Below are 144,179 nucleotides of genomic sequence, written 5' to 3'. Positions count from 1 at the left end.
AGAACACACCTCATTTGGAAGAATTGTAATTAATTATTTGTTCTGACCTTCTTTGTGGCTCCTTAGAGGCCTGACTGAAAGCTTTGTCTTTATTTATCCTTAACACAGAATTGGCCTAATGCTAAAACTGCTTCCCAAGGGACATTTGTTGAAAACATTTATAGGCTGATGTGTTAGTTGCTTCTGTCAGAGGTGATAGATAAGAGTTGAAACAAATAATAGCCGAATCAAAAAGCTTGGGAGGAAAGGCTGCAGAATGAGAAATCCTTTATGTCTTTGAAAAGTTTCAATGTATTCCTGATGATTTAGAAAGCTGTGCACATGGTAAAGGCTCTACACATGTTAAAGAATACCTGAGGCCCTAAAGTGAACTCTCACCTCCTTCTGATCATGAGGCTTTGTGGAAACAAGAAGTAAAGGCTAAGGCAGAGGTATAAACTGCCTGGCTGAGTGTTGAAGGTGTGGCCAACACACCCAGAGCCCCTTGTCAAAGACTGGAAGATTTTTGGTTACAGATGTTTAAGGAAATCTCTGTCCAGTCATTCAGTGAGCACTAAACTGTCCTAGTTATAACTTCTAGTACAGTGTACAGTGTTGAATAGAAATGGCAAGAGTGGACATCCTGATCTTGTTCAAAATCTTAGAATGAAAACCTTCAGTATTTCAACATTAAGTATGATGTAATATATGGCGTTTACATGGGTGCCCTTTACTGTGTTAAGAAAGTTTTCTTTTGTTCTTAGACTGTTGAATATTTTTTGCCATGAAAGGGTGTTGGATTTTGTTAAATCTTTTGTGTAGAAATCAGAGCCATCATACATTGCTGGTAGGAACACAAAACAGTGCAGCCACTGTGAAATACAACTTGGTGGTCCCTCAAAGAGTTAAAGATAGAATTATTATATGACTATGAAATTCTAATCCTAGATATACATGAGAGAATTGAAAACATATGCTCACACCAAAAACTTATACATAAATATTCATATCAGTATTATACATAATAGCCAAAAAGTGGAAACAACTCAAATGTCTATTAGTTGATGAGCAGACAAAGCAAATGTAGTATATTCATGCAATGGAATTATTTAGTCATAAACGGAATGAATTATGGTTATATGCTACAGTATGAATTAACCTTGAAAATGTGCTAAAAGAAAGAAGCCAGACATAAAAGGCCACATATTGTATCATTCCATTCATATGAAATGTCCATATAAATACATATATATGTGCATATAAATCCAGAGATGGAAAGTTAATTAGTATTAAATAGTTGTCATGGGAATGGGGAAGAGGGGAATTGGGACTAATTGCTAATAGTTATGAGAATTCTTTTAGTGTTGAAGAAAATGTTCTGAATTAGTGTTGATGGTTGCATAGCATAGTGAATATACTAAAAGTCCCTGAAGTGTACAAAATGATGAATTTTATGCTATCTGAATTACATATGAATAAAAGTATAGAAAGGAACAAAAGTATAATAAAATAATAATTTATGACTTTGTAATCTTAATATAAATATTGTTAATGTTTTGGTGTATTAGTATGTGAGATATATATATCTTTTGTCTTTGTGCATAATAGTAGAAAAGGAAACAGAGTTGTAAATATATTGTTTATACAATTTTTTAATCCTGCCGGTTTATTTAACAGTGATACATAGTTTTTGCATTATCAAACACATGCTATAAACATTTTAAATCATCTTATCCAATTTTATCAAGTTAATCAGTCATAATTAAACATTTCTGTATTTTAACACTTTTAGGTTGTATCTGAATTTTCATAATTACATATAACATCATGATGAACCACTTTTATAAGATAGAGTTTCAGAAGTAAATTTACCCATTATAGCTCCTTTAAAGCTTTTATTTCATACTAGTGAATTATTTCCTGAAATGTTTTACAAGTTTACATTACTACCAGAAAGTGCCTGTTTAATACATGTTTACTACCATTTTGTGCTATCGGCATTACAAATAAAAAGCCTTACCAATTTACAAATAAAGCAAGGTAAATTTTATTTCATACAATTCTTTGTTAGACTGAACATTGTTTTACCTAGTTGATTGTTACATTTTCTGCTAGTGAGTCTGTTTGTATGCTTTATAAAATATAATAGCATTTCTTAATTTTGGAAATTTCTGTCATAACTGTATTTCTGATTCTTCTTATAAAATATTGATCCTATTTTCTATTATGCTATTTCCAAAATATAGAAGCATAGTTTAAGGACTTAAAGATTCCTGGAAATATTTTTACTCAGGTTAGAATTTAGAGGGAAACAAAGTGATCTACAGATTCAATGCAATCCCTATTAAAATGCCAACATCATTTTTCACAGATATAGAAAAAAAAATTATACTTCGTATGGAACCAGAGAAGACCCCGTATAGCAAAAGAAATCCTAGGCAAAAAGAATAAAATGGGAGGCATCGATTTAACAGATATCAAACTATACTGTAAGGCTATAGCAATTAAAACAGTATGATACTAGCACAAGAGGAGGGACATTGACCGGTGGAACAGAACTGAGAATCCAGATATAAAACTAGCCTCATCTAGTCATCTAATCTTTGACAAAGCAGACAAAAACATACACTGGGGAAAATAATCCTTATTCAATAAATGGTGCTGAGAAAACTGGATAGCCACATGTAGAAGACTGAAACAGGATCCACACCTTTTACCTCTCACAAAAATCAACTCACAGTGGATAACAGACTTAAACCTAAGGCATGAAACTATAAGAATTCTAGAGGAAAATGTTGGAAATACTCTTCTAGACATTGGCCTAGGCAAAGAATTTATGCAGAAGACCCCAAAGGCAATCACAGTGACAACAAAAATAAATAAATGGGACTTGATCAAATTACAAAGTTTATGCATAGCCACGGAAACTATCATGAGAGCAAGCAGACAACCCACAGAATGGGAGAAAATATTCACATGCTACCCATCTGATGAAGGGCTGATAACTAGAACTTATATAGAACTCAGGAAAATCAGCAAGAAAAAAATCAAACAATCCCATTAAAAAGTGGGCAAAGGACATGAACAGAAGTTTTCAAAAGAAGATAGACTTTTCAAAAGAAGATAGAATGGCCAAGAAACATACAAAAAAATGCTCAGTATCTCTAATCATCAGGAAAATGCAAATCAAACCCACAATGAGATATCACTTATCTCCAGTGAGAATGGCCTTTATCAAAAAGTCCCAAAACAATAAATGTTGGCATGGATGTGGAGAGATAGGAACACTCCTACACTGCTGGTGGGACTGCAAACTAGTACAACCTCTGTGGAAATCAATATGGAGATACCTTAAAGAGGTACAAGTAGATCTACCATTTGATCCAGCAATCCCATTACTGGGCATTCATCCGAAAAAACAAGGGACATTCTATAAAAAGACATCTGCACTAGAACGTGTATAGCAGCAGAATTCACAATTGAAAAGACGTGGAAACAACCCAAGTGCCCATCAATATATGAGTGAATTAATAAAATGTGGTATATGTATACCATGGAGTACTTTTCAGCTATAAGAAACAATGGCGATCTAGCACCTCTTGTATTTTCCTGGATAGAGCTAGAACCCATTCTAATAAGTAAAGTATCCCAAGAATGGAAAAATAAGCACCATATATACTCACCAGCATATTGGTTTCACTGATCAACATCTAAGTGCACATATAGGAATAACATTTATGGGGTGTCGGGCAGATGGGATGAAGGAGGAGGGGATGGGTATATACATACATAATGAGTGTGATGCACACCGTCTGGGGGATGGACACACTGAAGCTCTGACTCAAGGAGGGAGGTGGCAAGGACAATATATGTTACCTAAACATTTGTCCTCCCGTAATATGCTGAAATAAAAAAAAATACGAATTTAGAGGGAAGATGGAAAATGTTATTTCTCAAAGTGTTAAATTCTGTTTTTAAGGTTCACTGATGGCCTTTAATTGCCAATTGAAGAAGGACATTTATAAAGTAGAAAATCAAATACATGGACTTAATAACATGAATTTAAGGGCAAATAATTAGGGTCGGAGGAGGAAACCTCCCTGGAAATTCTAATTAACAAAAATATAAGAGCTAAAAAATGCAAAGAAAGGGAATGAAAATACATAAAATTAACAATACAAAATCATGTAAAAGAAGATACAGTGAGGCTTTTAAAATTAACAGACTCCAATATATACAATTCCCTGCTCATAGATTTCAAAACCTTGAGGTATTGATTTTCTGGGAAAACACCGAATGGCTAAAATTATCTCAGGATGTAGAAAAATGAAGAGATCAGTGAAGAAACCACTGAAGGAAACTTCTTGTGGAAGAAACCACAAGAGCTGTCAAAGAATTAGCTGGAAAAAGTATATCTTTGCTCAGATAGTTTATAGTGGAATTTCTTCAATATTTCAGGTACAAATCATTTATTTTCTATAGAAACTGTTTCAGAACCTAGAATAAAAGGGAAAGACTCCCTATTTCTGTCATTAATATAGTATAATTTTGATACAACATGACAGAATATTAGAAAATAGTAACCAGACTGGTTATACTTTTGGATATTGATGCAAATAATTCTCTATGAAATGCTATTAAAGTTTAGGAATAGACTGATAGAATCATATCAATAAGTACAATTTATCTCAGGAATGCAAGGATGGTTGAGTAGCAAGTAATAAAAATATCAGTTATATTAATAGACCAAGAGACAAAATTTTTAATCATCAAATGATAATTAAGGCTGGGTGCAGTGGCTCACACCTGTAATCTTATCACTTTGGGATGCCAAGGTGAGAGGATTGCTTGAGGTCAGGAGTTTGAGACCAGCCTGAGCAAGAGCAAAAAATAGAAAACTGAGGCAGGCATGGTGGGTGCACATGTAGTCTCAGCTACTTAGTAGGCTGAACCAGGAGGATCGCTTGAGCCCAGGAGTTTGAGTTTGCAGTGAGCTATGACACCACTGCACTGTAGCTGGGACCAGAGAATTAAACCCTGTCTCAAAAAAAAAAAAAAAAAAAAAAAAAGAAAGAAAGAAAGAAAGAAAGAAAGAAAAAGAAAGATAATGCAGTTCAATACTGATTCATGATTAAAAAGGTTGAGAGGAAAAGGGATGTAAAGATCTTTTCTTAATATGATAAACAACTATTTTAAATCCAAAGTCAGCATTATACTCAATAATCAAATCTTAAAGGAATTTTCATTAATATCAGAAAAAGTTTTAGGTATTCTTTAATAACAGCAAACAAATGCTGGCTTAGTCTATTCAAGCTGCTATAACAAAATGCCATAGACTAGGTGGTTTATAAACAATAGAAATTTATTTTCACAGTTCCTGGGGCTGGGAAGTACAAGATCAAGGTATCAATAGATTCAGTGTCTGGTGAGGACCCTTTTCCTTGTTCATGGATGGTACCTTCTTGTGTCCTCACATGGTAGAAGGGGCAGATGAAATCCTTTGGGCCTATTTTCTAAGGGCAATAATCCGATTCATGAGGACTCTTCCCCAATGATTTAATCACCTCCCAAAGGCCCCACTTTCTAATGCCATCACATTGGTGATTATATTTTAACATATGAATTTTGGGAGTATATAAACTTTTAGACCATAGCACCAACCAACTAATAAAACAAGAAAACCCCAAAATAAGAGGAATGAAGTTTGGAAAAGAGGAAATAGTTAAAAGTACACTTATCTGAAGATTGTTAACCTGGATAATGTCAGAGACTAAACTGATATGGGATTCACTGAAGTAGACCAGAGGCCATTTCTGTAAAGAACCAGACAGCAAATATAAGCTTTCGGGGATGTAGGATGTCTGTTGCAACTACTTAACTCTGCTGTTGTAGGGCAAAAGCAGCCATAGGCAATAAGTAAATGAATGAGCCTGGATGTATGCCAATAAAGCTCATAGAACAGGCTATAGGTCAGATGTAGCTCAAGGTAGATAATTTGCTGACTTCTAAAATAGACAATTAAATTCTCCTAATTTTAGTCATCATCAATCAGAAATGACATTAGGAAAATAATGCCATTAATCAGTAGTAACAAAACAAAAATGCCCAAGAATACTCTTAATAGGAAATGTCCAAGACCAAAATGGCAAAAATTACAAAATTATATTCAGGAGCAGAAAGGGCTCCATGAAAATTGAATGAAAAATCATGGTCTTTGATGGAAAACCTACATGTTGTAATGTTGCCGATTCTTTCCAAATACTTCATAGGGTTAAATAAATTCTAATTGGATTATTTTTGTTGACATGACAGATAATCTAAAATTCAATGGGAAACATTAACTATACAGGATAGCAAATACTTTCTGACAAAAAGGAGAGAACTTGGCATAGGGGCAGAGTATAACTTTTTTGATGCTTTTGGCTGAAAGTGACTGAAAATTAGTCTGAAAATGGTTTGAACAGTAAGGAAATTTATTGGCTCATATAACTAGAAATTTAGAGGAAAGTGGGGTTCAACTTTGACTTAATCTGGTCTTTCCAGTTCCATTTCTCTGAGATTCTTTAAATGCAGTGTTTTTCAAGTGGGGATGATTTCACCACCCAGAGAACACTTCACAATATCTGGAGTTATTTTTGATTGTCACTACTGGGTATGGGGGGGGGGGGAGTTGGGAGGAGAATGCTACTGCCATCTAGTTGGTAGAGGCCAGGGATGCTGTTAAGCATCCTACAATGCACAAGCCAGCCTCCCACAACAAAGAATTATCCAGCCAAGAATGTCACTATTGCTGAAGCTGAGAAACCCTGTCCTAAGATATGTCATCCTCTGTGAATTGTATTTATTGAGGCATAATAACATACAGAGGAAAAAAGGCACTGTGTTTTTCTGGGGTACTTGCCTAGTAGAAGGAAATTTGCTAGTCTCATAAAATGAGTTTGGAAGCTTTCTAACTTTTTTGTAAAATTGTAAAATTTTATATGAAAAAGCTCTGTTTCTTGAAGGAACCATGCTTTATGACTGTTATATCTTCTTAGTGAATTGGTCCTTTAACCAATATACTTTTTAATGTGCTTTGCTGTGGGGCGCGGTGTTAACGCCATTGCAAGATGGCGCCGACTTCCTGGTCACACCCATACCACAAGACTGATAAACAGGGTGAACCGCGCATGTGTAGGGGCTTTTTCCTGTCTCTCAGCAAGTATGCTAATGAGGGCTCTTGCGTGAGCCAATCAGATTCTGCCTAATGTACTTAGTGCCTATATAAGCCCGCTCCGAGAGCTCCTCGGGGTCTTCCGCTTTAGTCATCTTCAGATTCCCCAATAAAGCGCTGTCAGAAGAACTCCGGTTGCCGCGTCTTCCTTGCTGGCGAGGCGGGCGCGACACTTTGCTTTGAATTCTATTTTATTTGATATTATTATTACCCCACCCGCTTTATTTTCATTAGTATTTACCTGTAATACCCTTTGTCATTCTTTTATTTTCAGCATTCCTCTATCACTTTGTTTTAGATGTGGGCCTTATGTATAACATATTGTTTTATATTTAAAAATCCAAACTCAGAGTGTCTGTCTTCTAATGGGTAACTTTGGTCATTTAACATTTATTATGATTAATGAAAAATTAGGATGTATTTTAGCCATCATCTTTTTTTGGTGTGTGTTCTCCATTTGCCATGATTTTCTTTGTGTATTTTATTTCTCTCTCTCTTTTATGTTTTTTACAATCTTCTTTGGATAAATCAGCTTTTCTTTGCTGATTTTTTTCCTACTATCTTAAAGGGTACATATTCTGTTTCTATTCTTTTTGGTAAACATATATTTTAAAATTTGAAATACTCAAATCTATATTTTTTTGGTGAACTATAAAGGAAATAAACATTTTCAAACATCTCAAAAATATTTTATGAACCTCAGCATTTTCATTTCTGGTCTTCAGAGAGTTCTCTCATTTGTCAGAACAGTTATGTTCTTGTGAATACTAGTTCTGATTATCTTCCTGTGTTTGGGAGAGGGAGGTTTAAGCATTTATTTAGCCTGCCATCATGACCAGATGTACCTTTTGACATTTTACTTCTAAAAATCTATCCAAAATTGTTGATCACAATGACTACAAAGATTTATGTTTAAGGATATTGACTGCAAAATTATTTATATTTACAAAAATGAAAGAGTCAATCTAAATGTTCACCAGTAAGGAAATAATTAAATAAATTAATCTATATTCATATTGTGAGATATTGGTCATTCAAAGGGCATTTTATGGAATATTTAATATTATAGGTAGATACTGACAATATAATGTTAAATGCAAAGTATTTTGTATAGTACCTGTTTTATGGAAAAAATGGACTGGAATAAAATATGCCAAAACATTGATAATGGTTACATCTGAACAAGAGAATTATGGCTCATTTTTATTTTTTTCCCTATATTTCTGTATTTTAAAAGTACAGATCTTGTATAAATTGCAAAAAAATATGTTGTATCCAAAAATGAATGTATTTAGTATCCCTGACTCTGGTTTGGATACTAGAGACAAAGGTACAGTGGGTGTAAGTTCTCAGTTTATAAAATTTGGTGAGCAGCTAGCATCATTTTTTTCCCTGAATCTGAAGTTAAATTCTGATCTTTTGTCTCAGTAAACTGAGTTGTAGAAACAATCTCAGTAGTTCAAGTTTTGCTCAGTCATCTCAGAGTCCTTATTTCTCTCTTTATTGATTGATTGATTGATTGATTGATCGTTGTGGGTGATCTGTTTCTCTGTCTTCATCATCTATCCATGTTGATATATCTCTATGCCTTGTACACCTTGGCCTTTGCCTATGAAGATCACTGTTATATCCTACTCATCCCTATCACAAAGACTCATTCGTCTAGTTACTTTCCTGTTCTTGAGAATATGGATAGCATGTGCCCTTTCCATATGTCATAGAACATTGGGGAGCTCTGAACTTGTTGGAAGCCTATTTTTTCTAGACTCTAAATGCTTCCATATGAATTTTCTGCTCTTATTTCCTGCTAGGTTTATAGAATATGGAAAAACATCCCAGAAGGGGAGACACAGAATGTTTTTGTTCTGTTATTCTCTATACCCTTATAGGATTTAATTACTCCTATACCATCAAATCTCCTCTAGGGGAAAGTATTGCTCAGGGCCATTTTTCAGGGACCCATTAGCATCTCACTCTTGCTTCACTTGTGACTTTATTCCCCAGCCTGTGGATTCTTTAGTTTGGGGTGGGAAAACTGGCTTTGACTCCAGATCTATTGTTTATGACATAAACTCGAAGTTCCAAGATTTCCAAGGTTGAGGCTTTGGAAACTCAACATCCCAGATTTCTGCAACTCAAATAAATTTTTAAGTCAAAATCTATCATTTGAATCTTTCCCCTTTTCCCAAGGTAATGAAAGGCACTGCATTAATTGGGGAGAAGGGAAAATCAAAAGAAACAAGAAAATACAGGAAAATTAGTATCTTGAGATTTATCTCAGCGCACAGAGAAAAAAAGCACAATTTTATTATTTTCTATCAATCCCTCTCAATGATATGATAATTATTTTTCTAAAATATAAATATGGCTATTACTTTTCTTAAGAACTTCAACAAATTCTCATTGTGTCTAGATTAAATTTTCCCATAATTGATGTGTAGTTATCTTTGTGACGTTTTCTCCCACTAGTCCTTACATGGATGCAAGAAAAGGTTTACTTGTTATTCTCCAAATGTACCATCACATTTTATGTGTCTGTGCTATTGCTTATGCTCTTTCCTCAAGAGTGAATTGCCCATGCTACCTACACAAGTCAGGGAAATAATACTCATACTTCAAAGCTCAGCAACAATGTCTGCTAAAAGTCTGCATAAAGCTCTCTGATCCCATTTCTACATCATTGCTGTTTATAAAAAGCAGATAGTTTTGTTGTATTGCACAAAATAATGAAGAGTGTGGCATTCCTTAAACATCAATTCCAGGCCCTCTTCTTTTTATTCTGTATTCTCTCTGGAGGCAACCTTATTCACACCTTTGGTGCTGATTATGCCAAAGACTTCCAGAATAATATTAAATATTTCCAGCTAGACATTCCAGATGACCTGCAGTGCCACATATCCAGCTGGCTTCTCTTCAAGTTCATTTGAATGTCTCCGAAGTGCCTCAGTCTCAACTGTTCAAACTGCACTTATTCAAACTCAAATCTTTCTTGAGTATAAGGTGAAATAAGTATCCAAATTACCCCTTTTGTGTTTTCTTGCTGCGTTCCTACTGCAACTTGGGTTGCCATCACCATCTGACTCTATGTAAGTAGGGGTTGCTTTTCTTACTTTGTCATCCTGCAAAATGCAGATATGGTTATACTGTTTCAGATGAGATACCTAGCCATGCTTCCTTCAGGGCACACTTCACCAGCCATTGAGAGTTCTTCCGCACCTGATATGGTATACTGCAAGAAGTGCAAGCTTGGAAAGAAAGCATTGGTGTGTTTACATTGAAGCTCTGCCACTTCTTAGCTGCATGAAGTTGAGGAAGTTACCTATCCTTTATGAGCCACAGATTTCTCATCTGTAAAATATAGGAAGTAAAACTGCATCACCAGATTGTTGTGTGGGACAAGTAAAGTAGTATGTGTAATAGTACTTAGCACAGGATCTAGTCCGGAGTAACTACTCATATCAGATTTTATTTTATTTTTTGTTTTCCCTTTGTATTTAGAAAATGTTTTACCTACACTTCTATTTTAGTACTTATTTCTTGTTTTTTTAAAATCACAGTTGTTTATGTCTCTTTGACTAGATTGTTTTTTTGAAGGGATGAAACATATCTTTTTTATTTCAGAAAACCCACATAATGGTTCAATAAGTGCTTTTGAATGAATGAATGAACAAATGAATGAATAAAACAGTAGGGACAGCAGATTCTATTTTATCTTTTGATGTAGTTGAGCTTTTTTTCAAGCTTCTGTTCAACCAGATAAATTATTTAACACAAAAGCATTTATTTACTTGGTGGTGTTTTAAAAAATTATAATGATAATATTTTATGTGCAAAAGCTGGGAATCGCACATTTTTAATCTTGTCACTGGAACTCAAAGAAATCCTGGGTGTTTTAGAAGAAATCTGAATGGTTAACATTAATCTCTAGAGGATTTTTATAGATTCTCAAATTTTATGACCTGTTCTAACTTGCCCTTGGTTAAAAAATGTGTCCTACTGTTCTCTTTGGGAAGATATCCCCCTGCATTATTGATTTAAAAGTCAAGAAACAATTGTTGTAAATCATAATATGACATTTCTTGTGCCTAATCTATTGCATATTTCTTCTTAAATATTATAGTAACTAGACTTGGAAATTGTCTCAACCTTTCCTAAGGTAAAATTCCACTTATATTCCATTCATGGAACCTCAGAAATGAGGTAAACTAATTGTGTGGCTCCTTTTTTTGGCATCTGTTGTCCCCATTAACTGTAATGTAGGAAATGAATGTCAAAGTATACATAACTTCAGGCTCTTGACTACATGATTTACTCCAATGTTTTCCCAGAAATGCTGATGGACTGTAAAAGACAGAGGACACCCACTGAAATTTATTAACAAGCCAGAAAGCAGCTGTTCAGTAAGTTGCAAACAAAAGCAAAATGTTAAGCTGTTGAATAGCCCTTTTGTTTTTTGTGGCCCACTACAAAAGGGCTTTATTATAACCTTAGCTTTGGAAGTTTGCCTTCTTGTAGGTCAAAAGAGATACCCAAAGGACAGATGGAAAATTTGTATTTAGTAGTGATTACCATTGTGAAGCTTCAGGGTAACCATGTTTTTTCCTTCATTTACAAAATGTTCCCAAAGGCTTTCTGTATCTGTGAAGTTGCTTAGTCCCCATCTCGCAATATTGGCTGTGGGGTATAAAGGAAGCAGCAATTTTTGGAGTACAAAATGAAGGAGGGATTGTGTAGAATTCAATCTGGTCAGTCAAGCACGTTTTAGAAGGAGACATTTGTGTTCACACTGCCTGTAAGGAGTTTAGAGAAATGATCTTTTTAATCTTTTTCTTTCTATCAGAATCTTCAAGACCTGCATTTGTGAACTTCAGCTAATTATTCCAATTTAGAATTGTCTCCCTTCTCTGAACACTTGTATTAATAATATATTATTCATATCATTCAATTTATCTTTATATACAGACTTGTATCATTATTCAAATATTTCAGTATTCATATCTCATCTCTCTGATGTGATTATAAAGTCCCTGCTTCTCAGGACTGTATCTTAAACACCCTTATCATAGCTATCATATTGTTTTTTATCAAAGATGCATCGCTATTTATGGAACATTGTAGGTTATAGGAAATTTATGCTGATTGACTGAGCCACAGGTGCAATTTTACTATTTTAAGCAACAGAGTACATTATTCAGGCAAATCCATAAGATTTGGTTTTGATAGTATATTTTCTAATTGGCCATTCCCTCTTGTTAAAAGTAAATACTTTAAGACGCTAATTTTTAGAAGCATCATTTATACCCCAAAGAATAGTGTCAGGACTGTTCAAATCAATTAAAATATTAGATTCCTCTCCTACTTATATAACAGGCTTTCTTACCTTTATATTTACTGTTGTCTTAAGAACTCGCCCTTGGTTTTGCCACTCAAACCTACTTACTAGATTATGCCTGCCACTTGTTGCAGCCCCCCCATTTGGGATCCTTTCTTGTTTTTGTCCTGCTCTTTTGCATTTTCCACTTTGGCCTGGCCCTCCCTTCATGAGCTGGTTTTATCCCAGGAGATATGCTCCATAGCTATATGCTGACCCGGTCAACCCTTCCACCTCCAACTGACTTCCAAAACTATTTGTAGAAGAGGGCTTAGGCATTGTTTACTCAGGAGTAAATGTAGACTAATGAAGGATGAAACCAAAATTAATATATGGAAAATACCAAGAAGCTAAGGACAATAAAATACTTAAAAATCAATATTTGAAGTGAGAATTAAAAGGATTGAGACAGATGGCAAGACACAGAAGGAAACTAATCCTCATTTTACATTGTCAGGGCAAAGGGAAAATTTCCTCTGAAGGTTCCCTGAAAAATCAACTCACAAAAGGCAGTTTAATTGGAGAAAAGACATAAAAATTTATTTAATGTGTACATGGCTAACTCTAGTTTTACATGACATGGGAGCCTTCAGAATGAAGACCCATAGACACAGGAGAAATTGTCCATTTTTATGCTTAGATTTAACAAAGTGTAGACAGCCATGTAAAATATGATTGTATAAAAAGAATATGATCTAAAGCTGATAGACTGAGTGGGAAAATTCAGCAAGGCCTATCTGTCTAGATCACGGGTCCTCAAACTTTTTAAACAAGGGGCCAGTTCACTGTCCCTCAGACCGTCGGAGGGCCGGACTATAGTTAAAAAGAACTATGAAAAAATTCCTGTGCACACTGCACATATCTTATTTTGAAGTAAAAAAGCAAACGGGCAAAAACACCTGCATGTGGCCCGTGGGCCATAGTTTGAGGATACCTGGTCTAGATTCTTCTTGGCCTATCTGAGCATGCATTTCTTTCTTCTGGGTGTGGGGCAGGACCCTCTCTGTAGTGGGGGGTCTTATGACCTACAGTAAAACAAGGTAAGTCAAAGAGTTTCTTTATGGCTAGTGTTTACACAGAATAATTTTAGGTTTTATGGTTGGCTTTTAGGAAAAGTGGTTCTGATTTCTATGATCTGCCTTAGGGAAGAGGAATTCTAGTTTTCATGGTTAGCTTTTGGGGAGAATGGGACTGAGAGACAGGAAGCAGGTCAGAGAAAAAATTTGGCTTCTGAGGTTGTTTATGAAACCTTCATTTTGGAGTATTATTTTCTGAGTCTCAACAGCATCTTCTGTACATTTTTCAACACTTTTCTCAATCTCAGCCCCTACGAAGTCCTTCCTCTGCACTCTAGTTCATATTGACTCCCTTCTGCTATTTCTAAAGCCCCATAGAACTCTTGCACCTTTATCATAAACTGCATTTACAATAATTAAGACTTGTGAATAAATATAGTTTTAAATGAACCAGGCTACAAACTCTCAATGGGGGTAAGTTTCCAGGCCCAACAAATTACATATTAAGGTATTGAAATAATCTGAAAATGTGATTTTAGAACTATTTCAGTAACCTTTGAGACTTTATGGACCAGGAGATAGGCATATGTGGTAATTAAAAATGGAGAAAAGATGGATTCCACACTATACAGATCTATATCTAGACATGTTTTCCTCACGAGATTCTAGACCATATTATTAAGTAAATGTCTTATGCATATTAAGAAAAGAAAATGATAATCACCAGGAATTAGATAGTTTCTTCTAAGTAGTAAGTCATGCTAAAATAACCTCATTTAATTTTTTTTTTTTTTGTCACATTACTTACTAGTTTGGTAGGTAGGAAGCTGTCTTTTGTTTTTAGCAAACATTTGACAATCTTCCACATGTTATTTGTTTAGAACATATAGGGATATGTGTGCTGACTGAAAGTGAAGCTAAATAAATTTTATAATTGGTTGACTAATCCTAAACAAAGTACATTGATTACTAAATCAGTACCAGGTGACATCATCTATCGATATTCCCATACTCTGTCCTTGGTAGTGTTCAGAGAAACAATTTTTATCAAAGATGGGGAAGAAGGCATCCTCATAAAGTGTGCAGATGGCACTAAGGAGAATAGCTAATATTGTAGAAGGCACCTCAGGACAGAGACGATAAAAGGGTGGGTTTGGGAGTTGGAAAGATTGAAGGCTTGAATCAACTCTGCCACTTGCTAGCTTGTGTGACCTGGGGAAAATTACTTTTCTCTGACTCATGAAGACCAAATGATCACCCAGAAGACAATAAAAAGCCTCTATTCTTTATTGGTACTCATACAACCGTTATTATTTCCACAGGCCAGAAAGATGGGCTGAAACTAAAGATGGAATTTAATAGTTAAGATTAAAATCAGTTGTGCAAATGGAGGACCTGGGTATACTATGTTTAATGTGAATATAACTTGATGATTTTAGTTGACTATAAGCTCAGTGACATGAATGACACGCCATATAATGCAATCTAGGTTTTTGATAGAATTATAGTATTTTGATTAAGGTAGATAATCATCCTCTGCAGAGTTCAGACCACATTTGGGAGATTACATTGAAGGGGAACTTTGGTTTTCCCAGAGGAGAATAATGAGGATGATGAAGAGTCTGAAATCTATGTCACAGGATCAATAGTTTAAGCAATTGAAAATCATTCCACTGGAGGAAAAAAAGACTTACGGGATGGTGACTAGGTAGTAGAAAATGGAGGGAAGTGGGTTTTTTTTTTTTTTTTTTCATTTTCTAAGTTGCTTATTATGGGGAATTTGAAATGGATATAAAAAACAGTGAGATTATTATAATGATCTCTCATATACCCCAAACCTAGCTGCAATAATGATCGATTGTTTCATCTATTATCTATGGGCAGCCTTGTTTTATCTATTATCCTCCTGACTAGATTGTTATGAAGGAAATCCCAGAATTTCAGATATCGATCACGTCATTGCATCTATAAATATTTTCCTATGTATCTTTAAAAGATAAGAACTTAAAAAGATAACTACAAAACCATTATTACATCTAAAAAATTAACAATAGTTTTTTAATATTATTAAATATCCAGTTAGTGTTCACATTTCACCAGTTGTCTCACAAGTGTTCTTTTATAGTTTATTTAGAGCAGAATCTAAATAAATCTATATATTAAAATTGGTTAATATGCCTTTTAATTCCATTTAAATCTATTAGTTTGTCTTTTCTCTCTTTTTTGATCCATGTTGGTGGTTGATGATTGATCATTTGTCCTGTAGATTATTCCAGAGCCTGAATTTTATGGATTGAATTCTTGTGGTGTAATCTTTTTGTTTCTCTGTCCTCTGTATTTCCTATAAATCAATAGTTGGATTTTGAGGGTTGGTCAGATTTAGGTTTATTTTTTTTTGAAAGAATATTTTATAGGCAGTGTTGATTTCTTCTACCCAAAGAAACTTAATTTCTGGTTATCTCTTTTTTTGTTTTAATATTAACTGCCATTGATAAATAGCACCTAGATTTTTTAAAATGATAGTTGCAAAAATGGCTATATTCAAATTCTGTCACTCCTTCATTTATTAGCTGGAGTATTTTTAAAAGAGAAAGTTCCCCTTGTTAACTTTCTTGTATTAGGATTTATTTTTTTAAGCACATATGCTTGCTGTCCCCCAAAAGTTTTGATGTATCCTGGAATCTGGGTCATATCAGGGGAGATAAGAGAGAGTTTGAATTAACTCTTCAAGTGAGACTTTCTTCACTTTAAGAACCAATGGGAGATGAAAGCTGTTTTCAAGTAAAGTGCTTTTCCAAAAACTTTGGCACATAAAAATTGTATATATTTACTGATATGTATATGTTGTGAAATGGCTCAGTTGAGCCTATTGACATATACATTAGCCTCAGTTTTTATGATGAGAACACTTAAAGTCTCTCAGAAATTTTTAAAATATGATACATTGTGATTAACTATAGTCACTGTGTTGTACAATCAATCTCTTGAACTTATTCCTCCTGTCTACTTGAAATTTTGGTTAAAATGCTTTAAGATGGAAAGTCATTCTGTTTAGCTTGAAAGTACAGTGCAAAGCCTGATTGTGAGAGTTAAGGGAGGGTGTCAATCTACATTTAATATGAAGAAAATCCTTCTAATAACTAGAATGGTCCCAAAATTGAATTGCTTCACAGAGCAGATTACTGCCTATTACTAGGATGTTCAAAAAAGGGTTAGATAACAGTCTTTCAGGGACATGGTAGGAGAATCTTATGGATAGAAATTTTAAAGTCCTTTTCATCTCTGAATTTCCATGATATTAAAATGCTCCTGAGGAACCAGAAAGAAGAAAGACATACAGGAACTCCTCCTGGGTGACAGCTGTGTAAGGCATCCATTTTAATATTTGTGGTGGAAATTTCCGATCCAAAAAGTATATGCTTTAAGTAGTTAAAAAGGGGTATTCTTGGTATGCTGCTCATATTCTGTTTGCTTGTTAACACCTTGCAACTCCTGACCTTTGTCTATAGAGAAGGTATAATAATTCTTTTGTTAACAACTCATAGTTTGGTCCCAATTGAGGGCTTTTTCCCAGAAATCACAACTACAGTAGAGTATTAACAGATGCCACTGTTACTGTCGAAACCTTAGACTGTGTATTTTATGACTGGAAAATGATTCATGCATGCAGAGTGTTATCTTGAAAATTTTCAGCTAAAGATCATTAATAATTTTTTATATTGCTATATTTTCCTATGTGCTTTTTTTCTTGCCAATAGTTACAAAAGATGTTAGTAAGTACATCCCCAACTCCATTATGCCAGAAAAAATGGATTGTGTGGTCAAAATAATTGAGAAAATGATTTATTTATTAATTATGGTTCTCCAAAGAAAAAGAACCAATAGGATTTAACCATATATAGATGGTGAGTTCATATGTGAACTTGACTATGTTAAGGGATGCCCAGATAGCTGGTCAAACATTATTTCTGGGTATGTCTCCAAGGGTATCTCTGGAAGTGATCAGCATTTGAGTCAGTAGACTCAGTAAAGATTTGCCCTCACCAATGTGAGCTGGTATCATTCAATCTGTTCAGGATAGAACAAAAAGGGAGAGGAAGGGTAAATTCTTAATTTTTCTCCTTGAGCTGGGGCAAGTATCTTCCCCTGCCCTCAGATATCAGAACTTTCTGAGTTCTTAAGGCTTTGGACTATGAGACTTATACCAGCAGCCCCTTGGACTCTCAGGCCTTCAACTTCAGACTGAGACTTACACCGTCATATCCCATATTTCTCAGGCCTTCAGACTTGGACTGAATTACATCACTGGGCTTCATGGTTCTCTAGCTTGCAGATGGCATATCATGAGACTCCTTGGTTTTTATAATCATGTGAGCCAACTCCCATAATAAATCTCCTTTTGTATATGCGTGTGTGTCAAATTGACAAATAAAGTAACCATCACAAGTCTACCTGCTGTTAACTTGGCACCCATCCACATCTTGTTAAACCATAATTAATCTCCAAATAAAGACAATAACAAGGTCATAGTTCTGCATAACATGATACAAGTATCCTGCATGCAACTGAAAATGCACTGATTCCTTCCACAGAAGAGGAGATAAAGTCCTTGAATGATGTTTACTCTTCTCCTGATAACCTATAACTTACATACTATGATGTAAAATTAAAAATACTTAAATACTAATGTAAAGTCAGTGCATCTTATGTTACATAATAAGGGAATACATGAGGAAATAAAACAAAGATTTTTCTTAATACATGCATATATACACACAAAGATATTAATAATAAAATAATGAGGAAATACTCATGACAATTATAGTTCTCATTTCTGTAACTAGTCAAGTGATTGTAGCTGGTATTTATAGCTTCCTTCTTTAATTACTCATTCTGTATTGCCTTTGCCTTTAGTAAGAATCTAAGCTGGTCCTAGTTCTTTACTGGTGATAAAGACCCTTCATTCCTGAAGGGTATGGGCTATTCATTGCCTTGCCTGGATTGGGTTGTTGTTGTTTCGAGTTAACCTTAATCATACGGCATGATAATTCTAAGAGACACCTTCAGGGATCTCCTGTATTCCAGACATATTCTTTCTTACCTCCATTGTGAAGTAGTAGTCCATTTCTCATCAGTAGTCTAGATCAATCACTCTAGCCAACACTATAACTGCCTTCTTGGCCTGTTGATTCAGGCATGAGGAGCTCAAAGTAAAGTGGCCTGGTGGTAGCCTTAACTTCCAGTTCAATGAAATCATTGTTGTGTCTCCTGATAGAAATATTCTGCCCTGTGGAACTAAGACCTCTAGGTCAGCAGAGCATAAGTCATGGAAATAAGAAGCAGAAATTTTGCTAGCGGGTCACTAGGGGTAATGGTGAATGGTGCTACTCCTATTTCTACCTCTTGATTATTGGACCTGTGAATCTTGGCTATGGGAGAAATAGTAACATATATTGGACACTGATTCAGAGCATGTACAGCCTTCTGAAGAACCTTACCCAGCCCTGCAAGGTATTACCACCAAACTGGCACTATAACTGAGTCTTCCAAAGGCCATTCTAGCATCTATCAAGCCAGCTGCTTCAGGATGGCGAATAACATGGTAAAACAAGTAAATTTGAGAAGCATGGGCCCATTGCTGCACTTCTTTGGCTATGTTGTGAGTTCCTAGATCAGAAGCAATGCTGTGTGGAATACCATGATTGTGGATGAGGCATTCAATAAGTCCATGGATGATAATTTTGGCAGAAGCATTGTATATAGAAAAGACTAAGTTATCTGATATGAGAACTGCTACTCCAGCTTTCTTTTGGTTTCCATTATCATGGAATATTGTTTTCCATCCTTTCACCTTCAGTCTGAATGAGTCTTTGTGGGTTAGATGTGTTTCCTGAAGACACAAGATACTTGGCTTATATATATTTATCCATTCAGCCAGCCTATGTCTCTTCAGTGGACAGTTGAAGCCGTTCACATTTATTGAAAGAATTGATAAGTGTGGTGGATTTCTGTTCATCCTGTTGAGTAGAACTTTGTTGCTTTGTTTTTTCTTGAGCCATTGTGGTATCTGGCTTTTGATCCTTGGCTTTTGGGTGATTTTACACTGGTTAATGTTTATTGTGTTGGTCTATGAATAATGCATCTCTGAGTACTTCCTGCAGGGCAGGTCTTGTCTTGACAAATTCCCTCATTGTTTGCTTGTCTGAGAAAGGCTTTATTTTCCTCTCATATATAAAACTTAGTTTTGCAGGATACAGAATCCTAGGCTGGCCATTATTTTGTTTGAGAAGACTGAGAATGGGCCCCAATCCCTTCTGGCTTGTACGGTCTCAGTTGAGAAGTTTGCGTTTAGTCTAGGGGATTTTCCTTTGTAAGTTACCTGCTGCTTTTGCTTCATGGTTCATAGGAGTGCCTCTTTCATGTTTATTTTGGCCAGTCTGATGACTGTGTCTCATGGTGATGAATTTTGCCTCTTTGTGATGAATTTCCGAGGAGTCCTTTCACCTTCTTGTACCTGTATATCGAGATTTCTAGCAAGGGCAGGGAAATTTTCCTCAATTATTCCCTCAAAAAAATTATTCAACCTTTGTGTATTTTCTTCTTTACCCTCTGGGATGTCTATGATTTTTATGTTAGGTCTCTTTATATAATCTGGTATATCTTGTAGGCTTTGCTTATTCCTTTTATTTCTCTGCACTATCTCTTTCACTGATTTTTTATTGAAAGTCGTTGCCTTCGAGCTCTAAGTTTCTTTCTTCTGCCTGATCTAACCTCTTCTTAAGGCTTTCCCTGTGTTTTGTAGATCCTTGAATGAATTTTTCATTTCCAGAAGTTCTGTTTGATTTTTCTTTAAAGTTCAATTTCTTTAACAAAATTTTCATTCATTTCCTACATTCAGTTTGTAAACTAAATTTTTAAGCTCCAGAATTTCAGCTTGATTTTTAAAACTTATTTCAATATCTTTGTTAAATGTCTCTATTAGGCTACTGAATTTATTCTCTGTGTTTGTTGTCTTAAAGTTCTTTGAGCTTCTTCAGGATAGCTATTTTGAATTCTTTATCTGAAAGGTCACATATCTCCATCACTCCAGAGTTGGTCACTGGCACCTTATTTAGTTTCATGAGGTCATGTTTTCCTGGATGTTCTTGATACTTATGGATGTTCATCAATGTGTGGGTATTAAAAAGTTAGGTATTTATTTTATTTTATTTGTTAATTTTTTAGACAGGGCCTCACTCTCTCACCCTGGCTGGAGTGCAGTGGTATGATTATAGTTTACTGCACCCTTGAACTCCTGGGCTCAAGTAATCCTCTTGCCTCAGCCTTCCAAGTAGCTGGGAATATAGGCACATGCTACTATGTTCAGCTAATTTATTTTTATTAAAATCTTTTTGTTAGAGATGTATCTCACTATGTTGCCCAGGCTGGATGTATTTATTTCAATCTTCCCAGTCTGGGATTATTTGAACACATCCTTCATGAGAAGGTTTTCCAGATATTCAAAGGGATTTGAGTGTTGAGATCTAGGTCTTTGGTCACTAGAGCCATATTAGCACTAGAGGTGCCACAAGCCCAGTAATACTGTGACTGTTGCAGAATCGTGGTATCACCACCTTGGTGGACTTTGGTAAGACATGGGAGAATTTCCTGGATTACCAGACAAAGTCTCTCACTTTTCCCTTATTCTCTGTGCTGGGCTGCTGGAGTTGGGTAAGAAATAGTGTGGTCACTCCCTCATGGCCACCACAGTTAGGACTACACTGTGTCACACCTGAATCCTTCCCACTGTCACTTAAAGCCTGTGGTGACTATTGTCTGGCTACTTCCAATGTTTATTCATAGCCCAAGCACAGCACAGGGCAGAATTCCGATGGCACCCATGGAGGGAGCATTTAGACCAGCTGAACCAGTGGGAAATCCTCTGTTCTGAAACCCAAGTACTGGCTAGGCCCATCACTGGCTGACGAAAAGCGACCTGGGGCCTGGAATAAATTCATAAGACATTCAGATCACAAAGGCTGCAGTCCTTGGACAATTCCTGTCTTTTATGCTCTCTTCAGTGTCTATTACCTTGATATAATGTTAAAACCAGATACTGTGATCATTCATCTGATTTTTAGTTCTTCTGAAGGTGCTTTTTCGCATGGATAGTTGTTGAATTTGGTGTTTGTGCAGAGGGACGATCATTAGAGTTTTCTATCTGGCCATCTTGCTCTGCTTCCTATTGGCCTCATCTAACTTTATGTTCCTTCCACCATTATCCCATACCCTTAATATCTACTCCCACACATGTTCCCCAGATTTCTGCTTGTGTAAATTGGAAAACTCAAACAGTTCTTTTGGAATATTGCATATTTCCTCATGGGTCACACTATTAGGGGCCTGCTAGGACTTGAGTCTAGTTATAAGTCTAGAAACAAAGAGTGGTGGTGGCATGGGTCTTGAGGAGACTTGGCATTGTTTTGCATAGCAACCTCATCAGGGGATGTAAAGGGCATTGCTATTTCCTCAGGTAATGTATGGTCGATCCCCTCAGAAGGAGGTTGAAAGGCTGATACCACTGTGGGTGGGGAGGACACTATCGCTGGGAGTGGGAATGCCCCTGCCACTCAGTGGATTGGATGATGCCTGTCCACATTTGTGAGGGTGGATCTTCTTTGTTTAGTATATTGATTAAAATGCTGATGTCTTCCAGAAATATTCTTACAAAGACATCCAGAAATAATATTTTGCCAGCTACTGGGGCATCCCTTAACCCAATCAAGTTGACATATAAAATTAATCATCACAGTTTATATATTCATTATTCATTCATTTTTATATCAAGACTTCCAGGAACTTATATTATGCTAATATGTATAGTTAATGTCTAAGAGGATGATATCCTATAGTATGTGGAATTTCCCAAATTTTTCTGACCCCAAAATTTTTGTCATAGAATATGTTATAGCACTATTATTTTGTGATACATATACCATTTTAAAAACAAATAAACAAATCTTAGAATCATCTGATTTATCTCTCTCTCATCTCAAATCCAATGCACTGGCAAATCCTGTGGTATCTACTGTCGAAATATATCCTGAATATGATCCTTTATCATCACTTCTCAATACTCTAAACCTAGCCACTCCCATAGGCTGTTTTCTTTTCCTAAATTTCTCTTCCCTCATATCTTCATGGCTATGTTCCTTTCCTTCTCAATGTGACAAAGAGCTTTTTCTCATTGAGTAAGAGCTTCTTTACACAATGTCCCCTTCTCAATCAATATAATATTGAAACATTCCCTAGCATACATCTTCCCTTCTCCCATTCCCCCTCCCTCCTTCTTTCCTCCTTCCTTTTACTTTTCAACATACTACTCACCTCTATCTAACATACTATTTGATTTGTCTATTTATCTTATTATTTCCTCCATCCTCCCACTACAATGTAACTTTCATGCAAGGTAGGGCTTTGTCCTCTTTCTTGCATATTTTTAGCATCTAGAAGGGTGCCAGAACATAATAGGTGCTAAATAAATATTTGTTCAATAAGTGAATGAAGTAGCTAACTCTATAAATGCTAATAGCAAGAGGACATGTGTCCCATAGTATCCTGCAACGAGTATTGGCTTTGTAGTTAGTCAGACATGGATTTCTTTACTGGTTCTGCCATTTACTTACTGTGAGACCTTGAACAAGTTACTTAATAGTTCTGTGCCTATTAAAAATGGAAATAATGATACCTATCCCTTATGTTTATTTTAATTCTTCAGCAGTATATTAAATTACGTATGGTATATAATGAGGATGGTATTAAATGATAAAAAGGTATTTAAAGTCCCAAGTACATATTTTGCACAGTTCCTAGCATAATGCTCAGTATAATTCCCAGAAAATTAGTATTCTGAATAACTTTAATCACCTTTCCTTCTCTTTTTCCTCTCAATCCTCCCTTTAGTCTTGGAGGATGAGTTTCCACTGAGTTATACTTATTCTATCTTGTGATCTGTGGCACATATTTATTAAGTTGTATTAGGGTGAAATCTGTGAATGTGGAAGAGATTTTTTTTCCTTGTGTGTGAATCAACCAGGCCTTAAGAAGATAGGTGATACCAAGCATTGTCCATTAGTTTACACAACTATCAGTCTCTGATGCATAGTTGCTACTGGGGAAAATTGGAAACAATAGTTTCTGAGAGAATGGGAACCTGATAGGTAAGATTATATCTATAAACTCTTCCTTTGGAATTGCATTCAAAACCACATTCTGACCTACATCAGATGATCAGTTTCATTACTCTATAGGCACACTTCATTTTTGAGTCAGATGTGTTAGCAGTTTGGTCACTCGCCCTGTTCATAAGATCTGACTCTGAATGACTTTTGGCTGTTTTAAAAAATCAAATCTTCTCTCAGAGGACCAAGATTTGCCATCAGTGAGGATACTCACAACAGTGTATATCAGGCTATGCAGCTAATCTCACTGAGTAATTTCAGAAATGTTTGTGCAGTAGCATTATTGTTAAAATAAGTGAGTGACCACTTTGAAGAACAGTGCTCATTTGGCTGTTTCAATTCTCTGATGTTTGTGGAAAAATTGGTCTCGATAGGCCATAGTCACACCTCAGACACACTGTTATATCATAATACTCTCAAGTCTGTCTTTTTTCCTGAGGCCATTTTGACCTTCATCCACATACTAGCTACATCTATATGACCAAAGCACTAAAATAAAATCCAATACATTTGGTATTTGCAGCCATTCTGTTGGACTTGGATCAACTGCCCGATTACTGTGACAGTAAGCCTTCAATCTAGAGATAATTTTAAATTGATTGGTCTGTAGAATGTAAAATGGTTGATACAGCTACATATAAACATAACAATGCCATCTTCATGTAAATACTACTTTTCCCCTAACTGTACCAGTAGTTGCTCTAATCCTTTCTATTTATCCCACCCTATTTTTATTGTTATGTACATTCTATTTCTTCTCTTGCCATCTTGTATTAAGTTCTAAGTACATAATTTTCAGAGTCCTTTTTTAAATTGGGTGGTGATCAGGGTTGGGGCTCAAATGAACATATCTCTATTTCTAAGGAATAGTAACTGGAACCAGAAAGAAAAGAGATATTTTGACCATTCGTACCCATCCTGTTCACTTGGCAGGGCTTAATTTCTTGCTAATAAATCTTTAGTCTTTTTTAGTGCTGAAGTAAAAAGTTAGAAGCAGAGCTATTTTTTTTTTCACCCCAGACACATATAACTACATATCTCTTTACCTCATCGACATTTTCCTAACTCCCTTTGGTCCAAAGTTTATTTTTGTTGACACTGTAAGCAGAGACAAGTTTACTCTGAAGCTAGAGGAACTTAATTTATAGAGTTCCTTACTTGGATTGCCTCTTTCAAGAAACTGTATATAGTTTTTTATTTGTAATTTTGTATTATTTTTCTTAAAGTGCTCCTCCCTTCGTCTGTATAACTTTTAGGCCCTAAAAAAACCCAAATCCATCCTCACATGTAATCATCTCATCTATCTCTTCTATTCACTCTCTCTTGAAGATTTGCTCTAACCGTTGCAATGCTTCTGTTGCCATTTCTTCTGTCCTTGACTCTGCTCAAGGTTAAGTTAGAGGCCAAACCTTATGTGACATGTGGCTTCTCTAAATGGCTTTACTCTGTTCAACGTGAATTAGTCCTACAGAATTGAGAAGTCTCTTAAGACACAGTGATGGCTGTGTTCCTGAGTAAACACAGGAGGAGTCAGATGGATTTGAGTTTTACCAAGGCATTTACCAGTTTGATATTAGTTAACATTTCTGAGCCTTAATTTTTCATATGCAAAATGGAAACAATAATATTTACTTTCTAGATTTGCTCTGACAATTAAACCAGAAAATCTAGGTGAAATCACCTTATTTAAGTGCCTGATACTTACCCTGGATCAACAGTTTTAAATTCTACTTCATTTTTCTTCAACTGCCATAGCAGCACACAGCAGAGAAAGCTTGTTCCAGCAGAGAGAATATTTCCCATCTGCATTTTTTTGGAGTCTTCTCTGACCTAAGCTACAAAGATGCATGCCATCAGCTGGAAAGGGCAAGTGATTCCCCAGGCAGGCACAGAGGGATGGAACTGAAGGTTTGTTTGAGAAAGTAGCAGCAGACAGAAAGGGCAGCAGCCCTGTAAGCCACCCATCTTTGAGCTCTAGTGTCTATTTGGCTCTGATAAAACAGTGTGCATCCTCCCCCATACCCAATGTATGAAAAGTTTGTTTCCTCTTTTTCTCTATTCCCTGTTATGTTTGGAGAATGAACATTTGGTTTTAAAATCGTAGAATGAATCTTTGATGGGGGTGGACGTGTAGCACAGACTTTCACTTAGTAAATGGACACTTTGCACATGTGTCCCTTTTGTTAAGTGTTAAATAACACTTAACAAAAAGCTGAAGAGACCCAAGGATGATACAGTAAGCTATTGAGTCAGGATGCCTGTGTTCTTTCTGTCTTTTCTGAGCTCTTTTCTTTCAGTGTATTTGTTCATTAAAAAAAAAAAAAATCTTAGCAGCATTATTTATATGCATATTTTGAACATTAGCATCTTGAAAGATGATATCATTTTTTGACTTGAAAAATAAGGAAGTTAAACATCTCATTTTGCGTAGTACCCATTTAATCCTAGGCAATAGAGGGAATTTATTGTTCATAATACCTGGTAGATATATTATGCCTGTGATCTTGTTGAGAGAGTTTTATTCCCAAGTTATGGGGACATTTGTCTATTTTACATTGTACCTATGCAGAAATATTATATAATGAGATGACCATCAGGCTGAAAGTTGGGAGACCCTGTATTCTAATCTTAGCTCTGTAGCAGTCAACTATGTAGTTTCTAGGTAAGTTTGAGAACAGACACATAACAGATAACTGTTTTGGAAGCTGAGCTGGGAAATAGTAGTAGAAAGGATAGACTGGAAGAGCAAAATATTGGATGCAGGGAGGAAAATTAGAAAGCAATGATTCTTAACATGGTACCCTCCACACACAAACAATTTGCAAATACACTTTGACTTATAATTTGTCCTGAAAAATACTGCAGATCATAACTTAACAATTTGATGACAAATTTAGAATATTAATGAATCTACAAATATAGGTATAATTTGTTAAACTTCATTTTTTTCTGAGGACCACCAACTTATCTTTGATTATTTTTTTGTGAAATAAAATGTGTATCTTCAGTTGAAAAGAATATTAAAACAATTACCCACATAGCCATCATTCAGTTTAAGACCTAGATTGTTACTAGAATCTTAGAAGGCCCCGTGTTCTCCCATGCCAATTGTAACCCTCTCCTGGAGGTAACCAATACCCTGAGTAATAACAATTTTCTTGATTATAATTGTTTATTACTGATGTATCTGCAAAAACAATATGTTATTTTTCTTATTTCAGTACTTTATAGAAATGGAATCATACTCTTCTATTATTTGCTTCATTTGCTCAACATTATAATTTGTAGATTCATTAATGTTAATGTGTATAGCTATAGTTCATCTTTTTTACAGCTGTATACTATTCCACTATATGACTATACCATAATTTTGTTACCCAGTTGAATATAATTAGACATTTGGTCATTTGAAGTATTTTTTACTATGATGATGGTAATTCTGTACCAGCCTCTCCTACCCAACCCTTCCTCACTTCCATGTTTCCCTGGGAAATGCTCACACTGTTTCTGTGGTCATAGAGCCTAGGATCCGTTTTTACTAAAGACTAAGGAGCACATATGCATGCCACTAAGTGTCAAGAAAAGACTATTGAGCTATGAGGGCTCTGGCTTCTACAGTGATTACTTGGAAGGACCAGCTGACACAACATGGAGATGGGGGAGCCAGTTCCTTATAGATCTGTCTTTGGCCAGGATGAGATGGGAGAAAGGAAGGAGGTAAGCAGATACATTGATCTCTCTTTGTCCCTTTCTCCTCCAACAGATTGTTTTTAGATGAGGTAGTTTCTTATGGATTCCTTAAAGACATTATATGTGATTGAGCAATCTGTTATGCTTGTTGAGAAGTTGTGGCCAGCTCATGAATCTATTTGCGCTCCCATTTTTCCTATCTCACTTCATTTTTAAAAAGAACTTTTTATGGCATATTCTAGATATTTCACTTCACTTTTTTTTCCCTCACTCCTGCTTTCTTGTGATTGCATCCTCAGTAAAGCCTGAGCACATAAACTTTTGCCTCAGTCTCTATTTTCCAAGGAACCTGGCCTAAGACAGCTGCAATGGGGATTCTTAAACTTTCATGTGTGTGTGTGCACATGTGCAAAGAGTGTCCTTAGAATATGTACCTAGGAGTAGAATTGCTGAGTTGTAGTTGTGTATGCTCAGATTTACTAAGCAATGCCAAATTGTTTCCCAAACTGGTTTTTACCCGTCTATACTTTGATTAGCAGTATATGAGAGTTCCTGTGCTTTACATCCTCTCCCACACTTGGTGTTGTATATGTTTGTAGTATTTCTAATCTGCTTGGGCTGCAATGGTATTTCATTTGGCTTCACTGAGCTTTTCCTTGAATACAAATGAGGTTGAGCATTATTTCATATGTTCAAAGGACATTGGTATTTCATCTGTAAAATACCTATCTAAGGCTTTTGCATATTTTCAATTGGTATGGCTGTCTTTTTGTTCTGATTGGTTGGAGTTCTTTGTATATTTGGATAGTAATCCTTTCTTAATTATATGTCTTTCAGATATCTTCTCCCCTTTTTTTCCCCACCATTTCTTCCACACTCATCTGTGATGTTTGCTCTATCATAAATCAAGTTTCCACATATGCATGGATCTGTTGGGGATTATCTATTTTGTGGATCTATATGTCCATTTCTACTTCAATATCATTTTGTCTTCATTACTATAACTTTATAATTAAAGTCTTAAAAATTGGCAGGGCAAGTCCCATAGCCTTGTTCTTCTGGTCTATTTTGTCTATTCTCTGATCTTTTGTTCTATCAAGTTTCTCTCTACCCCCTCCACACAACCTGTTAAGATTTTATCTGTAATTACATTGGATCTTTAAATCAATTTGTACTTATGCTCATGGAGTTTATTGGTTTATGATTTGTTTCCTGTACTATCTTTTTATTTTTTTAAATATCATCTCATAAAATGCCTAAGAGAGTTTTCCCTATTTTTTTATTATTTAGAATAGTTTATATAAGATTATCTGTAAGGTAGAACTCACATGTAAAGTCACTTGGGCCTGGATTATTTTGATCACATGTTTTTAAATTACCGATTCATTTTCTTTAATCATTAGAAGATCATTCAGGTTTTCTGTTTCTCTTTGGAACATTTTTTGGTGCTTATATATTTCCAAGAATTTATTTGTTTTATCTGTGTTTTAAAATTTATTGACATAATATTGTTTGTATTGCCCTTTTATCTATTTCATCCCTGTTATAGCTGATTCATACCAACTTTTACTTTCCTACTATAGTGCTTTGGTTCTTTTCCTTCTTTATTAATTTTACAAACAGTTCATCTTCTTCCCCCCCCCCCCAGCTATATTGAGATATAATTAACAAGCAAAATAGCCCTCTTTGGTCTTGGGCTCTACCAGAATTTCACAATCTCCTACCTGGATCTCAAAACTCCCACAAAGCTAATTCTTTCTATGGATAGCTGCCAATTGATTGTTGCTGTGGGGGTAGATACAGGTGAAGGATCTCATATATTGCTATCTTGCTGATGTCATCCTGTCTTTTAGTCTTTTCTAAGAACTACATTTTGGCATTATTTATCACCTCTATTTTATGTCTTCTGTGTCATTAATTCCTGATCTTGGGTTTATTATTTCTTTCCTTCTATTTTCTTTAGATTTATTCTAATATTCTTCTCCTAACATATTCAGGTACATGCTTATCTCATTAATTTTGAGGCTTTTTTCTTTTTAAACTATTTTTGGATTAAGATATATACACAGAAGACTAAGTATATATATATATATATATCCAGTTTAATTAATAATTAATAAATAACCACCATTCAGATCACAAAATAGACAATTACCAATTTCAATATCCCTTTGTATGGTCATCCTTAATTATAGTCCACTCTTGGTCTTCATGATGTACCATTCATGATTACTACCATTATGGTGTGTGTGTGTCTGTGTGTGTGTGTGTGTGTGTGTGTGTATGCATACATATATAAAATTTGTGTAGGGTAACCTTTAATAAAATATGGTATATTGTTTATCTAACAGTTTGTACCAATCTACTCTCACTGGGTACCAATTTATACTCCATCCAGCTGTGTATGAGAGTTCCCACAGCTTCATACTTGGTATTCTCTAACTTTTAAATTTACCCTATCTGGTAAGTGTATAATATATGTAATTTACTTTTATAATGAGTACTCCCTGACTGTTACTAAGATTGGGCTACTTTTTATATTTTTTCTTTTTTAATGTGATCATTTAAAGCTATCAATTTATGTTTAAGTACTGCTTTCTTAGCATTCTACATATTTTAATACAGTGCAGTTTCTTTATTATTTAGTTCTAAATATATTGTAATCATTATGATTTCTTCTTTCACCTAGTAATTACATTGAAATTATAGTTAAATTTCTATATACAGGACATTAATCAATTTCTGGGCTCAACTAATTTTGTCTCCAATAACTCCAATAATTGACTCTCTTTTCAAGAAATTTTTCTCCAGAAAGTAATGAAATGTATAATCATTCAATAAAAGTTAGTGTAGAGGGGGGAAAAATCTACCTTGAAACAGATGATAGACCACTGGGTTCATTCTCAAGTATACTTGTTTTAAATTCATGCCTCAACAAAATTCCAAATTAAAATGTCTTTTTGGTTTTCTTCTTAGATACCAGGTCTCACTCTGTTCCCCAGGCTGGAGTGCAGTGGTGCTATCATAGCTCACTGCATCCTCGAACTCCTGGGCTCAAGTGATCTTTCTGCCTTAGTTTCCTGAGTAGTTGGGAAAGTAGTAGTCATGTGCCCCCACATCAGGCTAATTTTTTAATTTTTTTGTAGATACAGGGTCCTGCTATGTTGCCCAGGCTAGTCTTGAACTACTGGCCTCCAGCCAATGTTTTTTATTAAGTGATTTCTTATTAAAAATAGAAAAAATATCAAAGTGAATATTAAAATCTATACATTTTATTGGCATTTGATTTATAAGTTTTAATGATGTTTTACATATGTCACTTAGTTTGACTCAACAGTAGCCCTGGGTGATGGTTGACATTATGATTTTCTTATAGGTGGCACAGTGCAGAGTTGTTAGGGGCCTAGACTAAGGCTATGAGAGTGTAGATTTCTGTATAAATATGAGAAAATTGCAGGAGTAATATAGATAGGACTTCAAAACTCATCTGAAATAAGATTAGTATTAATTTAGATAGGCATCACAGGAAAAGGAACAGATTTTAGATGGGAAAAAGGAAAATTTGAGGAGCTTCAAAATCATTTATTTTTAACTATTCATGGAGTGGTATGAAACATATATTTAGAGGTAAAAAGCAAATAAATGGTCTATATTCACGTGTGGGGAGGCGATGATAGGAGCCATGGAAGAGGATGAGAGTATCTAAGGGAAGGATTGTGGACCGTAAAGAAAAGCAGAGCCTTGGGCTTTGTCTACATTTAAACAGTAGGTAGAGGAAGAAGATAGAGCTAATGAGACTAAACTAAACTAAATGCCAAAATATGTATGAGGTAAACTAGAAAAGTATAACTTCATGATAGGCATGGAAGAATATTTCAGTAAGGGAAAGGTTATAGTTACCTATCTCAATTGCAATAGAGAGGCTGAGTATTAAGAGAACTATGGAGAGTCCATAGAATTTGATGATGGAAGAAATCATTCGTAGCCTTATTGAAAGCAACTTCCATGGAGTTGTGATGGCAGAAGCCAGATTGTAGTAGATTTAGGAAGGACTCAGTAGTGAAAAATAATAGATTATTCTTTCATTCAGTTTGATAATAAAGAGAAGAGAAAGAAAGGGAGAGTTTAAGAGAAAGGCATGCAGATTATAGATTTGTTTATTTATTTATGTTTTAGTAGTGACATTTGAACATATTTTTGGGTGTGAGAGGAAGTTACTAAAGCTGTAGAAAAGATTGGAAATTCAGGAAAAGGAAGATACAATAGGAAGTGTGTTGGAAATATTGTTGAATTTGTGGACAAAGGACTAATGTTTATATGCTGGCTCTGCCATTTTCCACATATATGTTTATAGGCAAATCATTTACAATTTTGTGGCCCCAATTTTACTCATTAGTAAAGTTAGAATAATTACATTTACCATATCCATCCTATAGCATTGGTATTAAAATAAAATGAAATAATATTTACAGAAGTACAGTTAGAAGTGAATCTACATCCTACATAAGAGTGCATGACTGTGATAAGTGAAAATTAATGTTGATTCTTTTTTTATTTGGTATAGACAATATTAATAAAAGCAATAGTGATTCTTTTGAGAAAGTTCTAGAAGATAGGGTTATGGGTTCAGATATAGTTTCTCCTTGAAAATGGGTTTAGACATGACTTCTTCCAAAACAGAAGGGAGTAAGATGATCAACTTTAATGGAGGAGCTTAGAGGGTGTAATTATAGAATATTTAGGGATATTTTAATTCTAAGTGGCTCAAGTTCAAATTAGAAATTAATTATTTGGGAAGAGCTTGGAAAAATGTGAGGATACTACTATTCTTATATCTTGTATTGCTAGCAATAGCCTATAGCAAATTATTTTATCTTCAGTTATTTCTCACGAAGTTCAATATTTGGTCTACTCTTCATTCTGTGAGTGCTTATATTATCTATGAAATTTTGTCTGGAGTTTCTTTAACAATATGATACAAGAAAATATTTTAAGAATAGTATGTCCAGAACATCGTAGTATTTCTCAACTTAGTATTACTACTGTAGTAAAGTAGTATTTCTCAACTTAGGATAGTTCTAATTGAGATGATTCTGCCCATCTGGGGGTGTTTAAAAATGTGGGGGGGGCACTTTCAATGGTGACAATGACTAGGATGCTGTTGGAATTCTGTGGATGGAGACCAGAGCTACTGAATATCCTTTCTGTTCATAGGACAGCCTCATATAATGAATGATTGGTAATAGCGTTCTCTGCAGGGGGAGGGGGACCATAAAACCAATAATTTTTTTGTCTTAAAGTAGTACAAAGTTTCATTGTGTATATAAGGCATAAGTACTAAAGGTTCTATAGCAGTACAGAACACTAAGAAGTATTTAAAATAAATAGGAAAGATAATGGCACTAATTAGAATAAGCTACATGATAGCAGGGACCATACCCATTCCATTTTTTCCCTGGAAAAGAGTATGTCCCTAAGAAATATTTATTGAATGACTAAGTGAATGCATGGATGAGTATATGATATAGGATTTGAGAAGAAAGATATCAAGAGGAATAATGTGGTACAATGGCAAGAGCATGGAATTATGAATCAAGGGTGAGGCTAGGAATTCTGATCTTTGCTGACCCACTGACTCTGTAATTTTAAACAAATCATTAAGTTTCTGGGTCTTGATTTCATCATTTATAGACAAAAGCATCGTACTAGATGATTTCTAAGCATCCTTCTAACTCTAAAATTCTATGTTCTATAAACTGGGGAAAGTTAAGTAGAGGAGATGAAGTTTGAATTGGGTCTTAAAGGGTAGAGCAAAGGGAGAGAGTACTTGCAAGGAAGGCAGTATAAGCACTGCTGTTATAGAGCAAGCCTGAATATTCAGCTCCTTCTGGAGGGAAGAGATCTTGTTGGAAAGTAATGGTTTATAAGTTATTAAAATCAGGATGAAACACTGTTAGCAGCAGCCTTTGAAATTTAGGATAATGAGGTGAATTTAATACTGTAGATGATAGACTTTGCTTCTCCTTGACTTGGTCCTGTTTTGGAGTAGCATCATAATCTCAGATCTTTCTTACAATGCTCCCTCCACCAGATTAACCAAAATCTGTCATATAGACTTTAACACTATAATTTGAACTGTTGACCTTTCTCTGCAGAGCAACTTTAGCCCTATGTGATATTTCCGTATATCAGCGTTTCTCAAAGCATAGTCTGCTGATGATAACTTCCAAATCTCCTAGGGGACATGTTAAAAATGCAGATTTTTTTTTCAGACAGAGTCTCACTGTGTTGCCTGGGCTAGAGTGCCATGGCATTCAGCCTAGCTCACAGCAACCTCAAACTTCTGGGCTCAAGCAATCCTTGAGCCTCCATCAGCCTCCCAAGTAGCTGGGACTACAGGCATGCACCACCATGCCTGGCTAATTTTTTCTATATATTTTTAGTTGGCCAATTAATTTGTTTCCATTTTTAGTAGAGATGGGGTCTCGCTCTTGCTCAGGCTGGTTTCGAACTCCTGAGCTCAAATGATTCACTAGCCTCGGCCTCCCAGACTGCTAGATTTATAGGTGTGAGCCACAGTGCCTGGCCAAAAATGCAGATTCTTGAGTCCCAACTGGACCTGCTGAATCTGAATCTCTAAGGGGTGCTATCTAAGAATTCACATTTCAAACAAGATAACCAGGTGAGTCTTACATACAGAGCCAATTTCATGGGTGTGTAACCTACACAATCACATAGGGCCCTACACTGAAGGACCCTGAGCTTGGTTTAATGTTCTGCTTCTGCTCTCTTGAAATTCATAGTAATTTTTAAGAATAATTTTTGTCATAATATTTTTAACAAAGGGCCCTACATTTTCACTTTACCCTGGACCCCACAAAATATATAGTCAGTTCCATTTATGAGAAGTGCTAAAGTTGGAGAACCAGTTTCCTAGCTCATCCCTACCTCTACAAGCTTTAATGTTTAAATGACAAAAAATTTGTATATTTTTTAAAAGTTTAATATAGTACAGTGTGGTTTGTTGAGAATACAGAACAGAGGTTGGGAGACTAGTTGGGAGGCTATTGTAATAGATCATGCCTGAATTGATAAGAGTTTGAAAAAGGATGGTAGTAGTAGGAATGGGAAAGAAGTAATGAGTGTCAAAACTGAAACAAAAGAATTGATGAAACTTGGTAATTGATTAGTTATAAACCAAAGGAATTTCCAAGCCTTGGGGCTTGGATGAATGAAATGAGCTTTCTAGGACAGGTATTTGGGTTTGGGAAGAGAAAGACATGCCATTTTTGATATATAGCACTTTTGAAATGGTGGTGGATAACCTGGGCAGAAATGGCCAGTTGGAAATTACAAACTGGAGTTGACTGATGTAGAGATTAAAGCTTTGAGAGCCTTCAAAAAAGTGGTAACACTTCAAGCCATGACATTAGGTGACTTGGACAGAAAAGATGTAGAAGTGTAAAGAAAGTGGGAGACTAAAAAGATATCTCTTGCTGTCTAGCTAAGAGGAAGGTAGAGGAGTACCAACAAAGTGGAAAGGAGGAGTCGACATAGATACATTAGGAATCTTAAATTTGTTTCAGGTTGGAGTTCATGGAAAAGACTAGATAACCATTAATTCTTTTCAGTATAATGACTCTGTGAGTCAATCACACTCCCCAAATATAATTATTATTATATGGCTGAGTAAACTTAATATCATCAAGATGTTAAAATGTCTTGGTTGGGCGTGATGGCTCACACCTGTAATCCTAGCACTCTGCAAGGCCAAGGCAGGAGGATGGTTTGAGCTCAGGAATTCCAGACCAGCCTGAGCAAGAGTGAGATCCTGTCTCTACTAAAAAAAAAAAATAGAAATTAGCTGGACAACTAATATATATATATATATATATATATATATATATATATATGAATTAGCCAGGCATGGTGGTGCATGCCTGTAGTCCCAGCTACTCAGGAGGCTGAGACAGAAGGATTGCTTGAGCCCAGGAGTTTGAGGTTGCTCTGAGCTAGGCTGATGCCACAGCACTCTATCTAGCCCCAGCAGCAGAGTGAGACTCTGTCTCAAAAAAAAAAAAAAAATTCTTTAGTCATCTTCAGTGATATCTTACATAGCTACATCATTTGTTAATATCTGTTATACTGCAGCTTGCCTTAAGAGTGTATTCAAAGAAGTAAGAAGAAAGTCCTGTCTAGACGAGGTGATTTGTTACCAAAAAGTCAAAAGAAAACACATTGGGGATGTGGGGGATACTTACAAATAAGGTATAATAGCGACTGGGTGTTTTAGTCCTTTTTGTGTTGCTATAAAGGAAATACCGGATGCTGGGTAATTTATAAGGAAAAGAGGTTATTTGGCTCACAGTTCTATAGGCTGTACAAGAAGCATATCACCAGCATCTGCTTCTTGTGAGGGCTTCAAAGGGCTTCCAATCAAGGTGAAAGGCAAAGGGGGAGCAGGCATGTCACATGGGGAGAGAGGCAGCAAGAGAGAGAAGAGAAAGTGCCCAAGCTCTTTTAAACAACCTGATCTCACATGAACTAATAGAGAGAGAACAAACTCATTACCCTTGGAGGGAACTAAGCCATTCATGAGGGATCTGCCCCCATAACTCAACCACCTCCCACTTAGCCCCACCTCCATTACTGGAAATCAAATTTCAACATGAGTTGGAGGAGACAAACATCCAAACTATATCACTGGGTAATGCACATGCTTTAGCTATATCGTGATATAGTTCAGAATTAAAAGAATGAATATACTTTCTTGTTAGAAGACACGGGCTGCATGTTTTCTAATCCATTATGATGGAGCTTTGCATAGGAAGTTTGTTTTGAAATTTCTGTCACACATTTAGTGGCTGGAAAACACAGACTCTCATGCTGTCACCACCCACCACATCTGATGAGGTAAGTTTTGTTTTTCTAAGGGGATCATTGATCCTGTAGACATTTTGCATGTTAGCTGGAAAATGCTGGTCATGACAGAAAGTAAGTCAAGACTCAAAAGTATAATAATACGTTTTCATTTATAATTTGAGCTATGTCTCTTGAACAGAGAAACAAGTAAATTATATGAACCCTTTTCTGTGATGAGAACAGATCAAGTGCTTTAATAATACTTTGCAAATCTTAGAAAGAGCTCCTGACATCAACACATCAGCTTGGAAGCTGTATGAAGCAAAAAATTAATGCCTGCCAAATCAATGTCAGTCTTTTATCCCAAAGTTAAAATTAACAAAGACCAACCAACCTTCTAGCATGTCCAAAAAAAAAAAAAGTCTCAATGCCCAATGTGTTCTTTAATTAATGCTCAGTGTATGTTATTAGCAAAATAGTTGATGGTCTACCAATTACCTTTGGAAATAAAGAAAACTCCTCTCTTAATTAGCCTCTTTATAAAATGTCCTTAAAATTTTTTTTCTTTGTGAAGACTGACTTTCAGTATAAGAAAATCTAGTGTGCTGAAATTTGAGAAATATATTCTGTAAGGAACAAAAAGCCTTTGAGAACTCATGCAACTTTGAAAGCTACTGGGCAGTGCCCAAGGAAAGGTCTCAATTATTTTTAAGTCACGTGAAGAAATGTATTGTTAAGTTGTAAGCAAAACTGTCAGCAGTCTCATGATGCCTCAACACAATGGGCATCCACTTGAATTAATATTTTAATTTGCCTTGTGTTTATTAGAGGACATATGGCAGGTTTCCGTCTTGGCTGTGAAATGCTCTGATTTTAATTTTGGTAAAATCCTTAGCAGTCATCTCATGCTGTATTTGATGAGAGGCTAATTTCCAACATTCCGTTAACAAGGTCTCTTCAATGAGTATGAGGCTTTAAAAGGAAATTTGCATATCTCCCATGCAGTGATTCAACATCCAGTCTCATTGCTTCTTTGTTACTGTGAAACATGATGCAGATTAGTAAAGGCATTTGGTTCTACACCTTTCCCATTTCTCCACTGATAGATATGTTTGGATAGATCTCTTATTATGCTAATTTCCTTGTGTTATCTTTGCTTGCCTGGGACCATGGAACAAGAGAATTCACAAATTTTGGAAAATAATAAAATGTTTCTCAGCAAGGCAATCACAGGAACACATTCAGCTGTGAAATTCATCATGAATTATACAAATACTTCCGTGTTTGTCCAGCATCAGGATCACTGAAAGGAGGGAGAATGGAAGATGTCTATTTAATGATAATATATACTTTTTTGCTATTTGGATAATACTACCTTATCCTTATATTTGAAGAGTATAAGAGAAAATTCAAGATATTAACAAAAGGAAGGACTAGAGAAACATTATACAGATAGAGCAGACTGATAGGGAGAAACTAGAAGAAAGGAGGATGTTACACTTGCCTTGGGGTGGATGAATTAGATTGCCTTGTCTATGAAAATGTAAAACCAGTTGTAGATCCAGGAAATTCATAGAGGTAACATAGGGGTTTCAAAAATGATTCAAAGGCAGCTAGTCAGTATCAGTAGTAATGCTGACAGTAATGAGGAATTTGGGGGTGTTCTGGAAACATTCTTGGGAGAGTCAAATTTTAGATCATAGAAAATGATTCAATTGAAAAGATCTTATAGACAATCAGAACAAGGGAGTAAAAATGAATGGGGAAGGTGGATGAAGATTTCCTATGTCCAGGTGAAACTGAAGCTATAAAAAATGAATTTCAGTCTGTTGGAGTGAATGTGAAGAGACTAAGTCAACCTCATCTCTTAAACATTTTGAGGAGCTTGAGGGAGGAATTGTCTGTTTGGCAAGGAGCATTCCTTAAAAGACTTTGGGCAGGCCACTTTTGGGTTACTTATAGTGCCATCTGCTGTCCACAAAGAACTCCGTGCTGTGGTAACTTGTTTTGATTACTGTACTTTATTGATATGTAGTGAGTGAAATAAAATAACAGAGTGCATTCATTCACCAGCAACTGGGATGAAAGTGTATTGTTATTATAAAAGGCTTGAAGGTACTCAGAAGTCCCTGGCTACTTACATAGTTAATTCAAGCAACATGACTCTCATTTTGCTAACCCATCACTCTCTCTGACAAAAAATCATTGGAATAAAAGTCTATCTTTCCAGGCAATGAAAATGAACAGGGCAGTTTTTGTAATAGCTCCAGTAATAGCAGTGGACTACAGGATTTAAGCAGTCCTTCTACAGTGAACAACAAGGAACTAAATTAGTGAAACTGATGTGGCTTATATATTTATATGTTTGTATGTATATCAACTCCATTTCCATCTGTAGAAAGAGGAACACTCTTTACAAATTATTCCTTGAATTATTGATGCAAATTTCCTAAATTATGACCTTTTGCTATTAACATAAATATAACCATTGTACAAGAATGCATTCCAGAAAGTCATGCCCTTTTGAACAGAATGTGTAGGTGGGCTGATTTGTATTTTAAATAAATAACTTGTGGGGAAATAAAATTTCCTTGGATTTCTCTGTTGCTCCTGTAAAAATCTCCAGCCTCCTGTGACAAGGACATGTATACAATATAATGATAAGGGATGTTTGCTTTTATTTCCCCTAGGTACATTTTACTATTTACATACAATGAAAATTAGATCTGTCATCACTTGTCTAGTTAATTGCTCTGACCCAAGAGGGATAAATGGTTGCAACTCAAACTAAGTCCATAGGTTAAGACCCAAGGTGTCACAAAGCCTGGAGGCATTTTCCAGACCTTGGAGACATCTTCAGAGTTTAGCAGCTGGAGACACCTGGGGTTTATCTAACTCTTAGAAAGACATATTTACATTCTGAAAAGTTAGGTTGAGAATCTAGGATTATTTCCATTCCATTGCAAAGAAGGAAGTACCCCCTCACACACACTTTCCACTGGAAAGGAAAATGGCATCTTTCTTTTGTATATAAAGGGAGAAAATCCATTGTTCTCTATCATTCATTCATGAAATGCCCATTACTTGAGTAGGAAATTTGGCACTGCTCTCATCCTGTTACCTCAGGGGTAAGGTTAGGGGTAATGTTAAGGTGAAATGTACTTACTGTTTACTGTAAGGTAATTAATAAGAAATCTATCTTTGATCCAGAATACCTCATGTGAACACTAAAAAAGGTGAATATTAAAGCCAAACAGATTGTATGGCCAAATTGACTTTAGTGAAAGGAAAACTACTACAGTGACAGTCTTTTGAAACTTTTCAGATTTAATATGAGGCACTGTCTTAGGTATTATAGCATCCTATATAATTGTAGCAGTTTGTGCATAGCTGGTATCATGGCAGAAGTTGGTGGAGCTTAATATGTATCACAGAAAGACGGGCTTCATAGGGGCTATGAGGAAACTTTTATCTTTTTATCCACAAACCTTCTGTTAAAGTGAGAAATTTAAAAATGTTTAAAAAAACCTGCTCAATGTTTCCATAGCATTATAGCAGCATTCATAGAAAATGTAAAAATCCCTGCTCCAAAAATATTCATTTTTCATAATAAAATACAATAATATTAATTTTTATTATATGTTATTGAATACATTTAAATGGAATTAAGTGGCAGAGTATGGTGGCTCATGCCTATAATCTTAGCACTTTGGGAGGCCAAGGTGGGAGCATTGTTTGAGGCCAGGAATTTGAGACCAGCCTGGACAATAGCGAGACCCGGTCCCTACAAAAAATATATATATATATATTAAAAAAATCAACTGTTGTTCAGACTGGACAACTAATACATAAATTCCAGAGCCAATTCCCCCCATACACAGAAAGAGTATTGTGGCTTGTTATTTACCTTAAGTCTTTTAGTTTACTTCATATGCACACACTCAAGCTCAGTGCCTCACAGCTTTGTAATGTACTTTGGTTTGTATAATACAGTATATCACTTAACTAGTTTATAGTTGTTTAGAATTTATAGATTGTAAACACTTTATAGTTTATAAATTGTTTTGTAATTGACTAGCACATTCAATCCTTGCAACACATAAGTGAGGTAAGCATTTATTCCCATTTCCAAGATGAAGAAACTGAGGATAAAAGAGGTGATAAGGCTTACCAAACTCACCAAGTTTGAGAGCTTGGCTTGAATCCAAGGTTTCAGACTCCAAATCTGTATTTGTTTCAATCACCAGATATCTTATAACTTTCTCAGAAAATTCAATAAAAATTTCTAAATTATTGTGGTAGCTTATGGAAATATTTTCTGAAATATTTAATATATGTAGTATACGGGTAAGGGGAAACTTGTCCTTTTCCCCCAAGATCAACTCACAATTAAGGCATATTAATAAGAAAAATAAAAGAAATGTTTATTTACTAATACCATATGCATGGGGAGAATCACATAGTAATTACCCAATATCACAATGAAGTTCAGATATTTCTATACATGCCTTTTAGAGGGGAGGGGGAAAATGAAGCGTATAGGTAATTCTGTTTAGGAGCCATAAACAGTTGCTAGGGAGGATGAATGGATGGGGAAAACTGATTGACTTGTAAATTAACCTGAGAGACAGGTGTTACGTTTTAAATGACTTGGGCCAGATCTGGTTGCACTCTTGATCTTGTTTCCTGCAATGTATTGAGATAACTGGGAGAGGAAGGGAAGTCCATTCTCCTCTCTGATCTTGTGATGCGGTCAGTCCAGTTTATGTGGCCAGAGAGAAAGCCCCTTCCAAGAGTCTGTTAATCTCTACGAGCCTTTAATTCAAAATATTCTTCATACTAAGGAGTCATACTTTGGGGTGAAATTTCCAGAGGTCTTTCAGTAGGCCAAAAATGGTTACAGGATTTAAGATTGTGATGAAGATGGATGGTTTAAAAATGTTAAATAACTCTTTTGATATCCTGAGAAAGAGTACCCATGGAATTGGGGCATTCTATTGAACTCCATACTAAACCCTAATTTGTGTCTTCTATTGATAAAAACCAGAAAAGTTGACTTTAGATTTTGAGATATTCCATTTTGATTGTTTGGTCACTTCAAGATGAAAAATTTGGCTCCTTGTGAAAGGGGAAGTTGCAAGTTTATGACTTCAATGAAAGATTATACATTTTACTTTGTTTGTAAGTCCTATTCAATAGTTTCCATAGCACCAAATTACATAGGAATGTTAAGATATGTAGTGAGTATTAGTTGTTGCCTGTCTATCATCTATTCCCCATTCCCTGTTCCTGTCAGAACTATGTTTTGTTTAAGTGTCCACCTGAGACACATGTAGATCTTAGTGGTTTAAGAATAATCCCATCCTATTATCAAGTAATTAGTTCAGGGTCTAATCATAACCAATGAGATGCAAGAAGAGATTAGTTAGAGGGTTTTGGTTAAGTTCTTCCTCACTTTTAAGAGCGAGCCATGGAAAGTCACTCTCTCTCTTACTAGACGATGTGGTGACCATGTAAACAGGCTGCTCAGATCTCTTGCTGAGGTGAGCATAGTTGACTGAGAACCTCAGCTGCCACCTCTCTGGGCGAATCACTGCATTTGCAGTAAGGTTGATGACTGAGCACAGTGGAAGGATTGTCATAGATCCATTCCTGTGGGACATGAGTTTTCTCTAATAGGCAACACTGGCTTGAGGACTGTCCATCAACCTGACCAAAACTTGTATAGATCTGCACTGTAGGCTGAGATTCTTTCTACCTAGTCTCTTTCCTTATACTTTCCCCTTCATATATGCTATGATTTGAATGTGTCCTCTCCAAAATTCAGATGTTGAAACTCAATGGCCAATGTAATAGTATTAAGAGGTACTTAGGGGAGGTGATTAGGTCATAAAGGCAGAGCCCTCATGAATGGGATGCCATGTGAGGTCACAGCATTCCTTTCCTCTGGAGGTTGCAGCCCTGACAAGACAACCAAATATGGACAACCAAATACTACCCTGATCTTGGACTTCTTAGCCTCCAAAAATGTGAGGAGAAAGCATTGGGTTTTACAGAGGGTTTTTTAGGGGGAAGTGAGCAACACCTGCAGAGATAGGGGAGGGGCGTAGTAGCTTGGTTCTTATCAGGGGGATAGGAATGCGGGCACAGCTGTCTGTTAGATTTATAATCCTAGACTCTCCAGACTCCTGCGGCTATTATTTCATAAGCCTAAAGCCTAAATTTTCCATTAACTGCATTCCATCCCATGCATACTTTCGGGTTTCCACCCAGAACAAACCTAACAGTATTTAGCCAAAAAGGTATCTGAGAAGCCAAAATATATATCAGTAAAGCCCATCTACTGTACTTAGAGGAAAACTAAAGTAGGCATTCTAACATCACTTATTTTTTTTTTACTTTAGTTTCATGATTATATTCAGGTCATGTCTTTTTGGCAGGAATGTTATAAACAAGATGTGTCCTTTAATGTGCTCTATCTCCAGTGATATTAACTTTACTCTCTTGGTTGAGATGGTGTCTGCCAGTTTTCTCCACATAAAGTTATTATTTTTCCCTTTGTAATTAATGCATAATTTGTGAAGAAATGTTTTGAAGCTATGTAAATAGAGAATATTGTTCCTCATATATCACCCAATAATTTTAGTGCCTCTTAATTGATTCTTAGAATAAATTATTACTATGGTGGTAGCAAAGTGGTGATTTTCTAACTTTATTTTTTTTTATCATCACTTTGTTTTTATACAAAAGGCATTCAAATATACTTGGCCGTATGATATTCCAGTTCATAGTAGATGATGAACAACAAATTAGAAAGAGGGGTGTTCAAAAAAGGAAGACACACTGAAGGCAGAAGTGACAGGCGATATTGGAAAAGAAGAGAGAACATTAGTGACAAAATCTAACAACTTACAAAGCAGAGCGATATATGTGTGCCTCGGAGATGAACACTTTAGGTCATAATTTGTTTCCCATCCTTAGCCACAGAAACCATAAAAAGTCCCCACTGCAGCTGCAAATGATTGCCATAGGAAATCACTCTTAAATGTTTACTTTAAATGTTTACCCTGCAGTTTCTATCGTTTTGATTTTATGCCCAGAATTTTTCTCTCTGTTTGGATTTGAAGGATTTACATGACATATCAATTTAACTTTTTTCCAATATTATATTTTTAAAATTTTTCCATGGGCTTCAGGCACTATATCCCTTGGGTAAGTAATGGCCACCTCTAAGCTTGGGATACTAGCCTCCAGTCTAAGCCTCTGTTCCTGCTTCTCTAGAAGTTAGGAGGGAACACTCTGGTCGTACTTGGTGAGAGATCATATAAATTTATACAGTTTAGTAACCTTTAAGATAACCTAGATGTCATTTATTACAGACCAGTATGGTAAGTAACAATTAATAATTAGTTATTAACAATCAATACATTAATTAATGTGATCACTAATGATAATGATTAGAGAATTGGTTAATATAAAAAGACTCTGAAGCATTGAGAAAATGTAAACTCATGGGCAACATCATTATTTAATAGGTAAGGAAAAGAGCAATGTGTACATATATTGACAAAAATAATTTTTTTTTCCTTTTTTTTGTGTGGGGGGAGGGAGATCCAAAAATAATTTTTTATATGCTTATACATTTAAAATATACTTTTTATCATTTTTAATGTCTGCATAGTATTATCAAGTAAATCAATAATTTAGCCAAGCATACATGATGTCTAATTTTTCATAATTGCAAGTAATGTTGGGAAGAACTACTTGCAAATAAGTATACTTGAAAATAAGATTATTTTCTTGAAACTCATAAAAGAGGACTGTTTGAATAAAAGGGAATGGAGAATTTTAAGAATTTTGTTTTGCATTGCCAAAGTATCCTCCAGAAAGATGCAATCATTTATAGTACCACCAGCTGTGTACCCTCAGCAAACTGAGTGTTAACATGACTTCGTATTTGGAATTTCATAATCAAGACATATTTTATTTCAATCACCAGGACATTGTTTTCAAATGTTTATTGGTATTTGAATATCTCCTTTTTTATCTTCTCATTTAAGTCTTTTCTCCAATTTTAATTCTTGTGTTCCTTTTTACTTACTGAATTCTAATGGGTACAATGAACACTATCTGGGTGATGGGCACACTTATAACCTTGACTCAAGCATAACAAAATCGATGTATGTAACCAAAACCATTTGTATCCCCATAATACTTTGAAATAAAAAAATAAAATAAAAAAGAGAGTCTCATATATTAAGGAGATTAATACATCTTTGGATTTGTGTCCATATTCTTTTATATAGATTAGTAGAATATTAAATGTTTCTTCCTGAACATTTCAACATTAAATTGTTCAATAGTAAGGATTTCACGTTTTATTGTTCCTGTTTAGGATATTTCCTTATATTCAGTGTGTGTGTGTGTGTGTGTGTGTGTGTGTAATTACTCTCACCAGTCACTTCCTAAGCTCCCATATTCATTTTAATAGTCTCATCCAATTGATTCTCTGAATTTTCCAGGTAGAAAATTGTATTATCTATGAGTAATAATAAACTTGCATCTTTCTTTAAAATATATTTTCCCTTTTCTCCTTATTTAATTGACTAACACTCTTAGAACAATATTAATTCTTAGTAGTAATAGTGACCATCCTCTTCTTATTTTAAATAGATTGAAATTTAACATTAAGTTTTAATATTTGACCTTTTAGTTTAAATTTTAAGTTTTTTCATCAACTGTTTTATTTTATTTATTTCAAAAATTTATGGGGTACAAGGGTTTTTGTTACATGGATGAATTGTATCATGCTTAGATCAGGGCTTTCAGTATACTCATCACCAGAATAGTGTACATTGTACCTGAAAGATTTTTATCCCTTGCCTCTATCTCTCCTGCCCCCTTTTTAATTTTCAATGTCCATTATACCACTTTATGATGATATATATCTCTCTTTGAACTGCAACTTGTAAGCGAGAACCTGTGGCTTTTGTTTTTGCATTCCTGAGATACTTCACTTAGGATAATGGTCTCTAGTTCTTCCAAAAGACATTGTTATTCCTTTTTATTGCTGAGTAGTGTTCCATGGTGTATATATACCACATTTTCTTTGTCAACTCATCAGTTGATGGGCACTTAGGTTGGTTCCATATCTTTGTAATTGTGAATTGTGCTGTGATGAACATTTGGGTGCAGGTATCTTTCTTATAAGACTTGTTTTTCTGTGGGTAGATACCCAGTAGTGGAATTGCTGGATTGAATGGATTGAATTGTTCCTTGAACAATCTCCATGCTATTTTCCATAGCCATTGTACTAGTTTACACTTCCATCAACAGTGTATAAGCATTCCCTTTTCACTGCATCCATGCTCACATTTATCATTTTTTGACTTTTTAGTAATGGCCATTCTGACAGGGGTAAGGTCGTATCTCATTGTGGCTTTAATTTGCATTTTCCTGATAGCTAGTGAGGTTGGGCATTTTTTCCTGTGTTTATTGGCCATTTGTCTATCTTCTTTTGGGAAAAATCTGTTCATGTCTATTGCCCACTTTTTGATGGGGTTATTTTGTTTCTCACTGATTTGTTTGAGTTCTTTATAGATTGTGGATATTAGCCCTTTCTTGGTTATATAGTTTGTGAATCTTTTCTCCTGTTCTGTAGGTTGTCTATTTACTCTGTTGGTTATTTCTTTTGCTATACAGTAACTTCTTAGCTTAATTAAGTCCCATTTATTTATTTTTGTTGTGGCTATATTTGCTTTTGGCATCTTAGTCATAAATTCTTGGCCTAGGCCAATGTGTAGAAGAGTTTTTCCTATATTTTCTGCTATAATTGTTATGGTTTCAGCTCTTACATTTAAGTCTTTAATTCATCTTGAGTTAATTTTTGTATATGGTGAGTGATAAGGATCCAGTTCCATTCTTTTGCGTGTGATTATCCAGTTCTCCCAGCACTGCTTATTGAATAAGGCATCATTTCCCCAGTATATGTTTTTATCTGCTTTATAAAAAATCAGTTGGTATTAACTATATGGTTTTATCTGGGCCCTCTATTCTGTTCCGTTGATCTATGTGTTTAACTTTATACCAATATCATGCTGTTTTGTCACTAGAGCCTTGTAGTATAATTTGAAAACAGGTAATGAGTTGCTTCTAGATTTGTTTTGTTTGTTTGATTTTGCTTTGGTTAGTATTGCTTTGGTTATTCGTGTTCTTTTATGGTTCCACATGAAGTTTAGAATCATATTTCTAGATCTGTGAAAAATGACCTTGGTATTTTGATGGGAATTACATTGAATATGTAAATCACCTTGGTCAGTATGGATATTTTAACAATGTTGCTTCTTCCAATCCATAAGCATGGTATGTTTTTTCATTTGTTTGTGTCATATATGATTTCTTTCATTAGTGTTTTGTAGTTATCCTTGTAGAGATCTTTCACCTCCTTGGTTAAGTATATCCCTAGGTATTTTATTTTCTTTGAAGCTAATATAAATGATATTGGGTTTTTAATTTGATTCTCAGGTTGGCCGTTAGTGTATAGAAGTGTTTCTCATTTGTGTACATTAATTTTGTAACTTGAAATCCCCGGCGATTATGGAGTTGCTATTAATCCATTTGCTTAGCTCCAGTAAGGTTTGCTTTATGAATCTGGGTGCACCTAAGTTGGGTGCATATATATTTAAAATTGTTATCTCTTCTTGTTGGACTGTGCCCTTCACCATTATATAATGACCCTCTTTGTCTTTTACTACTTTTGTTGGTTTAAAAACTAAATCGTCTGAAATTAGAACTGCCACACCAGCCTTCTTTTGGCTTCTGTTTGCTTGGAATATTGATCTCCACCCTTTTATTTTTAGTCTATGTGCATCCTTGCAGGTTAAATGTGTTTCCTGAAGACAGCATATACTTGGCCTGTATTTTCTTATCCATTCAGCCAGCCTATGTCTCTTGAGTGGAGAGTTTAAGCCATTCACATTTATTGAGAGAACTGATAGGTAAGGTAGATTACTGATCATTCTGTTGGGTTGGATGTTGTTGCTATGATTTGTGTCTTGAGCCATTGTAATATCTGGCCTTTAATATCTTTGGGTTTTGGTTGTTTTTATATCCGTGGATTATTATTATGATGTTCCGTGCATAACGCTGTTTTAAGTACTTCTTGTAGGGCTGGTCTTGTCTTGGTGAATTCTCTGAGCCTTTGCTTGTCTGCGAATGTTTTTATTTCTCCTTCATATATGAAGCTTAGTTTTGCAGGGAATAATATTCTAGGCTGGGCATTGTTTTGTTTCAAAAGAGTGAGAATGGGGCCCCAGTCTCTCCTTGCTTGTAAAGTCTCATTAGAGAAGTCTGATGTTATTCGAATTGGCTTTCCCTTGTATGTCACTTGCTTCTTTTGTCTTACAGCTCTTAGAAGGGCCTCTTTAGTTGATACTTTGGTCAGTCTGATGACTGCATGACGTGACGTCTTCCTGTTTGCATTGAATCTCCCAGGGGTCCTCTGGGCTTCTTGAACTTGTATATCGAGATTTTGAGCAAGACCTGGGAAATTTTCCTCTATTATATCTTCAAAAAGCTTGTCCAGCCCTTGAGTGCTGTCTTCCTCCCCTTCGGCTAAACCTATGACCCTCACGTTAGGTTTTTTCACATAATCCCACAGCTCTTGTAGACTTTGATCTTTTCTCTTGTTTCTCTGCTGTATTTCTGTGACTGATTTATTTAATTGGAAGGTGTTATCTTCAAGCTCTGAGATTCTTTCTTCTGCTTGATCCACCCTGTTCTTGAGACTTTCCACAGTATTTTGTAGTTCTCTGAGTTGATTCTTCATCTCCAGGACTTCGGTTAAAGTTTTCTTCACTGTGTCAATCTCTTTGTTGAACCTTTGTTCCATTTCTTGGAGGTTTTTTGTGTTTTCTTGGTGTTGGTTATTGAGTTGTTGTTGCAGCTGGGTGAGTGTTCTTATGATCCACATACGAAATTCCTTTTCTGTCATATTGGTTGCCTGATTTTGGTCGGTGTCCGTTTGTAGGGGGCTGGTGCTCCTCCTTGGGGGTGTGTTTTCCGTTTGGTTCTTCATATTTCCTGAGTTCTTTCGCTGATTTCTTCCCATGTCGATCAGTTGTTGTTTCTTTCCTTAGGTTATTGTTTGGGTATTCACACACCTTGTTTAGTTTCTGAGGCGTTAGGTGGTGCCTGTGGGTGAAATTGGACCACTCCCTGTATATTGAGTCAGTGGGTGCCGTGGAAAGGCTGTGCAAGATGCTGTCCCTGTCAGTAGGTGGCGTTTGCTTGGAGGAACAGGCTATGGTGTTGATTTTGAGTCCTGTTATCAGCTCTCGTTCTGGGCGGAGCTGGGTTGGGTAAGCCTACCCTCAGGCCGTTAGCAGGGGTCAAAGTTCTGTTCTCTGCTGTCAGGGCGGGGCTGGGATGGTCCCGCTCAGCCAGAAAGTCTGGGTGTGGGGGTGGGGCTGTCTGAGACCCACAGTCTGCAGCAGGCCTCGCTTCTTTCCACCCTCCCCAACTCCGCAGCTACTCCTGAGCCTCTGCCAGCAGGCCAGACCACAAGCCACCAGGCCTCCCCGGACTGTGATGCCGGCGGGGAGGTTCCCTGCACAGGAACGCCACCTGGGTTGGGCGCACGGCCCCCTCCTGGGACGTTCCGCCCGATCCGCCCCTGGAGGCACACAGACCTCAGTAGGCTGTTCACGTATAATCCTTCTGTGCCCCGGGCAATGCTAGCCCTCGGTGCAGGGGATCTGGTCTGCAGGTCCGACCTCTGGGTCCCAGAGTTCAAACTGTATTCCCACCAGGGAGAGGGTTTCCGGTCCTAATTCACCCACAGGGAGCCCAAGCTGGGTCTATGTCTCTCAGCCTCTGAGTCGGCACCGTTTTCCTGGGAACAAGGTGCCAGCAGCACCTGGGAGGGCGGGCGGGGTCCCAAACGGGAAGGTCCCGTTCCCTGGAGGTGCCTCCGGCTGGTGGCTATATTGTCTCTCTGGGCAGCCGCGGGTAGGGTCGGCGGAGAGGAGGAGGAGGCAATATGGCGCCTGCCGCGCGGCTCTCCGTGCACACGGAGGTGCCCGGAGGAAGTTGGGAACCTGGTGCCACGTCTGTTACAGGCTCACCGTTGGCAGGCGGCGGCAGTCTCTGGGCTGATGTCCGCAGGTCTCTCCACCCGCTGGGGAGCCCACCAGCAGTCCCGAATGCAGGGGAGGGGAAATAGCAAATCCACCTACCCTTGCCGCTGGTCTCCGGGCTGCTCCGGTGGTCTCAGCCTCCAGTTCTCCTCCGCAGCCTCCTCCCGTGGAGTCTCCCGGGGTCTCAGGTACCCCTCCTTCCGGCCCTTGTCCGCTGTATGCTCGTCTTCTTGCTTCTTTTCTCTAGTTTCTGCTAGAATCGGTCTTTTCTGCAGAGACCCTCTGTCTGGCGGTGTTATTCGTCCGCCATCTTGCTCCGCCCCCTAATTTTGTAACTTGAGACTTTACTGAATTCATTTATGAATTCTAGGAGTCTTTTGGAGGAGTCTTTAGTGTTTTCTAGTTACAAGATCATATTTTCAGCAAAAAGAGATAGTTTGACCTCCTTTTTTCCAACTTGGATGCACTTTATATTTTTCTCTTTCCTGATTGCTCTGGCTAGGATTTCCAGTACTATGTTGAATAGAAGTGGTCACAGTTGGCACCCTTGTCTTTTTCTGGTTCTTAGGGGGAATGCTTTCAACTTTTCCCCATCATTATGTTGTTGGCTGTGGGTTTTTCATGAATGGGTTTTATTATTTTGAGGTAATTCCTTCTATGCCTCATTTGTTGAGAGTTTTTATCATGAAAGGGTGCCAGATTTTATCAAATGTTTTTTCTCACCTATTGAGATGTTCATGTGGTTTTATGTGTTTGCAAAATCACATAAATCACATTTATTGACTTGCATATATTGAATCTTTCTTGCATCCCTGGAATAAAACTCACTTGATCATGGTGAATGATCTTTTTGATATCCTGTTAAATTCAGTTTGCTAGTATTAATATTTTGTTGAGGATTTTTGCATATGTGTTCATGAAGGATACTGGTCCATAGTTTTCTTTTATCATTGTATCCTTTCCTGGCTTTGGAGTCAGGGTGATACTAGCTTTGTAAAATGAATTAGGAAGGATTATCTCCTTCTCGATGTTATGGAATGGTTTCAGTAGTATAGGTGCCATTTCTTTTTGTAAGTCTGGTAGAATTTGGCTATGAATCTTTCTGATCTGGGGCTGTTTTTTGTTGGGAGATTTTTTATTATTATTTCAACCTCACTGCTTATTTTTGTTATTGGTTTGTTCGGGATTTCTGTTTCTTCCTGATTTAAGCTTGGAAGGTTGCATGTTTCCAAAAGTTTATCCATTTCCTCTAGATTTTCTAGTTTATGTATGTAGAGGTTTTAATAGTGGTCATGAATGATATTTTGTATTTCTGTGGTATCAGTTGTAATGTCTCTTTTTCACTTCTGATTGAGCTTATTTGAGTCATTTCTCTTGTATTTCCGGTTAATCTAAATAATAATCTATTCTATTTCATTTAGTTCTATTCTGAGCTTTGTCATTTCTTTTCTGTTGGTGGCTTGGGGCTTGGTTTGTTCTTCTTTGTTCTCTAGTCCCTTGAGGTGTGACATGAGGTTGTAAATTTGTATACTTTCTGTCTTTTTGATGTAAGCATTTAAGGTGATAAAATTCTACCATAGCTCTGCTTTTTTGGTTTCCCATACATTTTGGAGGCTTGTGTCATCTTTGTTGTTCAATTTGAAAAATATTTTGATTTTTGCCTTAATTTTGACATCAACCCCAAGATTGTTTACCAGCAGGTTGTTTAATTTTCATGACCTGTGTAAATTTGAGAGTTCCTCTTGAAATTCATTTCTAGTTTTGTTACACTGTGGTATCATAAGATACATGGTATGATTTCTATTTTTCTGAATTTGCTGAGAATTGTTTTGTGGCCTAACATATGGTCTATCTTGGAAAATGACCAATGCGGTGATGAGAAGAATGAGTATTCTGAAGTTTTTCAGTAGAACATTCTGTAAATGTCTGTTAGGCCCACTTTTTCTAGAGTCCCATTTAAATACAGTGTTTTTTGTTGATTTCCTACCTTGATGATATGTTCAGTTCTGTCAGTGGAGTGTTGAAGTTTCCAGCTGTTATTATGCTGCTGTTTATTTCTTTGCTTAGAGATAGTAGAATTTGTTTTATGAATCTGGGAGTTCTTGTGTTAGGTGCATATATATTTAGGATTGTTGTATATTCTTGCTAAATTGATCCCTTTATCATTATATAATGATCATCGTTGTCTTTTTTTTTTTTACCTTTGTTGATTTAAAGTCTGTTTTATCTGATATGAGAATAGGCTACTCCTACTCAGTTTGGTTTCCATTTGTGTGGATTATTTGTTTTTCATCCCTTTACCTTTAGTCTATGAATGTCCTTGTGAGTTAGAGTTTCTTAGAGATAGCATATATTTGGGTTATGTTTTTTCATGTATTCAGCTAATGTATATCTTTTATGTGGAGTATTAAGACTATTTACATTTGATGTTAGTATTGATATATGAGATACTGTTCTGTTCATTGTGTTGAAAGATACCTAGTTGCTTTGTTTTCTCCCTTGTGTTATTGTTTTATAAGAGCTGTGAGCTTTAACTTTCAGGTGTTTATACAGTGGTGTATTTTGTTGATTGCTCTGTTCTATGTATATAGCACTTTTAAGCATTTCTTGTAGGGCAAGTCTATTGGTAACCAATTCCTTCAGTGTTCACTTGTCTGGGAAATTCTTTATTTCTCCCTCATTTAAGAAACTTAGTTTTACAGGATAGAAAAGTCTTGGCTGGCAGTTATTCTGTTTAGAAAGACTAAAATTTGGATCTCCCCATTCCCTTCTGGCTTCCAAGGTCTTTGCTAAGAATTCGGCTGTTAGTCTGATGGGTTTTCCTTTATAAGTAACTTGTTGCTTTCATCTCTCAGCTCATATGATTTTTTCCTTCTCTTTGACTTTGGCCAGACTGATAATTACATGTTTTGTTGATATCCTATTTGCTATAAATTTTCCAGGTATAAAATGACCACCTCCTATCTGGATATCTATATCTGTGGCAATACCAGATAAGTTTTCCTTCATTATTCCCTCAAATATGTTTTCCATGCTTTTGCTTTTTTTTCTTCTCCTTCAGGGATACCTGTGATTTGTATATTAACTCTCTTTTCATAGTCCCATATTTTTCATAAGTCATTGTTCATTTTTTTCTACATTTTTGACTGACTGGGTTAAGTAGAAATCCTTGTCTTCAAGCTTTGAAATTTTTTCTTCTGCTTGGTCTAGTCTCTTGTTAAAGCTTTCTGTTGTACTTTGAAATTCCTTGAATGACTCTTTCCTTTCTTAAGTTCTGTTATATCTTCTCATATTATCTATCTCTTTAGTGAATTTTTCATTCATGTACTGAATTACATTTTTGGTTTATTTGTGTTGGTTTTCAACTTTCTCATCAATCCTATAGATCTTACTTGCCATCCATATTCTTTCTTTCTTTTCTTTTTTTTTTTTTTTTTTGAGACAAAGTCTCACTCTTTCACTCTGGCTAGAGTGCAGTAGTGTCATAATAGCTCAGTCCCACCTCAAACTTCTGGGCTCAAGCGATTCTCCTGCCTCAGCCTCCCAAGTAGCTGGGACTACAAGCACCCGCCACCATGCCCAGGCTAATTTTTTCTACTTTTAGTAGAGATAGGATCTTGCTCTTGTTCAGGCTGGTCTCAAGCTCCTCAGCTCAAGAGATCCTCCTGCTTTAGCCTACCAGAGTGATAGGATTATAGGCCTAAGCCACTGCTTCTGGCCACATTGCCATCCATATTCTGAATTCCAAATCTGACAATTAAACAATTTTGTTTTTGTTGGAATCCATTTCTGGTGAACTATTTTGATACTTTGTGGGTGTCAAAGTGGCTTGCTTTTTATGTTGCCAGAGTTTTCATGTTGGTACCTTCTCCTTTGATATCTCTTCTCCTAGCTTGAGGCAGATAGGTTTGCAGTGTAGCTTTTCTTCTCTACAGGGAACTATCTTGCTCAGTGAAGAGAGGGAGGAGGTCCTTGGAGGGTGTACTTGAGTCCTACTCCAGAAAATTGACCTGACAGGAGAGGGTAGATTGCACTGTGAGCATTTAACACTGCTGCTCTCCTGTGTCTCACATGTCACTGTTCCCCTGTGGTTGTCACAGGCTGTCCACAAGTTGCAGAGTGAGTGATCACCATGTCTAGTTCTGTCACCAATGGCAATTATCCCTCATGGTGGCTTGAGCACTGCTGTGCCCACGTCTGTGGGCAGTGGCTATTGTCAACACATGGAGGCTTGAGTGTTTCCCCTCTCAGATCCATGGGCAATGGAATTTGTAAGCCCATGATGGTTTGAGCTCAGCACTGCCCAAGTCCATGGGTGGCAGTGTTTGTTGGCCCATGGCAGCCTGAGAATTCACCCTCTCAGATCCCCTGGGTGCATGCAACTTCTGTCTGTGGGACACATGAGAGCACCCGGTCTCTCTGCTTCCTACCTGGCCCAGAAGGGGTGATGGGGAGGCAATAGGAGTGGATCTGACCCCTCGCTGAACACAGCACTCTGGATCTGGGATCTGAAAATGGTGCCAGCCATAGTGCCCAGGGTCCAGGGTCCACAGCTAGTGGGTCCACACTGTGTCCTCTCTGGATAAATGCTGTACAGTCTCCAGTCAGTTCCCTATGTCAATTTGGTGGCCTGCTGTGGCAGAGTGACCCTCCTGCATTTCAGATAGCAATGACCATGGGGGAAGTGTGGAGTCCTGGGATTCTCTCCTCTGTCTCTTCCCCACATGTGGCTATCTTCCTTGTGTACTTCCAATCCTGCAGAGTGGGTCACCTCTCTTCCCTCCCTTTCACTTTGGGTGCCTCCCATAGCCTCTCTGTTGATTTTCAATGTTCTCTCTTAGCCAGTCAACCAGAGGTGAATATCTACTTATCTCTTTTAATCCTGTCTATGACACTGGTGTGTGCAGGCTGCTTCTAGTCTGCCATCTTGCTCCTCTACATTTTAATTATATGGGAAATTTCATTTATAAGCCTAGAACATACCTCATCAATACCAACCCCCCCAAAAACAAACAAACAAAAACCCTGAAATAAATAAAAAAGAATGGCCTCACTCTATTAGAAGAAATTATTTATTTATTTAGATAAATAATCTACATGAGCTATCCTCACATTTGGAATGCTGGGTAAATGTGAAAAATTGTTTTATTAAAAAGAGTCTCAAACTTTTTCTTGAAAAAACTGCATCTATTTATGATCTATTTTTTTAATTAGGAAATTTGAGTTAAGTTTAATAACATATTTTCTTTTCTTTTTAGAAAATTAAAACATTAGGCTTTTTGGCCACTATTTTAAAGAATCTTATGCACTGTTATGATTTGCTGATTGCTTACACTTATAAAAGAAAGATAGGTAAAAACTTTCAGTAAACATTTTTAAATAGTAACCAGTCACACTTGTTAAACACAAAATGATTTGAGTAAAGTACAAAGGGCAAAGCAAAACCAAAAAAGAAACAAATTTGTTGAATTCAGTCAACTAACTTTTTCTTTGTAGTATATAGACATTATTCTAAATGCCTGTTTGGTTTAACTTAATTATATCAGTACGGTTTCTTTTTCCCCAATGCTATGATCTCAGATGAAATTGAAGAGCTCTTTGCACATTTCAAAAGGTGTTTCAAATTAGATACACATTTTCCTTTCTCTTAATATAATCCATTTTATCCTCCAAGGTAGGAACATCACTATTTTCAAACATAAGAAATGCATCCAAATGAAAGCAATGATCAACAGATTTGGGTTCAAAGAGCCAGTTTCTAGTTCTGCTATTTAGAATATATATTTATGTATAATATGACTACATCTACAAAATAGAGGTTTTAAGAAAATCTCTATTTGTATCATTCATGTTCTGTTTTTTGAAATATTTTAGCTGAGAAGCACAAGAAAAATATTGAAATAATGTTTCTAGGATTATAAGCATCCAAATCGTAAAGGATGTTTTATTTTTCAAAGTGTCTCTACAATTTTAACTGCTTCTGGTTCTTAAATTAGATCTAGAAAATTTGTATATGACTATAGTTTTTATCTTTATAGCAATCAACATTTTGGCAAAGTTTGAACTTGATTTGCAGTTCATGTACATTCTTAAGGCATTGCTTTTCCTCCTTCCCTCCCTCCCTGCCAACACTCCCCTTTTATTCCTTCCTTTCTTCCTTTCTTTTTTTCTTTCTTATGATTCTCTTACTCCAGATTTGAGGAAATGCAATGACATGGTCTTAAAAGTAGGTAGGTGCTGGCCGGGTGCGGTGGCTCACGCCTGTAATCCTAACACTCTGGGAGGCTGAGGCAGGTGGATCATTTGAGCTCAGGAGTTCGAGACCAGCCTGAGCAAGAGTGAGACCCCGTCTCTACTAAAAATAGAGAGAAATTAATTGGCCGACAATATATATATATATATATATATATATATATATATATATACACACATATATATATATATATATACACACACACAATTAGCAGGGCATGGTAGCACATGCCTGTAGTCTCAGCTACTCGGGAGGCTGAGGCAGGAGGATCACTTGAGCCCAGGAGTTTGAGGTTGCTGTGAGCTAGGCTGACACCATGGCACTCTAGCTGGGGCAACGAGAGTAAGACTCTGTGTCCAAAAAAGAAAAGTAGGTAGGTGCTATAATTATATATATTTTTGAATTACTGCCATATAGGATTCAAAATCTTGGCAACTGATTGCTAGTGTGATGCTGATGCATAGTGGCCTGTAATGATGAGAGAGAAGAAGAGACAGAGAGACGGAGAAAGAGAAGTGTTAGGGTGGGGAATGAATGAGAGAATGAGAGAGAAGAAAATGATGAGTCTGATTTTCCATCTAATTTTCGTGAAACTTGTAAGTTGTCACATTATAGTGGAAAGTGAAGTACTTTGGGAGCCCTGAGTTCTAAATTCAGCTCTCTTGAAAGCTCACTATATAAAGTAGGTAAGTATGAAGTAGGTAAGTCATGTCACCTGTCTGGGATTTAGTTTCCTCATCTGTAAAAAAAAAACAAACTTAGGAATTTTTCATCTCTAAGGTCAGTGGAATGTAAATTTCATAAAGGTAAATTGTTTTTCTCTTTTTCCTCTGATGTATCTCTAGCACCTAGAACAGTGTCTGGCACAGTGTGGAAACTCAATAAATATTTGTTGAGTGAATAAGCTCATTTCCAACACTATTATTCTGTAATTTTGCTCTAAAGGACAGATAAAAGCAGTAGCATGGCAAAAGTAAATATAAACTGGGGATTATGTAGTGTCTTTTCTTATTTTCTCCCTACATAAGAGCCTCTTGCATCTCAAAAGACAATAGTGTGCTGCTCTGATAGATAGGTGCTTAAGGATTTATATCTCCTCCCCTATGCTCCTACAAAATATATGCTTTAAAAGAGCCACTTTGCCAGAAAACCTAGTTTCTGGTCCTATATTTTCCACTAACCAGCTGTATGATTTTGGCCAAATTGTTTAACCCTTTCAGAACCTGATTTTTTCTCCTCATGTGTAAAATGTCAGTATTGATTAGTGTCCTTTGATCATATATTTATTCATCCATTCATTCTATCAACAAATTTTTATGGAATGCCAATGTATGTAAGGGATTAAGATGAATACAATGACTGATTCATCAAATCATTAAATCTCTAAAATTCTGTGACTGTACAAGTATTTATAGGAATAAATATTAAAAATGATTTGCTAAATTATTTCCTGAGTTTAACTTTATAATTTTCATTTACATTTAATTTCAGATAAAAATTAGTTATTTTATTTATATTAGTTGCTTAGATCCTTACCTTTATTTATTTATTTTTAAATCAGGAGAACAGAAATTAATTAAGCTATTTCAGCTTTCTCTTCAACAAGAACTAAGTCTTGATTCTGGTGCACATTAGCTTTTTCTGTTGGATTTATTAGATGTGTGATTTTCAAATATCTAATTATAATAAACCCTGATATTATGTATAAGCATGCTGTTATAAGCAGAGCTTTAAATACCACAGTGTATTTTTTTGTAGGTTTTTTTTTCACCTCAGAGTAGAAAAGAAATATTGGCATTTTCTAAAATTTTCTTCTCCTGATTTTCTGTGAATACAAAATGGTTATAATTTCCCATATTTTGTAGTGTATAAAGTGGTAAAATATCACCTGATTTCTTTTGTTTAATTTTTCATAATAAATGTTCTTTATTTATATATTTTAATGGATCACCATATAAATTATATTTAATGCTTCCATTAAATGTATATACTGTATGTTTTTGTCATTATGAATAATGCTATAATTAACATGATTATACATAAATTGTGGGCATCCTTTCTTTTAAATTTTTTTAATTTTTTTACATTTTTACTTTATTTCAAGATAATATGAAAGTATGAACATTTTGATTGCATTGTATATCTTTGCCTCTCCCTAGCAAGAGTTAGAGGTTTGCCCTTCCCCTCCACAATGCTCACCACATCCCTCAGATGTGGGTCTATCCCCTCAACCCCCAAATCCCTGGTGAACACCACCACCATTTGAGCACCATAGTGTTAGTCAGTCAGTACCAATTTGATGGGGAGTACATGTGGAGCCCATTTCTCTGATCTTGTGTCACCTCACTTTGGATAATGGGCTTAAGCTTAATCCAAGATACTATAAGCAGTGCTAGCTCACTGTCATTTCTTAGAATTGAGTGATATTCCATTGTAAAAATATACCAAATTTTAATAATCCACTCATGAATTGATGGGCACTTGGGTTGTTTCCACGTCAATGCAATAGTGAATTGTGCTGCCATAAACATTTGGGTGCAGATGTCTTTACAATAGAATGTCTTATGCTCTTTGGGGTAGATGCCTAATAATGCGATTGCTGGATCGAAAGGTATTTCTATTTTTAGCTCTTTGAAGTATCTCCAAATTCTTTTCCACAAAGGTTGCACTAATTTGCAGTTCCACCAGCAGTGTAAGAATGTCACCTGATTTCTGGTATGTACATTTGACTTTAATGAAGACAGCAGTGATTGGCATCATCCATTTATCACTTACAGACTGTATCTTTATATTTGAGAGACTTTACCTCAATGTGACTCTAAGTCAGAATCCAACACTTATTTTAGTCCACATGTGACCCACTCATTATTTTATTTACAACTTCTATCTGTGCCTCTTTCCCACACTGCGCACTTGCCTCAGTCACAGTTTTTGTAAGCCCACAAGGTAACTCAAGCAAAAATGAGTAAAAAACAACTGTTGCTGGAGAGCTTCTTTGAAAAGGGGGAGAGACCCAATGATGAGAGAGCAGAAGACTCTAACTAAAACTGCCAGCAAAATGAAAGCCGCATTTAAAAGAAAATACCAAGAGTTGTGCTTAAATTATGGGTTCATTGCAACAGGTAGTTCACATTCTCCAAGCCTGCCTTGTGTAATATGTGGTGACCAGCTATCCAACAAAGCCACAAAACCTTTAAAACTGCTTCGCCACATGGAGACCAAGCACCCTGCATTAAAAGACAAGCCTTTGGAGGTTTTCAAAAGAAAAAATAACGTGAACACAAAGAACAGAAGCAATTATTGAAGGCCACCACTTTGTCAAATGTGTCTGCACTGAGATCTTTATTCTTAGTGGCTAACTACATTGCTAAAGCTAAAGAAGCCCTTTACTATTGGTGAAGAGTTGATCCTGCCTGCTTCTCATTTGCTCTGAACTTCTAGCAGAGGCCGTAGCTCAAAAGGTGGTGCATGTTCCTCTTTTGACTAGCACCATAAGTAGACAAATTGATGAAATAGCAAAAGATATTGAGGCACAATTGTTAGAGAGGATTAATGAGTCACCATGGTACATAATCCAGGTTGACAAGTCTACCAATGTTGACAACAAGGCAATAATGCTTGTTTCCGTGCCATATATTTTTCAGGAGGATGTGTTATATGCACTTTTGTTGCCAGTCTACACCACAACTGCAGAACTACTCAAGTCTTTGAATGGTTACATATCAGTAAAACTGAATTGGTCATTTTGTGTTGGTATATGCATGGACAGAGTGGCTGCCATGACTGTATAGCTTTCTGGTTTCACTACTCAAGTCAAGGAGGTTGTTTCTGAATGTGAGTATATGCACTGTGTAATCCATAGAGAAATGCTGGCTATCTGAAAAATGTCACCTGAACTAAACAATGTTTTAGAGGATGTGAGTAAAATTATCAACCACATTAAAGTACATGCCCTTAACTCATATCTGTTCACACGGCTCTGTGAGGAGATGGACACAGAGCACCACATGTCTTCTCTTATACACAGAAGTGAGATGGTTTTCTAAAGGTAGATTACTGGCCACAGTTTTTGAGTTATGAGAGCTACTGCAGAGATTTCTTTTAGAAAAATAGTCACCACTGGCAGCACATTTCAGAGACACAGAATGGGTCACAAAAGTTGCTTACTTGTGTGATATATTCAACCTGCTCGACAAACTCAATCTGTCACTTCAAGGGAGAATGACAACTGTGTTCAAGTAGGCAGATAAATCAGCTGCATTCAAAGCCAAACTGGAATTATGGGGGTGACGATTGAACATTGAGATTTCTGACATGTTTCAAACATTAGCAGATATGTTGAAAGAGACATAGCTGGGGTCTTCCTTCTCCCAGCTAGTGCGTGATCACGTATCTCAGCTTTCAAAAGTGTTTGAGCATTACTTCCCAACCACAAAAGACCCCTGAACTGGGAAGGAATGGATCTGTGATCCATTTGTGAATAAGCCAGGAGAATCCACTTTGTCTGTGCTAGAAGAGGATCAACTGTTTGAGATCGCAAATGATGGTGGCCTTAAAAGTATGTTTGAGACAACTTCAAATCTCCATATGTTCTGGATGATAGTCAAGGCAGAATATTCTGAGATTGCCACAAAAGCACTGAAAACCTTCTTCCATTTCCAACATCTTATCTTTGTGAAGCAGTGGAGATTTTGGAGTAGAGTGGACACAAGCAATATGCTTCGGGACCATCTAGTTGCAGGAAAACAAACTCAGGGCTCCCACTGATTCTGCATTATGGTGAGTTGTATAATTATTTCATTATATATTATAATGTGATGATAATAGAAAGTGCACAATTAACATAATGAACTTGAATCATCTTGAAACCATCCTCCCTTGCCCCCCAGACCATGGAAAATTTGTGTGCCATGAAACCAGTCTCTGGTGCCAAAAATGTTGGGGACCACTGCTATAAGTAATTAACTATATATCAAAACTGAGAAAAAAAGAGAGGTACATGTAAGTTGTGGGGGTGATAATAAACTTCCCCTTCACCCCAGTAGTTTCACTGAAAGATCAACTCATAATAAGACAGCTTAATAAGAGAAAGAAATTTTACTGTGAGTACAGAGAGAGTGATAGAGTGATTACCCATTATCTCAGTGGGGTCCAGAGGTTTATATACCCTCATTTTAGAGAGGAGGAGGAGGAGGAGAAGAGGAATGTAGGTAATTCTGTTTAGGGGCAATAAATGGTTACTAGGGAGGATGAATAGATACTTGGGAGAATGAATGCATGGTAGGGGAAGAGATTAACTTGTAAATGATTCTTCTCTTTGGAAATTAAATTAACATGAGAGACAGGTATTATCTTTAAAATGGATTGGACCTGATCTGGTTGCATTCTTGATCTTCTTTCCTCAAAATATATTGAGAGAACAGGGAGGGAAAGGAAAGATAACTGTTCTTTTTGATGGGTCCATTTGGTTTTATGCAGAAAGAGGAAAAACCCCTTCCAAGGCATATTGATTTCTAAGGGCCTTTAACTCAAAATACTCTTTATACTAAGGAGTCATATTTTGGGATGAAATTTCGTAAACTCTTTCAAAGTGCTTAAAAAGTTCAGATGATGAAGAGAGAATCTCTAGTTCAGGGGTCAGAATGGGCATGGAGGAAGTGGCACTTGAGTTTGATTTTGGAATTTGAGTGGGTTTTCAGATACAATCCAGATGAGGAGTAATGTGAACAAAGGTACAGAGATGAGGAAATACAGGGTATATATGATAATGATAACAATGACTAGAAGTAAGGTAATCTTAGCACTAAATTATTGTGTATTTATAAATAATCCTTATCATTTCATAACCATGTTTTGGCATTTCTTCATTTTTAAAATATGCCAGGACTCTAACATTGGAAATGGCCTGGTTTTCGTTCAACCTATGAGGTGTCAAATCTGAACCCAAATTTCCTTCCAGTCTTAGAAAGAGCAGTTTCTTCTGTTCAGATTTTGGATTTATTTATTTATTTTCAGAATATTATGGGGGTACAAACATTTTGGTTACATGTAATGCCTTTTGACTCACCCAAGCCAGGGCTAGAGGCTTGCCTTTCCCCCAGAGTGTGCTCAATCTACATTAGTTATGTGTTTACTCCCCACTACCTCACCGGCACCCAATGAATATTACTAACATGTGAACACCTTAGCATTGATCAGTTTGTACCAATTTGATGGTGAGTACATGTGGTGCTTGTTTTTCCATTCTTATACCTCACTTTGAAGGATGGGCTAAAGCTCTATCCAGGACAATATAAGAGGTCCTAGATCACCATTATTTTTTGTAGTTGAGTAGTATACCATAATATATATATACCACATTTTATTAATCCACTCATGTATTGATGGACACTTGGGTTGTTTCCACATTTTTGCAATTGTGAATTCTGCCATAAACATTCAAGTGCAGGTATCTTTATTATAGAATGTTTTTTTTTCCCCCTCCGGGTAGATGCCTAGTAATGGGATTGCTAGATCAAATGGTATTTCTATTTTTAGCTCTTTGTGATATCTCCAAATTATTTTCCACAGAGGTTGTACTAGTTTGCAGTCCCACCAGCAGTGTAAGAGTGTTCCTATGACTACACATCCACACTGCCATTTGTTGTTTGGGGCCTTTTTGATAAAGGCCATTCTCACGGGAGTTAAGTGATATCTCATCGTGATTTTGATTTGCATTTCCCTAATGGTTAGAGATGTTGAGTACTTTTTTATATGTTTGCTGGCCATTAGTCTGTCTTCTTTTGAAAAGCTTCTGTTCATGCCCTTTGCCCATTTATGGATGGGGTTGTTTGATTTTTTATTGTTGATTTTCTTAAGTTCTATATAGAATCTTGTCATCAGCCCTTTATCAGATGTATAGAAAGCAAATATTTTCTCCCATTCTATAAATTGTCTATTCGCTCTAATGATCGTTTCCTTGGCTGTGCAGAAGCTTTTTCATTTGTTCAGGTTCCATTCATCTATTTTTGTTGCTGCTATGATTGCTTTGGGGGTCTTGTTCATAAATTCTTTGCCTATCTCTCACCTCTCATAAAAATAATCTCAAAATGGATAACAGACTTAAACCTAAGGCATGAAACCTTAAGAATTCTAGAAGAAAATGTCAGATTTGGATTTTTCTACCTCTCATCTCCCTGCCCCCCATTTCTTTCTGCTTTCTCTGAAATGATGGTTTTGTTCTAGTAGTTAGACTAACACTTCTGTTTCTTTGTTCTAATAGTTAATTTTCAGCACTTTATGCATATAGATCTTTCCCAACTTAAAATAACATTCTATATCTATGGCTTTCAATTTCTCTTCTTTCTTTAAATGTTAATTTTTTTTGAGACAGAGTGTCACTCTGTTGCCCAGGCTAGAGTGCCATGGTGTCAGCCTAGCTCATAGCAACCTCAAACTCCTGGGCTTAAGCAATCCTCCTGCCTCAGCCTCCTGGGTAGCTGGAACTACAGGCATACAGCACCATGCCCAACTATATTTAGTTGTCCAGCTAATTTCCTTCTATTTTTTTAGTAAAGACAGGGTCTCACTCTTGCTCAGGCTGGTCTCGAACTCCTGAGCTCAAACGATTGGCCTGCCTCAGCCTCCCAGAGTGTTAGGATTTCAGGTGTGAGCCACCATGCCCAGCCTAAATTTTAATTTTATCAAGAGTATTCTTCACTTGCAGTCTCCATTTTATTCTCCTATATTTACTCCTTAACTCACTGCAACCTTACTCATAACTCCATTGCAACTGCTTAGCCAATGGAAATAGGTAGAAATAGTAGATACGATATTCAGAAAACACTCTTATAGGAAAGGGGTATTCTGTTGTCTCTCCGTCCTTCTTTCATGCTTATTGGAATGCAGGTGATGGCCAGAGTTCAAGCAGTTATCTTAGATGATGTATAAAGGCCATGGTTTGAAAATGATGTAGCAGCATGTAGAAGAAGCCTATATTGCTGGTCGCTTTGAGAAGCCACCCTAGCTTCCTTGAACTGTCTGCCTTTGGAAAGGGAAGTAAAATTCTTTTTGTTTAAACTTCTCTTACTTTGGATTTTCTGCCACTTTTAGCCAAACCGACTCCTAACTTATTAAATAATGTTAACCACTCTTATGGCTTATAATATTACTTATATAACAGTGACTCCCAAATCCAGATATCTGTCTTTCTTCTGTACATCAGGAGAGTCAGGATTTTCTGCTGTATGTATCCATATCTCAAATTCAACATGTTTAAAGATGTTTAAAGATAAAATGATTTTCTCTGACTCCTTCCCTTTTTTTTCTATGTTTCCAACCTCAGTGAATGTAACCCAGAGCAGAGTCAGACAGGAATTATGGGGTCACCCCTTGAATTTTGTCTGTCCCTTTTTCTTAATTTTCATTATTAAATCGCTGGTTTAGGCCCTAGAACATCATTTTTTGCACTACTTCAATAATTCAAACTTAATCTATCTGCTTCAGATCTTGCCACATCTCTAATCCATTTACCAATCTGTCACCATGGTTATGTTTATGACAACATGAATCTGTTTATGTCTGGAAAAATGCTATCTTGCTTAAAATTCTTCAATGGCTCTACATTATCAAATGTATGAAATAGAATATTTTTGGCATGATATGTAAATCCTTCCATGTTCTGTATGCTGCTTACATCTCCAGCTTTATCTCTACTGAGTAGCCAACTGAATGTACCATTTCCTTTCCATTGTGCATTATTCTTCCTACATTTTTTCTGCCTTGACTATCCTTTACCACTGTTAGTTCTATATTTGAACTTTTAGTTGAAGAATAATATACACACTCAATTCTATTTCATGTCCTTTTTGAAGACTTTTTTCACCAACCCCAGGGGAAATTGACCATTCCCTGAGGTATGTATTGCTTCACTGTTAGATTTCTATACTAGTATCCACACATTTGAAGATAATTGAGGGTAGAGAGTAGGCTATATTCAGCTTTTTATCCTCAGCCCATACTAAGGCACCTGCCATAAGTGGGGACCTAATAAGTATTCATTATATTAATTAATTGAATTAATTGAGTGGATTATAGTAGCATTAGAAATGGAAAGTAAATTTCAATTAGAGAAATATGGAACAGGTAAAATCAGCAGGGCTTAGTAACTGATTGAAGGAGGGAGGTAAGGTAAGGGAAAGAGAGAGGTCAAAGGTGACCCTGATATTTTAAGCCTGAATGATGAGAGGATATAGACATCTAAAAGGAAAATGTGGAATGCAGGGAGGAGAAAATTTGGAATGGAAGATAAGGTCTGCTCTAGGCATCTTGACTGTAATAGGCTGGTGGTATAGACAGATGATAATTGGATAAAAATGTCCTGGAATGCCATTAGACTCCCTGAACAACTAAAAGATCCTTTTAGTGTATTATTAGTGGACATCACAGGATGTAATTGATCAGTTTAGGCTGAGAGAAAAAACTAGAAATCACAAGATTCACAGAAGCAAAAATGAGGCAAGATTCAGGTATGGAGCAGGAAATGAGGCATCATTGGGATTAACCAGTCTGGTTTAATTCAACATGTAGGGACCTCTACTACCATATCAGGTTCACATGGATAGCCACTATGTTTGACTCATAGTTTGGAACAATGCCCACACCTGATCCCAAGACACTTGATAACTAACCGCTGACCATTTCTGTCAATAGTGAGAATATAAAAGATTTGTTAAAAGCCCCCTCCCATATGAATAAATTCACTTATCAAAAAATTATTGAAAAAGCATGACAATGCAATCATAAGATGGGGACCAGAAACATCAAAGAAATCACATACTGCTGGTTTGGGCTTCTTCATCTGTATCTCTTTCTGGCAAAACTACCAAAGTAAATTTAAAAATTGAAAAGCCTTCATTGTTGTATTATTCTCCACCTTATTTTATGAAAGAAAGCAGAAAAACAAAGAAGCAAACAAGCTCAGTGTAGCTCCTAGGAATTGTTCACAAGAGACCTTTGCAGCAGCCTGCCGGAAGATATCTTCTCAGAATTATTGTTACTTTTTGATGAGAATATCTAACCATTCAATCTCCAAGTTAAGCCAAAATCTAATAAATAAATTCAATAAATTAAATATTTATGGAGAATGCTAAATCCTGAGGATAAAAATAAAAGGAGACACACTTCCTGTCCTCAGGGAACTCACAGTTTACTGGAGGAACTCTCTGTCTCAGTTGAGAAATTCTTTCAAAGCCAATCTTATCTCAAGAAGTCACTTGCAGAAGGGAATTATGAAAACATATAACAGAATTATGTACTTTTGTGTTCAGAGCCCTACAGTTTCTGAGCACTTACTATACCAAATGACATGAAAACTCCTCTGATTCTTGAATTTTGCTATCTTTTGGGAAGGTCATTGGTTTATGAAGCTATAAAAGCATCACTGAGTTTAGGATGCATCATTGCTAGAGGGTTAGCAAAAACAGCAGTTCCAAATAACTAGGGAAAATCTAGACTCATGTTACCAAATAAATTATGTGCTATTGGTAGAGAAGAGTTCTGGATAAATTTTTAAGTAAAGCAAAACATACCAGGAAGCAGTAGTTCTGAAATTTTCAGTCTGGTGATTTGTTAGATATTTTGGATTAGCTGGATAAATTAGCTACATATCTTGGATTAACTGGGTAACTCCATCATGAATTAGATATGTGTTTTGAGATAATAATACTTTATTACTATCAATGTGCTTAAAGGATTATTTCTTACTTATGTCACTGTCAGAGGAAGAGGCCAGAATCAAGGAGGAGTTCAGGATCAGGATGATCAAAGGAAATCATCAAGTACAGGGAGTTGTTAGGTGTCAGGAAATAAGCTCTGGATAAAACATGAATGAGCATTGAAGAAATAATATCTATCATTTGCTGAGGCATTTTCCTAAGTCATGAACATGTCATCTCATTTATTTTTACTGTCTTCTTTTTTTTTTTTTACAGCTGACAGAATTGGATTAGAGAGGTTAAATAATTTGCCCAAATCTCATCACTAATAATTGGCGTCAGTGAGATGCAAATCTAAATCTGCCCAACACTAAAGCCATTGCTCTTAACCAAGTATTTTGAACTGTCATAAAGTTGAAAGCATGATCTGGAACACAGTAGATCAGAGTCATGCTGATGAGCCTTACAGGGGTGTAAGAGAATAAAGTCAGGTGTGGAAAGAGAAACACCATACATACTTAAAGCTTAGAGGCTGGGAGGCTAGAGGAGAGGCAAATCAATTATGGAGAGTTTCTGGGATATTAAATACCTCCTCATCCTGACTTGATGGTTTGTATCTGCTAAGATTTTCTCTTTTTAGAGCTGTGGTTTGAATGATTACTGTGCTTCTGATACTATGATTGGTAGTTATTGAAAATGGAATTCTGGAGCACAGGGACAAAAACAATCTTAGCTTGACTGGGAAATGTCAAGGTAGCTCTATGGTAGTTACAGGTTTTTTTTAGTGGGTTGAGTAGGGGGAGAGAGTGAAGGGGGAACCATATCAAGTAATAATATTATAAGTTCTGTATTTTCAAAAATAATTTCTATGGTCATTAGTCACTTGAATAGCATTTCACTTTCAGAAATAAATCTCTGTATGGATGACATTGCATTTCTGCACTCTTCTGTTTTCATCAGGCTCTGATTTTGTTACTCATTTCCTTTGAAAAAGATGATGGTATAGTATCCATATTATCCTATGGATCTGTACCTGGCCCATTAGATATATTGTACTGATGAAAATCTCAAAATATTATTTTATTGAGTTCAGAATTGTTTCTATGTTTCAACATGTGTATGTCAATGTAGGTATGGGATACTTAGACATATTTCATTATGAGATTATCATTTCATAGTGTTCACCATTGCTCTCTAATTGCATCCATCCCTAGAAACTACCATGTACTGTTTATATGTAACTACTTGTTTAAATTTCACAGCAATGAGGCCAGGTATAATGGCTCAAGCCTTGCAATCTTAGTACTTTGGGAAGCTGAGGTAGGAGAATTGCTTGAGGCCAGAAGTAAGAGACCAGCCTGGGCTATAGGGAGATCATGTCTCTACAAAAAATTAAAAAGAAAAATAGCTGGGCATGGTAGCACATACCTGTTGTCCCAGCTACTTGGGAAGCTGAGATAAGACAATGAATGGATTGAGTCCAAGAGTTTGAGGTTGCAGTGAGCTATGATGACAGCACTGTAGGCTGGCCCCAGAATCAGAGTAAAGCCTTGTCTCAAAGAAAAATAGATAAATACATTCCACAAAAATGATTTTTGTTGTTATTTTTTTATTTCAGCAAATTATGGAGGTACACATGTTTAGGTTACGTATATTGCCCTTGCTCTCCCTACCCCCCCCCAGTCAGAGCTACAAGCATGTCCATCCCCCAGATGGTGTTCATAGCACTCATTATGTACATATATACCCATCCCCTTTTCCCCCCTCCCATCTGCCCAATGTCCGATGAATGCTATTCCTATATGTGCACTTAGGTGTTGATCAGTTAAAACCAATTTGATGGTGAGTACACGTGGTGCTTATTTTTCCATTCTTGGAATACTTCACTTAGTAGAATGGGTTCCAGCTCTATCCAGATACTACAAGAGGTGCCAGATTACCATTGTTTCTTATAGCTGAATAGTACTCCATGGTATACATATACCACATTTTATTAATCCACTCATGTATTGATAGACACTTGGATTGTTTCTACATCTTTGCAATTGTGAATTGTGCTGCTATAAACATTTGAGTGCAGATGTCTTTTTATAGAATGTCTTTTGTTTTTCTCGGTAGATACTCAGTAGTCGTATTGCTGGATCAAATAGTAAATCTACTGGTATCTCTTTAAAGTACCTCCATATTGCTTTCCAAAGAGGTTGTACTAGTTTGCAGTCCCACCAAAAATTTATGAGTGTTCCTATCTCTCTGCATCCATGCCAACATTTGTTGTTTTGGGACTTTTTGATAAAGGCCATTCTCACTAGAGATAAATGATATCTCATTATGGTTTTGATTTGCATTTCCCTGATGATTAGAGATGTTGAGCATTTTTTCATATGTTGCCCATTATTCTGTCTTCTTTTGAAAAGTTTCTGTTCTTGTCCTTTGCCCACTTTTTGATATGGTTGTTCTGAAAGTCCTTGCTAGAACAATTAGACAAGAGAATTAAGGGCATCCAAATGGGGGCAAAAGAGATCAAACTCTCACTCTTTGCTTATGATATGATATTATATCTAGAAAACCCCAAGGAATCAGCCAAGAGACTCCTGGAATTCATAAATGAATTCAGTAAAACCTCATGATACAAAATCATTACACACAAATCAGAGGTATTCATATACGCCAATAACAGTCAAACTGAGAACCAAATCAAAGTCTCAATACCCTTTATAATACCAACAAAGAAATTAAAGTACCTAGGAACATATTTAACTAAGGAAGTAAAAGACCTGTATAGGGAGAACTATGAAATACTCAGAAAAGAAATAGTAGAGGATGTAAACAGGTGGAAAACAATACCATGCTCATAGGTCGGCAGAATCAACATTGTTAAAATGTCTACACTACCCAAAATGATCTACAGTTTCAATGTAATCCCTATTAAAATACCAACATCATTTTTCACAGATATAGGAAAAATAATTTTATGCTTTGTATGGAACCAGAGAATACCCCGTATAGCAAAAGAAATCCTAGGCAATAAAAACAAAATGGGACACATCAATTTATCAGATTTCAAACTATACTACAAGGCTATAGTAATTAAAACAGTTTGGGACTGACACAAGATCAGGGACATTGACCAGTGAAACAGAACTGAGAACCCAGAAATAAAACCATCCTCATATAGCCATCTAATCTTTGACAAAGCAGACAAAAACATACACTGGGGAAAAGAATTCTTATTAAATAAATGATACTGGGAAGACTGGGTAGCCACATGTAGAAGACTGAAACAAAGTCCATACCTTTCACCTCTCACAAAAATCAACTCATGCTGGGTAACAGACTTAAACCTAAGGTGTGAAACTATTAGAATTCTAGTGGAAAATGTCGGAAAAACTCTTCTAGACATTGGCCTAGGCAAAGAATTCATGAAGAAGGCCCCAAAGGCAATAATAGCAACAACAAAAATAAATAAATGGGACCTGATCAAATTAAGAAGCTTCTGCACAGCCAAAGAAACTGTCATGAGAGCAAACAGACAACCCACAAAATGGGAGAAAATTTTCACATGCTACACATCCAATGAAGGGCTGTTGTTAACTTGTTTTTCTTTCCCTAAGGAATTTGGGGTTTTAGTGTATTTCTTAACTTCCTGGGAGTACTATCTGGATTACACATCTCTAGATTTCTGAGAGAAAGGTAATTCTGCTAGTGGTGACCACTATCAGTATGTCCTTGCAACTAGTATATAAACTTCCCAATCCATTGTCAAATCCTGTGATCCAGGCACCGTATTAGGAATACAATGGTGAGCAAGACACAGTGGCTCTATCATAATTCTCTTTATACTTGTTTGACTCAAAGTCAATGCTCAACGAACCCTGGCTAAAAAATTGGTTGTGTTGAACTCAAGTTCTACATGATCTGCTATATAAACATAAAGGTATAGTTTGTGGCTGAAAGTATTCTTTGCAGTGACTAGTCCAGTGTTTTTCAAAGGGCAAGTTTCCTGGGCTATCTGCATTATAATCCCCTGGGATAGTTAATAAAGCTACAGATTTCCTGCTTTTACCCCAAAGATTCTTATCCAGTAGGTCCAGGGCAATGATTGGAATTCTGCATATTTTTAACAGAGGTAAAGTCCTGAAAAAGAGCAAAATGTTTTATGAGTGTCTTTAACTCCCCCACTCCCTCTTTTTGGGAATAAAATATGCATCCCTTCCTGAGGCCAGTAATCAGAAGAGCAGAGGAATGCTCTTTGTTGTTTCGTGTCTCTTAAACCACAGGAAATGGTTCAACAGAACAGATGTCACAAAATCATCTTCACTGGAGATGGTATAGTTGAACAGCAATAGCCTGAAGCTGAAATCCCCCCCCCCTTTTTTTTATTTCGGCATATTATGGGGGTACAGATTTTAAGGTTTCAATAAATGCCCATTTCCCCCCTCCCCAAAAAGTCTGAGTCTCCATCATGACCATCCCCCAGATGGTGCACATCTCACTCATTATGTATGTATATACCCGCCCCGCTCCCCCCTCCCACCTGCCCAATACCCTATTACTATAGTACCTATGTGTCCACTTAGGTGCTACCCAGTTAATACCAGTTTGCTGGAGAATATATCTGGTGCTTGTTTTTCCATTCTTGGGATACTTCACTTAGTAGTATGGGTTCAGCTCTAACCAGGAAAATATAAGATGTGCTATATCACCATTGTTTCTTAGAGCTGAATAGTACTCCATGGTATACATATACCACATTTTATTAATCCATTCTTGGATGGATGGGCACTTGGGCTGTTTCCACAGCCTTGCAATTATGAATTGTGCTGCTATAAACATTCAAGTGCAGGTGTCTTTTTTGTAGAGTGTCATTGGATCATTTGGGTAGATGCCCAGCAATGGGATTGCTGGATCAAATGGTAGATTCAGTTGTATCGCTTTAAGGTATCTCCATATTGCTTTCCACAGAGGTTGAACTAGTTTGCAGTCCCACCAGCAGCGTAGGAGTGTTCCTCTCTCTCCGCAACCACGCCAGCATTTGTTGTTTGGAGATTTTTTGATAAAGGCCATTCTCACTGGGGTTAAGTGATATCTCATTGTGGTTTTTTTTTTTTTTTTTTTTTTTTTTTTTTTTGAGACAGAGTCTCGCTTTGTTGCCCAGGCTAGAATGAGTGCCATGGCATAAGCCTAGCTCACAGCAACCTCAAACTCCTGGGCTCAAGCGATCCTTCTGCCTCAGCCTCCCAAGTGGCTGGGACTACAGGCATGCGCCACCATGCCCAGCTAATTTTTTCTATATATATTATTTGGCCAATTAATTTCTTTCTATTTATAGTAGAGACGGGGTCTCACTCTTGCTCAGGCTGGTTTCGAACTCCTGACCTCGAGCAATCCGCCCGCCTCGGCCTCCCAAGAGCTAGGATTACAGGCGTGAGCCACCGTGCCCGGCCTCTCATTGTGGTTTTGATTTGCATTTCCCTGATGATTAGAGATGTTGAGCATTTTTTCATATGTTTGTTGGCCATTCTTCTGTCTTCTTTAGAAAAGTTTCTGTTCAAGTCCTTTGCCCACTTTTTAATGGGGTTATTTGATTTTTTCTTCCTGATTTTCGTGAGTTCTAAGTATATTCTAGTTATCAGTCCCTTATCGGATGCATAGGATGCAAAAATTTTCTCCTATTCTGTAGGTTGTCTGTTTACTTTCATGACTATTTCTTTGTCTGTGCAGACGCTTTGTAGTTTGATCATGTCCCATTTATTTATTTTTGTTGCTGCTGTGATTGCCTTTGGGGACTTCTTCATAAACTCTTTGCCCAGGCCGATGTCTAGGAGAGTGTTTCCAACTTTTTCCTCTAGAGTTCTAATAGATTCATACCTTAGGTTTAAGTCTGTTATCCAGCGTGAGTTGGTTTTTGTGAGAGGTGAAAGGTGTGGGTCCTGTTTTAGCCTTCTACAAGTGGCTATCCAGTTTTCCCAGCACCATTTATTGAAAAGGGATTCTTTTCCCCAGTGTATATTTTTGTCTGCTTTGTCAAAGATGAGATGGCTATATAAGGATGGTTTTATATCAGGATTCTCACATCTGTTCCACTGGTCAATATTCCTGTTTTTGTGCAAATACCATATTGTTTTAATTACTACAGCTTTGTAGTATAGTTTGATATCTGGCATATTAATGCCTCCCATTTTGTTTTTGTTGCCTAGAATTGCTCTTGATATTCGGGGTCTTCTTTTGTTCCATACGAAGCGTAAAATTATTTTTTCTATATCTGTGAAGAATGCTGATGGGATTTTAATAGGTATTGCATTGAATCTGTAGATCAGTTTGGGTAGTATAGACATTTTGATGATATTGAGTCTGCCGATCCACGAGCATGGTATGGATTTCCATCTGTTTACATCCTCTGCTATTTCCTTCCTCAGTGTTTCATAGTTCTCCCTGTAGAGGTCTTTTACCTCTTTGGTTAAATATATTCCTAGGTACTTTAATTTCATTGTTGCTATTGTGAAGGGAATTGAGTCTTTGATTTGGTTCTCAATTAGATTGTTGTTGGCGTATATGAATGCCTCTGATTTCTGTGTATTGATTTTGTATCCTGAGACTTTACTAAATTCATTGATCAGTTCCAGGAGTTTCTTGGTTGAATCCTTGGGGTTTTCTAGATACAATATCATATCATCAGCAAACAGTGAGAGTTTGATCTCTTCTGCCCCTATTTGGATACCTTTGATTCCATTTTCCTGTCTGATTGCTGTAGCCAAGACTTCCAGCACTATGTTGAACAGAAGTGGAGATAGTGGGCAGCCTTGTCTGGTTCCAGTTCTAAGTGGGAATGATTTCAATCTTTCCCCATTCAGTATGATGTTGGCTATGGGTCTGTCATATATGGCTTGTATCATTTTTAGGTATGTCCCTTCTATGCCTATTTTCTTAAGTGTTCGTATCATGAAAGGGTGTTGAATTTTGTCAAAAGCTTTTTCTGCATCTATTGAAAGAATCATGTGGTCTTTGTTTTTGCTTCTGTTGATGTGGTGAATTGCATTGATAGATTTACGTATGTTGAACCATCCCTGCATCCCTGGGATGAAGCTCACTTGGTCGTGGTGGATTATTTTTTTGATAAGTGTCTGGATTCGGTTAGCTAAGATTTTGTTGAAAATTTTTGCATCTATATTCATTAGGGATATTGGTCTGTAGTTTTCTTTTTTTGTTGCATCCTTTCCTGGTTTTGGTATCAGAGTAATATTCGCTTCATAAAAGGTGTCGGGGAGGTTTCCGTTCTTCTCGATGTTGTGGAATAGTTTCTGCAAGATAGGTACTAGTTCTTCTTTGTAAGTATGGTAAAATTCAGGTGTGAAGCCATCTGGACCGGGACTTTTCTTTTTAGGGAGATTTTTAATTGCTGTTTCTATTTCAGCTGTTGAGATTGGTCTGTTCAGGGAATCTATTTCTTCCTGGTTGAGCCTATGGAGGCTGTGTGTTTCTAGAAATTTGTCCATTTCCTCCACATTTTCCAGTTTGTGTGCATAAAGATTTTTGTAGTATTCATACATTGTATCTTGTATCTCTTTGGGATCAGTTGTGATATCTCCTTTTTTGTTCTTGATGGAGCTTATTAAAGATTTCTCTTTTCTGCTTTTCGTTAGCTTAGCCAATGGTTTGTCAATTTTGTTTATTTTTTCAAAGAACCAACTTTTTGTTTTATTAATCTCCTGAATAGCTTTCCTGTTTTCAATTTCGTTTAGTTCTGATTTGATCTTGTTGATTTCACTTCTTCTGCTGGGTTTGGGGTTGGTCTGTTCTTCTTTTTCCAGCTCTTTGAGTCGTTTCATTAGATTGTCTATTTGTGATCTTCTTGTCTTTTGGTTATAGGCATTTATGGAGATAAACTTTCCTCTCAGAACTGCTTTAGCTGTGTCCCAGAGGAGTTGATAACTTATCTCTCCATTGTCGTTTTCTTCATAGAACTTTTTTATTTCCGTCTTGATTTCTTCATTTATGAAGTAATCCTTTAGTAGGAGGTTGTTTAATTTCCATGTTTTTGTGTAGAAATGTGAGTTTCTGTTAGGGTTGATTTCTAGTTTTATTCCACTGTGATCTGAGAAGGTACATGGTATGATTTCTATTTTTTTAAATTTCTTGAGATTTTCTTTGTGTCCTAGGATATGGTCAATCTTAGAGAATGTCCCGTGAGCTGATGAGAAGAACGTATATTCAGTGGATTTTGGGTAGAATGTTCTGTAGATGTCTGTCAGACCCAATTGTTCTAGAGTTTTGTTTAAGTCCATTATTTCTTTATTAATTTTCTGTTTGGAGGATCTGTCTCGTGCCGTCAGTGTGGTGTTGAAATCTCCGGTGATTATGGAGTTGCTATTAATCTATTTGCTTAGCTCCAGTAAGGTTTGCTTTATGAATCTGGGTGCACCTAAGTTGGGTGCATATATATTTAAAATTGTTATCTCTTCTTGTTGGACTGTGCCCTTCACCATTATATAATGACCCTCTTTGTCTTTTACTACTTTTGTTGGTTTAAAAACTAAATCGTCTGAAATTAGAACTGCCACACCAGCCTTCTTTTGGCTTCTATTTGCTTGGAATATTGATCTCCACCCTTTTATTTTTAGTCTATATGCATCCTTGCAGGTTAGATGTGTTTCCTGAAGACAGCATATACTTGGCCTGTATTTTCTTATCCATTCAGCCAGCCTATGTCTCTTGAGTGGAGAGTTTAAGCCATTCACATTTATTGAGAGAACTGATAGGTAAGGTATATTTCTGATCATTCTGTTGGGTTGGATGTTGTTGCTTTGATTTCTCTCTTGAGCCATTGTAATATCTGGCCTTTAATATCTTTGGGTTTTGGTTGTTTGTATATTCGTGGGTTATTATTATGATATTCCGTGTGTAATGCTGTTTTAAGTACTTCTTGTAGGGCTGGTCTTGTCTTGGTGAATTCTCTGAGCCTTTGCTTGTCTGAGAATGTTTTTATTTCTCCTTGATATACGAAGCTTAGTTTTGCAGGGAATGATATTCTAGGCTGGGCATTGTTTTGTTTCAAAAGAGTGAGAATGGGGCCCCAGTCTCTCCTTGCTTGTAAAGTCTCATTAGAGAAGTCTGATGTTATTCGAATTGGCTTTCCCTTGTATGTTACTTGCTTCTTTTGTCTTACAGCTCTTAGAAGGGCCTCTTTAGTTGATACTTTGGTCAGTCTGATGACTGCATGTCGTGACATCTTCCTGTTTGCATTGAATCTCCAGGGGTCCTCTGAGCTTCTTGAACTTGTATATCAAGATTTTGAGCAAGGCCTGGGAAATTTTCCTCTATTATATCTTCAAACAGCTTGTCCAAACCTTGAGTGTTGTCTTCTTCCCCTTCTGGTAAGCCTATGACCCTCACATTAGGTTTCTTCACATAATCCCACAGCTCTTGTAGGCTTTGGTCTTTTCTCTTGTTTCTCTGCTCTATTTCTGTGACTGATTTATTTAATTGGAGGGTGTTATCTTCAAGCTCTGAGATTCTTTCTTCTGTTTGATCTACCCTATTCTTGAGACTTTCCACTGTATTTTGTAGTTCTTTGAATTGATTCTTCATTTCCAGGAGTTCGGTTACACTCTTCTTCATTGTGTCTATTTCTTTTCCCATATCCTGGAGGATTTTTGTGGTTTCTTTGTGTTGGTTATTGAGTTGCTGTTTCAGCTGGGTGAGTGTTCTTATGATCCACATACGAAATTCCTCTTCTGTCATATTGGTTGCCGTATTTTGGTTGGTGTCCATTTCTAGGGGGCTGGTGCTCCTCTTTGGGGGTGTGTTTTCCATTTGGTTCTTCATATTTCCTGAGTTCTTTCTCTGATTTCTTCCCATGTCGATCAGTTGTTGTTTCTTTCCTTAAGTTATTGTTTGGGTATTCACACACCTTGTTTAGTTTCTGAGGTTGTAGGTGGAGTTTGTGAGTGAAATTGGACCACTCCTTGTATATTGAGTCAGTCAGTGGCTGCCGTGGAAAGGCTGTACAAGATGCTGTCCCTGTCAGTAGGTGATGTTTGCTTGGAGGAATAGGCTATGCTGTTTATTTTGTGTCCTGTTATCAGCTCTTGTTCTGCGTGAAGCTGGGTTGGGTAAGCCTGCCCTCAGGCCGTTAGCAGGGGTCAAAGTTCTGTACTCTGCTTCCAGGGAAAGCTGTCAGGGTGGGGCTGGAATGGTCCCGCTCAGCCAGAAAGTCTGTGTGGGGGGGTGGGGCTGTCTGAGACCGGCAGTCTGCAGCAGGCCTCGCTTCTTTCCACCGTCCCCAACTCCACAGGTACTCCTGGGCCTCTGCCAGCAGGCCAGACCACAAGCCACCAGGCCTCCCTGGACTGTGATTCCAGCGGGGAGGTTCCCTGCACAGGAACGCCACCTGGGTTGGGCGCACGGCCTCCTCCTGGGAGGAGGGTTGCCCTCTAGGACGCCGATCCGCCCCTGGAGGCACACACACCTCAGTAGGCTGTTCACGTATAACCCTTCTGTGCCCCGGGCAGTGCTAGCCCTCCGTGCAGGTGATCTGGTCTGCAGGTCCGACCTCTGGGTCCCAGAGTTCAAACTGTATCCCCACTGGGTGAGGATTTCCGGTCCCAATTCACCCACAGGGAGCCCAAGCTGGGTCTATGTCTCCCAGCCTCTGAGTTGGCACCGTTCTCCTGGGAACACGGTGCCAGCAGCACCTGGGAGGGCGGGTGGGTAGGGAGCTCACAGTCTGAGTTCTCCTGAGTCAGGTGTAGGGTCCCAAAAGGCAAGGTCCTGTTCCCTGGAGGTGCCTCTGGCTCGTGGCTGTATTGTCTCTCTGGGCAGCCTCGGGTAGGGTCGGCGGAGGGGAGGAGGAGGCAATATGGTGCCTGCCACGCGGCTCGGGTCTGTGCACACGGAGGTGCCCGGAGGAAGTTGGGAACCTGGTGCCACGTCTGCTACAGGCTCACCGCTGGCTGGCGGCGGCGGTCTCTTGGCTGGTGTCCGCAGGTCTCTCGGCCTGCTGGGGAGCCCACCAGCAGTCCCAAATGCAGGGGAGGGGAAACAGAAGATCCACCTAACCTTGCCGCTGGTCTCCGGGCTGCTCCGGTGGTCTCAGCCTCCAGTTCTCCTCCGTAGCCTCCTCCTGTGGAGTCTCCCAGGGTCTCAGGTACCCCTCCTTCAGGCCCTCGTCCACTGTATGCTCGTCTTCTTGCTTCTTTCCTCTAATTTCTGCTAGAACCTGTCTTTTCTGCAGAGACCCTCTGTCTGACGGTGTTATTCGTCCGCCATCTTGCCTGCAGTAGCTGAAATCCCCTTTTAAAAGCTCTGTGTTTCTGGTAAAAGGGAGGATGATGGTACTTTAAGATGAGAATCTGTTATCCTTCTCATTTGCTGGCAAATTAATCAAATTCTCTTTCTTTTCATAAAATCACTTGTCCTCATTCTTCTTTTGTCCACCAGGACAAGTACCAAATTTTCAGTAACATTTTAACAGGGTTTCCAGAGGATTCCAATGCAACTCAATAACCGTGATGCTCAGTAACATTTATTGCATATTTACTATGCCAGGCATTATGCTAAGCACTTTATATTGCTTGTTTAATTCTCATAGCAACCTTATGATATAAGGTCTTTTTTTTGCTATTAGAAGAGAAAACTAAAGTACAGAGAGGTAATGAAAATTTTAGAACCACTAGTAGTCCTATGTGATTCTATCCCTCTGATTTAATTTGCTTGGTACCAAATTATTCAGATTATTCACTGAAAAATTCAGTAAATTTTTGAATAATCTGACAAATAGATACATTTCTTTACTCAAAGATCAGAGCCCTATTCACTTGTGCCTTCATTATAAGAAGCTGGATATGACAACAGTCTTGTCAGTGGGAAGTCTATGGCAGGGTTTGAAGACTTGCATATTTACTGATCTTTTCTACCTTTTTTAAAGCCCTAAAAAGAGAGTGATGCAAAATTGCCATGATAATTGCTACAGGTAGGGTTTGGGTTTCTTCTGTCTATAAGTACTATCTTTTCGGGGTGTGTGCTCTTAAGAAGTTTAAACTATTAGTGTTCAAATGGAGTAACATAGAGTATTTGCTAAACAACTTAACATATACATTGCTAAGTAATCAAACCAAAAGGTAATTGAAGAAATTGGTTGCCATCCCTAATTATTGTTATTCTAAGGCAATAGAATATAATGGAAATGGCACTCGACTCTGTGGCTTTATAACCTTGGGAGGACAGTTGACTTGAAGACTAGAGAAGAGATCATAAATGATAGATATGAGATAGACCCCTATAGCTTAGGCCAGTTTTCCATTTTATCTGGATACAGCACCCAAATCAAGAGGAATTATTCAGAGTCCTCTGCATAAACAGAAGAACAGTATAATATTTTAACATGTCTTATTAACAAAGAACACCTATGAATTGGAAGCAGATTCTATGAAAGGACAGAAAGAATGGAGAAAGAAACACCATGCCTGAGAATATCCCTCATTATGTACAGAATTCATTAGAAGGAAATTCATGGAATAATAATTTTAAGGGTATATAAAGTAATTTGATGATGTGTTCTTTATTTTGACTAAGAAGTACCCTAATTGCCTAATTTGATTAAGAATAGCGATAATCTAGGTTACTTGCACAATAAAGTGTGAATTGCTAAGCTATTGCTTATTTATTTTTGCTTGTAGTGTCTTCATAAAATAATCCCTTATATATGCTGATTAGAACCTGGATTGTCTTGGAAATGTTTTTGGTTTTGTTATATGGATAATTATTTAATTTAAAAAGATTAAATCAAGATTATACTTTACTCTGATGTTAATGGCTAGGAAATTAAATGCACTAAGAAGTGAAAGCCATTTTATCTAAGCATAACAGGTAGGAGTCAATGACATAATTAAAAAAAATAAAGTGAAATATGCTATGTTAAAATAAAATCTATTTGTAATATATGAAAATTAAAATAATATAGGTATTTTTGATAAATGATTCAACTTGATCTATTCTTGAGTAAATGAAACATATTTAAAGGAATAACATCCTTGTATTTAACTAGATTATTATATAAACTTAATAAAATAAATATGTAAACATACACATTGTAACTAGAGATGAATTTTCCTTCTAGAACACCTAACAAGTGGAATTCAGAATAGCTTTATAGTGAATGATATAAAGGAAATTTTAGGTCTTTAGATTTTGGCTCTACAAATAAATATGAATACAACAATAACTCATTCAAAGGGGTTTCCACAAGTAAAACAGAATAATATGAAATTATAGTTGATCTTGGAAGGGGCTAACTAGATGAAGTAAAAAAGATTAAACAAATTATTTGGCATAATATAAACCAAAGAAATAATAGAATTTGTTGCACTGCATTAAATCTTTTAGGAAATTGAATTCTCATAGTAGGTATGTTTACACATGATACAAAGTACATAAGAATTCCCACTACGTACTATTAATAACATGTGTTTTGAAGCTGTCATAAGTAACACAGCTGCACACTGGAGAAGAACTAAGCCAGAGGTAAATGGATTATGTCAAGAATCCACAAATAGACCAAAATAATATATGGAAATTTGGATATATTAAAGCTGTTATTTCTCAACAATAGAAAAATAACAAATGGTTTTGAGACAACAGGAAAAAAAAATAAACACAGATTTCTACCTCTCCATATGAAAACACATTCCAGATGAATCAAATACTTAAACATAAGATAATGAAAGTATTAAAGTAAATAAATAAATGAATGAAATAATTTATTTATAAACTTGAAGTTTGGTAGACCTTTATAACTAGGACATAAAACCTAAAACACATGCATTTGACTACATGAAAATTAAAATAAAAAAATAAAAATATGCTATGGTGGAAAGATGAACACAGTCTGAAGGGAAACTGGGAAAAAATTGCAACATATGATAGAGGGCTATTTTGTTTAATTTACAAAATACTCCTATATACCAATAAGCAAAGACATGGACAACATAATACCAAATTTGCAAAGGATATAATATAAATAGGTTGCTCACAGAAACGGACATAAATTTAGAAGAGACTTATGGAATCTCAGGGCCGTAAAGGTGTGATACGTTTCCTCACCCATCATGAGGGTCATGGTTGACACTTCCATAACAAAAGACAGGTTAACAAGAGAAAAGCAGAACAAATTTATTTAATCAAAGTTTTACATGACACAGGATCCTTCAGAAATGAAGTTCCAAAGACCCAGGGAAAACCGTTTTCATGCTTAGGTTTGATAAAGAATATATAGCCATGTAGAAATGTGATTGGACATAAGAGTGTGATCCAATGGTTATAGACTGAGTGGGGAAAACCCAGCAAAGCCTGCCTGTTCAGATTCTTCTTTGACTCTGTGTGTTGCTTTCCTTCCCCTGGGTATGGGTGAGAACCCCTCTGGAATGAGGGTCTTCAGTGGAGAAGGGAAAAGTGAGAGAGTGACTTTTCTAGGTTTTATGGCTTGCTTTGGAGGACAGGGGTTCTAGTTTCTATGACTTGCCTTGGGGAAGAGGAATTCTGGTTTCTGTGATTTGCTCTGGGTGAGAAAGAAGGGGTGGAGATAGAAAGACAGAAGGTCAGAAAGACCTTGCTCCCAAAGTCCTTATAATCTTCAGTTCAAAATAGTCAGCATACCAAGGTGCCATATTTTGGGGTATCATGTTCTGAGTCCTGACAGAATGATGCCCGACTCTGTTCATAAATTAAAACAACAATGGAATTTCATGTCTCATGTATCAGATCAAAAACATTAATAAAAATAATAATTAAAAAATGACAATACCTATTGGAGAGATGCAGGAAACAGGCACTCTACATACTATCAATCATAGTAAAAATTGGGGCAGCATTTTTAGAAGGCAATTTTGTAATATTGATCAAAATTCAAAATTACTTTAATGCCTCAATTCCACCATTAAGAATTTAACTAAATGATACACTTGCAAGAGTGGGCCAAAATATACCCACAGAGATATTCATTACAACGTTGTCTGTAGTAATAGTAAATTGAATAACTTACATGTGCATCAGTAGAGAATTAGTTAAATACATTATAATCTGTTTACATTATTGAACTAAAGGAAGAAACTGAAGCAGAATGAATAGAAGTAGAGAGTTTATTTGGGCTCTAATGTTGAGGACTGCAGCCCAAGGGTCAAGTTGCCCTGAATATATGCTTTGATTAGCAACAGTTACAAGTAGGTTTTTAAAGGGAAATAAAGAAGTTAGGGGGCAGTTCTTGAGTTGTTTACCAAGAATTTACATTGGTTCATGAAAATAACATAAGCTATCAAATGACTATACATTGTTCTTTATATTACTAGGAATATGAAAATAATGAGTGAGAGTCAATTGTGCAACTTGTTGGTAACATTTTAGGTAATTTGTCAGCTAGTCAGGATACTACAGGGAAGTAAGGAAAAACAAAATGCCTTTAAACAATTACCCCTGGGTATAGGTGTGGGGGACTTGACTGATGTCTCTCTGAGCCTGATGAATTATGCATACCTCACATTCCTCAGACTGCTCTGAGCTACTTTTCTTTCTCAATATAATTAAATAATAAAATCAATTAGATCTCCTCATGCAGATATGGGATAATATCTAAGATACATTATCAATTGAAAACAGTAAGCCACAGAACAATATGATTCCATTTGGGTAGTGGGTTGTCCAACAATGCCCTAGGGTGCTCTTTTTGGCTTCCTGGATATCTGGAACCACCCAACTGCAAGAGCAGCTTCACAATTCAAAATCCTACTTCTTACCAGTAGACAGGTCTATAACTTCCCATGGGCTTCCAAGCTCTCTAGACGCTGGGCAACAGATGTTTCCCAGCATTTATCTAAACAGCTGGCATTCGTATGGTTGTGGCTCAGAAAATGATACCCCCAAATAAGGCACTTTGACATGCTGAGCTAAAGAAGCAGCCTCAAGGTCTCTGTCTGACCTTCCCCAGCTTACCTCCCTATCTCTCTGATCCTCTTTTTTCCCAAAGAACTAGGAGGCATTCTCTCTGGAAGTTCCCTTATCTGACTGAGAAAACTTTTTCTAAAAGGAGTGCATTTGTCTTAAAATCCCCTCCCTAGTAATCTCATTAAATGAAGGAAAGATTAACTACTGAAGAAGAGAAGAGACTGGGAGTTGTTGCCACAGCCCACACAGACTACTTTTTTATGTCCCTTGCCACTAGCCACTCCATAAAAAAAAAATTGATTTCATGTAAGAATGTCCTTGATGAACCTGTAAAAGTTAATAATTTTATTAACTCTTGACCCTTGGGTTCTTTTGACATTCTGTGTGATGAAATGGTAGTAAGTTCAAATAAAGTACTTCTGCTGCATGTGGCAGTATCGTGCTTGTTGCAAGGAAAAGTGCTCATGTGATTGAGTTGCAAGTGGAACTAGCCACTTCTCTTCATGGAACATAAAGAGAAACAATGAACAATGAACACATACAAATATTATTTATTTGGACTTGGATATTTTCTTGAAAATAAAAAGAGTGAGCCTATCATTCGAAGGAAGACAACTGAAAGTATTTGTTGAGAATGGTTGAATTTAAGCTTTCAAGTGAAAATTAGAGTTTTGGGAAAGTTGACAGCTTGCCATTATTTATGAAGTGATATTAATGAATATGGTTTTTTGATCTAATATGATGTAATATGTCAACATTCAGTAGATATGTATAATATAGTGCATAGATATTTGCCAAATGACCTATACATGATCAAGCATAGGAAAAAGTTTCATTGAAAGTTCAAAATAGACAAATATATTTTAATGCAAGATGAATGCAAAATTTTTATTGATTAGGTTTAAGATTCTACATTGCAACTTATCACGTTTTGGTGTGGTATCAAAGAAGAATATCCCAAATGATTTGCAAAAGCCATTATAGTGCCTTTCCCTTTTTCCAACTACATTATCTGTGTGAGATGGATTTTCTTCACATAATTCAACCAAAATAACATTGCATCAGTTTGAATGCAGAAACAGAAGCGAGGATCCAGCTGTCTTCTATTGAGCCAGACACAAAGAGATTTGTAAGACTGTAAAACGGTGTCAGTCTTCTATTTTTTGAAAATATAGTTATTTTTCATAAAAAATAATGTTCTTTGTGTTAACATGTAATTAGTCTATTGTTTGGATCCTTGATAATTTTCAAGAGTGAAAGGGGCCGTTAAGCCAAAAAAGTTTGAAAACTACTGCAAATGTTTTTTTTCTTTCTAAACTATTGCTCTTCCTACATTTTATTGTAATTATTGGTGTGTGAGCCTCTCTTCCTAGCTGGATATGCAAGCGCCTTGAGGATGGCTTCTTGTTTTTGTTTGTATCCCCATCAACTTATATGTGGCAGGAAAGGCAGTAAATGTTTGGTAAATATTTAATGAACGGGCTAATGCATGTCAACTCTATATGATGGGGAGGAAAGGGTTCACCCCCTTTCTGCCCCTACAAAGCCCTTCAACGTTGGAGCTCACAATATTTGTCCACTTTTGGTAAGATCATTTTGAGGCTCCTCCTCTCAAAAAGCAGGGGCAGCAATAGGCATGATCTGTTTTCTGGAGCACAGTTATGGTGTCTCCAACAGATTCTGGGTTTCTCTATTATATGTGAGTAGAAGAGGACTCCTCTTGCTGACACTTAGCTTCCTCAATAAGATCTTAATTTGTGCTACACCACCTTGCTGAAATAGTCATCACCATGCCACAGTATATATTTTTGATTATCTGCAAAAATGTTTTTTGAAGACTATCCAAGAAACTTACCAGGGGTTAGGGAGAGAGAAGAGTGATTTGTGTGGTCAAGAGGATTTTTACTTTTAATTTTCTACTCTTCATCACAGAGATTTTTAAATTGTTTCACTTTATCCTTAACTTCTGTATTATATGTACAAAAATAATACATGTTTATACAGAAGTATATAAAGAAAAAAATATATCTTCCCCCTCCAATTCATTCCCTGTTCCCATTCTGGGTAACTAGTATCAAGGTGGCGAGTATTTTGGAGGGGGAGGGCATAACTTTAACCCTTCTTATGGAGAGGCAAAGATATACAATGTAACCAAAATGTCAAAAAAAAAATCAAAACAAAACTTTTTATTGAGTGGTGGGCAGGTGGTAGGGGGAAGGAGGAAAGGGGTGTATGCTTCCGTAACGTGTGTGATGCACAACACCGGGGGATTGGACACTTGGGGGGGAGGGAGGGCAGGGGCAATATTTGTAACCCTAACAATATTTGTATCTCCATCATATGATGAAATAAATAATAATAAAAAAGAATTTGGTGTGTATAATTCCACATAGTTCTCTATGTTCATGAAAACAGACACAAACATATATGAAAATTTCCTTTAACTTTTTAAATTGTAAAGTGAGTTTTACTGTTCAGTTTACTTTACAAATTATTATTTTTATACCTTATTGGCCTTTACATATAATTTTAACTATTCATAGCTGCCTAATATTCCATAGTATGGATAATTTATTTTACATTCCCCTAATGATGTATATCCTATGCAATAAACATACAATAGCCCACAGTGGGATTTCTGGGTCAAAGGTTATGCATATAACCTTTTAAAATAGATTTGGCCAGAATATTTTCTACAGTGTTTCATAATTCTTTCTTCTACCAGCAATGCATGAGTGCCTGTTTCTCTACACTTTGGCTGCACTGAAAGTTATTAATGTTTAAAATGTTTCTTAATAAGGTGCAAGGTGAGAATGTTTTGATTGCATTTTTTGAGTAATGTTGAGCTTTTTATATATTAATTTTCAGATTTGAATTTCTGTGCAAAAGGCAATAGGTCCAGATGGTTTTTCAAATAATTCTCTTGTTATTGCAGAAAGGTAGACATTTCCCTATTTTACAAATAATATGTAAATTTTGAAATATGTTATTTCAAAAAGGTAAAATTTCCCCAATTCATTTTATACCAATAACATAATCATATTATCAAAATCTGATAAACACACAAAAAGAAAACTAGACTAATGGTTCTTAGTCCTGGTTACACAATATAATCATTTGGAGAGTTTTTGTAAAATGCTCATGCCTAAACCCCACTTGAGAGTTTCTGATTTATTTGATTTGGAATATGGCCTGGGACTTATTGTATCTAATGTACTATAGACCAATGTTACTTATTCATATAATACCAGATTCTAAATGAAATACTACCAAATTCAATCAAGTAGTTCATTAAAGTAATAATACTCCAGAATTGAGTAGAGTTTATTCTAAGAATATAAAGATAGTTCACCATTACAAAATTTATCAACATAATTCATTATCACCAAAAATTGAAGGAGAAAGACCATCTAGTTTTATCAGTAGATGTGTAAATGTTATTAGCCAGCATTTCCAGGAAAATCTCTGAGTAAGTTCGTATTAGACGCCCATTACCATGATGAAATTACTTATTAAAAACCATAAAAACATTATTGTAAAGAGAGACATACTAAAGTTATCAAATTTCCATTAAAGTTAGGATCAAGTCAGGATGCTCATTTTAATCAATATTAAATATTTTGGAGATCTAGCTAATATATTGAGACTATTGACAAGTGGTATAAATTTTGGAAATAAAGATACATATACAATCAAACCATGCAATTATATATGTAGAAAAGCCCAAAGACTATAAAAATATTAGTGCTTACAAGATAATTTCATAAAGTAAATGGATAAATTGTAACTATAGAAAATAAATAGCTTTTCTTTATACTAGCAGTAAACAATTAGAAAAGCAAATAGAAAATATATCATATCCAAAATACATATAAAAATATGAAATACCTAAAATTAAATTTAATAAAGAAAGTATAAGACCTATGGGAAGGTAGCTATAACATTTTCTTGAAAGATTTAAAATAAGTCTCCCCAAATAGACAGTCATCCCATGTTTCTGTATAAAGAGTATTCTAAAAATGTCATATCATCCCAATTTCCTATACGAATGTAATGCAACTAAAAAATCCCACAAAATCAAAAAATACACAACATCCTCAATATTGTCTTTTATTGAAACCAGATGAAATTGTTTAAGTTCAAATGGAAGAATTAACATCTGAGAATATTTAAGAAATCTTTGAAAATAAGAATGCCTTATGGAGATTAGTTTTGTCAGATATTAAAACTTAACTTGTAAAACCATCAGAATAGATATAGATGGATAGTTGGTAGATAGATATATAAACAGATATAAATTCAAGGGCATAATTAAGTCTAGAAACAGATCTGAGTTTGTATATATCTTGGAACCTGATTCTTAACAAATATTGTCTTTTAATTCTGTGTGGAAATGATATTTTTTAAATATGTTCCTGGCATAATTTGCAATCCATATGGAGGAAAATAAATATATATCCCTATCTCACAACATATTTTTATACATAAAATAAATTCAAATTGGAATGATGATAGAAATGTCAAAAAATAAAATACATTATTATTAGAAAAAAGTTTAGTGTTTTTTCTTTAATCTTAAGCAAGAGGAGATATATAGATATCATAAGTGAAATTATCACAAATTTTGCTAGGTAAAGATTTAAAACTCAAGTCCTGCAAAAATAAATAAAAATCATAAATATGGTTGAAAGGCAACAAACTGAGAAAATATTTGCAATACTTTTAGAAGATTGCTATCCCTCATGAGCAAAGACTTCAATAAAGAATGAAAGGTAAAAGGCAAGCAATCCAAAAGAAAAATGGGCAAATTACACTTGACCCTTAAGCAATGCAAGGGTTAGGGGCTCCAATCTCCTACACATTAGAAAATCCATGTATAACTTTTAACTCCCTCAAAATTTAGCTACTAGTAGCCTACTGTTAACCAGAAGCCTTACCAATGACAAACAGTTGATTAACACATATTTTGTGTTTTATGTGTTATACGTGTTATATATTGTTATCTTGCAATAAAGTAAGCAGCTTATCTGTAAGGGCAGTCCTGGTCATAATCTGACTGCATTTGCACAAAACAGGTGAATTAACCTATCATTTCCTGCCTTAAATCATGGTGGCTGTTTGTCTTCTTTACTAATAAATGTTCTTTCTGGTATTTTTTTTATCCCCATGGCACTTTTGTCTATATTAAAAATCTGTTCAGGCAGATATCCTTTCTCCTCAATGATTTTATATATATATTTATTTATTTCAGCATATTATGGGGGTACAAATGTGTAGGTTATATATATTGCCTTTGTGCCACCGGAGTCAGAGCTTTAAGCATATCCATCCCCCAGATAGTGCTCACCGCACCCATTGTGTGTGTATATACCCATCCCTTCCTCCCCCTTCCCATCTGCCCAATACCCAATGAATATTATTACTATATGTGCACTTACGTGTTGGTCAGTTAATACCAATTTGATGGTGAATACATGTGCTGCTTGTTTTTCCATTTTTGTGATACTTTACTTAGTAGAATGGGCTCTGGCTCTATCTAGCATATTACAAGAGGTGCTAGATCACCATTGTTTCTTATAGCTGAATAGTACTCCATGGTATACATATACCACATATTATTAATCCACTCATGTATTGATGGGCACTTGGGTTGTTGCCACATCTTTGCAAGTGTGAATTGTGCTGCTATAAACATTCGAGTGCAGATGTCTTTTTAATAGAATGTCTTTTTTTTCTTTGGGTAGCTGTCCACTAATGAGATTGCTGGATCAAATGGTAGTTCTACTTGTAGCTCTTTGAGGTATCTCCATATTACTTTCCACAGAGGTTGCAGACTAGTACAACCTCAATGATTTTCTTAGTGGCATCTGGGAGCTCATCTGCTGTATTTTGGTTGGCAGAAGGTGCTTCTCTTGTTATCTTGACATTTTTTAAGCCAAGTCTCCTTCTAAAACCATCAAACCATCCTTTGCTGGTTTGAATTTGCATTAAATTCTCCAGCTTTAGATCTTTCACCTTCCTTTTGCTTTACATTGTCATATAATCTTGCTTTTTCTCAAATCATATCAGTCTATAGGTATGCTTTCTTACAGCAATCCTGCACCCATAGAAAACCTATATTTTCAATATGAGATAAAAAGGAATTTTGCAAAAAGTGGAAAGTTTTCATGCTTGCTGGAGTAGCTGTAGTGACAGCTTTACTACTTTCCTTTTTTTTTTTTTTTCTTTTTTTTTACAATGTTCTTTAAACTGGATTCATCTTTCTTGAAATGGCAGGCACCTGCAGCTGCAGATCTCAAACTATCGTACATTTCAAGCAATTCCATGTTTAATTGTAATGTCATGGACTTTCTCTGCTTCTTGGGAGCACTTCCAGCATCACTGGTGGCACTTTGTATGGGTCCCATGGTGTTATTCAAGACTTATGGTATTGCATTAAACACGATGAAAAATACACAAGAATTGTGAGAGATCACTTTTTACTCTGATACTCAATTTACTGGAGAGACTAACTGCTCACACAGAGATGATTGGTGTCACAGGGCATTTTAAGTGGATACTCACAACACTTGAGCTCACTGTAGTAGTAACAGGAGGTGGCTATGAAATTGTTACAGAAGTATGTAGTATGTAATGTTATGCAGTTATGATTTAATACTGCATCTTTATACATGTTTACATTTCTCTCAACTGTGGATGGTGCCATGTACATTCTATGTGTACAAGTTTTGATCAATTTTAATTATTCATATTAGGTTTGTATATATTTTATAATAGTAAATGATAATATAGAGTAGTATCTACATATATTTTATGTATCCATGACATACCTAACCTTTTCTTAATTTTTTCAATATTTCTAGGCTATATGGTTCATCTGTGAAGTTTTACAAAGTTTTGCAAATCTCTGACACATTTTTGGATATAATTATTGAAAACAATCCACATATAAGTGGACCCACACAGCTCAAACCTATGTTGCTCAAGGATCAACTGTATATGAAGAAACAATTCATAGAACAGTAAATGATATAATTTTTTGAATTTTTGAAGCCATATATGTGCATTACTTATATTTAAAACTCACAATATAAAGTTGACTTTTTAAGTCATTTATGATAGAAATGTTGAGAGAATATGGCTTATATTAGATCTGATTCTTTATTTAAGTCTGATTTTCTGGAAGGTGTAAGAGAGACCTGGGAACAAGATACCAATGAACTATGGAGCTAAGTTTGGCAGTTTTAATATTGGTCTTTGAACTAATGATAATATTTCCACTTTGAAATGTTTAGACATATGAAAATTTCACAATTATAATGTTTTAAAGCCTCCCTAATCATAACAACTGTTTATAGGACTACACATATATTATCTCATCTAACTCTCAAAACAATTTACAACATAGGTACAATTAGTGTCTGCATATTAAATATAAGAAATTTAGACTCAGAGAGATTACATAACTTTCCCAATATTGCTTCGTGGTGAAGTGGGGCCTTGGCCTAGGTCTTTCTGACTCTATAGCTCATGTTCCTAATGCTTGAACTGCATATGTTGTAAATAACCAAATGGAAATGAAAGCATATTTTAAGCCTGCGTCTCTGAACTGTTTATACATCAATACTTCTTTACCTTTTGTTCCCATCATGTATCTCCTTGGACATTTGATGAAATGTGTAGACTTACTGTTGAGAAAACTGCAAACACACACATATACACACATACACAACTTTGTGTATACTTTCCAGGAAATCATGGACCCTCTGAAGTGCACCCTGGATCCCCATGTTATGAACCTCTGTTCTATCCAATGGAGACCAGAACATCTGGAAACATTGGTTTCACTGTTAATGCAAAAATATAACAATGTTCGGGAAACTGTATTTACCTATTTTTTAAACCTCCAGTCTATTTTTATATGAATGTGTATTAAAGAGAAGTTTTAGGTTAATTATTAAAATAAATTAGGAGAGGAATGAGCTGCTAGAGAAGAAATAAAAAGAATTCCTGTGTGCTAGATCTCCATCTATCTAATAACTATAATAATAATTAATAATAATGTAAAACAATCCATAAAAATTTGAAGGAATCAGTTATTATTAATAACAGTAATGTCAGAAACACAAAATATTTTTGTTGTAATTATATCACTACACACTCAATTCTACTCCAAAGGGTCCTCTTAAAGAGAATGACTTTACCTACCTTTATGTCCAGTTTACCAAGGGTTTACTTCTCAGCCTTTAATCCAGGTCTTAAAATCTCTAAGGGGTTCTTACACATGCCCAATGCTGAAATAACGTATTTCCTGTGTACACCATATTCTTGTTAAATCTACTGGGTAGCTACTTTGAAGACTGCAATTTAGTGAAAAATAACACCTCATAACTTCATCAGTTATGATGGTTCCATTACTAACAGAAGGGGCACACAGGCAGTAAATGCATAACATATGTGAGAAAGTTTGATTAGCCAAAATGGCTTCTACACTGAACTCTAATACCTTGTTTGTGGCTAGTCATATAATAGATAAGAAAATATTGAGGAGTATGATACTCTTGTTGAGAGTGAATAATGGTAAAAGCTCCTCAAAGCAGTGACAAAAATGTGAGTTGTTGAAAAAGATGGGATTTTAAGAGGTATGTAGCTAGTAATGGATCCATTTGGGTTAATTGAGAACTGATGAAAATACAGACTTGATGAATAGGCATCAATTACATAATCCTTTAGTTTTTGTTTTTGCTTTTTTTTCTTTACACCAGTGTATCTTGCCAACAAACTCAGCCAAAGCTTTTCTTCAGCAATCCTCTTATACAGCAATGAATATCCTTTGGCCTTGTGATTGTACAATGATTTTTTCTTTTTTGAGACAGAGTCTCACTCTGTTGCCTGGGCTAGAGTGCTGTGGCGTCCGCCTAACTCACAGCAACCTCAAACTTCTGGGCTCAATTGATCCTTCCACTCAGCCTCCTGAGTAGCTAGGACTACAGGCATGCACCACCATGCCCGGCTAATTTTTTCTATTTATTTTTAGTTGTCCAGCTAATTTCTTTCTATTTTTAGTAGAGACAGGGTCTTGCTCTTGCTCAGACTGGTCTCGAACTCCTGAGCTCAAACGATCCTCCTGCCTTGGCCTCCTAGAGTGCTAGTATTACAGGCATGACCAGCCCAACTAGTCATTATTTAAAGTCATTAAAGCACCTCTTGGCTTCCTAGATTGATGTCACTCTGAGGGTACACCAGGCAGTGCATTCTTTTGGTCAAAGATCTGTGCATGGTAAATGAGCATGTTACATGAAGAATTTGCCAAAAATAGTCTTAAATACTCACATTTATATTCTGTTTAAAAATCTGTAGAACTTTCTCATTTTCTAGAGAATCTTTTTTGAGGGGGGGGGACTCTTGGATCTCTACAGATGTGTGGAACTGGATGGACCCCATAGGCTGCAGGTAGCTATTGTTTTGATCACTGAGCCTTACTTCCTGTTTCCTAATGGGAATTTCCTGTATAATATACCTGCATGAATGGGTGGCTAATTTCATCTCAGCATCAGACAAAGCAACCCAGGCTCTGATGCACTGATGTGAAGGGGTGACCATTACTTTTCCTCTCTCAATTTTATCATAGGTAAATACTGTTGCTGTGAAGATTCACATTCATTTCTCTCACCTATTTTGGGTATAATAATTATTCCCTTGCATGATAATATACTTACTCCATTAAACAAAAGCTGGTAAAGCACAGCTTTCTAGTAGTATGATAATTTAGATATATCTTCTTCATCATGACCAGCATAAGGTCATACAACTGATATGAAAATTCCCTGTGTGTGTGCATGCATGTGTATGTGTTTCAGGCTTGAGAAGAGTAAAAGGTTCTTTACATTCTTAAAATAGATTTGCTACAATAAGAAAATTATAAGCAAATAACAAAATGAACCATGGACTATATTTCTAAAGGTATGAAATGAGCCAAAATTGCTACTCTGCCTTGTAGTCTCAATGAACTTTTTCTCTAATGAAATGCCTGTAAAACTGCCCAGGTTTGTTTCTCCTATTCTGTCAGCTAACTGGTTATGTTATTTTAAACTGATGCTCAAACTCTATTCTGTGAGCTGCGTGAACTGAATTGAATCCTAGATCATGTTGAAGCTAAACATGAAATACAGTGCTCTACTTTCTACTTGCTGGCTTCCCTCTTCATTCATTGAATTTTCTTCTTTTGTTTTTCTGCTTTCATCTTTTTTTTCTTTTATTTTTAGTTGATGCAAAAAATTTGCATATATTCATGGGGTACAGCGTGCTATATGTATACAATGTGCAATGATCAAATTAAGGTAATTAGGATATCCATCACCTCAAACATTTGTCCTTTCTTTGTGTTGGGAATATTCAAAATCCTCTCTTCTAGTGTTTTGAACATATAGGATAAATTATTTTTACTATATCCACCTTAAAGTGCTATAGAACAGTTGTCCACAACCTTTGTGGCACCAGGGACAGGTTTCATGGAAGAAATTTTTCCACTGGAGTGGGGGAGGAGAGACAAGGGTAGGGGGGTAGGGAAAGTTAGGGGAGGGGGGAGGTGGAGCTCAGGCTGTGATGCATGGCCCTGTTTTCCTAACAGGCCACAGACCAGGACTGACCAGCTGTGGTCTGGAGGTTGGGGACCACAGCAATAGAACACTAGAACTTATTCCTCCTATGTAGCTATAATTTTGTATCCATTAACCAACCTCTCTCTGTCCTCCCCTCCAATTGAATTTTCATAATATTAATACTAATAAATGGTCATATGAATAAGATGTTTTTGAAAAGTACACTAAACCAATGATCAAGAGGCTAACTCTATTACTAATTAGTGGAAATTAGCTTTTCCACTAATTAGTAATAGATGGATGATCTTAGGCAAGTCACTTTCCCTCACTAGGCCCCATATTATCTTCAGAAAATAAGAGATTTGGACTCCTTAAATTCCTCTTTCTTTCTTTCTTCTTTTCTTTTCTTTTCTTTTCTTTTCTTTTCTTTTCTTTTCTTTTCTTTTCTTTTCTTTTCTTTTCTTTTCTTTTCTTTTTTCCTTTTCTTTCTTTTTTTTTTGAGACAGAGTCTTACTCTGTTGCTCTGGCTGGAATGCCGTGGCTTCAGCCTAGCTCACAGCAACCTCAAACTCCTGGCCTCAAGCGATCCTTCTGCCTCAGCCTCCTGAGTAGCTGGGACTACAGGCATGTGCCACCATGCCGGCTAATTTTTTCTCTCTATATATGTTAGTTGGCCAATTAATTTCTTTCTATTTATAGTAGAGACGGGGGTCTCACTCTTGCTCAGGCTGGTTTCAAACTCCTGACCTTGAGCAATCCACCCGCCTCGGCCTCCCAGAGTGCTAGGATTACAGGCTTGCGCCACCGCGTGCCCAGCCTAAATTCCCCTTTCTTTCTGAATATCTTTAATCTATTTTTAAGGATACCTTTGCCAGCAATAACATCTATTATAAGGTATTGTTTTTCAACCTCTTTAGAAAAAATATTTTCAATTAATTTACAGAAGTATAGCAGCCATTTTGAAGTCTTCTGCTCTTTTTTATCACCTTCAGAAATAAATCAGCATTGAAATATGATAATACCTATATCTTCCTCTAACTTGCAACTCTTTAGCAGTGCAGTAAAAAATAAGTTGACAAAATATATTGACAAGAGAGAAGTTCATTGTACGAGTTCATCTTATTTCGTAGGATACATTAATGTCCTTCAATAAAGACCATCCCATTTTGTTCCCACACTTGTGGAGAAAAGTTTAGAATATGTTCCAGACATTAATACTTGTGTTTAATGAGTCAGAATCAGAAGAACCACAGAAAAACACAGAACGAAATTTGTAAGAAAAGAAAATCCCTAATGTAAAGGAAGGGAAATATGGTAGAGATAACTTGTTACTCAACATAGAAAGCAAAGGATTTATTTTTCTTTCTCACTTTTGTTCCCAGATTTCTTGCATTAAAATTTCTCCTAATGATATTGTTTATTCAAGCTGGCATTGAGAAGACATAAAGTTTAGGCCCTTGGATGCTAAAGGTAAGACAAGAGGAAGAAGTTCAATTTATATGGCTGTGTTTTACAGATTAGTTAGTTCGTTTCTTTATGTATTCAATCATCAAATATATCAAGTACACCAATGTGCCAGGTACTGTGCTTTGATCCATGTAAAGTTCATATCAATCAGTGTGTTTACTTTTTTAAAAAAACATTCTGAGATGTGTCAAGTTGCTAGAGAGGAATATATAACTAAACAGATGTCTTTTTGCTTACTACTAATCTTTGTCATTTTTCAATATTAGATTCAGTTATTTTTTAATATAAATGAAATATTAGAGATACTATTCCTGTTCCTATTACCTTCACTTATTCCCATGAGGCAATCAACATCTTTCATTTGATAGATTTTCATACATTTTCTACATATGCATGTATCTATACCAATTTATAAGATTGATTTGCATGTTTTGAAATTCTATATAAATTGCATATAAATAGTATTAGTCCAATTGTACCATTCCACAATCAGATTTTTTTCTCAAACTTACGTTTTTGAGCTTAAATTCATATTGACACAAGTAGCTCTACTTTTTGTATTTTAATTGCTATAAACTATTCCATTGTTTAAATATTACACAGTTTGCCTGTCCTCTTTTTGATACACTTTTAGAGTCTTTCTGGTTTTTAGGTACTACTAACAGCTTTATAAGAAAAGGAAAAAAAATACTGTAGAAATATTCTTATACAAATATGTGAGAATTTCTCTAGTTCTGTACCTAGGACTGGTATTATTGGATCAAAGGGTATGTCCATCTTCAAATTTACTAGAGATTGCCAATTTGCTGTCCAAATAAGGTACATACAATTATTGGCATTCCTGTAAGTAGAGTGTGAGTGTTACCACTGATTCATAACATTATCAACAAGTGTAGCTTAGAGTTATTTGTCTTCTCTGTTTTCTGAACATTTCACATAAAATAGCAATTCTTGTTTCCTTGAATTTTTGATAAAAGACACCAGTTAAAATCACCAGGGACTAGTATCATTTTTTTTGAGTAGAAAATTTTTTTATTACTAATTTAATTTATTTAAAGGTTATTGATTTCTTCATGGTTTCTAATGTTTATCAGTCAATTTTGGCAATTTATATTTTCTAGACAATTATTCATTTCATTGAAGGTTTCAAATTTATTGGTATGGTATTGTTCATAATATTTTATTATTGTTTAAGTCTCTATTTTTATCTATAGCTATATTCCCTCTTAGGTTTCTAATATTGTTTATGTATTACTTGTGTCCTTCTTGATTAGCCTTGTTAAATACTCTTATCAGAATCTTTTTTTAAAAGAGCCAGACTATGGTTTTGTAAATTCTCTATATTATTTGTATTCTATTGTATTACATTATTCTGTTACCTTTTACCTTTCTTCAATTTTCTATACATTTATTGTCTTACTTTTACAGCTTCTTTTGTTTTGACACCTTTCTTGATTTTAATACATGCATTTACTGCTGTGAATATGCCCCAAATAACATTTTAGCTGCATCCCTCAGTTTTGAAAAATAGTAGTACTTCCACTGGTAAGTTCTAAATATTTTATATTTCTCATTTTTTTGTCCTTTATAATGAGTGGAGCAATTTTAGTTTCTTAATCCTCCGTGGCCTGACTCCTGGAAACCAATGCTTGCTTTCAGGCTTGGAGCTTTGAAGTCCTTTGCCTTCAGCTTTGCTCACCTCATTGCATTTCAGTTCTGTTTCTGGTGCGTGAATATATTTTATCTTCTATTTGATGTTATATCTTTTTTGATCTTCATCTATTTTTCTATCAACACTATATTTTCATGACTCTACTGCACCATCATCACTGGAGGACACTTATTTTCACTTTAGCTTTATAGATTACTTGAATGTCTCAGACTTTATTAGGCTGAGTAATTATAAAACAGGAAGTAAGTATCTATACTTAAGACTGTACAGCATGTTGAATAAAAGGGAGAAGAGTACTGAGTCAATTATATAGATAATTGGTGAGAGCATTGATAAATATGAGAATGGATGCGGAGAATGAAAGAGAAACAATCATTTACTTTGCCAGTATGGTTGGGAGTTCCATGTCCCCAATTTCCAACATAAGTTAATTTAAGTCAATTCAGACTGAGGTAAAACTTCAGTTTCTACACAGGAGGTTATTCTGCATAGTCCCGTAGCCAGACATCACAGCAGTTGCCTGTGGAAGGATTGTTCTAATCCACAGATAAGGACACAGCTCCACGACTGCAATTCAAAAGAAGATGTAACTGAAGTGTGATTGAAACATAGGCTTCCATTTTTCCCTTGTGTTTTGCTTTTTTCCCTTTGAAAAAGTAGGGGATTTGTTTATTTTAACGTGCTCTTCCCTTTAGAATGACCTGCTGGGTATTTGTAAGACAAACTTGGCAAAACATTTTGGAAATACACAGAGTAAATTTTCTGGCAACAAATGGAATCACTAGTAGAAAAGATGAATTCTGTGCTCCCAAATTTGTCCTCTTTATGTTTATGGCCTAATTCCTGTATCTTTCTCCTCCCCAGTTTCTCCTTTTCTTCCCCTTTTAATTTGTTGTCCCTGTTGCTTAGTGACTGTGATTGAGTTAGAGGGGATGGAAACAAACAGAAAATTGTTGGCAAGAGCTTCCCATTTTAAAAAAGCACAATCCTAAGTGGAAGAAGATTCAGACTTTTGGCCTTGATGAGAAATTAAATTTCATGCTTCCAAAAACAATAAAAAGACAAAATTTAGAATACTTATCATCATAGAGAAAAAAACCCATATTTAACTAGTTTTAAAACAAATTGTTTCATAAAGATTAAACCTTTTAATTTATTCTATATTTCTTTTTCCTTTCTGAAATGATGATCTGTGATTGGGATGATTAATTTTATGTCTCAATTGGACTGGGCCACGGAGTGCCTACATATATGGTCAGACATTATTTTGGGTATCTGTAAAGGTGTTTTGGGATCAGATTAACATTTGGATTGATAGACTGAATAAAACAGACTGCCTTTCATAGTTTGAGTGGGCTTCATCCAATCAGTTGAAGGCCTGGGTAGAAAATAAAAGGCTGACCCTTCTTGAGAGTGTGTGTGGGTATGTGGATGTGTGGGTGTGTGGGTGTGTGTGTACTCCTGTTGGTTCTGTTTTTCTGGAGAACCCTAATAGAGCTGCTTATTGAAAGTATAATTTAACAGTAAAAACCTTGAAATAAAGCCTTTAAAGTCTGTTGTAAAATAAATGAAAAATCCAGGAACAAAAGTACTCAAAAACTTTTATTGTAGGACATAGCCAAGAAAAAATCCTCAAGGATCAAAATAGAGTACATATTCTAGGAAGGAACAATTCCTCTGCCTAATTTTTGAGAATTGTCTTTCTGTCATTATTCCAAGCAATTTAGGGAATCAGCTATCTCTAAGTCATATAAATATCAATAATTCTTATTCTTGTTTCCTCCAAAATGCGAAGTCATTATATGAACAACACCTGTAACTTGGATACTTAATCAAATATCTTCATTTCCCCTCAGGACAATACTTTCATAATTGTAAAAGTAGTAGAAGATTATGAGAGAAAATACAGAGTACATTCAAAAGAATAGGGAATACGACTAATGATAATTATTAATCACACTATCCAGAGGTTATGATTCTTGATAGTTTAGAGTATTAGAGTATTTGCCTTTCTCATGCATTTATCTCACAAAGTTGGGATCATACTCTACACAAAGTTTCACATCTGACGTGTTTACTTAATATTCTACTTTAAGCATTTCCTTATGTCATTAAGTATTATTTTACAAAATTTAAAATGATAATAATATTTTTCAAATGGTTGTGTGTTAGGCTTTTTAATGGAGGGAGCATGATTTATTTAATGATTCCCTTGTAGGGCATATTAAGTTGCTTCCAGTGATTTTGCTACTATAAATAATATTGTGATGTGATTTGTACATAAACTTTTTGTATGTTTTTGCATATTGAGATAATATGCTAAAGTAGATATTATCAGATTAAATGGTACAAACATTTTGAGGTCCTTCATACCTTTGTACTTACTTTACAGACCATTGCACTAAATTATATGCCTTGTAGCAATTCCTGAAATCACTCATTTTATGCAATCCTTATCAATATTGAGTGCTATAAATTTTAAAATTCTTGACCAGTTTGTTTAAAATAAAATGACTTCTTGTTTTAATTTGCCTGTCATTGGTTTCTAGAAAGTATCTTATTCTATGTTTATTTGTCTTTACATATCTCATGTGAATTGTTATTATTTTCTAAATAGCTTTATTATATATAATTCACATACCATACAATTTCCATATTTAAAGAGTATAATTCAGTAGCTTGTTGATATATCTATCACATTATTATTTTTTAATTGAGCTAAAGTACATATAACATTTGACATTTTAACATTTTAAAGTGCCTAATTCAATGACATTAATTATGTGTTGTGCCACCATCACCACTGTAACATCAACCATCCATTCACAAATTTTTTTCATCACCCAAATGGAAACTCTATAAACATGAAATAATAATTTCCCATTGCCCCTCCTGCTACCTACTGGTAACCTCTAATTTATATTCTGTCTCTGTGAATTTTCTCACTTAGGTACCTCATGTAATTGGAATCATATAATATTTATCCCTTTTTTATATAGCTTATTTCACTTAGCATAATGTTTTCAAGGTTCATTCCTACTGTAGCATGTCTCAGAATTTTATTCCTTTTTAAGATTGTATAATATTCCATTGTATGTATATACCACATTTTGCTTATCCATTCAACTATTGATACATCCTTTGGTTGTTACCACCTTTTGGGTATCGTGAGTGATCCTGCAATGAACATTGGCATACAAATATCTCTTTGAGTTCCTGCTTTCAGATCCTTTGGGTATATACCTAGAAGGAGAATTGCTGGATTACATGGTAATTCTATGCTTAGCTTTTTGAGGAGCCAAAAATCTTTTCTACAGTGGCTGTATCATTTTACATTCCCATCAGCAATATACAACTATTCAAATTTCTCCACATCCTCACCAACACTTGTTTTCTGTTTTTTGATGATACCCATCCTAATGGGTATGAAGCAGTATCTCACTGTGTTTTTGATTTTTATTTCCCTAATAACTAATGATGTTGAGTATATTTTTTTATATGCTTGCTGGCCATTTCTATATCTTCTTTGGAGAAATATCTATTCAAATGCTCTGCCCATGTTTGAATTGGGTTGTTTAATTTTTTGTTCTTGAGCTGTAGGAGTTTTTTTTTTAAAAAAAATACATTCTGGATATTAATGTTTTTTAGGATGTATGAGTTTTGAATGTTTTCTCCCATTCTGTCAGTTTCCTTTTCACTTTCTTGGTAGTGTCCTTTGATGCATAAAAGGTTTTAATTTTGATGAAGTCCAATTTATCTAGTTTTTTCTTTCTCTGACTATGTTTTTGATGTCATGTCTAAGAAATCATTTCCAGATCTAATTTCATGAAAATATTCCCTAGGTTTTCTCCTAAGGGCTTTATACTTATAGCTCTTAAAATTGGGTCTTTGGTTCACTTTTAGTTAATATTTGTATATGGTATAAGATTTAGCTTCATTCTTTTGCATGTGAACATCTAATTTTCTCAGTGCTATTTTTTGAGACGACTGTCTTTTCTCTGTTGGATGATCGTGGGACCTTTGTTGAAAATCAATTGACCATATATTTGATGGTTTATTTCTACATTCTCTATTCTATTCCTCTATTGGTCTATTGGTCTATATGTTTGTCCTATAAAAGTACAACACTGTTTTGATTACCATAGCTTTGTAGTAAGTTTTGAAATCTAGAAATGTGAGTCTTTTAACTTTGTTCTTCTTTTTCAAGATAGTTTTGTCTATTTGGAGTCCCTTGGGATTCTACATGAATTTTAGGATAGGTTTTCTATTTCTGTGGAAAAAAATGGTATTGAGATTTTAATAAGAATTGCATTGACTCTGTAGATCATTTTGGGTAGTATTGTCATCTTAATATTAAGTCTTCTTATACATGAACTTCAGTTGTCTTTCCATTTATTTAGATCTTTTTAAATTACTTTCAGCAATGTTTTATAGTTTTCAGTGTAGAACACTTTTGGCTCCTTGGTTCAATTTATATCTGAATAGTTTATTCCATTATATTGTAATTTACAATTGATTCTATTGTAAATTATTTTTTAAAATTTTCTTCTCAGATTATTCATTGTAGTGTAAGAAATGCAACTGATATTTGCATTTTGATTTTGTATCTTATAATTTTGCTCAATGTTTTTATTAGTTCTAACAGATTTTTTTGTGTGGAATCTTTAGAGTTTTCTACTTATATAAGATCATGTCATCTGCAAACACACATAATTTTACTTTCTTGTTTTCAATTTGGATGTCTTTTTAATTCCTTTATTTATTTCTTTCTGTTTGTTGTTTGTTTGTTGCCTAAATTCTAGCTAGAACTTCTAGTACTGTGTTGGATAGAAGTGGCAAGTTGGGCACCTTTTTCTTATTTCTGACCTGAGAGGAAAAGTTTTCAGTCTTTCCCCACTGAGCATGATGGTAACTATGGGTTTTTTATATATGGCTGTTATCATATTGAGGAAGTTTCCTTTTATTTCTAGTTTATTGATTATTTTTATCATGAATAGGTGTTGGATTTTGTCAAATGGTTTTTCTGCATCAATTGAAATAATCATGTAGTTCTTTTCCTTTATTCTCTTAATGTGGCATTAGAAAATATTTTCCTACTTTCTATTTGCCCATTAATTTTGCTATTAATGTGTATTTTATTTATGTTATGAAATCTGCTGCTTTTTCCCTTTGAGAATTAGAAATTCCTTCTCCTTTTCAAGATTAATTATATGTATTTACCTACATTTTCTTCTAGATATTATGGTTTCACTTTTTGTATTTCATTTTTTAAAACTATGTGGAATTTATTCTGATGTATGGTAGGTATGTGGTAAGGATCCAACTTGTTACCTTTATAAATTGTGAGTAAAAGTTCCCAGTACCCTTTGTTTAGTAACTCTCACTTACCCATTGATTTTGAATAATGCCCTTTATCATAAATTTATTATTCCAGTGTCTTATTCTGGCCTATCAATTCTGTTGCAGTGATATGCCTGTCAATTTATTTACCTATCCAACTAGGTTTTAAAACTATACATGTGGTAAACTAGATTATTCCAAATATTTATTCTCTCCCCAGTAGTAAGGTTGTTTATTCACATCTTTTGCCATGAACTTTGCAGTGGGCTTGGCCGTGTAACCTGTTTTGACCAATGCCATTTTAGGAAATTTGATGCAAACAGAGACTTCAAAAGTACTTCCTGAGTTGGGCCTACCCTCTTGAACTTCTTTAATTACCATGAGAAAAGCATGCCTGGGCTACCTTGCTAGACTCAGGAAGAGTATGAAAGATATACAAAAGAAAGTTATTTCAGCCCAGAAAGTTATTTCACCCTAGCTGACCCTTAGTCAACCTAAAGTTGTTTAAGAACTCCCAGTCAATATCCATAAGGTGGAATAACCTGGACTATCCTAGGTTAGCTGAGTCCTAATTGACTCACAGACCTGTGAGCTAAGTAAATGCCACAAAGATTTTTATGGTTGCTTATTATGCAGCAATAACTAACCAATACAATAATATGTTTTAATATATGGTAGGATGTCAACCCATTTTGTATACTTACAAAATATACAAAAGTATTTTGAAAAAATATTTTGTAGCTATTTTCGGCTATTTATCCTGGTTTGCTAAATAATGTAATTATTTTTGCATGTGTCTTATCTTTCACCTTGACCCACTCTAACTATAAGAGATTTTTGAAAGCAGATACTAAGTTTTTCATCTTTAGTGGTATCCATCACAATATGTAGCTCAGAGCTTTTTTGCTTATAGTGATATTCAATAGCTAGTCACTATTGAATTAAATTGAGTAACTTCAAAACAAGTTCTGGTAGCATATATGAATCCCTACATTCCCATTTATTTCATTACCTATAATGAAATTTAGAATGTTTGGTGTCATATAGATGCAGTCTTTTTTTAGATGGATTTTATTTTATTCTGTAGCAATGGTTATTACAATTTTTATCAAATGGCATATGCTACCTTGGATTGTGATAGTATTCATAATATAGGAGCCACATAGACAATTTTCATATGTCTTTGTTTTTCAATATTGCTTTAGTTCACTCTCCTTCCGGCTTACTCTGGAATCTCCATTACTTTCCTTATTCTTATGACATGAAACGAAGTAATATTTAAATATATATGAAAGTGTTTGAAGCAGGCAGACAACACTGATTCACCCAAGAAAGTAACATTTGCAGATTTTTCACGAGGTTTTTGTTACCTTATAGGTAATGCTTTTGAATACATAACTTGTGAATTGGAAGTCCAAATTGCCTGGCTTTTGATTTTGCTTGAGACAAAAAGGTGGGGGGGAGGTGGGAAGAATATCAGGGCCTAGTGAATATATCACCAATGTAATACTGATTAATTTCCTTGAGTGGGAAAGTATTTTTTATTTTACTATCAGGATTTGCTGGAACCATCTTCCCTTCAATATTTATCCCACTAGAGATCTTATTAATGGTACTTTATCTTTTGGCTGCACCTTTTCCACTTTCCATCTGTTTGTGGGGCATTTTAATAGCCTCTACAGATCTCTACTACAACTAAATGCTTTCTGAGGCAGCCTATGATAGATGATTCTGCTATTGTGTTTAATCATTTCCATTAAATATTATACTAAAACTGAATTATGATGAACTTAAATAAAAGAATAATATATTATGTTGGTTTTCATTTAGAAAACCTCATTAATTTATGTTTGCATTTAATAAAACTAACCTCTTAAATCATTTGTCCAAAGTTTAAAGAACATATGTTTCCCAGAAGGAAAAGGAGTTAGAAAAGGGTAACTAAATTGCTAGTGTGATGACAGCGCTTTTGAGACATTCTAGTCTTATGTCTTAGGATGTATGAAAAGCATGTAACTTGACTAATTTTCATTCAATCAAGTTGTTCTCAGGACCTTGTGCAGGTCATATGACCTTGTCCAAGTCACATAATATCTATGAGCATCTGCTTTGGAAAGTTTTTATTTTCTCAGCTAATTATCTTACTCTGTACATGGTAAAAGGAGTTAGCTATACTAATTTAATAATTATTCTTCAGATATTTACAGTACAATTATTAAAATAGAGTTAATATGCCACTCTTCTCCTATCTCCTGAGCCTTACAAATATATCTGCCTTTGTGTAATGAATATAAATAGCCTGTTCTTGTTACCTACATCTGACTAGTGGGTGTGGTGAAGTAATGGTGCCTGTAGTGCAGTGTCTATCATATAAATAAACAATAAATATTTATTATATTGAATTCTTACCTCCAGAAAAATAATTATCTGACCAGATGATTAGGTCCCTGGTTACATACAGGAGTACTAGTAATAATATTTGCACAAATTGATACTAAAATTATCACAAATAAAAGAATATATATTTATTACTTGTTATTCATATAAAGTGGTCTACTGAGGAACAGACATCTTTACATAGAAAAGATCTTATCATGTTACCACTGTGAGCTGAAAAGCTAGTTTCTGAAGATAGTTGTGAACAGGCCAATCCAGTGATGAAGCAATTATTGGAATATTTGAAGGAAAATCTTGTTGAGGCACTTAGAAATTTTGACCATGGCATTGATTCATAAAACATACAACATGGCTCTCATTTGTCTTTCTACAAAATGGTTGCCATGTTGAGGGCACAAGCAATTGCAATTTTCCTTGCTTCTTCTAATCTGCCCATACACCTACCCCCATACACCCTATCTATTAACATTTTTTCTTCTCATTCCTTTTTTTTTTTTTTTTTTTTTTTGGAGACAAGGTCTTGCTCTGTCTTCCTCCCTCACTAGAGTGTAGTGATATCATCATAGTTTATGCAACCTCAAACTCCTGGGCCCAAGTGATCCTCCTCAGCCTCCTGAGTAGCTGTGACTATAGGCGTGCACCACCACATCTGGCTATGTTTTCTATTTTTTGTAGAGATGAGGTTTCGCTCTTGCTCAGTTTGGTCTCAAACTCCTGATCTTAAGCGATCCTCCTGCCTTGGCCTCCCAAAGTAGTAGGATTACAGGCATTAGCCACCATGCCTGGCCTCTTTCTGTTCTTAATGCAAATAATATACTCTATCTCCTTTTAAAATTTACCATGAAAGGAGAAAGATTCCCACATGCAAGCCAGGTCCTGATATTCTGATGGAAAAGACTGGGTCAGGGTCAAGAACATGCCTATGAGAGACTCTATCCAAAACCCCGGAACCAGGGAATGAGTAAGTAGAATTCTGCACCTCTCACCTCTCACAAAAATCAACTCACAATGGATAACAGATTTAAAACTAAGGCCTTAAACTATAAGAATTCTATAAGAAAATGTTGGAAAAACCATTGTAGACATCAGCCTAGGGAAATAATTTATGAAGAAGACCCTAGAGGCAATCACAGCAAAAACAAAAATAAAGAAATGGGACCTGATCAAATTAAAAAGTTTCTGCACAGCCAAGGAAACTATCATGAGAGCAAACAGACAACCTACAGAATGGAAGAAAATATTCACACGCTAGCCATCTGATAAAGGGCCGATAACTAGAATTTATATAGAACTCAGGAAAATCAGCAAGAAAAAAATCAAACAATCCGATTAAAAATTGGGCAAAGGACACGAACAGAAACTTTTCAAAAGAAGATAGACTAATGGCCAAGAAACAAATGAAAAAATGCTCAATATCACTAATCATCAGGGAAGTGCAAATCAAAACCACAATGAGATATCACTTAACTCCAGTGAGAATGGCTTTCATCAAAAAGTCCCAAAACAATAAATGTTGGTATGGATGCAGAGAGATGGGAACACTCATACACTGCTGGTGGGACTACAAAGTAGTACAACCTCTGTGGAAAGCAATGTGGAGATACCTCAAAGAGATACAAGTAGATCTACCATTTGATCCAGCAACCCCATTGCTGGGTATCTAATCAAAGGAAAAAAAAAAAAAGACATTCTATAAAAAAGACATCTGCATTAGAATGTTTATAGCAGCACAATTCACAATTGCAAAGATGTGGCAACAACCCAAGTGACCATCAATTCATGAGTGGATTAATAAAATGTAGTGTATGTATAGCATCAAGTACTATTCAGGTAAAAGAAACAATGGTGATCTAGCACCTCTTATAGTATCCTGGATAGAGCCAGAGCCCATTCTACTAAGTGACGTATTACAATAATGGAAAAACAAGCACCACATCAGTTAATACCACTATCAAGTTAGTATTAACTGATCAACACTTATGTGTACATATAGTAGTAACATTCATTGAGTATTGGGCAGGTGGAGAGGGAAGGAGGGAGAAGGGGATGGGTATATTCACACCTAATGGGTGTGGTGCACACCATCTGGGGGATGGACACGCTTGAAGCTCTGACTTGGGAGAGCCAAAGGCAATGTAACCTAAACATTTGTACCCCCGTATATGCTGGAATAAAAAAAGAAGGAAAAGTAACAAGTTAAATTGAGGGCCAAAATGAGCAATGTTCACAAGTACATCAGAATGGAGAGAAACTTTATTGAATGTGCAATTTCCCCATATTCCCATACCACTTAGGTTTTTGCCTCCTTGTATGAGTGTCAAGGACCAGTGACCCCACTTCTGAGTTGATGGTTCAATAAAAAGCAGAAGTGGTGCTCTATATGAGTCCACAATGTGGCTCGGCGTGGAGGCTGACACTTATAATCCTAGCACTTTGAGAGGCCGAGGTGACACGGAAAATGTTAGGCGCTGTGACTTGGCCACTTACCGCCTCCCCGTCACTCCGCATCAACGCGGGCCAGCACTGCACGGCCAGTTGGAAGGCACGCTGCTGGGGCTGGGTCGGGGCAGAGAGCCACCTGGGACCCTGCGTGCTGGAATGCCCCTGGGCCCTGCACTGCTGCCTGTTTCCCGCCTCGCTGCTTGCATGACCCTGATTGGATAATTTTCGAATCCCACTGTTGCTGATTGGATGTTAAAGCTTGTTGCTGATTGGATGTTAAAGCTTGTTGCTGATTGGATGTTAAAGCTTGTAGTTGATTGGATACTTTTTGAGCCCTACCAAGGGTATAAAAGCAAGAGGAGGACAAGGAAGGGGGGACAGGCAGAAGATGGGAATAGAGCTGTAACACTAGCTGTGCTGAGCCTGCTGTGGAAGAATAAAGACTGTTCTTCGACTCTTTGTGTGTGTCACTGGGTTCTTTCCCCAGTCAAGAGCTGTACACTTGCCGCAACAGAGGCGGGAGGATTTCTTGAGGCCAAGAGTTTAAGACCAGCCTGAGCAACATAGCAAGACCCTGTCTCTACAAAAAGTAGAAAAATTAGCCAGGCATGGTGGTACATGCCTGCAGTCTCAGCTACTTGGGGGGCTGAGGCAGGAGGATCACTGGAGCCCAGGAGTTTGAGATTGCAGTGAGCTATAATGACACCACTGCACTGTGGCCGGGGCCACAGAATGAGACCCTGTCTTAAAACAAACAAACAAGCAAACAAACAAAAAAAGAAGTCTACATGAGATCTTGGGTCTCTAGTATCAGTAGATGATGATCCTGGAGACCAGGAGGCAAATGCAGAGACCAGTGAAGTGTAAGTAAGAATGATCTATTCTAAATTTTGCTTTTCGAGCTTCTTGCTACCTCTCCTTTCTTAGTCTAATAGATTTTATAGGAAACATGTGCCATATAGAAGTCTTTCAATGGTGGAGAAAAGTTAGGTTGTTTTTCTATATTTGGATAGATAGTCTGCATATGGCATGCTCCACAATGATATGGCTAGAACCCAACTTTGTGAAAAATTACTTTCAGCTGCTCATGCAGACAGTGCTACTCAGTGGTCCTCATCAGAGTAAATGCACTAGTCATCCCATACGCAAGAACAATATTGTACAGGTTTCCTAGAAAGTGCTCTAGAAATAGAGCAATATATTCTGAGAATAATAATTGCTGAATTCAGTCTCATTTTCAGAAAATTAGATAAGGGGTACTAGGGAAAAGAATGGACAAAAGGAAAGATTGATAATGAGAAGACCACTTTTTATCTTATTGCCAGCGATAAAGATGATTCTTGCTTTAGCTTATTCATTAATATGTAAAATTTCTGAGATATTACCTTTTCACTTGCAGCAAATTGATGTTTATTTTTTCCTTGCACATGGATTTGACCAGTAGAGAGACATATCTATATAATACTAAAAATTATGTGCCTAAAAAGTTAAAATTCTGGCCCATTATCTATAGTGTCTGACCTCTGTAACACGAAATAAATCTATTTGACAGTACCAGGGAAATGCTCCACTGCCTTCCATACCCCGTTCCTCCTGACCTCTGAGGCTGCTTGAACATTGGAATACCGGTTGCCTACTGATATCACTTCAACTTCCCACCTTAGCAAAGGAGCAAGTGAGGGAAGCTCCGTGTCACAACTCTTGGTGTCCCTCTGTTTAGACCTTGATTTTTCAAAACACTCTACAAGTCACTCGGGGAATTGAGGAAAGCAAACTTCCTTGATTACGTTATCCTGGATTCAACTGGGCCAGGATTTGGCTAATTTAAATGAATGAGAATATTTGAGAAAGATGGATACATTGGCAAGGATAGGGTGAGAACTAGGGGGATTTAAGTGGTTAGAGAAAGTGAATTTGCATAGCTTGTATAGTCAGACAAAGTCAGACCACGTGAGATTTTAATCTAGGTTCTGCTTGTTACTAGTGGTATGACCTTGGGAGATGACTTAACCTCTTTGAGTCTCATCTCTATAAAATGAAGATAATGTTATGTAACTCACAGGTTGCTGCAAGAAAGAAATGAGAAACATGGCATATAGTAAGTATTAATAAAGGGCACCTTAGCTTACCTTAGAACACAGTATCTGTAGGGCATGAAAAATGCCAATGCAAGTAAGCAGTCATCTTCATGGTTATAGGATGCCTTTACAGGCTGAACTGAATAAGTAGTGGGGAGAGAGGAGGACTTGAAGGAGAAAGGAACAGCACAAGCACAGATATAATGGTATAATGAAAAGGAACTGCTTTGGACCAGACTTTTTTAAAAAATAGAGTTACAATCTCTGCTTTATGCAGACAAATTATAAGAAAAAGAAAGAGGCTCTTAAATCAGTTTGTAGACAATACTTCTTATGTTTACCATCCTTATTGCCAGAAGGCTGATTAACTTGGACGTACAGTTTTCTCAGGAAATGGTATGGGTGTTAATTAGACTGGTGTGAAGCTAGCAGGTCTCACATATCAGTGGGGTCAATGGAAATTTTAGTCACTACAACTTTGAGAGCATGCCTCAAACCATGAAGTTAGCAAATTTTTTTCACATATCCTAAATAAGGAAACCTGTTAGCTACAGAGCCAGCTATTAACAGGATTACTGTTAACAACACTTTCAGAAGTTGGGGAGGAGTTGGGGAATAGAACCACTTAAAGACTACCTCTGCTAACCCCAAATGATGAAGAGAAGGAGCATATGACATATTTCATTGTTTGGATACACCTGTGCATTGTTAGTCCAGTCTTTTATTACAAGTTGAACATCCCTAATCCAAAAATCTGAATCCAAAGAGCTCCAAAGCCTGAAACCATTTTCCCCCAGAGATGGAGTCTCACTCTGTCACCTAGGCTAGAGTGCAGTGGCATGATCATAGATCACTGCAGGAACTCCTGAGAACTCCTGGGCTGAAGCGATCCTCCCACCTCAGCCTCCCAAGTAGCTGAGACTATAGGCACATGCCATCATGCCTGGCTAATTTTTTTAAAAAAATTTCTATAGAGACAGAGTCTTGCTATATTTTCCAGGCTGGTCTTGAACTCCTGGCCTCAAGCAATCCTTCCTCCTTGCCCTCCCAAAGTACTGGGATTACAGGTGTGAGCCACCACACCTGGCCACAAAACTTTTTGAATGCTGACATGATGCCACAAGTGGAAACTTCCACACCTGACCTCATGTGATGGGTGTACAAAATTATTAAAAATATTGTATAAAATTATCCTCTGGCCATGTGTATAAGGCATACATGAAACATTAATGAATTCCATGTTTAAACTTGGGCCCCATACACAAGATATTTCATTATATATATGCAAATATTCTAAAATTTGAAAACATCCGAAATCCACAATACTTATGGTCCCAAGCATTTCAGATCAGGGATACATAACCTGTACATCCTAAGATGCATGTTTAATGTGTTAAAGGCCTTCTGGAATATATTGCTGTCCATCAGTGTAGATAGAGGTAACTTAAAATGGTGCTCCTTACAATAACAGAATTACACCTCCAAAGAGCTCCCTACTGGTGCTTGCAATAATCATTAATCACTCTTTTGATGTGAGATTTTTTTTTTTTTTTTTTTTTTTTATTTTTTTTTTTTTGAGACAGAGTCTCGCTTTCTTGCCTAGGCTAGAGTGAGTGCCATGGCGTCAGCCTAGCTCATAGCAACCTCAAACTCCTGGGCTCAAGCGATCCTCCTGCCTCAGCCTCCCGAGTAGCTGGGACTACAGGCATGCGCCACCATGCCCGGCTGATTTTTATATTATATATATTAGTTGGCCAATTAATTTCTTTCTATTTTTATGGTAGAGACGGGGTCTTGCTCAGGCTGGTTTTGAACTCCTGACCTTGAGCAATCCGCCCGCCTCGGCCTCCCAGAGTGCTAGGATTACAGGCGTGAGCCACCACGCCCGGCCTGATGTGAGATTTTGATAGTACCCTTTAAGATGCTAATAGCTTTGGGAGGGATAATGTATTAAGTGATGAAATGTTGTTAATCCTTAAGTGAGAATTGATCAGATCTTTTCCAACAAAAAAATCTATTGGAAAGAGGTTTTCCAAGAAAGAATACAGGAAATTTTCTGGTGGGAGTAAGTTCAATGAGTTAAAGATGGGTGGGGGCATGCAGGGTAAAGATATTGTGGGGATACCCGGATGATGGTGCAAATGTATCTGTGAAGAGAAAAAAAATGCTGAAAGAAGACGAATAAAGATTCTGAGGGAAATTTTAGCAAATGATTACTATGCACCAAGCATTGGGTCAGACACAGTCAAGTTTATTTTTTTTTAAGCTGAAGTTAGGCTTTAGTTACTTCACAATTTTGCCTAGGACCAGCTATGTATATAGCTCTAGCTATTATTTTGGAAATTTGTTTACTTATATCTGTAAGTTTTGACTCAAATTCTATTCATAGTTCTTGTCATTGACTCTTCAAGTGTAAGGACAAGTAAAAAATAGGACTATATTTCCTAATGAGAACTAGTAGCTTTCCTTTAGGAAACGGATTAGAAAATATTTGATCAGTTATATCCTGATGAAAGAGAAGCTTTGCACTGTAATTTTTTTCTGGCTGTTTTGAAAGGGTGTATTTCAAACCCTTCAAATCCTCCTGTCTTATCTGCAAAGGGATAAAGGTAATTATGGGTGTTACGTTCCAGCCTAGACATACATTTTAGAGAAAATTCAGGTTCAGTAATGAGTGCTTACAACAGAAATACTAATCCTACTCTTTCAACCTGTGCTTGTGCATTTGGTGTTAGAGACACAAGAAAGGAATAATATTTGGTTTTCTAAAGTGGACAAATGGTAGATCTTATTGTGGGTAAAGATTTCTTTTAATCTTAGTGATTTAATGATTGACATTATACTCAGAACAAGTGATTTTTCATTTCATTTTCTTTTTTCTCTATAGTATAACACCCCAGTAAATAAAAATAAATAAAAAGAACAATTTAGTTTTATATGCATGAGAGTGGGACTTTAACCAAGGAATTTTAGCCTTCTGGGCTGTGTTTTGTCATCTGTGCCTATTCTATGATTTGTGATGTTAGTATATTATATGATCACATAACCACAAGTCTCTGGATTAGTTAGGATCTACATATATGAGTTTATAGACAACCTATAGAGAAAATACAGTAAAGTGTGCACTTACACAAAACAGGTTAACTGTATATACTCATAACTATGACATCAACTTGACTGTTGGAAGGTAGTAATTTTGTGCCAATCAGCAGCAAAAGAACATTCTGTTCTTCAATGAATAGGGGGCTGAAGGAGTAAGTATGTTGGTGCCAAGAATTATATATGCCACCAAATTCATTTCAGCCAAGTACAGCTATGTTTGACATGCATAACACCATTTGGAAATGATTTTAATCATTTGTTTTCCAATCAATCAGCTTAATGGAGTTGGTCAATCATGGGTAGTTTGGAATTTATCATTTTAATTGGAACCCATAGTTGAAATTATACTTTTGTGCAATTAAAATCTCCATTAGCTAAACAAATAGAACATTGCAAACAGGCAAATTGTGAAATGAAAAGAAAGAGGAAGGAAGGAAGTGAAAGAAAAAGTGGAGCTTCCCAGTGTGGTGTAATAGTTGTCATCTTTGAAGTACATGCTTGGAGAAAAGAGCAAAAGACCCCCAAAGGGATAAAAATGTGTATTTCTGATAATAATGCTTTTAAGATATTTTATGTGTCAACAATCATTAACTATCATGTCTTAGTATACTGGAATTTGGGGAAACAATGTTTTTCAGGCCAAAATATACAGGAAAGTATTGATCATCAGAAGACAACTTTGATCTTGAACCTGTAGAAACACTCAATATCACCTTCATTTTTATCATAAAAGGCTGACAGGGAGACAAGAATTCGAGATTTTGACACAAGCTTGCACTGTTGAGCACAAGAAGATAATGAATTACCATTAGTTTTCTCTACTGTGTGGGATCTCAGCAGGAGATAGTGAGTTGTGAAGCTGCTTGTTACACAGCTGACCTTGGGGGCTCCTGACAGTGAGCTTGCCAAAACAAAAACACCCATGTGAAAGCTTAACTATGACTGTAATAGAAAGTGAATGAGTATACTTCTCTTTATCTGGATTTAAATATAATTCAACTTAATCAATTTATATTAAATGATCTTTTCCTTAAAATAATATTTGGGAGAAGAAAGACAACAATAGGAGATGAATGAATTTTACTGAATTTTGCCCTCGGGAGGTGATTTCTGTTCATAAATGAAAATTTGTAATTTGGAAATTAATGGAGGTTCTATACTATTTCCTAATGGTACAATTTATATTTCCTCACTCTCAAAGACAGGATACTATTTGTAATAAAATAAAGTCTTTTGAGCACATGAAAGTGTTTTACACCAATAATAAGTAAAACTGAAGAATCCAACTCCCTCCCTGAAAAATATGGAGCTCGTTTATTATTTCTGCCTCAAGGAAAAAAATGTTTTCATAAACATGGGTGAAATCAGAATTAATATGGCATAAAAGATGTGTCTCTTTCATAATCTTCCTAAACAACATTAGAGCAAAGTCCAATAAGGGCTATGCAATTATTTTGCTGCCATAAAAAGATTAACATATAATCTTAACTAAATTTCAACTTGATTACTTATTTGAGCACCTATCTTTGGGAGAGACATCTATCTTTGGGAAGGAAAGAGGTGGACTCCTGCTCACCATGTTAGACGTCCAGAATCAACCTTGATGATCAATGTCATGAATGCCAGAGTCCATCTGATCTTCCTAATTATAAAATATGATGATGTTATGGATGATGTTATTCATATACAAAATTGTACGTGGTAGGCATAATGATTTTCTGTGAATTTGAGAATGCACTCCTAAATTATGCCAATATGCACCATATATATATATATATATATATATATATATATATATATATATATGTGTGTGTGTGTGTGTGTGTGTGTATGTTTGTGTAGGGGGTCACATTTCAGAAAGATCTAATGTCACTGAAATACAACGAAGATGTTATCTCTATTTAACAATATATTTTTAATATTAATTTGGAGGAAATGTGTTTCTGACAAATTGTAATATATCTGTTTGGATGGCTTTTAAATCTATATTTTTAGCCTGTACCTTTCCACAGAATTTCAATTCTGTATAGTCAACTGCCTACTGGGTGTCTCTACCTACATATCCCACTTGTCCCATATGGAAATTGTGTGTTTCTCTAACTAAGCTTGTTTTCTCTTTGCTAGCTCCACCTGTTGTGGAGATACAAACTTTTACATTCATTTTGAAACCACTTCCTAATTATGGTACCTCCCTGGCAGTTTTCATATATGGCACCTCCTCTATATCCTCATGCTGGGGGCTGATTCTGTTGTTATGCCTTATACTAATCATTCACTATAGCCTGTAATGTACGTGTGCTACATGACGCAGCAGTAGCCAGCATTTTCTTCAGACACAGTTGCTGCCTTGGGACATAACAAGAGGCCTGAGTTTCTGCACATAAGCAAATGTTGCCCAGCCCCCACACGGAGAGCCCCCGTGGTGGGAGTCTGGAGGCCATAGAGATAAAAAGAACATCCCCAAGGTCCGGCCCCGTATGATGGTTGGTAGTCAATAATGGGTAAGATCTCCTGAGGGGGGAACGACCTAAAACAGACACAACCGTGGGGGTCGGCCGCTGGCTAAAAAAGAGCACGAAAAGTTCTTCTGATGGCTGCATTGTTTAAATGTTACTTATCTGGGCCTTGGTTTTTGAGTTATGTCTGGTGCTGGTGCCTCAAGTAACTGTTTCAAGGTCTGAGACCATGGGAAATTGTTCCCTTGTAAAACAACTCCAAAATTGACGGTTATCACTGCTATGCTCAGATGCTCACGTACAAAAAACTAACCTTGGGTTTGGGGGGTATAAAAATAAAGCGACCAGTGCATTAGACTCTCGAGTCATTTCATGTCCGTGTGTGTCTGTGTCGTTATTTTATGTTCTGTGTTCATCCCCCGTCCTGTAATTGGGCCATGACATCCTCACTGCTAGTCTCTATTCATCTCTTCCAGCTGTTCTGCTTGTCTCCAATCCTGCCTTCCTCAAAACTATCCTGTCCACACTACTGCCTGAGTTATCTTTTATGTAATTTATATCTGATCATGTTACTGCCTTAACTAAAGTACTTCAGTGGGAATTCTAGATTAACACATGTGATAATCTGAGACACTTCTTGAAGCCCAGAGAATAAGATAATAAAAGCAACTAAAAACGTATAAAACCACAAGGCCAAAGAGAGTGGGAGAGAAAATCCAGAAGACTAGACATATCTACACATTTTGGAAGATAGAAAGGATGAGTGGTAATTCATGTAACAAAGTAGGAAAAGATAAAACTTAAATATATACAGAGGGAGGAGAGAAATAAATTCCTGTAACACAATAACAAATAGACTTTAGTTTAGAAAATGAAGGCACCAAGTAACTCTGAAGGCAGATTTACTGGTTTTGGGTAAATAGAAATAAGAAGATTGATTTAAAGTCTGGATAAGTAGTAAGACACCAGAACCCCTTAAGAAACTCATTTCCCATCCTTTAGGCAACAATCATGGAATAGAACATATATAGTTTTCAAAAGTTCTTTGGTACCTTCAAATACAAATAATATACATATGACTATATTTGTATAATTTCATTACAATGCACTAGAAACTTATAATCATTTGATAGGCTGGGCTATTGCAATTCTCTTCCACTGTTCTCTTGTTAGCTTTATGTGTGCCTTTCAGACAACACAGTGTGCAGAAAGTACATTTTCAATAAATACATAATTGAACTTCAATGAACAATGTGTGCGAATTGGCTTTTTTAAAAACCAAATCAGAATTTATGGGTTGGGAGATTTCTAGAACCTATAACTTGCAAAATCTTTATTGATGAGGTGTAAAAAAGAGCAGCAGATGGAAACCATACATAAGGGGTGAGGTTGCAGAGACCTAGGAGAAGTAACAAATTGTGTAGGAAATATCCACTACAGAATTACATAGCAAATTTACAGCATGCTTTGTATTTTTGGTGGGTTGCAGAGAATGACTAGTTTAGCATGGAGACAGGATGCAGAAAATCCAGTCTTTGGGGAATAGAAAGATAATAAGACTTAAAGAAAAGGTAGGTGGGTTATAAAATAGGATGAAATTATGTTTCATGTGAGCATGGTATGTTATGATTTTGAATCCTTTTCAATTTTCATATCTCTCTAGTGCCAACTTGGGAGACATATTATCATGACGGAATTGGAGAGTTGACAGCATACCAGAAAGTGTCATTATATAGTTTGGAAGATGGAAATCATAATACTTTTTTTTCCACACAAGCACCCCAGGAAATTAACCTCCAGATACAACTGGGGAATAGGCACTGTTATGGCTTTTTTACGGATCAGTAAACTGATGAAATATGGTGAAGCTATGTTAGTAGACCAAAGATATACAAGAAGACATACACTGAGCAGAAAATAAATTTGAGCCCTGCTTCTGAACTCTTGATTTTACCAGAGACAGTTCTATCCCAAACATGAGGTTCTATATAGAAGCAGGAGGGAATTAGGAAGTAAAATCTGATGAGCGTTTTTCCTGAAATATTACAGCTGTCATTCCCAGGGCCCTAGTCCTGAGATAGTGGCAGGTTAAGATATTAAATTTATATTTTTCTGGGAACTCTTCATGGACCGTTGCCATATCAATGACAATGCAGACAGAAACACAGGTGATTTTAAAGAACAGACTGCTTGCTGCACCCTGTATATAGTATAGTTACACTCTAGAGCAGCTAGCAATATTTATCTGAATTCTTTATTCTTTGTCGAGAGGATTAATATTTTCTGACATAATCTTTCTTTTCTAAGGAAAAAAAATCAGTAGTGCATTTTGTAACTATGCATTAGCATCCAAACCTCTGTCCTAAAGATCAAAATATCAAGATGACCTTAAAAGAAAAAAGTGATATGGATATAAGTCAAGTATTTTTAAATTTAAAAACCTGATATCCCGTTTCTCTTTCTCTTTTTTCTTTTAATGCATTAAATATCATCTCGTACAACCATGAATGTAAAAAATGACCAGTTTTCCAAGGAAAACTATAATCAAAAAACATATACTGATATATTTGTCTTTCTTTGCATTTAATTTTCATATATATCCATGTTTGTGCAGTGAATTTGAATTTGTCTCCTGGAGGCAGATGCTCATGCAGGTTTAACTAGGGAAGGCAGTAGAGAGAAACGGTGGTCAGGAAAGGATATGTTGGGAAATGTGGACAGGGCCAGAATATATTGCAGGAGTAGGAAACAGGCTTCTGATTCCAAAGGGAGCCAGAGTATGCACTTTTGTTTGGTGAGGAAACTAGCACATAGATAAGAAACTATCTTTTGATTTTCTCCTCTATATAAATTAAAGGATATGCTTTCAAATGGATTCCTTTAAGGCCTTTTCATTGTAGTTTTAATAATGGCCATGCCAACATATTATCTTTTAAGATTATTTAAAAGGGACCAATTTGGGAGACTGTGGCCAGAGTGAGTGTCCACTTTACCAGACTTCCTCTGCTAAGCTCTGGAGGTCTGGGAGTCAGGGAATGAAATGCTCTGAAGATATACTGGAGGCAAATATTTTCCCTGCTAGTCTTCTTTTCTCTCAGCAAAGTGACTACAAGGTCTTTTAGTCCATTAAATAAATTGGATGGATGTGTACCCTCATGAAATCAATAATTAGATAAAATAGATTAAAAGAACAGGTACAATGAGTTTAAAAAATTTACTCGGTAATGATAAAAGCAGCAAAACTACAAACACAAAGAGCAAGTCCTATGGGCCAGGCAATCTTAGAAGTACTTTAAATTTATCATCCCATTTCATAGTAACAAACCCTGTGCCATAGGTACTGATATTCTTATTTTACAAGAGAGGCAGATATGAGATTTCTTCCCAGGTAGTGTGATTCCAGGGTCTGCACTCTTTATTACTATGAGGTACTGCCCCTTGGAAAACAAAGCTATGTGTCTTTTTTTTTTTTATTCATGATTTTTATTTTATTTTTTTTTATTTCAGCATATTATAGGGGTACAAATGTTAAGGTTATGTATATTGCCCATGCCCCCCTCCCGCCTCCCACCCACCCAACACTCGATAAATGTTACTCCTATATTGATCCGTTAATACCAGTTTGCTGGTGAGTACATGTGGTGCTGGTTTTTCCATTCTTGGGATACATCACTTAGTAGAATGGGTTCCAGCTCTATCCAGGATAATACAAGAGGTGCTAGATCACCATTGTTTCTTAGAGCTGAATAGTACTCCATGGTATACATATACCACATTTTATTAAACCACTCATGGATTGATGGGCACCTGGGTTGTTTCTACACCTTTGCGATTGTGACCTGTGCTGCTATAAACATTCGAGTGCAGGTGTCATTTTTGTAGAGTGTCATTTGATATTTTGGATAGATGCCCAGCTATGTGTCTTTTGACTTGGCTTGATGACAGGACCACAGCTTAGGCATATCTGTGAGTAGGTAATATTTGTGCTCTGCTCCATGCCATCTTCCTTTGCTCAACCTTTTCTTACCTTCCCTAGATGCTCCTATCCCAGTCCCCTGACCCCAGTGTCCCAGTGTCCCATGCTTTAATGCTTCACTGCTTCACTGCACTTTTTATTTTTTTTGAGAGAATCTCACTCTGTCGCCTGGGCTAGAGTGCAGTGGCATCAGCCTCGATCACAGCAGCCTCAAACTCCTGGGCTCAAGCAATCCTCCTGCCTCAGCCTCCCGAGTAGCTGGGACTACAGGCACGCGCCACCATGCCCGGCCCTTCCTTGCACTTTTGGTCTAAGACAAAAGCACCCAGTAAAATATATTTTCTAAAGTATATATTGTGTTGTCCCTCTTGGAAATATCTTCCTTCTTGGCCAGGCATGGTGGCTCACGCCTGTAATCCTAGCACTCTGGGAGGCCGAGGCAGGAGGATTGCTTGAGGTCAGGAGTTTGAAACCAGCCTGAGCAACAGCGAGACCCCATCTCTACTAAAAATAGAAAGAAATTAATTGGCCAGCTAAAAATATGTAGAAAAAATTATCCAGGCATGGTGGTGCGTGCCTGTAGTCCCAGCTGCTCGGAAGGCTTAGGCAGGAGGATCACCTGAGCTCAGGAGTCTGAGATTGCTTTGAGCTAGGCTGATGCCATGGCACTGTAGCCCGGGCGACAGAGTGAGACTCTTGTCTCAAAAAAAAAAAAATATATATATATCTTCCTTCAGGTATATAAAATATACCTGAAGGTTTTTTGTATAGATGTTATAGGTTATATAGGAAAATATCTTTATAAAGGACTAAGAACAGAAATTCAGGGACTTTGTTTCAGTTTTGGGGAGCAAGAAGATTGCATAAAATAATCAGACTGAAAAATAAGTTGAGTCCTGGAGGTCGAATAAAGTTTAGGGGATTAAGCAAAACTTAAACGTTATCTCAGGCCATTACACAGACACTGGAAGGCCAGTTAGTTTGCTATTGAAAACTTAACAACCAGAGATACCATACTAAAGAGAAAATGTTAGATTTTTAATATCATATAATCAAACTCCTATATAAATAAAGAATATTTATACTCTGTTCTGGAAAAAGGGAAAAAGTCTGAACACTTGATAGCTATTTTATGATGTCACAAAACACTTCAAGCATAAAACAGAATCTAATTTCATTTCCCATGGAGTTATGGAAGTTTGCTCCCCCCTCAGGAGATGATTCCTCAAAGAGTGGATGACAACTAGTGGCTAAATTAGGAAATACAAGTTAGATTTGTATAATCAGTTGTAATGTGAATCTTATTTTCTGTTCTTGCCAGAATGCCTATTAGCTATTTTGATTTATTTAATTTAAGTTGGATTTCAAAAATTAATAAATCATTGTTCATATTGTAAAGTGAATACTTAATCAAGCAGCTCTTGCAAGATGCTGAAGCTGAGAGTTAGAAGACAGTGTAAGAAAAGCATTTTAAATATAAAGACAGTGTTGTACAGAATACACAGCAGGGAAAGAGCAGGGTTACCGTGGGAACCATAATCCTGAATTTCATGACTTGTCTTGTATGATTACAAATTTAATGCTGTAGGAGGATTGTATGACTTTTTCCTTTATTTTGAGGATGATTTATTTGTGAATAATCAGAATAGGATCAGGCTTAGATGTGACCTGAATCTGCACAAACAGGAAAGATCCAGCATTCTTCAGGAAGGTAGAAGTAAAAACAAAAAAACAAAACAGTGTGGGAGGGCAATTTCCTAAAAGTACGAGTTCAGCACACTGCAAGTTTTCACTGTAGACAAAGACAGAAAACAATTTTGCACTTTGACTTCATTTGCAGCTGAGGATTTCCAAAATGCTTTGAAATGGGCACAGAAGCTTTGCTGTGTTTCTTGAAACTCCACAGGGGTAGTCATGACAGTGAATAAATTTCAGGGGATAGTATGCAGCTGGCATTAGAAAGCAAGAGAAGCTAGAGGAACACACTTTTACCTGGATTTACTGAAGTACAACTTACAACAGTGAAGTATGAGTACAACTGTCTGAGAAATAACAGCAGCAGACAGGCAACGTGTGTAGCAATGTATTGTCTTGATCTTAGGAAAGGTCTCGAACCAAATATGAGTATGAGATTGCATGCATACATAAAGGTATGTCAAGCTCACCATACTTCAGCTTGCTACTTGTGCCTGTACATCATGCATTTTGATGGAAAGTGAGTGTAAAGTCAATAAGTGTTTTTTTTTTAACTATAGTTCTGAACATATGGATATCTCTAAAGATTTGGGATTTTTTGACACATTTTTATATTGACTAGCTTATTTTTCTCTGGATATTGCTAGAGGCAACAAATTTTGAGGTTATGTCAATTTTGGCAATAGATATTCCAAACAACATTTTCTGGGTTCAGTGTGTATTAAAAAATTGATATGGCACAAGAGACCCATACATATACTCACACAAAACTGGAAATCTTATTAAGGTCAGGGTCCTTTGGGGTCCTTATAGAGACTGATTTAATATAGGTGGTGCTGCCTAAACACATTTAGCTGAAATTAATATGCTTATTATTAGTATTTATGCTAATACTTATACTAACACCCTCTGGTTTCAATCTATTTTCAGCTGAAAATGTGATATTACTAATGCTAATCAGTGTAAGCATCAGAGGCTTGGAAATACAGTATGTGCTCTACAGTAAAAAAAATAAAATAAAAATTATTGCTATAAATGACAAATAAGGAAGAAAATGGTAGATAGACTACAATTTTAGAGTAACAAAGATATAAATGAATGAATGAATAAATGAAATTTGCACTTCAAGTCATGAAATACCAAGCATATCATTAGAGAAAGAATTTGGTTAACGGAGGGGAGAACTATTAAGAGTTTGAAAGAGTGCTTAGCAACAGTATAAAAAAGCAAACAATGATGAATGAATTAAAATGTAGAATATCAGGCAAAAACAATCACTCTAGTCGTTTATAAGGAAATAGTAAGAAAAGTAATCATCCTGGTTTTGATCAACTTGTGATAAATGTGGGTTATACTAGAGTGGAGAGACAAAAATGAGTCAAGTTTTAAGTTTTCTAAGAAATGAAAGAAATAATTAGAAGAGTGTAAGACCTAGGCACAACAAAATGAAAAACATTTAAGTGTAAAATCTTTTGCAGGAATAGACGATACGACCATTGAAATGATAAAAACATTTGCATGTAAAAGATAGGATGTTAAAGCCTCAGAATTTGATAAATATTTGGCATAATACAGCAATTACTTTGCCTAAATTCTTCTTGTTGCTTTTTATCACCATTTTCTCATGAAATTCCCTATGTTGTAATGGAAGAGCAGTGTTTTAATAAATAGCCATGAGTACTTTTGTAATTGAAACAAAGAAGATTGTGCTCTATTTCATCAGATTGATATAAACCAGAAGCTCTACAAGATGAAAAAGGAAAGGGAAAAAGATTTCTTAGAACAAGAATAATTTAGAAATAAATGCAGTATCAAAACTGATCAAAGCGGAAGACTTGCTTAAATGTAAGTTTGGATGAAAATTGTACAAATGGACAAAAGTAAAAGGAAGAGCACAATGAAACTTAGCTATAGATGAGGCAAATTAATGGAATTCGTATTAACAATGTGCATTGATGTCCAAAGTTGTGTCAGCAATTCCCTAAATATCCTGATTTGCAGTGTGCTTTAGAACTTAAATGCAATGCATGGACTATCTCTACCTGCACAAAGGGATTTTTATAGCTTATTAATAATTTAGAAAAAAATCAACTTGGTCCCTTTGGCTCTTCAAATTCTAGTTTCTATAGTAGCTCTGGTGGATTTTAGACATTGCTGTTCCTATTTGTAATTTCAGCTAAATTTGTTTAGGCAGCATCACTTATATTAAATCTTCTCCAAAACAAACAAACAAACAAAAACCCTTTCAGATCCTATGTAAATTTGTCCTGAATTTTGGGACCTATATTAAAAATTATGCAGTATATTCTTGAACTAAAAAAGCCCTTTTGTTTTCTCTATAAAATAGGACTGCAAAAAATATGAGTGTCAGAATAACATATACATGCCTATACTTATTTTTAAAATAAAACATTTTTATAGGTAATTTTTAATGATCTTAGAATAAACCCTAGAAATAAAGTCCAGAAAGGTCTCTTTTACTTTTTTTCCCAATTTCCCCCATTATTTCTATTTTATGATTTTTCTTGGATGCTATACTAGAAATTTTAGGATGTTATATTGGAAAACTTAACTCTTTTGTAATACATGTACTTAAAAGGATATTTTGTGTCTGTTTTTATGGCAGTACCATACTGTTTTGTGTACTGTAGCTTTGAAATATAATTTGAAATCAGGAAGTTTGATGACTCTAGTTTTATTCTTGCTCAAAATTGTATTGGCTATTTGAGGTCTTCTGTAGTTCTATGTGAATTAAGATTTTTTTATATTTCTGTAAAAAATTCCGTTGCAATTTTGTTAGAGATTGCATTGAATCTGTAGATCACTAAGGATAGTATGGACATTTTAACAATATTAATTCTGCCAGTCCATGAACACAGGGTAACTTTCCATTTATTTGTGCTTTCCTCAGTTTTTTATCAATATTTTATAGTTTTAAGTATACAGATTTTTCGCTTTTTTGTTTAAATTTATTCCTAAGAATATTTTTATGCTATTGTAAATAGGATTGATTTCTTACTTTCTTTTTTGGATAGAAACACAACTGATTTCTTTTATGTTGCTTCTACACCATGTTTACAACTTTACTGAATTTATTTATTAGTTCTAACAGTTTTTTGGTGGAATCTTTAGAGTTTTATATAAATAAGATTATGTCATCCACAAATAGAGACAGTTTTACTTTCTCCTTCTCAATTTGGATCCTTTTTATTTCATTTTCTTGCCTAATTGCTTTTGGTAGGACTTCCAGTAGTATGTTGAATAGAAGTGACAAGAGTGGGAATCCTTGTCTTGTTTGTAATTTTAGAGGAAAAGCTTTCAGCTTTTCACTATTAAGTGTGATGTTAGCTGTGGGCTTGTTATGTATGGGGTTTATTGCATTGAGGTACATTCCTCTCATACCTAATTTCTTTTTTTTCCTTTTATTTCATCATATTATGGAGTCATACCTAATTTCTTGAGGGTTTTTCATTGTAAATGGATGTTGAATTATGTTCAATACTTTTTCTGCATCTATTGAGATGATCATATAATTTTTATCCTTGGTGGTATATCACATTTATTGATTTTTGCATGTTGACCTATCCTTGAATTGCAAAGATAAATCCCACTTGGTCATACTGAATGATCCTTTTATTTTGCTGTTGAATTTAGTTCTATAGTATTCTATTGAGGATTTTTGCATCTATGTTAATCAGGTATATTGTCCTGTAATTTTTTTTCTACATGTATTGTTTTTGTCTGCCTTTGGTATCAAGTAATGCTGGCCTTGTAAAATGAGTTTTGAAGTGTTCCTCAATTTTTTGGAAGAGTTTTAGAATGATTGGCATTTATTCTTCTTTAAAAACCTTGGTTGAATTCAGCAGTGAAGCCATCTTATTCTGAGAATATATATATATATATTTTTTGCTGTTGGGAAGTTTTTGACTACTGATTCAATCTATTGACTGGCTATTGGTTAACAGAATGGATAAAAATAATGATCCAATTAGAGGTTGTCTATGAAGGACTCAATTTAGCTCTAATGACACATATAGGTTTAAAGTGAAAGGATAAAAAAAGATATTTCTACAAAGAGTAATCAAAGAGAGCAGAGGTAGCTATATCAATATCAGACAAAATAGACTTCAAATCAAAAAGTATTATTAGAGAAAAATAAGTATATTATATGTTGATAAAATGGTCATTAGTCAAGAAGAAATGACAATTATAAACATATGCATATCAAACAACTAAGCTGCTAAATACATATAGCAAATATTGATATGATTGAAGGGAGAGATAGACATTTTGACAATAATGGCTGAAAACTTCAATACCCCACTAGTGATAATGGATAGAACATCTAGACAAAAGATAAAGAAGTATACAATTGAAAAATACTATAAACTAAGAGTCACATATAGAACAAAATTCAACAACAAAATACACCTTTTCAAGTGCACTTGCAATATTCTTCAGGATAAGCCATATATTAAGCCACTAAATAGTCTCAGTAAATTAAAAAAGATTGAAATCATATAGAATATCTTACTGACCACAGTGGGAAGAGGCTAAAAATTAATAACAGATGGAAAACTAGAAATTTCACAAATATGTAGAAATTAAATAACAATTTTTTAAAAACTATGTATTTATTTATTTTAGAGATGGGGTCTTACTATGTTGCTCAGGTTGAACTTAAACTTCTGGGCTTAAGCAATTCTCATGCCTCAGTCTCCCTAGTAGCTGGGACTACAGTTGTGTGCCACAATTCCTAGCTAAACAACACTCTCTTAAACAACCAGTAGGTCAAAGAATAAATCACACAGGAAATCAGAAAATATAGATGAATGAAAACAAAAACAAAACATAACAAAACTTAAGGAATTAAGTAAAAGTAGTTGTGAGAGAGAAATTTAGAGCTGCAAATGCATACGTTAATAAAGAGAAAGATATCAAATTAATTATTTAACTTTATACTTTGATGAACTAGCAAAAGAAGAGCAAAGCAAACTGAAATCTAACTGAAGGAAGAAAATAATAAAAATTCGAGCTGACATAAATAAAGTAGAGAATAGAAAAATAGTTGAGAGATTCAATGAGACCTAAAGTTGGTTCTCTGAGAAAACTAAAGAATTGCCAAGCTATTCATTAAACTTACAAAGGATAAAGGAGAGAAGATGCAAATAACTAAAATCAGAAATGAAATGGGGACATTATTAGTGACCTTACAGAATTAAAAATGATTATAAGAGAATACTATGAACAATTGTACCCAAACAAATTATATTGCCTAGACGAAATGGAAAATTTTCTAGAAACCCCAAAATTACCAAAATTGACCCAAGAAGAAATAGAAAATCTGAATGTACTTATACATAATAAAGAGACTGAATCAACAACCAAACATTTTTCAACAAAGAGAAATTCAGGACCAGATGACTTCCCTGGTGAATTCTACCAAATATATAAATAATCAATACCAATTTCTCAAATATTTTCAAAAATAGAAGGGCAAGAAACATTTTCTAATTTATTTTTTGAAGCCTACGTTACCTTTATATCAAGGCCAGACAAAGACACTACAAGAAAACTATAAACAAACTATAAACAAATATGATATACATGCAAAATTCTCAACAAAATACTTTCAAACATAATCCAGCAACATAGTGAAAGGTTTATTCATCATGACCAAGTAGGATTTATCTCAGTAACATAAGGGTAGTTTAGCATGAGAAAAGCAATCAATGCAATATCCCACATTAAAAGGTTAAAGAGAAAAAATTGATAATCTTAATTGATGCAATAAAAGCATCTGACAAAATCCAATATCTTTTTATGATAGGAACATTCAATACATTAGGAAAAAAGGGAACTTCCTCAGCATGATAAATGGCATTTATAAAAAACACATACCTATTAATAAAATCATAATTAATAGTGAAAGCATAAAAGTGTTCTCCTGAAGATCAGGAATAAGACATGGATGTCCACTTTAACCACTGGTATTCAATGTTGTACTGGAAGTTCTAGCTACAGCATGTAGGCAATAAAAAGAAATAAAAGGCATCCAAATTGGAAAGGAAAAAGTAAAACTATTTATATTTACAGAAAACATAATCCTATCTATAGAAAATCCCAGAGACTGCATACACACATACACATACAAACACACACACACACACACACACACATGCACACGTGCATACAAAGCCATATTTGTTATGGCTATTTGTTAACCGTATTTGTTATGGTTTGAATTGTGTCACCTAAAGAGATATGCTTATGTCTGAAGTACACTTAAGTATCTCAGATTTTAACATTGTTTGGAAATTGGGCTATTGCAAATATAGTTGGTTAAGATGAGGTCATACTGGAGTAGGGTTGACCTTAATCCAGTATGCCTGGTGTCCTTTAAGAAGAGGTGAAGGACACAGATAAACAAAAGAATGCTATGTAATGATGGGCACATTGCTTAGAGATGCGTCTACAAGCAAAAGAATACCAGTGCCTGCCAGGAACTACCAGAAGCTGGAAGAGAACAGGAATAACTCTTCTCTAGAGCCTTTGGAGAAAGCATAGCTCTGCCAACACCTTGGTTCCAGACTTCTAAACTCCAAAATTGTGAGAGAATAAATTTCTGTTGTTCTAAGCCATGAAATTAGTGGCAATTTGTTATAACAGACATAGGCATCTGATACAGATTGTGGTATTAGGGAGTGGAGTGTTTCTATAACATATGCAAAAAAAATTGGAGTTGACTTTGGAACTACGTATGGGTAGAAACTAGAAGAACTCTGAAGTGTTTGATGGGAAAATCATAGATTGCCTTAATGAGAGGGTTTATAGAAATATGAGCAGTAAATGTACTTCTGGTAAAGACTTAACAAGAAATGATAAGCATGTTATTGGACACTGGAGGAAAGGTGATCCTTGTTATAAAGTGACAGAGTATTTTTTTTTGTTGTTGTTGTTGTTGTTTTTTTTGAGACAGAGTCTCGCTTTGTTGTCCAGGCTAGAGTGAGTGCCGTGGCGTCAGCCTAGCTCACAGCAACCTCAAACTCCTGGGCTCAAGCGATCCTGCTGCCTCAGCCTTCTGAGTAGCTGGGACTACAGGCATGTGCCACCATGCCCAGCTAATTTTTTCTATATATATTAGTTGGCCAATTAATTTCTTTCTATTTATAGTAGAGACAGGGTCTCGCTCTTGCTCAGGCTGGTTTTGAACTGCTGACCTCAAGCAATCCGCCCACCGGCCTCCCAAAGTGCTAGGATTACAGGCGTGAGCCACCACACCCAGCCAGTGACAGAGTTTTGATTGAATTATGTTCTATCGCTAGGAGGAAAGTGGAATTTGTAAGCAATAAGCTTAGATATTTAGCCAAGGACATTTCTAAGAAAATGTGGAAGGTGAGGCTCAGTTGCTTTTTATTGCTTATAGTAAAATGCAAAAGGAAAGACATAAATTGGTGAATGAACTGTTAAGCACAATAGAATCAGCACCTGATTATTGGGAAAATTCTCAGCCTATCCTGATAGTGTGCTCAAAAAGCAGTGGGTGGTTGGACAACTGCTTGCTAAGATATTAGGCATGTGAATTATGGATTTAATCAACTATCTCAGCAGAAGCCATGAATATAGGTATGTTTATCCAGGAAGTATCTGTGGAGAACCTTTTTTTCTAATGGCTTGGACCATCATAAATTGGATAAGAGACCAATACGTTTTTTGAGAATTTTATATCAGCAAAAAAATGCTGCCAGCTGGAACTGAATGGGATAGAGATGGAAAAAAATGAAAGAAAAATTACTACAAAGGCAGGGCCATGGATACAGATGGCATAATATCGAGCCACAGAGGAATATTTTCAGGCCTTGAAATCTGATGGAATTTCTCCTGTTGGGTTTTGGACTTACTTGGGATCTGTGTCCATCTTTTTTCTTATTTCTCCCTTTTGGAATGGGAATATCTATCCCATGCCTGTCCCACCATTGCATTTTGAAATATAACTTGTTTTCTCCTTTCACAGGTCCATAGCTAAAGAAGAGAGGAGTTTTGCCCCAGGATCAACCATACCTTGAGTCTCACCTATGATTGATTTAGATATTTATATGAGAATTTGAACTTTATCAGAAATGAAAGCTTTTGTGACTCAAAGGACATTATCAGGAAAGTGAAAGGACAACCTACAAAATGGGAGAAATATTTATATATCATGTATCTTCCAAGGATCTGGTATCCAGAATATACAAAGAACTCTTACAACTGAATAATAAAAGGACAACACAATTAAAATAAGCTAAGGAGTTAAATAGACTAAAAACTACTCAATTGTTCACTTTAAGTTGTGAATTGTGTGTTATGTGAATTATATCAGTAAAGCATTATGTTTTTAAAAGAACAGCTTAATTAAGAAAAATGAGTGGGAGCTGTGACATTAGGTTAGGCAATGATTTCTTAGATATGACATTTAAGTACAAGCAAGACTTAAAAATAGATAAATGGGACTTCATGAAAATTAAAAACTTTTGTACAATGGAAACCATTAAGAAAATGAAAAGAAAACCCACAGAATGGGAGAAATATACATCATGTATCTGAAAATAGTCTACTATCCATAATATATAAATAAATCTTGCAAGTAAATGATGAAAAGACAAAAATCCCAATAGAAAAAATGGGCAAAGGACCTGAATACACATTCCTCTAAAAAAGATAAACAAATGGCCAATAGCACAAGAAAAGATGCCCAACACTTTAAGCTATTAGGGAAATGCAATCAATTTCAAATCCAATTTGCAATTGATAATCACAATGAGATACCACTTCATACCAACAAGGATGGCTATAATCAGAAAGAAAAACAACAGCAAATGTTGGTAAGGATGTGAAAACATTGGAACCCTCGTACTCACACTGCTGGTGGGAGAGTAAAATGGTGCAGCCACTGTGGAAAACAGTTTGGTGGTTCATCACAAAGTTTACATCAAATTATTAATATCATCTGACCCAGAAATTTCCTATCTAGGTATATACCCAAGAGAAATGAAAACATACGACCACACAAAAATGTGCACACACATGTTCCTAGCAGCATTATTCATGATAGCTCCAAAGTGGAAAAACACCAAATATCCACAAAATGATAAATGGAATAAATGGATAAACAAAATGTGGTATATCCCTATAATGGAATGTTATTTGGCAATAGAACAGAATGAAGTAGCGATACATGCAACAACACAGAAAATCTGTGAAAACATTATACTGAGTGAAAGAAGATAGTCACAGAACAACACTTATTGTATGATTCCATTTATATTAAATGTCCAGAGTAGGCAAAGATACAGAGACAGATATTAGCTTGTTGGTTGCCTAGCGCTGGGTGCTGAGGTGCTGTGAGGGAATGGAATATTTCTGCTAATGGATATGGAGTTTCTTTTGGGGGTGATGAAAATGTTCTAAATTAGATTGTGGTGATGATTGCATAGCTCTGTGAATATACTATAAGCCAGTGAATTGTACAGTTTAAAAGTATGCGAATTATATTTCAACAAAGCTTTTTAAAAATGGAACTGCAAAGGAGTTTGAGGCTGCAGTGAGCTATGATTGTGTCACTGCACTCCCTTCTTCTGGGTGACAGAATGAGATCCTGTCTCAAGAAACAAACAAGAACAAAAAAACCCAACAAACAACAACAGCAAAAAAACACCAAAAAAAAAACCCCCCAAAAAAACAAAAAGCAAAAACAAAACAAAACAAAAAACAAACAAAAAATTGGACTGCAATTATTTCAGGGGATGTTTATCAGTAATGAAGTCAAATCTGGTATTTGAGGCTCTAATCGAAAGCTAATAATTAATAACAAAAACACATTTGCTCACTAAAATTAAAAAAATAGAACTAGTGAAATGTAGAAAATATAACTAAGAATAGAAAATAGTACTGTGCCATTTCTATTACATGGTTTTTCCCAATTTTTTATTTGTATAAATTTATGGAGTGCAAGTGTAATTTTGTTACATGCATAGATTGCATAGTACTGAAGTCAGGGATTTGAGGTATTCAGTAGTAGAATTCTCTAGCACATATTTCTGAGGTATTTAATAACCACTTCAGGCATCATGGAAATACTATAGCAGCACCAACATTCCAGTCCTAATACATATACATAATACATACCCACAGAGACCTATGCATTTTTCATGCATGTAGGTGGATATCTAAACTCATCTGAGCTCGGCGAGATATATTTAGTTTAGGTTATTTTCAATAAAAATTGGATAGAGAGCTAAAAAGCCATTTTTTAAATTCATATAACCATGTTCTTCTACAATCTGTGCTGTGGGACAGAAGTTGTTAGGTCTGATGCAATGCCTGGTGGCCCCATGTGTAGTGTAATGTGAGAAGTGTCTCAAACCTCTTTGTCCCACTGGTTATAATTCAGAGCTTTGAATTCTCACCCCTAATTGGAGTTACTCTTTTAGGCTTGTGGTGTAGCAACAGTGCCCCACATTTGTATACAGTAGTACATTACCATTTTCATAGTACTTTTCCATATATTCTCTCATGGAATTCTCACAACATCCTTAGGTTAGAGGTACTGTTATACAGCTTTCATAGGTAGTGAAAACGAATGCTCAGTGAGGTTAATTTACTCATCTAAGGGCATATTAGTCACAAAAATGCTGAGACCTTGACAGTCTAATGTTAAGTACATTTTCCATAGTTTCCAAGCTCTGTCAAAAGTTGAGTGCACCCAGAAGCATCTATTCAAATTGGACTCCTCTATGGGGTACAGAGAGGAGGGGAGGAGTAACAAAGTATCCCATTAGTAGCAGAAAACTATAGAATGAATTACTTTCTCAGACTCACTGGCTGTCATCCAGGACAGAGCAAGGGCCTGAATTATGGAAGTTTTTTATATATGAGGAGACATAGCTTCTCAAGCTGTGTCTCCTCAAATAACAGAACAAATGTTAACTCACAGCATAAAATAGACATTAAGGAAATATATGTTGATTAAATATAGTCAGTATCCTAGGATATTTTACTAGCATAGAAAATAACTTTTAATTAGAAATAGACATTTTATTTATTTTGTTCTTTTCAGTCATTTAGATGAGCCTCAGCTATGTATAAACATGATAGATATATTCCATGAGTGTGCATGTGTGTATCTTGGATAGTGTGTTTTGTTTGGAATTATACTTAAAATATTAGAGGGTTTAGATGATTTACATGTGCTGTGTTCTTGGGTAGAGGTCTAAATTTCTGACTTATCCTTACAAAGAGTTGAGGCCTTTGAATTCTTTACTTCTGATTTTCTTTTGGTAAAACTTTGCTTTTCATTTTGTTTCCTTTTTTAATTCTTCAAAATAACTTGTAATGTGGATCTGTATCAACTTCTTTATCCATTTTTGCAAATTAAATTAGTTTGCCTTAGGTCGCACATAAATAAGTCAAATGCAATTGTTCAATTATAAATTGTACCTCATCCTGTCTCAGCTGTTTACTTAGTCCATTACTTAGAATACCTTACTTTCGTCGTCTTTTTCTTTTTAAATGTATTGTTCAGGGGACACTTCAATGTTCAAAGGCTGATACTCAACCAATTTATTTCCTATGACTAAAGAAGGATAAAGCCCTTCTGCTTATCTGGCCTCATTTTCTTTACTTTGGAGATAAATGTTAGAAAATAACCTGCTGTACTTTTCACAGTTGCAGATAAACTAACCTTGCTTTTCAATGTATTGCATGTTGTCATTTTTTTCTCTTCGGGAAAGAGATGAAGTTTGATGTTCTTGTTTAAAGGATGAAAGATCAGTCTGTGATTGAATTCTGATTCTAATTCTATTCCCAATTCCATCTGGTCATTTCTGTCAAATACTTCGGGGTCAGTCAGTTGATTTTTCTTTTTTTCTTTTTTTTTTTTTTTAGTAACTTTCTCCATTCCTCCACTTGCAAATCAGGTACAATAATGTTACTGTATGTGTACCTCAGGGAGTAATTGAGAAATAATGAAGATTGTCATTATTTAGCAAAACTAAATTTTTACCAGTGCTAGAGGAGGCCTATATTGTTTATATTACTTACAATTTAAGTTGAAAGTTTATATTTGTGTATATATATGAAAAATCAAATGAGTAAGTCCATTTAAATTTAACTTTATAATGTTAAATTTAGTACTTTATAATTAAGAAATGACTTTCACATATATTTTAAAATAATTTCATGAATTTATATATTTCACATATACCCATTTTCTTGCTCTCAAAACATATTAATATACAACTCACAGTTTTTACACAAAAGGCCAGATAATTAATTCAAGCAAAAGGGAATTATTTGGATAATTATCTCCATTTTCCATTTCAGATTGCCTGGGCACGCATAGAATTTAAACAAAATATTGTTTTTCTTTTCACTTAAACTGTGTTTTTGTTAAATGGTACCTATTTAAATTTAGTCTACTCTGGATCTTTATGGCAGTTTACTTTCCATTTTTAACTTAATGTTAATTTTTTTTGAATTGTCGTTTGCTATATGGAAACTCCAGCCACTGAGCTACCTAGTTATTACTTAGTGAGTTCCTTTCCAAAGCTGCAATAGCAAAGCCATTATTACTTACAATGTCTTCAGCTTCTTCAAGTAACAAAAACCCAGAAATGGTATAGAAAAGGAAGACATTTATTTCCCCTATAACAAGAAATTCAGAGTATGCATATCCTGTGTATGTCATTTAATTGGCTCAGTGACATCATCAAAGACCCAAGTTCTTGCCATTGTTTTGCTCTGATACCTTCAGTGTAACAGCTTTGGCCTTGGGCTATTTTCTCATTGTGACAAGCCATCCCTGCCCCAGAAACGACAATGCCCAACAGAAAAAAAGGGATTTTTTTTCTTTTTTGTGTCTCTTTTTAAGAAGAAAGATTTCTTTACCGTAAGCCTTCAACAAATCTCTGTTTATGTTTCAGTGGCCAAAAATGAATTGCATGACCACTTATAAAACTTTGGCCATAGTTAAGAAATCACCATGTTTATATTAAAATACTTAGGAATCACCCTTGAGTCACATGGTGGCGTGGTAGGGTTCCCGTATTAAATTGTATTTCAAATGTCAAGTAAGAAGGGAATAATTACTGGGTAGAACAGTGTCTGTTCCATCTAGGAATTGGCAGCTAGGCTTCTTTCTGAAAAACTTCCATGAAGATATTTCTGGAAGCTTCTTCACTTAATCTTTGCTAATGGGATTTCCTTCAAAAATTGCCTATATTACTTTGAAGGTAGGCCTCAAAAGCCCTGAAATTATGTCTTTATTTCACTTGTATTACTTGACTTGTGTTGCTCATATGCATTTAATTTAAAAAATTATTGAGATACAATTTACATACATTAAGCTATACTCATCTTAAGTGACAGTTCAATGAATTTTAACATTTGTGTGTGCCTGTATAACCATCACAATAATCAAAATATGCAACATTTCCATGACTCAACATGTTCCCTCAAGCTACCATTCTAGTCTATTTTTAATAGAGACAGGGTCTTACTCTTGTTCAGGCTGGTCTCAAAATCCTGACCTCAAGCGATCCTCTTGCCTTGGGCTCCCAGAGTGCTAGGATTATAGGCATTAGCTACCATGCCTGACCTACATATGATCATTTCAATAGATGCTGAAGAACATTTGATAAAATTCTACATCCCTTCATGATAAAATCTGTCAAAAAACTGAATATAGAAGGAACATTCCTCAAAATGATGAAAGCCATACACAGCAATCCCACAGCTGGTATCAAATCAGGAAAAACTGAAAGCCTTTCCTCTAAGATCTGGAATTAGATATAGATGCCTACTTTCACTGCTTTTATTCAACATAGGAATAGAAGTCCTAGCCAGAGCAATCAAACAAAAGAAAGATATTAAGGGCATCCACATTGGAAGAAAAATGTCAAATTATGCTTATTTGCAGGAAATATGATCTTGTATTTAGAAAAGCCTAAAAGCTTCACCAAAAACTATTGTAACTGATAATAAGTTCATTAAATTGAAGGATATAAAATTACATGCAAAAATCAGTAGCCTTTCTATATGTCAATAGCAAATAATCTGAAAAAGAAATCAAGAAATAATCCCATTTACAATAGCTACAAATTAAATAAAATACTTAGAAGATACTTAACCAAAGAAGTAAAAGATCTCTACAATGAAAAGTATTAAACTTTGGTGAAAGACATCAAAGAAGTGCGCGCGCGCGCGTTGCGCACACACACACACACACACACACACACACACACACAAATGGATAGCTATTCTATGTTCATGGATTTTGAGAATTAATAGTGTTAAAACGTCCATACTGCTTAAAGTAATCTACAGATTCAGTTCCATCCCTATCAACATACCAATGACATTCTTCACAGAAAGAGAAAAAAATAATCCCAAAATTTACATAGGAAGACAATAAAAGAGCCAGAATAGCCAAAGCCATCTTGAGCAAAAAGAACAAACCTGGAGGAATCACATTACTTGACTTTAAATTATACTATGAAGTTATAGTAACTAAATTAGCATAGTGACATAAAAACAGACACACAGACCAGTGGAACAGAATAGAGAACCCAGAAATAAACCCATGCATTTACAGTCAACTCATTTTCAACAAAGGTGCCCAAAACATATGCCAGGGAAGAGTCAGTATTTTCAGGCAACCAAAGCAAAAATGGACAAATGGGATCACATCAAGCTAAAAAGCTTTTGTACAGCAAAGGAAACAAGAAAGTGTAGAGATCACTCTCAGAATGGGAGAAAATATTTGCAAAGTACCTATTTGACAAGGGATTGATAATTTGAATATATAAGGAGCTCAAACAACTCAATAGGAAAAAAACAACCCTTTAAAATGTGCAAAAGATCTGAATAGAAATTTCTCAAAAGAAGTAAAGCAAATGATTAAGAAATATATGAAAAAATGCTCATCACCAATCAGAGAAATGCAATCAAAACTACAATGAGATATCTCAGTCCAATTACTGAGATGTACACTTCCATATTTATTGCAGCATTATTCACAATAGCCAAGGTATAGAAGCAACCTAAGTATCTATACACAGATGAATGGATAAGGAAAATGTGGTGCACATACGCAATGGAACATTATTCAGCCATTAAAAAGAATGAAATCCTATTGTTTGCCTGGAGGACATTATGTTAAGTAAAATAAGCTAGTAACAGAAAGACAAATGTCGTATATTCTCAGTCAGGGGAGTGGGGAGGGAGCAATAAGGAGGGCCTGGTTAATAAGTACAAAAATACAGTTAAATAGAAGGAATAAGATCTAGTATTTGGTATCACAATAGACTATAGTTAACAATAACTTATTGTATATTTTAAAATGAAAGGGTGGAATTGGAATGTCTGTAACACAAAGAAATGATAAATGCATGCGGTGATAGATATCCTAATTACCCTGATTTGATCATTACACACTATATGCCTGTATCAAAACATTACATGTACTCCATAAATTTGTACAATTATGTGTCCATAATAATTACAAATAAAATTTTATAAAACCTCTTCCCAATGTACTTGTTGTGTTTGTTGTCTTTTTATTGTTTAATTGTAAGAAGTATTTATATATTCTGAATACAAGCTCCACAACAGGTATGTGAATTGTGAATCTTTTCTCCCAATGTATTACAGGCTTTTTAATTTTCTTAACATCATTTCAGAAAGCTGAATTTAGTTTTTAATTTTTTAAAAGTATAATTTGTTGATGTTTTCTTTTGTGATTTATGTTTTTTTGTGTACTATATAAGAGCATTTTTCCTATCTCTCATTTGCAAAGAAGTCCTTCCTTGTTGCTTTCTATAATGTGGTCAGAAAAATTTAGCTGTAAAGGGCCACATAGCAAATATTTAAGCTTTGAAGTTTTCATATAGTCTCTGTCACGTATTTTCCTCTCCTCTTCTCCTTGGCAAATGTAAAAAAAAAAAAAAAATCCTTAGTTTAAGTGCTTGCCAAAACAGACAGTAGGCCAAATGTGGTCCAGGGGCCATATTTGTTTTGTCTACCTCTAGTCTCAAAGATTTATAGCTTTAGCTTTTATATTTAGGCCTATGAGCTATTTCAACTTAATTTTTGTATATGGTGATATGAGCTGAGAGTTGAATTTCTTTTTTTTTTCTATGTGTACAGTCATGTGTCACTTAACTACGGTGATACATTCTGAGAAATGTGTCTTTAGTTAATTTCTTTATTGTGCAAACACTATAGAGTGTACTTACACAAACCTAGATGTTATAGCCTATTATTCCTATGCCACAAATCTGTATAGCATGTTGCTTTACTGAATACTGTAGGCAATTGTAGCACAATGGTACTTGTCTATCTACGCTTACCTAAACATAGAAAAGGTACATTAAAAATTCAACATAAAAGATAAAAATGGTACACATTCATATGGCACTTACCATGAATAGAACTTGCAGTACTAGAAGTTGCTTTGATTGAGTCCACGAGTGAGTGGTAAGTGAATGTGAAGGCATAAGGCATTACTGTACACTACTGTAGACTTTATCAACACTGTCCATAGGCTATACTAAATTTATTTAAAAATTTTTTCTTCAATAATAAATTAACCTTAGCTTACTGTAATTTTTTACTTTATATACTTGTAATTTTTTTAACATCATGACTTTTATAATAACAGTATAAAACACAACCATTATATAGCTATACACAAATATTTTCTTTATTCATATTCTTATTCTATAAGCTTTTTTTCTTTTAAAAACTTTTTTTTTTTTACTTTTTATACTTTTTTTGTTAAAAGCTAAGACACAAACACATACATTATCGCAGGCCTACACAGGGTCAGGATTATCAATATCACTGTCTTCCTCCTCCACTTCTTGTCCCAATGGAAGGTCTTCAGGGGCAATAACATGCATGGAGCTATCATCTCCTATGATAACAATGCCTTCTTCTGGAATACCTTTTAAACAAGGACCAGAGGCTATTTTATAGTGAACTTTTTTTTTCCTCACAATTTTGCCAAGCCACAGTTCTTTATTTAGGACATAATCTATCTAAGGATGGTAAAACACTCTCCCCTGGTAGACCAAAGACTATTGGAATTTATCCTAGATGCCTCACAAAATGAGAATTTATAGGTTTTCTAGGCTTGACTTGATATTGCAGACAATGGATGCTATATTTTTCTGAGCTTGAAATACCTTTTAATGAATTGGCCAAATCCTCAGTAAGAGATCCTCTCTTTTGTAGGCCCAGATATGAATTCTCTAACCTCAAGGAGGCTCTTCAACAGCCTTCTTCCCTAGGCACTGCTAACTATAAAAAGCCACTTTATCTTTATGCATGAGTGATCACAATAAGCCCTTGTGCTTTTAACTCAATTTCATGGGAACCATCAAAAACCCATCACTTACTGTAGCCTCACTCTTGAACCAGTCGCAAAGGCTTATAGTCCTTAACTTTTTTTTCTTAATAAGTAGAAGAAGTATAATCTAAAATAATGATAAAAAGTATAGTATAGTAATATAGTAAATACATAAATCAGTAATATAGCCATTTATTATCAAGTATTATGTACTATAGATAATTTTGTGTACTAGACTTTTATATGACTGGCAGTGCACTAAGTTTATTTACATCAGCATCACCACACATGAGTAATGGATGGCAATACAATGTTATGATATCTACAAATCACTAGTTTATGGTAATTTTTCAGCTCCATTATAATCTTAAGGGATCACCATCATATATTTGATTTGCCAACGATCAAAACATTGTTATGCAGTGCATGACTGTTTATCAATTGTTTCAGCACCTGTATAGAAAAGACTAGGATTTCCTCAGTAGATTACCTTGTCACCTTTGTAAGAAAGCAATTGACCTTATTACTGTGCTACTATTTCTGTGTTCTCAGAGCTGTGTAATTAATCTATGTGTCCAGCCTTAGGTGGATAGCACACTGTGCTGATTGACATCTTAACAGTTTTAAATCTTTAAACCCATATACTTAACATATCTCTCTAATTTGGTTTTCTTTAGCTTCTTTTTTTTTTTTTTTTTGAGACAGAGTCTCGCTTTGTTGTCCAGGCTAGAGTGAGTGCCATGGCGTCAGCCTAGCTCACAGCAACCTCAAACTCCTGGGCTCAAGCAATCCTTCTGCCTCAGCCTCCCGAGTAGCTGGGACTACAGGCATGCGCCACCATGCCCGGCTAATTTTTTTTATATATATATCAGTTGGCCAATTGATTTCTTTCTATTTATAGTAGAGACGGGGGTCTCGCTCTTGCTCAGGCTGGTTTTGAACTCCTGACCTTGAGCAATCCGCCCGCCTCGGCCTCCCAAGAGCTAGGATTACAGGCGTGAGCCACAGCGCCCGGCCTCTTTAGCTTCTTTCAACAATGTTTCATATATGTTTTGTTATGAGAATGGGTATCTGTACCTTATTTCTCATCTTAGAGGGAAAGAATTCAGATATTTGCTGTAGAGTTTTTCATATTTGTCCTTCCTCAGGTGGGGGAAGTTCCCTTCTCTTCCTATTTTAATGAGAATTTTTTTGTCATGAACCAATATTGAGTTGTGTTGTGATTGAATTTGTTTTGCTTTGTTTTTGTTTTGCCTGCTCTTAAACCACAAACTGTTTGTCTCACCTGCAGTATGCAGCAGTTGATATTGCTGCTCCATTCTTAAGGCCTTCCATGATTTCTTTTTAGCTTGACCCTTTCAACTTCTTTCCTGTACATGGGTAATTTTGCAGTCACTTCATGATTTGGGCAGAGTTTCAGCTCATTCTCTCTGTGATTTCCTTGCTTTTAGGGATTGACTCCTAATTTCTAGCTATTCCACTGCCTCCACCTCTGTCCTCTGACACTTGAAGCCCATAAAGCTTTAGCTTTGTGCTGCTGGAGCTGAGCATGACTAGGAATATATTTCAGTTATTGATCTATAATTTAATTCTGTTGTGGTCAGAAAACACTGTCATTATTATTTCACTACTTTGTAATTAATTGAAATTTTTATGACTCAATTTATGGCTATTTCATGTGAACTTAAACAAATTTGTGTTCTCTTGTTGGGTAGGTATTCTATAAAATTTCAATTCAGTCAATTTGATTTGTTGTGTTGTTTAAGCTTTCTATATCCTTCCTTATTTTCTATTTACTTTTTCTATTGATTAGAAAGAAAGGAATTTTGAAATTTCTAACCACAATTTGGGATTTATCTATTTCTCCATGCAGTCATATCAGTCTTTCTATACGTATTTTAAAGCTTTAATAATTATGTGCTTACACATTTAGGATAGTAATATCCTTCTGATAAACTAACTTACAATTATTAGGAAATATCCTTCTTTCCTCTGACAACATCTTTTGTCCTGAAGTCTACTTTGTCTGATGTTAATACAGCTACTCCATTAATTTTATAAATAGTGCTTGCATAGTGTTATCCTTTTGATTTTTTTTTACATTGAAATTGTCTTTTTATCTCTAAAGTGCATGTTTTAGGTCATATTGTTGGGTCTTTTTAAAAATCCATTCTGACTACCTCTGCCTTTTTATTGGGATGTTTTGACTATTCACCTTTCATGCAATTATTGATATAGCTGGATTTAAAACTACCATCATTTTTATTTCAACATGTCCCATGTAAGTTGCTCTAGAGTTTATGATATGTACACTTACATTTCACAGTCTATCTTCAAATACTATTATCTGACTTAATGCATAAAAAGAGGTCATTATAAGAGAATGCTTCCCACTTCAACATGTTATAAACAGCACAATAGTTTGATATTATTTTTACTTCAAATAATTATCTTATAAAGAATAAAAAATGAAAAAGTAGTCTTTTACCTTTACCTATATATTTACTGTTACTGTAGCTTTTTATTCCTTACTATAGAAAACAAATTACCACTAGGTATAATTTCCTTCTGCTTAAAGAACTTATTTTAATAATTTTGTAATGGAGACTTGATGAATATATAGTCTTTCAGCATATTTTTGTCTTACACAGTATTTTGCTTTCATATATGAAAGCTATTTTCACTGAATATGGAAATCTTGTTGGACAGTTTTCTGTCTTTCACCACTGTGATGATATCTTTCACTGTCTTCTGGGTTGTAGATATTCTGAACAAAAGTCTGGCATTATTCTTAGCTTTGTACCTCTGGACAGATCTTCAGTACAAATATGTCAAAGCAAGTTCCAATTATATGTATGTTAGGTTACCGAATATCTTTCCACGTGTTACTGAGGCTCAGTTCAGATTTTTCAGTTTTTGTTTCTCTCTGTGCTTTAATTTGGACAGTTTCTATTGCTATGTCTTCAAATTCATTGAACTTTTCTTCTGCAATACCTTTCCTGATTTAATCCCAATGTATCTTTATTTCAGATATTGTATTTTTCATTTCTAAAAGTCCCATTTGGTTCTTTTTCTACCTTTCATTTCTCTCTTAATTGTATTCATGTTTCTCTTTTATCATTGAGCATATTTGTAATAGCTATTTAAAAATTTCTATTTGCTATCCCATCATGTCTGTGTCTTCAGATTTTGTTGTTATTGACTAGTCTTTCTTTTGCTTATAGGTCATATTTTTCTTCTTCTTCACATGTTTATTAATTTTGATGGGATGCTGGGCATTGTAATTTTACCTTTGTTGAGTGTTAGCTTTTGTTATCTTCTCTTACCTTTGACATTTTATGGCAGGCAATTAAGTTACTTGTGCAATAGCTTGATCCTTTTGAGTTTTTTTCTTTTTAAGCTTTGCTAGTGTGGTTCTAGCACAGCCTTTACTGCCAATTTAGCCTTCCTACTAGAGAATAACATTCTTTTGGTCTCTACTGAATGATATAGCTGTTCAATTAGGACTCTGCAATCTGTAATCTCCAGTTTATAGCATTTGCCTCACCTCATGTTGTTTCATTTTGTGTATAATGCTCAGCAACAAACACAAGCAGATCCCCATACAAGTATTTGAGGCTTCTTGCTGTGATTCTCCTTCCTTTCTAGTAGAGGTCCTGCAAACTCCAGCCCCAGCAATCTCCAAGGCTCCAATTTCTATCTCCTGAATTCAGTGAACCTGTGCTATGCTCTACTTGGGTTTTCCCTCTATGTATGCTGGTCTGGAAAGTGCCTAACTGGTCTAGAGCCAAAGTCATCATAGTGAAACCACCCTTTATAAAATTAATAAAGGGCTACCAGGTAGGAACTGTGGTAGGGGCCTGAACTCTGCAAAGGTATAGGCATAGTTAAAAAAATAACAAGCCATTGTTCCCTAGCTTGCTTTCCTATAATTTAGTACTACTCAGGAGTCATGTAACTGAGGGTCACAAGATTTATAGCTTTCTTAATCACTTCTATAGATAACATCACCATTGTAAAACCTAGGACTGGTCTTTGAGATACTTTCCAGACTCTGTATTCATGTAGACCAACTGATGCCATCTGGACCAGTAGCCATTAAGAACTGACTCAAAGGTCCTACAATCCTCTACCTGGGAACTGACTCAGCACAGTCTAAAATCTAAATACCCAGTCTAAAGCCCAGGCTTTAGACTGGGTATTTAGATTTCTTTTCACAACTATGAATGAGACTACAACTGAAAATGAAAATTTCCTATAAAAATATTAACTTTATAATTATAGTCCAAAATGAAAGTGAAAAAGAAAGCATTTTTTGAAGACTGAATTAAAAAGTGGAGAGAACAAAGTATACAGGCATTTTCAACCCAAAGTATCACAATTTCCAAGATAACATGAAAACTGATTTCATAAGAGGGGGAATTTAACTTGAATAGCGTTTTTGTATTCATGGGTATTTTAAAATGTAGCTGGTTTTGTTTTTTATCTTTCATAGTGTTATAATTGGATTCTTGAATTATATGACTACCTATGGCATTTTCTATTTCTAATATTTTATGATTATATGAAATAATCTAAGTGTTCATTATTTCTAAGACATTGGCCTAGATGATTTATGGGACAGAAATAAAAATGTTCAGCCTATGCCTTCCATGAGATTATAAACTAATATGGGAAATAAGAAAAGCACATACATACAACCACACCTATAGAAAGAGGTAGATTTTATGAGTGATTAAAATATGAATAATGAAAGAGCCATGAGAATTTATAGAGATGACATTTTTCTGAATGAATCTGGGAAGGCTTCAATGAAGAACTTGATTTTGATCTGGGCCTTGAAGAATTAAATGAACTTTTTCTTAGATGGATGTGAATAAAAGGGCATTTCTGGTGGAAAAATTCTGTCAGAGCTTTTGATGCAATGGTATTTTGTGCATATATTGCAAAGTTTATGGTTACATCTGGGTATATGCATTTGTACATTTTTAATAGAGTGCTGTTAAAAATCATTTGGGCTTATAGGTGAAATTGGACTATTGAAATATGTCCCAAGGAATGTAATAACAAAGATGTTAGAACAGGTCAAATGTCAGTTCTCTCTTATTCTTATTCTTTGTTCATTTGTTAGGTAGATAGTTAGGGACCTCTGGCCCCTCCTGGGGACAAAGCTGGGTGCCCTGAGCAATTGCTACATCTGGGTGAGGAGGGAATACCCTACAAACCCACCAGTCAGAAGTTAATACACCAACTGCAAAAGAATGTAGAGGATTATGTAACCCACAGGCCAAGCAGCATGAGTACAATGGGGTCTGGAAGGTAACCTAGGACAATCTAAGGCTAATTATCATGTCATTAGCTTAAATTTACATTGCAATTCAACCCCTCTCCCCAGTGGGCTTTCAGAGATACTCATGGGAAATCTGCATGCACAGTGATACTTAGGTCATATAACTCCCAAATGTCCATAAAAATGGTTCCGTGGTAACATCTGAACCATGAGAAGGGCCCAATACAGACATTATAAAACAAGACCCTAGACCATGACCATGGCCTTTTTGTTACCAAAAGGGGTCTGTTCGCTATTCTGTAGTGAACGTATCTTGCTCTTACTCTGTAAACCTATATCTTGCTCTTGCTCTATAATCCTATCTTTCTCTCCTCACTAAACCTCATTTCATGCTTACCTTGCTTTCTGTGTGTCTGGTCATTCTTTGGCTAAGAGCATACCAAGAATCTACATTTCAAACTGCTGACCAGACACATTCTCTTTCCACTCATTAAACTTTAGCCGGAAGACTTTCCATAGAAAATGATCTGGGTAGGATACACACATTTTTATTTTTCTTAAAAAATGTTGTTAACAGTTTGATTAATCACAGGGTTTTTCCATGTTCTTTGGCTATGTAGAGTCTGAAAGACAGTAAGCCTTAAAAAAGAATACAAGAGCAAATTATTGATTGTTTACTATGTCCCAGCCACTATGTTAAACACTTTATATGAATTATCTTATCCAAATCCACACAATAACCCCATGAGATAACTAGTATTATTATTTTCATTTTAAACATGAAGAAAGTAAGGCCTAGAAACTTTCAGTGAGTTGTCCAGATCACAGAGACAGTAATTGCCAAGCAGTCTTTCTGATTAGATAAACACATTTTAACTACTGCCACACTATACAGTAATATGCCTTTGTTAGATAGCTAATTACAATAATATCTATTATTTATTAAGAATTTAATGTGTAGCAAACATTATTCTAAGCACATTACATCTATTATTTTATTTAATTCTCATAACTAACTGGTGACAATGAGATTACAATACAAATTTTAGAGACGAGGCAAGTGAAAAATCAGAGAAGTAAATATACTCAAGTAAGACTTGAGTTAACTTATCCCAAGTTCATTAAATTAGAGAGTTCTTTCTTTCCTTCTGTCTTTTTTTTTTTAGTCAGTTAGTCAAATTTAGCAGTGTGGGATTGAATACCAACTTTAGTAACACTAATGTTAGTAAGTTCTGATAGAGAGTTATTGAATAGGATTGAAAACCATATCATTCTCATTTTAAGGCTGGTGTTCTAAAACACTCTTATTTATTGCCTCATGTTCTATTATTTTGATTAACTTAAATGCAACTGCTAATGGTGCCTACTGTATAATATAAAACTTTCTTATGAGGATTAAAATACAAATAGGCCAGTATGTGAGGAAGACTGGGGTAGAAAGTACAGCTATCAATATTTTCATCACTACATCTCCCTAGGCATGGCAGACTCATGCTGTTTGGGTTATGATGTGATTATTGTAGGAACAACTCTGTGAAAACCCTCAAGCCTAGTCTTGGAGAACAAATAAGGGTCATTCATAGAAAGCATTTTTAGCATTTTATATTATTATACCAGATATATTACTAAAATTAATTATATTTCCAAAGATAATAAATCTACTAATCTTATATTGACATCAATGATTTGAAAACCAGACTTCTGTTTATAAATAAACATTTCTCGCAAATTTTCCCCAACAAATAAATGAACTAAGATACAATTGCATTGGTAATCCCTAGGAATCATAGCTGCTAATTTTTTAAATAAGCTAGAATGCAAATTTCTTCAATTGTCATGTCAATTACATATAACTTTGGTACTTAAATTTCATTCAGATGTAAATTAATTTAGTATTTGCTGAACATTAT

The 144,179-nt window shown here is 35.7% G+C and overlaps 1 long non-coding RNA gene across 1 annotated transcript; it reads left to right on the top strand.

Annotated features, from left to right (window-relative positions):
* The first annotated feature begins 42,306 nt into the window (after positions 1-42,306).
* LOC105856729 (uncharacterized) lies at positions 42,307-115,820 on the top strand. Its single transcript, XR_012915964.1, has 3 exons — positions 42,307-42,380; positions 94,348-94,435; positions 115,583-115,820. It is a non-coding gene; the product is annotated as an uncharacterized LOC105856729 (long non-coding RNA).
* Positions 115,821-144,179: the final 28,359 nt, after the last annotated feature.

The sequence above is a fragment of the Microcebus murinus genome, chromosome X, assembly GCF_040939455.1.
Source record: "Microcebus murinus isolate Inina chromosome X, M.murinus_Inina_mat1.0, whole genome shotgun sequence".
NCBI lineage: Eukaryota > Metazoa > Chordata > Mammalia > Primates > Cheirogaleidae > Microcebus > Microcebus murinus.
Note: the sequence above shows the minus strand (reverse complement) of the source record. Positions and strands in the feature narration are given on the sequence as shown.